We start from the raw sequence: 144,179 nt of genomic DNA on the forward strand, positions 1-144,179 counted from the left end.
TTGCATTGTATATCTTTTCCATTCTTTGCATTTAACACACAAATGTCTTTATATTTCAGTTGATTTCTTATAGACAACACATAGTTGACTCTTGTTTTTGTTTTTGTTTTTTTTTCTTTTTAACATCTGCCTTTTAATTGGATTATTTGGAAAATTTACATTGCCCAACAGGGGCAAGTTTAAAATAACATTTTTCTGGTTGCTTTCTATTTGTCTTATCCATACTTGGTACTTTTTGTTTATGCTTTCTTTTTTTTTCTTTAATATTTATTTTTGTTTACACTTGGCTTATTAGCTAAACTGCATTGTTTTGCTTTCTATTTTTGTGGTTTTTTTGGGTTTTATGTGTATGTGTGTGTTAACTTACCACTATTTATTTTCAAATTATACCATTTCAATTACAATGTAAGACCATATAAAAGTATACTTCCTTTTTCTGCTCCCATGGCTCATGCTAATTGTTGTCATACACGTTGTTGTCATACATACTTTTAAAAAATTTGAAAACCACATAATACTTGATTATAATTTCTACTTTAAAAAGATTATAAGTGGGATTTAATATATCTTTCACATTTTCTCTCAAATTTGCCATTTCCAGTGTTCATCATTTCTTTCTGTAGGTCCAAATTTTCTCTTGGTATTATTTTATTACTTCCAAAAATATATTTTTTAAGATTTCTCGTAATGTAGGGGCGGCTCAATGGGTTGGGCGACCGACTTCAGCTCAGGTCATGATCTCACACTCTGAATTCCAGCTCCACATCGGGCTCTGTAATGACAGCGCGGAGCATGGAGCCTGCTTATGGTTCTATGTCTCCCTCTCTTTCTCTGCCCTTCCCCCCACTCACACTCTCTCAAAAATGAATAAATATTTTTTAAAAATGTAAAGATTTCTCATAATGTAGCCTCATAAATACCAGGACTTAACTTGATAAGAGTTTAGACTTTGAGCTGAACTGATACTGTCATTGGATGAAACTTTTGAGAACCGGTAGAGGAAATGATTGTATTTTGTATCTGGAATGAACGTGAATCATTGAGAGCCAGAAAGTGATTTGTGGTAGGCAGGTTGTAAAAATGGCTCTCAAAGGTACCCACCTTCTGATATTTATATCCTGATGTCACACCCTCCCCTTGAGTATAGTTTTGCCTTAGTAGATCACTTGTTTTATTTTTTAATTAATTTATTTATTTTGAGAGAGAGAGAAAGAGCAGGGGAGGGGCAGAGAGAGAGAGAGAGAGAGAGAGAGAGAATGAGAATCCCAAACAGGTAGCATGAAGCCTTACCTCACGAAACGTGAGATAGTGACCTGAGCCCAAATCAGAAGTCAGATACTTAACCAACTGAGCCACCCAGGCACCCTGTGAGTCACTTTTTTTTTTTTTTAAATAGAATATAGCAAATGTAATGGGACATGTTTCTGAGATTGAGCTAACAAAAAACTGTGATCTCACTCTTTCTGTCTCATTCTCTTTCTCTCTCTCTCACAAAGCTCTTGTTCTAGTGGAAACAAGATACCATGTTGTGAGTAGTTCTGGCCAACATTCAGTTTGGACCTGAAGTCCTTTAAGCAGCTCTATGAGTGAGTTTGGAAGTGGATCTTCTGAAGCCTGCCAATAGTCATGTGAGGAATCATAGAAGTGGATTTTTTAGACCTTTCAACAGTCTTAAGTGTGAGCTGGTAAGTGAATTATGCCCCACAGAAGCTTGACATAACCAGCTTCAAATGATATTTTGATTATAGTCTCATTAGATGCCCCTAATCAGTAGCACCCAGCTAAGCTATGTACAGATGACTGACCCACAGAATCTGTAAGGTTAAAAACTAAGCTTGTTTTCTTAAACCACTAAATCTGGGATAATTTGTTAGACAACAATAGATAGCAAATTACATAAATTATCTCCCTTATATTTTGCGATGGAATTTAATCAAGATGATTCAGAACTTGACTGAACACTGTAGGACTAAAGACAAAAAGAATGATGTACATATATTGTATTCTAATTAGTAAATTTGCTTATTAGAAAAGTATCAGTTAAAAATTTGGAAACTGCTTTTGGAGAAATAGATTATAAATAAGGAAAGCGGATGGGCTAGAATGAAACCTGTGGTGCTGGATTGGAGTCATTGGTATCAGTATAGACTTATTGTTTTAAAATATAAATACAGAGGCACCTGGGTGGCTCAGTTGGTTAAGGGTCTGACTTCAGTTAAGGTCATGATCTTGCAGTTCGTGAGTTCAAACCCACCTCAGGCTCTGTGCTGACAGCTCGGAGCCTGGAGCCTGCTTCGGATTCTGCGTCTCCCTCTCTCTCTGTTCCTCCCCTGTCGCATGCTGTCTCTCTGTCTCTCTCTCAAAAATAAAGATTAAAAATGTTTACTATAAATACAGAAAAATAGAATCATAAATACATATAGGTATGTGTGTGAGCATGAGGCGTTGTACACATGCATGTTCTCTAGGTGAAAGCAGTGCCATCTCAGGAGTATAAGGCACACTTAGCACCCAAGAACATAACTCCTAAATACAATTCACCAATAAAAGGAATTGGGTTTCCTTAGAGAATTGATTGATTCTAGACCTGGGCAGGGAAAATACAAAATGAATTCAAGCAATTTGTGATGCCAGAAAAAAAGGAATTGGGTATATGAAAAAACATGGACATATCAAAAATGCACTAGAGCTGACCTTAGAGTTCCCAAGGGCCAAAACTGGAGTAAGCTAAGTTAAAAATAAATAGGATTACTGTTGGATTTAAACTCCCATTTAAGATAAACATCTATGAGTCTGTACTGAGATAGATAACTGAATAAAGAACTAAATAGGGAAGAAGTAACAGTTCTTCCTTATGAAAAATTTCATGTAAGAAATGTAGATTTTCATTAAGGAAATAGAAAAATCACTATTACCATACTACACTCAAAATGGCTGCAGGAAGTATCTTCCAATGGATACTAAAATGAGTAGGTGAATGTCTAAATTGAAACAGAAAAAGGGCACCTGGGTGGCTCAGTTGGTTAAGCGTCTGACTTCAGCTCAGGTAATGATTTCACGGTTCGTGAGTTCGAGCCCCACATTGGGCTCTGTGCTGACAGCCCAGAGCCTGGAGCCTCCTTCAGATTCTGGGCCTCCCTCTCTCTCTGCCCTCCCCTGCTCATGCTCTGTCTCTCTCTGTCTCAAAACTAAATGAAAACATTAAAACAGTTTTTTAAAAATTAAAAAAAAATAAAAAAATAAATTGAAACAACATTTGCATAGTCTCAAAATAATTCTTTCAAAATACATAGTAATTATATTGTTAGAAATAGTAAGATCAAATTGATAATTCTGACAGATGCCATTAATAGCCAAATGATCAAGGTTAATATCATCAACAATATAAATAGACATGATGCATTCTCTGATACAATATGTCGAGCAGAGCGGATAACTGCTCTACTCTTCTTTCCAGAAATGCATTACCACGATCTAATTTTGAGAAAAACATTAGGAAAACCAAAATGGAAGATACTTATGAAGAAATAACTGACCAGTACCGTTCAAGAGTATAAAGGGCAAGAAAGATAAGGAAAGACTATAAAGTGTTGCTGATTAGAGAATACTTAGGACGTATGACAGCTAAGAGCAATGTGGAATCCTGGGTTGGATCATAGAACAGAAAAAAAAAATACATTAATGGGAAAATCACTGAAATTTGATTTAGTTTGTGCTTTAGTAAGTAGCATGAGGCAGTGTTAATTCCTTGTATTCTATAAATATTTTGCTGCTGTATAAGATATTAGTCTAGGCAGAAAATAGGAGAAAAGCCTATATATACCATGTGTACTATTTTTGCACCTTTTCTATAAATTCAAATGCATCTCAAACATAAAAAGAAATAGCTAAATTCAGCAATAACTAAGGGAAAACAATGGTTTAGAACAATAGGGCCTCACTAATCATCTCTCTCAAAAAAGCCTTAAAAACTACAAAACTTTTCTAAAACTGCCCTTTATTTTGCCCAAACTTTTCTAATAAAAATGGAAAAATTTTTAAATGAAATTATCTGACCCTTTTGGGAATCTAAGTTAAAATGAAGAGATTTCTAAACATTATTTATTGGTGGTTATAATAGCCAGTTACAAAACAATTAACTAGAATATTGCAAGTCATTAATAAGGAAGGTGGCAAAGAGACTCAAGGACTTTTTCAGGTATAATATGATAGATACACGGAAGAATTACTGTGTCGATTGAAATTACTGTAGTGTAGGTATGCAGAACAGATTCTAACAATTCTTTCATAAGGGTATTTGGCAGATGGACTCATAGTGCATGTGTGTTAGTGCAGGAGAGATTCTGTTAATAGACCAATAGTTCCAACAGCCGACACGTTCCGGAGACATAATGGTCCATCATATCAATGATCAGTGACCTTAAAGGCTATAAATACACTGTAACTGTCTTTTGTGTCAAGAATGTGCAAGCTAAAGGGTGCCCAAGAACCATAACCTGCAATGGTACAGTCCCTAAATATGACTCTACGTGATGGACTGTGACTGCTGAGAATGAGCCGTCATCGTCTACTGGATCAGTAATCGGCATTGTTAATATTCATAGGAATTGCACAGCAAAATCCTCCGTATATGCCAGTAGAGGAAAAATACACTCTTTGTCCTTCATTTGTCCAGATTAATTTAAAGAAATGTCAACCACCGTGTCTTGAAATACTGTTATGAAAGTTTATCAGTAATGTCTGCATTAAAGGAGAAAAAAATGAATTTTAGAAACTCCTTAACAGACTAGGGAAAGAATTTATCTTGAGGAAATATTTCTTGCTTACTGGGATTATTCCCACAATATTTCATCATCCTATGCTTGGCAATCTCCAGGGTAGCTTTTTCCATTTCCTGTCAAAATTGTGAGCACTTTATCCTTTCATTTACACGTTTAGTAATAAAAAAGAATTATAGTAACCTTGTTGAACAGGAGCATCAACTTTTGTCTCAATTATTTGCTTATGTTTTTCTTTAATACCTAGAAAAATCACCTCAGGCTTCTCTTTTTATTTATTCATTGTTTTATCTTTCCTTGATTTAAAAAAAATTTTTTAAATATTTATTTATTTATTTTGAGAGAGAGAGAGAGAGAGAGAGAGAGAGAGAGAGAGCACAAGCAGGGGAGGGGCAAAGAGAGAGGGAGACAGAGAATCCCAAGCAGGCTCCGTGCTGTCAACACAGAGCCCCATGTGAGACTTGATCCCATGAACTGCAAGATCATGAACTGAGCCAAAATTAACAGTTGGCCACCTTACTGACTGAGCCACCCAGGGCCCCTTGTCCTTGTTTAAACAGGAAAGAACTAACTGGATGTGAACTTGGTACTAAAAAATAGTTCATGCCATTGTTTTGAACCTTAACAGACCCACATATGCATACACATACACATGCTTATTATGGTAATAATCCTGGAAACAAATGACCTACTTTCAGAAATACTGAGATTAGTTATCAAAGCGACCCTAAGAATGATGCATTGTAAAGTACCTGGATCTCAACTGGATACATTTAAAAGAAATTGTCTTTTCCTTCTAGTGAGTTCTTTAACTTGAATTACCCAAAAATTACTATAACTAGTTGACACCATAAAAACTGTGAATTGGTGGCACCCACAAAAACATGTGCAAAATAATAGATAAAATAACAGAATAGGCAATAACTTAATAATAACAATGTATAGAACACAATCTTTAGGACATATGAAAATAACTGCAAAGCAAAAATAAGAAATAATTTATTTTTTAATGCAGTATTGCATTAAATAATTAATTTTTATGGAACGAAAATTGCTTTTATCAGCTTACCCTTCTAAATGATTAAATGTAACATCATGTTATAAGCCTGCTTTTAGTAATATGGTAAAAGCCATTTTGACCACTGCACCCTGCTAAATAATTTAATGATACTTACCTAAAAATATGTGTTGTGAATGCTGAATTAGATGTTAATACTTCAAGACATTTGTGGGGTCAATAGTACACTAACTGCATCTTCTACTCTGAATAATATATAGGAAAACAGCAAACATTTGTCAAGATGACAAATATAAATGTCCTTTAAATCATTGGAAAATACTAAGGAGAATTTATAAATATGAATTATCCTGTACAATACAGTTTCTTTAATGATTTGAGCTACTTTAGTTTGGTGTGTAAAAAAGAACTCTGGATGCAGAATTGAAGGATCTGGGTTTGAATGGCAGTTCTAGTAATCACTGACTATATGATGTAGAGAATATTAAGTTGTGCTTTTAATAACTGTGTCCGTGTCTAGGATAAAGTTCAATAGTGTTTGAACACACATCCACACTCACTGGACACACATCCACACTCACTAGACACACTTGCTGCTTGTTTTGGCAAGTACGTAGAGTCATGTATGCACCAATACAGTCCCATCAATTCAAATATTCTCTTGTTTTTTTTTCCCTTTGTAGTCACTCTTTAGACCTAGTTCCAGTCCCTGCTAACCATTGACTTGTTTTCATTTTTTGTTTGCCTTTTCCAGACATCATATCAATGGAATCAAACAATATCAGTAAATTGAGTCTGGCTTCTTCCACTTAACAAAATGCATTTGAGATCCAGCCATGGTTTTTGTTTTTTTGTTCTTTTGTTTTTTTTTTTTTCGTGAATCAATAGTATATTCTTTGTTATTACTCAGTAGTATTCCAAGTCTTCCACAGAATGTATATACCAATTCATTTATCCATTCACCAGTGGAAAGACATCTAGGTTGTTTCCAGTTTGGGGTGATTGTAAGTAAAGATGCCATAAACATTAACATATAGTTTTGGGTGAATGTGAGTTTTCATTTCTATGGGCTAAATATCTAGGATTGTGGTAGTTTTATTAAGTATGTTTAATTTATGAGAAACTGCTGAACTTCTCTTTTCCAAAATGGCTCCACCAGTTTGCATTCCCAATAGCAGTGTATGAGTGTTGCTCTGTATCCACTCCAACACTTGGTATTGTTTGGTATTTTGCAAGGGGTGGAGGAGGAGGATGAAGGTGAGGGAAAGAATGACATTTAATAGGTGAGCAGTGGTATTGTATTGTGGTTTTAATTTGCATTTCCCTAAAAGTTAATGGTGCTATCTTTTCATATGCTTACTTACGATCTAGATATCTTGTTTGTTGAAGTTTCTATTTAAATCATTTGCCTATATATTTATTGGGTTGTATGTTTCATTCCTGTTGAGTTTTGAGAGTTACCATATATTCTGGATATAAGACCTTTTTCAAAAATATGACTGGAACATATTATTTGTCCTCTCAATGGTATTTTTTTGTTTGTTTTGCATTAAAAATGTTTTTAATTTTGATGAAGTCTAATTTTTCCTTTTATAGTTACTGCTTTCATCCCCTTGACTTATTCCTTCATAACTGATAGCCTGTGCCTCCCACTCCTCTTCACCTATTTTGTCCATCTCTCTGTATCTCTCCCTTCTCCCCATTCCAATCTCTGCCTTTATGGGTCTGTTTCTGCTTTTGCTTGTTTTGTTTTTTTAGATTCTACATGGGAGTGAAATCATGGTATTTGTCTCTCTCCATCTGACTTATTTCATGTAGCATAATATTTTCTAGGTCCATCCATGTCATTGGAAATAGTGAGACCTCATTCTCTTTTATGGCTGAGTAATATTCACATACACGCATGCACGCACACACACACACACACACACACACTACATCTTCTTTATTTGTTTAACAGTGGACACTTAACATTGCTCCCATATCTTGGCTATTATAAGCAATGTTGCAATAAACATAGGGTGCATGTCTTTTTCAATTAATGTTTTTATTTTCTTTGGGTAAATACTGAGTAGAATTACTGGATTGTATGGTATTCCTATTTTTAATTTTTTGAGGAATCTCCATACTGTTTTCCACAATGACTGCACCACTTTATGTTTTCACCTCGGTTGCATTAGGGTTCTTTATTCTCCACATCCTGGCCACCCCTTGTTATTTCTTAACTTTTTGATACTAGCCATTCTGACTGGTGTGACATGATATCTCATTGTGGTTCTCATTTGCATTTTTTTCTTATGATTAATGTTGTCGAGCATTTTTTTTTCATGCGTTTGTTGGCTATCTGTATATCTTCTTTGGAAAAATGTCTATTCAGGTTCTCTGCCCATTTCAATTGTGTTATTTGTTTTTGTTTTGTTTTGTTTTGTTTCTTTGTTTTGTTTTTGTTTTTGACTTTGGGTTTTGTTGGTTTTTTTTTTTTTTTTGGTATTGACTTCTGTAAGTTCTGTATATATTTTGGATATTAACTACTTGTTAGATGTATCATTTGAAATTTTTTCTACCATACAAAAGGTTACCTTTTAGTTTTGTTGGTTTCCTTCACTGTGCAGAAGTTTTTTATTCTGATATAGTCCCAACAGATTATTGTTACTTTTGTTTTCGTTACCTAAAGAGACCTATTTAGAAAAGTGTTGGTAAAGCCAATGTTGAAGACATTACTGTCTATGTTTTCTTCTGAGTTCTACAGCTTAAGGTTTCACACTTAGGTCTTTAATTCATTTTGAGTTTCTTTTTGTATATCATATAAAAAGTGATCAATTTCATTATTGTGCATTTAGCTGTGCAGATTACCCAGCACCACTTATTGAAAAGACTATCTTTTCCTCACTGTATGTTCTTCCTTTGTTAGAGGTTAATTGACCATATATGTATGGGTTTGTTTCTAGGCTTATTATTCTGTTACATTGATCCATGTGTCTATTTCTGTGTCCGTACCATACTGTTTTGTTTACTACAGCTTTATAATATATCTTGAAATCTGAAATTGTGATACTTCTAGACTTGGTCTTCTTTCTCAAGATTGATTTGGCTATTCAGGGTCTTTCATGGTTCCATACAAGTTTTAGGACTATTTTTTTCTAGTTCTGTGAAAAATGCTATTGGTATTTTTACAAGGATTACATTGAATCTGTAGATTTCCTTGGCTAGGTAGTATGGACATTTTAACAATACTGATTCTTCCAATCCATGACCATAGTATATATTTCCATTTGTTTATGGCCATATTCAGTTTCTTTCATCAGTGTTTTCTGATCTTACCATTATCCTTTCCTTTGTCTTTCTTATTTTGAGTTTATTGATTTACTCTTATTTTTCTAATTTTTTGGAATTTTTGTTTGGTCTTTTGAGAACTTCCTATTTTTTTTAAATTTCTTTCATGCTATAAATTTCCCTCTAAGTATTACTTTAGCTGCATCATTCATTTTTATATGTATTTTTGTTTTCATACACTTCAAATAATAATTAATTTTCCATAAGACTTTCTGAGTTATTTAAGTGTATTTTATTTTCAAAATATTTGAGATTTTCAAGATACCTTTCTGATTATATGCCTGGTTTTAATTCTATAGTGTTTCTTTAGTTTACATGAGTTCTTTTTAAATTTGTTAACTTGTGCTTTATGGCTCAGAATATGATATATTTTGGTGACTGTATCAGGTTCAGTCTGAGGAAAAAAATACATTTATTTCTTCTTGGTTGCAGTGTTCTATAATGTCAGTTAGGTTGATACTGTTCTTCAGATTATCTATATCCTTACTGATTTTCTGACTACTTGTTTTATTTATTATTGAGGGAAGAATGTTGAAGACTCAAATTACATGTGAATTTGCCTTGTCCTCTTTTTAGTTCTATTAACTTTTACTTCATGTATTTTGAAGCTCTGTTTTTAGGTGCACAGATATTTAGAATAATCTATCTTTCTTAAGAATTAATAACCATTTGTTGTTATATAATATCTCTTTATTCTTGATAATACTCATTGTGTGGAAGTCTACTCCAGCTAATATTAATATGTTTACTCCAGGCTATTTTTTACTAGTCTTTGAAATACATGTATTCCATTATTTTACTGTTACCTGTGTCCCTAATATACTCTGCATTAATTTCTTGATAAGTAAAAAAAAGGAAAAAAAACACCAAGACACACACACAAAAAAAGACACAGTATTATTGATTTGACATATTATTTGTGAAAGTCAAATAAGGTAATCCATGTAAGTACATGGATTACTTGGGTGCCTGACAAATAGATATTACTTATTTAATATTTCTAATATTACAATATTATCACACCTTAATATTTGAAATTGTAACTTGTGTATCAGTTGATGTTTATTACCTTAAAATTATTTATTCTGAAGAATCTTGGAGAGCTTTTTTCTTAAAGGCAACTGTAGCTCCAAAATTTCTAAAATTTTTCTTCTGTCCTTTATTTGTCTAGTATCATTCCAAATCTTAGACTTAGTCTCTCTTAGCTGCTGTTTAATTGTCTATTCATCATACCCTCGCCAATCCTCACAGGAGACTTAAATAGAAATGGATAACATGTAGTAAAATTTTGCTAAATATTTGTGTGCTGTTGAAGAGAAGTTTCATATCTGTGCTGCATAGCATGGCTGTAGTTCCTCATTAAATATCTGGCTTGTTGAAATCTCTGAACATTTTGTCTTCAGGAATTTCTCACAGACCAAGCTGCTTCAAAGTACCATATTCATCTTCTAACAAATTTGCTAGTTCCCTCTCATTTCTCACTTATAATTATTTTTTGTTATTATAAATGTAGTTTATAGTGTATAATTATAAATTATTTTTCACTACTTTCTTTTTAGATTCCTTATGAACTCCAGTTTCTCCACCTATACTGCAGAGTTAATTCTCTGACATCTACCCACAAGTCAGTTAAGCCACTTATTCCATATGTGTAATCATTCTTGATACATTAAGAAAATTTACTCTCTTAGTACAAACTGTTAATAGCCACATTAAGTTTACAGAAAGAAGCTATGACTTGGCTACACTCTATTTTAAATCATTTTAATATGTTGGTTTGTCATTGATGATTTTATATATCAGCTTTAGAATTTAGTTTTAGAGGTCAAATGGAGGCAGACTCACTCCTAAATGAAAATTATCCTCATTGCTTATTCAGATTAAACACATTTAGGTAACTCTTCATTTGGAATTTTTTTCTTCTGATTGGCTTTAAACTAATAATGATTAGTTCTTATGGAGATTGGAAAAAAAAAAGTTCTATTACTTCTATGAGTTAATGCAATAAGTTATTTTTGGTCCTATCCATAAGTTTAATACATAATATTTCTGAAATTTAACCACTTGTCTCTGCCATTGTGTGATTGTTAGTGGGTGTTTGCAAACTGAATTCTCTCACATCTATATGTATTCACAATGGACTTTACATGTTGGTTGTGTTTCTTTCAATTACCCATCTGTGGATTAGAAAGTTAACTGGAAAATTAAAGACTGCCTCTCATGGTAAAATTTGAAAATATAAATTAATGCTAAATCATTATTAAGTCCTAACATCCTGAATGTGCTTTTCCACATAATACTTCATTAGGGTAATAGTTGAGATGTCCATTGCCTACCATTTTATCTTTACTTTCAAGTTTAATTTTCTTTCTCATGTCTGAAACCATTAAAGACAAATAGGATTAAATATGCCAGCTTCTATAATCTTGGGTTTCTCAGAGTTGTGTCTCCAGTGAACTGCAGGTATAGAAATGAATAATTGAATTTTCAGGGGAAGTATGAGGAAGGTTATGCCAAAAGATGCAATTCCCTAGTAATTGCCATGTTACTCACAGTGAGAAAACAGTTACATTAACTATGTGCTTATAGTTTGCTTCCTTCCCAAAATAACATTATATCCTTACTCTTATTAGCTTTTCTTATTTATTTCTCTTGAATCAAAGGGATTTCAATTGTGTTGTTGTGTGAATGGAACATAATGCAGCAATTCTTTTTCATTAAACTCAACTTAGAGGATGGCTTATGGAGCCAGCAAAAAGGAATAAAGAAAGAATTAACCAGAAGCTTTTCTGTCACTGAATTTTGAGAGCCAAGTGTTTATCGCAGTTCATTTTGGAGAAAACCAATATTTCATTCCTTCCAATCAGAACCACTTGGTGCTTAAAATACACTTGAAAGGCATGCTATAAAAAGAAGAACAGATATCTAAGACAATATATATTGTTGAAGTAATATCATTTCAAATAAATAATTCAGTGTGCAACTCTAACTCCCAAAAATGTCTAAGGAAAACATGGTTTTTTTTAGTGTACAAACAACGTGGATGACTGACATTTTAGTGTTGATATTGTACTCTTGATAATCATGCAGTTATTTCCTTCCCTGTAATATTCAAGTCAAAAAATTTTGACAAAATAAAAGCAAATCATGATTGTGGTTTTGGAACTCAAAAATTTAACTATTTTTTTTTTTAGTTTTCTTGTTTTCTTACTGGTCTCCTGATTCTAGTCTTGCTCTACTGTAGTTTATTATCAAAATAGCCCACATAGTGATTTTTGAAGTCAAAATCAGATCATTACCCCTCAGCTTAAAGAGACCTCAAATGCCTCCCTTCATCTGCCTGTGATTGAACCGGAACCTAGTTTTTAATGTTTACTTGATTATTTAAATTTGTTAAAACTAAGTAACTTAAAATGACAAAACTGGAAGGAAAATATATAATATAAATTTGTAGGAAAAAATTATTCTACTATTAAGCCTGATATTCATTTAAAAAATAAATTCTATTTATTAAGATGCTATTAAAACAGTGCTATTTCAGAGGGTGGAAAAGAAAAATGTTTTGGACTTTTACATTACAAATGGTTTTCTTCTCTATCTAAGGAATTCTGAATACACAGGGGATCCCTTATATTTAGTTTTTTTAAATACGTTTTTTAAAAAGGCTGAATTACTCAGAACTTTTAAAACCACACCACAATGGTAATTTTGTCGTTAAAATATTTACCCTGAATAAGCACTTGAAGTAAAATGTTGCTTAAAAGTTTTTTGTTTCACTTATAATCAGGGGTAGTAAAAACGTGTTATCAAAGTTCTTTTATATTGTTTAAATAGATGTATTTATATATCATTAATTATAGTATATTGCAAATCTTATGCATAAGGAATCATTAATTGTATAAACCAAATATAATCTAAATAAGAAAGTCAGTAAATGTGCATTTTCATTGCTGGAAAACCATCTGTTCCCACAGTGCAGGGCAATCTACCTCAGAAGCGAAGTAGATGTTTGTAGTTGTGCCTTCAACTTGCCTAGAGCACTTTCCATAAATTATGTCTTCTGTTCCATTGTTTGGCTTTTCACTACAAATTTGCCTAAAGCAAGGGTTGAGTTCCAGAGCTGTTATTATTCCTAATTCTCTATATTTTCCAATTACTAAGAAAACAATTATTAAATCAGTGTGCAAATACTTTATCAGTTATTGTTCTGGAATTGTTGGAAAATGCAAACTGGCAATAATATTTGAATCTTTAGTTTTTCTTTTATTTTTAAAGTTTATTTATTTATTTTGAGAGAGAGAGAGAGAGAGAGAGAGAGTGCGAGCACATGGGAGAGAAGCATAGGGAGAGAGAGAATCCCAAGCAGACCCTGCACTGTCAGTGCAGAGCCTAGTGCAGGGCTCGAGTCTACAAACCGTGAGATTATTACCTGAGCTGAAATCAAGAGTCCGATGCTTAATGGACTGAGCCGCTCAGGTGCCCCAGTTTTTCTTTTCAATGAAGAAAAATTCATGTCCTCCAAGGAAAATTGCATAACTGCATGTACTGACAGGAAAAAAAAAAATCCCTATTTACGCATTTCTCTGCACATACCTATGTCTCTATTGTGTCATTAAGTTAGATAAAGGGTGGTACAGACTTGAGTTTTAGATTAGGTAGGGGATTGAATGATGAAATACAACAAGCTTTAGCAGAGATTTCATTTCTAAATTGCAAGAACATAGAACTTTAACAAATATGCAATAAATATATCTCTTGTGGTCATTATCCACAGAAATATCATAATGGAAAGGGGGTGGTTTTAATGGGACAGGACTCAGCATGTATAGATTCCTAGGGCAAGTACCATAAAAATATCTGGAAAATATCATGCTTATGACTTGGACCCTCCCTTGGACCAAGCTGTAGCCTGTGAAAAAGGAATACAGACTCCACCAGGTCTCTGAATGTCTGGAACTGAATACATCAAAAGTTAGGGCATCTTTTGCACTTTAATATTTCAGACTTTAAGATGGGAAGTCATGCCTGTTTGGGTACTGTGGTAGGCAATATCAATTAGCATAATTTAAAATGGAAAAAACAATCAACAGTGAATCTTAGATAACAATGGAATTATTTTTGCAAATGTGTTTCATACAAACGAGTTTCACATACTTGTTATGAATGTATTTGTTTCATATGAACGAGTTTCACATACTTTAGGACTATCAACAAAAGTTGTCTCTTTCAATTGTCTACCTTAAACATTTTTTAAATAGATAAATTGACCTGAAAACTGTTTTATAATCTCCAAAAGAAATAAATCCAACCCCAATCTAATGGCCCATCTGTATACATATCCACAAGCCATAGTAACAAAATTTAATCGTAAGATCTTTTTTGACATCTGTTTAGTTTATAAATTTATAGGTACACTGCCCTGAAACCTTTTTCCTTATCATATGTGGGAAGAATGGCTGTAAGTATTTAACTTATAACTTTTTCTACTGTTTGCATAGAAGGAATACTTGTTTGTAAAATCATAGGGAAAATAGAAAAACATAATGGAAAAGAATGAAAAGCCCACATAAGTTTTGGACATTCAGTTTAAATAATTATAGTTTTCCCTATTTCAACAAAATTATGGTATATAATATATCCTGCTTTTTTCTTTGAATATTATCCTGTTATAATTATTTCTTAAATTAATATTATTTGAACACATGATGTTAATTACTATTATATACAATATACAAGATACAACAATATAATTTTATAATTTCTAAGGTCTGGGATATTTTGCTAGTTTTTAATTTTTTCAAATTATAAATAATACCTTAGAAAACAGCCTTGTGTAGGAATTTTGCTGTTTCTTTAATATTAAGGTCTTCATTTATTATATTTTCCTTAATATAAGTATATGATCTAGTGCTTGTAGATTTCTAGTGGTTTTGGTTTATTTTTATTTATGACTTATGATAACATATAGTTGAATCTTGTTTTTATTCAGTCAGAAAATTTTGTGTTTTTTATCACAGAATATCATTTATTAACATATAATGTAATGAATGGTATGGCTGGAAGCCTGCCATCTTGGCATTTGTTTTCAATTTATGTCATCTGTTCTTTTTAGTTATTGGGGCTGCTGTATTATAGTCTTCCTTTCTACTTCCTCTTGATGAATCAATGTTTTTTACATTTGATTTTAACTACTGTATGAAATTTGAGATATACTCCCTTGAACCATTTTAGCAGTTTCTCAGTTTAAAATACAAATCTTTTAACATATCACATTATACCTTGATAATACTATATTACACACACACACAAAATTAAAACTTTGTAATAGTGAAACTTTACCCTTCATGTCAGCTCAGATTAGTAAACCTACATGTCCAGTTATTAGCCACCCTACATGACCCCTGCATGAAAGAACATATAAATTGTATACTTACCCCAATACTAGCTGAGATATAGTTTGTCCCCTCTTTTTCATTGTAACATGTATTTAGCAACATCTAAAATGATGCATAACTACACCTGTGCTGAAGATAGCAACAGTTATAAATATAAAGAGGGAAGAAGGTTGCCAGAGAAAATTAGACGTGATTTTCCATTCATGTAATTCAGCTTGATGTGGTCTGGTTCATCTTTTCATCTCTGAACCAAATGTCATCGTCAGACAGATTCAGAAATATGATTCCTAAAGCCTGTGTCATTGGTTGACCCTCACTGCAGAGATAACCACTGTTGGTCCTGCCTGAATTCCATGGAACAGATTTCCCTTGAGAGACAGAGTAGCCTTCTGTTGTTGAAAGAACAAGGGGAAGTGATGGACAGGTGAATTTCACAGATAAGTTTTATACTTGATAAGCATAAAATTGGCTAAGGGAGGTAGTAATTTTGAAGGCTATTTCTAACTTCCTAGAGGCAGAATGAGGAATTTAATCTTTTTCTTTACTTTTCTCATTCTGTTGAAGTCATTTAATTTATCTCCTTAGTTTCAAATGAACACTAATACCTCACCCACAGTTTGGGGCCACCACCATGTACCTCTTTTCTGGTCTCTGGATAGATACATGTGTCTACTAAAATTTTTCACTGAAAATGTTCTATAGGCATATCAAACCCAGAATGTTTAAAGGAAAATTTATTATTAACCTCTACAAATGTTATCACAACATTTAGTCAGTTTCTACATCCAGCAGCTTCCAATGCTATAATTAATGATTAACGAAGCTGTCTCCTTCACACCCACATCATGCATCAGTTTATACCTATATTAATGTAATAAGCATCTAATGTATACTATATCTCACCTCTAATATACTGCTGTTAGAATACTTTTTCTAAGATACAAGAGAAAATATTTTCTGATGTCTTTCTTCACTTTCAAATCCAGTGTTATCCAAAATCTGGGACATCAGATGATTATAAATGTTATGTGTATAAAACAAATAAGAGTCATGCATTTATATCTACATATATTAGAAAAAAATATTATAGACAACTAATCTGTCATCATGGTTATTATATTAATGGGAAGGGCTTTTTAAATTTTGATTTGAAGTTAATTAATGTAATTATTCTCCAAAGAGTTACAGATTCCCTAATGCAGACACAATATCTCATTTGTTGTTTGCATCCATAATTCCTGCTATATCAATAGTATTTGTTGAATAAATGAATGAACATGGATGCATTAATGAACTTGGATCAAAAGTAGGGGCACCTGGGTGGCTCAGTTGGTTAAGTGTCTGACTTTGGCTCAGGTCATGATTTCACAGTTCACGAGTTCAAGCCCCATGTCGGGCTCTGTGCTAACAGCTCAGAGACTGGAGCCAGCCTCACATCTGTGTCTGTCTCTGATTCTGTGTCTCCCTCTCTCTCTGCCCCTCTCTTGCTCATGCTCTGTCTCTCTCTCTGTCAAAAATAAATAAAAACATTAAAAATTTTAAAATAAAGAGGGGCGCCTAGGTGGCTCAGTTGGTTGAGCGTCTGACTTTGGCTCAGGTCATGATCTCACAGTTCCTGGGTTTGAGCGCCACATCAGGCTCTGTGCTGAATGTTTGCCCAGAGCCAGGAGCCTGCTTCAGATTCTGTGTCTTCTCTCTCTGCCCCTCCCCTGCTTATGCTCTGTTTCACTCTTTCTCTCAAAAATAAATAAATGTAAAAAAAAAAAAATTTAGGCATACTCAGTGCCATTGCCACTCTAATCTCTCTGTAGATTATATTATTTAAGATGAACTTTCTCAATTATATTGTTGTTGTTAATCACTATAAATCCCATCTTGCTTTTGATCGCCAGAGGGCTTTCAATATTGGGTAAATTGGTATAAGAACACTACATAAGTGTGTTTGAATATGAAAGGATAGTGTGTTTTGGGTAAAGAAATGATAAAATGTCAAAAGAATGTCTTAGACTAAAACTTATTCATTAGAAATTCTGGATGTTTTTTATTTGTTTGTTTTTGTTTCTTTCACTACCTCTGTGCTTGGTCAAGTTTATAGTTTTGGCAATAAAGTCAGTACCTTTATTTTTAACTTATTAAATTCTTGAGCTGTCATTTCACATGGGTTATTTTTGTTTAACTGACCCTACTGCTGTCAGATTACTTTAACACACCAAAGCTTTCCCTTCCTGGAATTAAGTGTCTCTTATAATTCTCCTCCCTATCTTTGGAAAGTGGTGTTATATTTTAAGTACGGATAATGATATCTGACAGGTTCCCAAACGCTTGCAGGAAATCTGCCTCCATCCATGTTTATTAAACAGACATTGTCTATGTCAGTATATAGATTTGGTCTTCAACACTGTATTCATCAATATAAATACAGTATTTCCCTTACTAAGGTAACTGTAACCCATTCCCCTCCCACTAGATAGTCTTTATTACATTTTATATTATGTAATTGCAATCCTAAAGTTTGAACCAAGAAGATATGTGCCAAGTAATCCTCTCACCTTGTTACCACTTCCTCACTCCTCTCCCTATAGTGAAGACTTAACATAAATATAAATTACAGGTTGAAAATGCTTTTTCTTTTTAGTTTATTTGTATCAAATGCATGCAAATTGTATCATCACAAGTCCATTCTTTGAGGAAAAAAATACTAAATACCTTCAGTGGTTTAGTGGTTCATCTAGCTGTTGGTTACTTGCCCTTTTTCTCTTTTTTTTAGTAAAATGGAAAATTGCTGTAAATTTAGTAAAATGGAAAAGTAACTGTACTATCTTTTTCAACCTATTAAATATTCATTATTTTAGTATTATAAATATAAGGCAAAATCTAATAGATTTTATGGTAATTAGTAGATATCTAGTAAAAAATCTAGTTAATTTAAATTATAAAATTATAAATATTACTTTAATTAAAGATATAAATGTATTTTAAGTATACCTATATAGCTTTTATATTAATGTGTATATATCTATATGCAATTTTATATTAAATACATAAGATCATAAGGTGTATAGTAATTATTAGATATCATATTGGAATAGAAGAAAAATAAAATTTGAGTAAGTCTTATGTACTCACAGCCCTAATGAGCTTGTCTTCTCGCTGTTTTGGTTGTGCAGTATCTAACACCCTTCCTATATTTAGGGATATTTCCTGTAGTTGTTGCAGAGGGGAGTCCACCTGCTAAATATAGATGATGAAATTGCCAGATATTTACTTCCCCACCCTTTCTTGCACCCAGAGCATAGACACACAACCTGGTCTGAGTCTACAAATACAACCATTATATTCGTTACTGGTGATTCAAAGAATATAGGACTATCTGCTCTGCAAGAAGGTGGTAGCAGTTACACAAGAACATCTGGATTGTAGACAACAGAAGCAGCAGAAACAGTTTCCAGTACTCTGTGCTTGCAGTGTTGGCAGCCATGACTTGCCCAGAGCTCAGCAGAGACCACATCAATGATTTCAAGGATAGATTCTGGGGTGTCATTTTGACCGAGGCTCTCGCTGTCCTTCACCTGACCTTGGTTCTTCGATTAGGACACATTTAAATTCCTTTTCCATTTCATTAGCCAGAATTTCCTTCTTTGAGTTGCAATTAGGAACTGAAAATCTGTATAGTAAATTTTTCCTTAATTAGGATTGCATATTTTCACTGGACCAAGTGTTTGATTTCACACTAATTTGGAGACTCTACATCATATCCTTTTGGTGTACAGTTGATACAGAGCCTGCTTCAAATATTTACACTTCTCAGTTAAGGTCTGTTGTGGTGGTGGTTGTTGTTTTCCCTTAAAGCTCTTTCTTGGGACATCTGGGTGGCTCAGTCGGTAGGTGTCTGACTTTGGCCCAGGTCATGATCTCATGGTCCATGAGTTCAAGCCCCCACATCAGGCTCTGTGCTGACAGCTTGGAGTCTGGAACCTGTTTCAGATTCTGTGTCTCCCTCGCTCTCTGCCCCTCCCCTGCTCACACTCTGTCTCTGTCTCTCAAAAATAATAAACATTAAAAAAATTAAAAAAAAGAAATCTCTTTCTTTATGGCAAAGTCACATCAAATGCTTTCATATTACATCGTAATAACATACATATATATAAAGGTATATACGCATTGTGTATATATGCATTGTCTTGCCTTTTAACCACATGTCATCAAATTTCAATAAATAATGAACAAAAAAGGAAAATCAGTGACATCTTTTAAATTATAGATTCTACTCAAAACATTTGATACAGTTTACTTTGGAGCAATTTATATGTCTTTCGGTCTGAAGAGAGAATATATCTTGTCAATGGTAAGTTAGAATATGAAATGAAAAAGGCAATTATCAAACCAACTATCATTGATTCAAAGAAACAGAAAGTAGTTTTAAAAGTAAGAATACTTAGTGTACCTGAGTGGCTCAGTTGGTTAAGCATCCGACCTCAGCTCGGGTCATGATCTCACTGTTTATTAGTTCAAGCCCTGCGTAGGGCTCTGTGCTGATGGCTCAGAGCCTGGATCCTGCTTCTGATTCTGTGTCTCCTCTCTCTGCTCCTTCTCTGCTCATGTGCTCTCTCTCTCTCTCTCTCTCTCTCTCTCTCTCAAAAAATCTACTCTTACATACATTAGATTGTTAAAAGTTGTTTCCTTGGCCCAATTTTTTATTCATCTGCAGAAATCATCACAGGTTGAACAAAGTTTCTGCAAGTGAATCTTTTAGATATCTTTTGTAACTGACACTGACTAACTGAAGCAGGAAAACAGAATTTATGAGAATGGTCCTGGATAGCTCACCAGTCACCATGGGAAATGAAAAATAAGTCCTTCAGAAGAAAAGGAACCAGGGATTGTCCAGAGATCTAAGAAGCAGCAACTTGAACACATTTTTTCAAGGGCATTGGCATTAAAACAATCCCCTGATGGAGCTGACACAAGCTTCAATTGCTTTCCATGCCAAAGTGGATCAGCTCATAAGAACAGTTTCAGTGGACTTTGCTTTGGTGGAAGGAGTCTGTACTTTCCAGGGGTGATAATTTCACCACAATTATAAGAATAAGAAGGGACAATTTTCTAAGAGAGGGGATGCTGGGATGGTAAAACCAAAGGTGTTCATAAAAATGAATCTATTAATTCGAGAGGAAAATGCCTTTTTAACATTTTACAGGAAAATCTTTATATTTTGTCATGTTTCAATTTTCCTATAAATAATAATTGACTTGTTTTTAAAATTTTTTAACATTGATTCATTTTTGAGGGAAAGAAACGGAACATAAGCAGAGCAGGGGCAGAAAGAGAGGGAGACACAGAATCGGAAGCAGGATTCTCCAGGCTATGAGCTGTCAGCACAGAGTCCAATGCGAGGCTCAAACCCACGAACTGTAAGATCATGACCTGCACCGAAGTCGGATGCTTAACTGACTGAACCACTCACGCGCCCCAACAATTGACTTGTTTTTAAAAGATACTTCCCATAATTAGAACAGTCATATCTTTATTAGTATCATGATTGATTTTCTTATCATATTGTAGGATATGCCAATATTGGATTTTATGGTGGTTTAAAATAGATGAAACATAGATAGTAAAAATATTTCTTTCTTGATAGATCTTTCAAAATAATGATATACTGATCTTGTTATAAATTTTGGATTCTCAGAAATTTTATCAAATTTATTGAAGACATCATAAAATAGAAGACTCATTAAGTGGAGACCTCATGTAAATTTCCTAAAGCTTATGACAATAATCTGATCAATTACCTGCACTAGTCACCTCAAAAACTTTACATGCGTTAAGAAATAAAAATTAATTGTGATAACAATCTTATGAGGAAATTGGTATTACTATCTTCTTTTACATATGAGGAAGCTTACGTACAGCTTGTAATACATCCCTCAGGATCCTACAGATAATGCATCAGATTCCTGAGCCTGCATTTTTAGCTACCACCACCTGTATTGCCTTTCTCTTGGAAAAAATATTTCCACAATAAGTATCTAAAGACTAAATCTTGAAAATTTTAAGCTGAAACTTTGGCAAACAGGAAAAATATTACTATTTATTCATTACTGTTATTCATATAATATCCATATTTTATTTGATAATATTTATAATTATCGGTTGTAATGATTTTGATAGCAGTTGTGAGGTTATTGTATACATACTAAGACTAATTGTGATAGCGGTAGTAGCAATATAATTAATGGTACTGGTGTTAATATTAGTAACAGTGAAAATTTATAAACGGGGATCAAGCTGATATTGCGTTGAGTACTTTCTGTCCATTAAGATGTAGGAACTCCTCTGCTGGGAATTCACCATAGATTGAAGAAGTAATCAATATGCTCTAGCCTTTTTGTGAACACTATTATTTTCTATTTGTCTAGGTGTATTGTGTGTTCAATATTGCTGAACTCTCTCTTTAACTATAGTTATTTAAATATCTAAAAATTATTTTCTAGAATTTTTGTCATTTCCAAATACTCTAAATGGATATAGTGTCATTTACATTTGATATGAGGAATTTAGTAGATATGCTCTTGTAGGATAAGAATTCCAGAGGAACATGTATATTTGTAATTCCCATATTTTAGTTTGTTTTAGTTGTTTTCTATATTAAGGTTTTTTATCTGTATCTGGACCACGTTGTAAATGTTCTCTTCTTTGCAGCCAGTTTGTAATATTATCATACAACTATATTGTTTCTTTTCCTCTCATCTTTCTTCACTAGTGTATCTCATACAGAGATTTCATTCTCAGGATAATAGAATTCCAGACATGTTTATTATATCTTCTCAATGTAAAAGGAAAATTCACTTTACCTAATAGTATGTGATTTTGAACAAAATCACTCTTCCACATAAGGAACGTGGGTGTGAAAATGATACTGCCACATTTTAGGATTCTTACCGTGTTAAAATATCAGAGTAACTTTATTTTCCTTTTTTTTTAAATTTTTTTTTCAACGTTTATTTATTTTTGGGGCAGAGAGAGACAGAGCATGAACGGGGCAGGGGCAGAGAGAGAGGGAGACACAGAATCGGAAACAGGCTCCAGGCTCTGAGCCATCAGCCCAGAGCCCCACGCGGGGCTCGAACTCACGGACCGCAAGATCGTGACCTGGCTGAAGTCGGACGCCCAACCGACTGCGCCACCCAGGCGCCCCTATTTTCCATTTTTATATTTGGTGCTGAATCACTGAATAGCCCCTACTGTCTTTCTTTTTTTGGGTTAATAGAAAACTTCTTTTTAAATCTAATTTCTATAATAGAGGAGATGGTTTCCTTAATATCAACTTCTGCATTTTTATTTGGATATTTTATTTGGAACCAATTTTATATGGGTTCTTCTAAGTTCAGTTTAGTCCTCTTTGGTCAGGCCAACAAGTCTTTTGACAAAAATTGTCCTTTGTGTGATGAATTTAATCCGTAACTAGCATTTAATACATAGATATAAAATATGCTTTTGATCATATCAGTACAATCAGTTTTTTATATATGTCTATCTTTTCTGAAATCAAATCTCTCAGCTGGGGGGAAAAATGGGGTTCCGGTTTTACCTCAACTCCTGGGATGGTTTTAGTCAGGTGTTTTCTATGACCATCTATCTATTCATTCATATGTCCATGTATTCATGCCATGTATTAATTCCTTAATGCATTAATCTAATCAATTTTTAAAAACATGTAGATAAAAAATTCTTGCCATATGAAAGGCTCCATGGTTTATTCTTGCTTCCTAGGATTTTTTTTTTACAGAAATTTTTATCCACATATTTATCAGCAAGTTTATAATGCCATTGTAACTGCGATTTAAAAATTACAAATATTTCATAACTTAAGAAAATTTCTATAGTGATTTTGTCTCTTCACTCATCGATGACCAATTATTTTTCTTCATGTATGTAATTTTAAAATAATTGGTGATGTTTGGAGAACTAGAGTCTAGAAATAGTTTAGAATACATAATATGGGATCATAAGGTTGAATTCACTGGCTAAGAGTTCTATATACAATAGTAAAAGTGTACAAATGAAACATTCTCTTTAGTATACACATACATACATCCCCCATAGACACAGTTATGTAGGAATACATATCAAAAAAGAACAAAAGAGGCAGGTTCTTGGGGAATATGCAGCAATTAGCATTCACTAGTGTTAAGCATATGAAAGAAACAGTAGTTTGTTAATGGCCAGGAAGATTATTTATGTAATATGAAGTAATTATGGGGATATTATAAACATATTTTTAAATACCAAATATAAAATGTAATACATAGAAATGCTAATGAAAACATTTTGCTTTACAATAATTTAGGAATTAGTTAACAATGGACACATATGATACAACCATAGGATTGATGAACTTTTTATTAGAATAGATATGCATTGACAAAGATAAAAAGGAAAAAATTGAAACAACATGTGTTCTTATAAAAAATGTATGATCTGTTTTTAAGCCACTAAGTCACAATAAATTTTGTTTTCTTCCATGTTATCTTGTTTAACCTGAGAGCAATAATTGGTTTTTATGTCATTTCTTCCATTTTCTTTCTTGTAGCTATGGGTTTCAGCAGTTTTCCAATATCTTTATTGATTTTGAAGTTTTGCCAGTGCTTTTGGCTTTGTTATTATGCAAAGAAGTACATGTTAACCTTTCAGATTATTGATCTTTTGGAGAAAAAAAGAGAGAAAGATGTTTTTATTTAGTGTTAATATAAAAATTATCATAACATTTTTTGACATTTGTTCATATTTTAGAGATGATATCAAAGTTTCAGGCAAAATCATCAAAAACATACACATATTAGGTTCCCATAAATATATTTTCCTCCATATCTCAGTTACTGATGCATTTACCAGATGTATTCATTTTCTAGCAAATTCGATAGTGAATGAACTCTGTGAGTTTTTCCGATATTCATATTATAAATGCCATCCAATTCAATCAGACCAATATTTTATTTAGCACAATTGTGTGCCAGGCATTATGCTTAGAGATGCTAAGGCAATTCTACCCAAATATAGGTTTGTCTTTACAAACCTTAGCAATAATCCATTACTGTATATCTGTATGTTTGTGCTTTTGTGCTTAAAATGAAAAGAAAAATCTTTTATAAAAAACATTGTCCCAAGCACGTAAAATGCAAGATAAACTAATTAGGCAAATGAGAGGAAAAGATGTTAAGATTAGAAAAATATTAGAAATTACATCAATTAAAATGCTGGTTGTAAATAATAGAAAACTGTTGCAAATTTGCTTCTGGAAAATGGGAAAACTGGGTTAACAAATGGAAAACCAGAGCAGAAAGAGCTGATTCTTGCTAACCCTAACTATAAAGTATAAGCCATCGACAATCGTGTCAGATATCATTTTCATCACATGATCTCTTGTAGCTACATTTTTTCTGCATGTCTGCTTCATTTTCCTTAAGTATGACTTTTCCCCTCCTTATAGCTGGCTGTCTGAGAGCACTAGTGTTGCAATCTACTCTCAATTCCCCTCTCCCCAACCAACCCTCAAGCATTGGCCTTTCCTAGGGTCTGTCACCATCTATTATGATTTTCAGTTCACAGAATTGGGATAAAGGATATGAAATGGAGGCAGGTCGTACTTGGAGACTGACCAGTCAGCCTGCCTTACTTACCTCCTATCTAGGACTTCTCAACTGCATTGATATTAATCAAGAAAGTGTTTATTAGTATTATTTTCATTTTACAGAATGATAAATGGAAGTTTACATAGATAAAATGATTTTCAAAAACTATACCATTAGGAAGAGGCTGGTCAGTGAAACTGATCTGAATCCACTATTAACCACTATGTCTTTCTAGCTCCATAGAAATAGAGGCAAAAAATACATGCTAGAGCCTTATTTTGTAGATAAAATCCTGGACAGTGAAAGTGAGGGAGAAAGAAAGCAATGAGAGTTTGAGGCAAATGCAAGGTGCTGAATTGGGACACTGGTCACTTCCTTATAATGAGCCACAAACAGGATTTAGTAGGTGACTCAGCAGGTGCAATTTTATAATCTTTGGGCAAATGCCATAGACAGTCTGCCATGGAACACTTCAAGGGAAAATGTAGCTTATCTTCTTCACTTCTTCCCATTTTCTGTCTCCCATTGGACAATGTTTGCTTAACTCAGAATGTTTAGCAGATGCTTAGGAAGGCAGATATAAGGCCCTGCAGTATGGATTCTCAGTGGAATTATGAAGTAGAAGGTGAATCAGAGAGATAAGAGACATTTTGGTGCCATCTCAAGTGGGTCTGTCCAGAGGAGGTCTGCTGTGGTAGTGACTGAGGCCAAGTGAGGAGCTTGGAGTTAGGAACCAGGTAAAATCAACAAAATCTGAAGAGACACTTAAGATGTGCCCAATACAGCCCTCAAAAGGTATAGTAGAAGAGTTATAAGAAAAGACAACTCAGATTTTATTTATAACAATTTCCTTGGAAAGAAATTATAGAAAACATTTTCATCCCAATGAAGCTAACAAAAAAAGTTCACAAGCAGACTTATGTAAGGAGAGTCAACTTAACATTGTGGGTGGTTGCACAGATTTGGAGTCAATTTACGGGGCCAAAATTAGGTAAGAGGATTATTATAACATGGGTTATGCAGCAAACATGAACAATAGATTTAATTGTACATTCATGAAAAGAAGCTGAAAATATAGTGTTAAGTGAAATATAAAAGACAATTACCAGTTATAATGTGGGAAATACAAGACTGTCACTTCCACCTGAACAAAGAGAACACGCCATGTAAGCCACAGAATTTTAACATTAAAAACTAAAGAGTTGGAAGCATAAAGAAAACTATAAGAGCTGAATTCTGAGCACTAACAAGCCATTTTTAGTAGAGACCCACAGCTGCTTTTACCCATGGATGCAAGAGGATTACAAAGATAAACATATCATTGATAGGAAAGCCAGAGAATATTAATAGCCGTGTGTTGATTTGTGTAATGGGTTGGAATCCCAAAGAATTCAAGTATCAGAATCAGTCTAAAGTCACCTCCCCAATTTTTCTCACTTTCATTCCATGCCCGTCAGTTGTACACTGATGGCTGCAGACAGGGCTTGGAATCTGAGTAAGATCTTCTTTGAAGCATTCAGGGACTCTCTGTCTATAGTATAAGACAGCATGGTTGCCAAAGGCCAAAGACATGGCAAAAGAACTGGAATCTCCATGGTACACTGTGTCCTCATGAAATAAAAGAAGGGGGTATCAAAAAGTGGAGGAAAAGTCAGAGGGCTAAGAGGAATTCTCCCCAAGACATTCTGGGCTTTCATTGAACATTGTGTAACTGTCCTGTGAAGATGGGTGGCAAGGGGCAAAAAAGAAAGGGTGGGAATGGAAAGCAAAGATAACTCTCCAGCAATGGAAAAAGCAGGCAGATAGTATATAAAACAGAAATCTCTTACAGTTCAGAAAGCTTTTACATTAATTTTGAAGCTATATAATATCTTTTGAAGGTGAACTTGATTTTAAACATTAATATAATAACCTGTAGAGCAAATCTAAATAGACACAGACAAAACTAATTAAACTCTAATTAAAAAGATTATTAAAAATAATCACATCACCCAAAATAAGTAAGGAATGAAGGCATATAGGAACAAAGAAGGGATCGATTAGATAGAAAACAAATGTAAGTAGTAAACTTAAGCTCAATCATATCAACTACATTAAATGAAAATGGATTAAATTCTTCCATTGAAAGGTAGAATTTGGCAGACTGGATTAAAAAAAAGAAAGAAAAAAAACCACATAGCTTTCTGGGGGTCATACAAGATGGCAACATAGGAGATTCCTGAACTCCCATCCTCCCACAGACACACTGAATGTACAACTACAGACAGAGCAATTTACCTCTGAATGAAATCCAGAAACTAGCTGAGAGACTCCTACACATTAAGTGAAAGAGAAAATATCCATATTGAAACAGGCAAGAAAGGCAGGGACACACACTCCTCCCCATAAATCCCACCCCAGACACAATGCCATACAGTTGGGAGGAAACCTGAGTTTCTCCCTGAAGAGTGAAAGGTTTGGATTCCATATTTAGCACCTCAAGTTTTAAGACTCCTACCTGAGGGACAGGCCCACAAAACACCTCACTCTAAAAGTCAATGAGATTTGCATTTATGAAACCCACAAGACTATAGCAAAAAAGAAACAGTAGTTAATGGGACACAAGTACTAGTTGTTGCTGCCTACCAGGGCTCAGCACAGAGGCAAGCAAAATTGCTCAACTCCCAGTCTTTTCCTAAAGGGAGCCATTTGCGTACTTTGGATGCTTAGGCCTGAGGGTCATGCTTCTAATTTAGCACACATCTAGAGGCTGGGCGTGATTCTCTCTGGAGACTGGGGGAACCAGTCACCCACCTCCCATGTGGTATCCTTCTAGTCCAATCTATTTTGCCAGTATCTCCCTGAAAGGAGCATATACAGACATCTGTGCCTTGACTTTCATGCTGCCACCTGAGAGATGGGTCCCCTAAGCACATGGTTCTGACAGCCAATGTGGCTTGCATACACAGGTTCCTTAGGACTATACCAAACAAGGAGGAGTTCTTAACCAGCTATTACCCTAGGGCTCAGTGCAGAGGGAACAAGCGAAAAGCACCCATCTCCCAATCTTTCCCTGAAAGGGATCAGTCTACATATTTTAAAAGTTACTGCTTAAGGATTAGGCTTCTAATCTATAACATATGTGTAGTAGATGGTTACAGTGCTCCCCACAGAGCAAGGGAGCTGCCAGAAACAACCTCCACTTCTCCCTCTAGCCTGCTCCAAGTCTTCAGTATTTACCTGGAAGATTATATACATGTTTTGTGTTCCAGCTTTTGTGCCTGCTGCCCAAGAGATAGGCTCCAGTATTGCCTGGCTCTGAGAGCCAACAGGACTTGCATTTATGAGTCTCCCATGACTATAGCAAATGAAGAAGTTCTTAATGGGTGCAAGAACAACACTTGCAGCTATATGCCCAAGCTCAGCATAGAGGAGCAAGCAAAAAACACTCATCTCCCAGGTCTCCATGGAAGAGGCTTAACTACATACTCTCCCAGCTGATGCCTGAGGGTCCCACTTCTAATCAGCCTGCATCTAGGTGCAGAATGTGACCCTCCTCTTTGTGACACTGATAGGTCTTGGCACACTGTCACTTGCTGGGGAGTTGAACAGGGAAGACATCATGGACAGTCAGAAGGATCTGAGAAACAATGAGAAGATTGGGCTGGGCTGATTGACAAAGTTCATGTACACAAGACCACCTTCTCAATACTGGGAGAGGTGGCTATCTTATCTAATGTATAGAAACCAAAACAGAGTCAGGAAAAACGAAGAAACAAAAGGAATATGTTGCAATCAAAAGAACAAGATAAAACTCCAGAAACAGATATTAATGAAATGGAGAGAAGTGATTTACCTGATACTCTAAAATAATAGGAATAAAGAGGCTCATTGGGGTTGGGGGAGAAATGCATGAACAAGGTGAGAATTTCAATAAAGAGATGGAAAATATTAAAAAGTACCAAACAGAGATCACAGAGCTGAAGAATATAAGAAATGAATGAAGGGGCACCTGGGTGGCTCAGTTAAGCCTCTGTCTTCAGCTCAGGTCTTGATCTACTGTTCGTGAGTTTGAGCCCCACGTTGGGCTCTATGCTGACAGCTCAGAGCCTGGAGCCTGCTTCAGATCCTGTCTCTGTCTCTCTCTGCCTCTCTCCTGCTCATGCTCTGTCTCTCTGTCTCTGTTCTCTCTCAAAACTGTATAAACATTAAAAAAATGAATCAAAAATTTCAGTACAGGGGTTCAAGAACAGACTGAATCAAACAGAAGAAAAGAGCAGTGATGAGGAGACAGGGCAGTGGAATTCATCCAGTGAAGGGAGCAAGAAGAAAAAAAGAAATTAGAAAGAATTAAGATAACTTAATACACATTGTTCAAAACTCTTCTGTTATTCTGAAACCAGTTTGGAAGCTGTGTCCTATAGATATAGAATTCTAGAGGGGAAAATCTGCACCTGGAGTTTTAGATTATTGTTACAGGTAGCTGTTATGTGTGGTCTATGATTTGTATGAATCGTCCTTGACAATGAAACCCTTTTGGTAAAAAAAATCACATATTTAGGTCACTGGAGTTTCATTGAATAGAATGAAGAACAATAAAGGCCTGAAAATATTGATGAGGTGGAAGAAGACCCAAAGATGAGCAGGTCTTGTAGGCAAAAAAGAATTTTAAGGACTAAAATGTCAAGTGTTAAATTCTAGAGTGCTTTCTGAGAAAGAAGACAGAAAACTTCATCTCTTGAGTATTCAATAAATTCCTTTGAGATAGTTCAAACTGGCTCTCAAAGATATTAAGGAAAGTATGGTTAATGAGGATACAGATGCATCCTTGAAATAATAGAACAAAAAGAGGATAGTTGTCCCAAGCTAGTAGATTTGGTAAAGGTTAAGCTTGGTAAATGTATTCTATATACTAATACTAGCACAGATCATTTGCTAGCCAACATACTTCACCTGGATTATCTCAACACATTGCTTTCAATAGCCTTATATACTGTTATTAATCCATTTTCAAAGGTGAAGGAAGTGAGTTTCAAAAATTATTTAACTGCCCAAGATTACAAGCATAGCATGTTTTAGAGTTGGACTCAAAACCCGGACATTCTGTCTGTAAAGTTCTCTGTCTAAATCCAGATGCAACACAGGCAGAGCAACACTGAAATTGCATTCCTGCGCTTTTCATTGAATAGAAAAGCAAGTGAAATCAGAAGATAGCTTATAAATGAGAAAAAATGGAGATAAAGTGCAAACAGAATGTTAGATAGGAGTTAGAAGTGAGAAAAGTAAAAGTATATATGATTTTGATCAGAGAGGAAATTTCTCAAGTCCTAGAATATTTTGAAAATTTTGAGTAATTACTAGACTCCTGTTGATTATTTTAAGACTAGGTTCGATTGGTTGTTGAAGAGGAATCAGTGAAAATTCATAAACCTTGCTTTAACTAGTTCGTATCCTGCAGACACTTAAGAGGTACATCAACCCACTGAAGCTGACTATAATAACAAGTAGGAGGAATGGAAGTTTATATCTGGGTGTTTTAGAGATTGTATTTAAAAAAGGAAAACAATGTTAAAGTGGGTTTAATCAGTAGGCTTCTCTATAGATAAGAGGGTTTGAAATATTCTCTGGCATAATTCAACTAAAAGTCACTACAAAAGAAAAATCCAGATGCATTAGAGTTTGTTTCAGTCTGTTTGGGCTGCTAGAGCAAAATACTTCCAACTGGGTAGCTTTTAAACAATAGAAAGTGATTTTTCATAGCTCTGGAGGCCAGAATTCCAGGATCAAGGTGCTAGCATGGTCCTGTGAGGGCCCTTTTCCTGATTCACTGCTGGCAGCTTCACATGGTGGGAGGGGCTGGGGAATCTCTCTGCAGCCTATTTTATAAGGCATTAATCTCATTCATGGGGATTCCACTTCATGGCCTAAGCACCTCCCAAAGGCCCTATTCCTTAATACCGTCATCTTTGGGTTAAATTTGAACATATGAATTTGGGGGGGACAAATTTAGACCATAGTTGGGTTTAAGAGTAAATCAGACACACTAGGATATTTCGTTTCTGCTTTTCCTCTAACTTTGCTGTGACCTTTGTCAGGGTTCTTAACTTTTAGCAGTGTTTTCATTTCTAAATTGGGATAAAAATAACCTATCACTAAAGCCATTGTGAGATTAAAAGAAAAAAATGTACAACTTCTTAGCATATTACCTGATCTATGCTGCCTTTAATACACACTAGTGTTAATATTTTTAAAATTTTTTTAATGTTTATTTATTTTTGAGAGAGAGAGAGAGAGAGAGAGAGAGAGTCAGAGCATGAGTGGGGGAGGAGCAGAGAGAGAGGAAGACACAGAATCTGAAGCAAGCTCCAGGCTCTGAATCGTCAGCACAGAGCCTGATGCAGGGCTTGAACTCATGAGCCGTGAGATCATGACATGAGCCTAAGTCAGACACTTAACTGAGCCACACAGGTGTTCCACTAGTATTAATATTATTGAAGATATTTTTTTAATATATGAAATTTATTGTCAAATTGGTTTCCATGCAACACCCAGTGCTCATCCCAAAAGGTGCCCTCCTCAATACCCATCACCCACCCTCCCCCTCCCACCCCCCATCAATCCTCAGTTTGTTCTCAGTTTTTAACAGTCTCTTATGCTTTGGCTCTCTCCCACTCTAACCTCTTTTTTTTTTTCCTTCCCCTCCCCCATGGGTTCCTGTTAAGTTTCTCAGGATCCACATAAGAGTGAAACCATAGGGTATCTGTCTTTCTCTGTATGGCTTATTTCACTTAGCATCACACTCTCCAGTTCCATCCACGTTGCTACAAAAGGCCATATTTCATTTTTTCTCATTGCCACGTAGTATTCCATTGTGTATATAAACCACAATTTCTTTATCCATTCATCAGTTGATGGACATTTAGGCTCTTTCCATAATTTGGCTATTGTTGAGAGTGCTGCTATAAACATTGGGGTACAAGTGCCCCTATGCATCAGCACTCCTGTATCCCTTGGGTAAATTCCTAGCAGTGCTACTGCTGGGTCATAGGGTAGGTCTATTTTTAATTTTCTGAGGAACCTCCACACTGCTTTCCAGAGCGGCTGCACCAATTTGCATTCCCACCAACAGTGCAAGAGGGTTCCCGTTTCTCCACATCCTCTCCACCATCTATAGTCTTCTGATTTGTTCATTTTGGCCACTCTGACTGGCGTGAGGTGATATCTGAGTGTGGTTTTGATTTGTATTTCCCTGATAAGGAGCGACGTTGAACATCTTTTCATGTGCCTGTTGGCCATCCGGATGTCTTCTTTAGAGAAGTGTCTATTCATGTTTTCTGCCCATTTCTTCACTGGGTTATTTGTTTTTCAGGTGTGGAGTTTGGTGAGCTCTTTATAGATTTTGGATACTAGCCCTTTGTCCGATATGTCATTTGCAAATATCTTTTCCCATTCCGTTGGTTGCCTTTTAGTTTTGTTGGTTGTTTCCTTTGCTGTGCAGAAGCTTTTTATCTTCATAAGGTCCCAGTAATTCACTTTTGCTTTTAATTCCCTTGCCTTTGGGGATGTGTCGAGGAAGAGATTGCTACGGCTGAGGTCAGAGAGGTCTTTTCCTGCTTTCTCCTCTAAGGTTTTGATGGTTTCCTGTCTCACATTCAGGTCCTTTATCCATTTTGAGTTTATTTTTGTGAATGGTGTGAGAAAGTGGTCTAGTTTCAACCTTCTGCATGTTGCTGTCCAGTTCTCCCAGTTTGTTAAAGAGGCTGTCTTTTTTCCATTGGATGTTCTTTCCTGCTTTGTCAAAGATGAGTTGGCCATACGTTTGTGGGTCTAGTTCTGAGGTTTCTATTCTATTCCATTGGTCTATGTGTCTGTTTTTGTGCCATTATTGAAGATATTTTTAATCAAAATTATGTTTAACTTCTGATTAAATATATTGATGACTTTTATTAACTTTTATCTAAAAATATTTTATGCTATTATGTCTGAATTCAAAACCTAAAAGAACATTTGTTTACTATAATTTTATCCTGCTATATTAGATTTTTATGTACTATCCATCCCTTTATTTTTTACTTTTCCTAAGGATGTTACCTCATGAATAGCTATTAGGATGTCGACATATGTGCATTAACCTTGTTTTGACACTTTCAAATAAGGTGGACATTAGTACTAACTGCTCAACAACTGAAATGACTTATTTGTTAAGTGCATTTGTTTGCTTTAAAAATGTAAGACAAGTAAAAGAAATCAATTTGAAAAGCTGAGAGCAGAATGTTAAAATATTACTTTCACATTGAGGCAAATATAACAAGAGAGTGCATTTATTTACTGTGTCTGGAATTCTCTGTATAATTGCATTGTATTTCCCATCTACTATTTGTGTATGAATAAAAGTCTCACCCTCACTACACAGCACCTCCTCTCTCCTATTAGACCTTGGGTTTGAGTTATAATGGTAGATTAAGTTTTAACTGCAGACATAAAGCTGCCTCTCTCTCTGAGAGTGTAGCTTTATGCACCCACAGTTTCACTATGCAGCTTTCAAAATCCTTTTATGCTTCAATTTCCTTTTTTTTTCTAGAAATCTCCAGGTGCCCGAATGCAATTGTTTGCATGAGGTATATTTGGTCAGTGAGGCATGTAATGCATTTATAAATTACATAGTCAAGATTTTTCATAGAAGAACTCTAAGCCTTATTTATTATACTTTAAAAAAATCATAGTTTTTGTCATATAGTAAGATCAAGATTAAGCTACAAAAGAGAAGAAATAGCATTGAAAGTAGTCAGAAATGTTGGATCTTTGTATTCTGTTCTATTGTTTTATTATGAGTTTGTCTCTCATAATTGTAGCTAACGTCAAGCGTGATTGTCTGTGTTCTTTGTCCCATTGAGAAAAACATATAAAATCATGTAAGGAATTTTTATGGTGGGCAGATGAAGGGTATAATCATAACAAACACTGTTTTAAGTATGTTATGTTATTTCATTTAATTCTTACAACAACCTGATAGAATAACTTCCAGGATTACCACCACCCCATTTTGTAGGTAAAAAAGGTGATGTTCAACAAGTTTAAAGAACTTGAGAAAAGATATTAATCTAGTAAGTGGCAGTCTAGATACAAACTCAGGTACTCAACCTCTGGATCTTACATACTTAACCAGCAGGTACAATGCTACATTTTCAGTAGAAGTGATGATAATATCTATGACATTTCAGAGCCTACCTTGTGCAGTCATTCTTAATATATTATTTTACTTAATCTTTACAATAATCCAAGAGTGGATCTCTGGCCTACAAATGAAATGCTCAGGAAGTTAACTGGCCACATTATTACAAACTGACAGAACTCCCACTGAACTCTCAGTCTTTTTCACTCCAAGGGAGTAGCCTATTTATGCCTTTTGTGATGAGTGAAAAACCCTTCGGTATGTGTATACTTGACAGGTCAGGGAGATCTCTTTGGTAAATGTGGTCTGTAGAAGGAAAGAAGGCAAAATGTGAAAATCCACAGCAAAGTATTTCAGTTATTCCCAGCTGTTTCAGTTCTGTTGATTTTTTTTTTTAATCCAGAAATGGCTTGTTGTTGTTGTGTGTGGGTTTGTTTTTTTTTGTTTGTTTGTTTTTTGTTTGTTTGTTTGTTTGTTTTTTGCACATTATACTTCAGTGTGCAGAAACACCTTTCCTTGTCTGCTAAGCATGGCTAGGTCAGGCAAAAATTCTTGAGAATGGATTGATTTTATGTTAAGCCATCTCAGATAAATTGACAGTGAGTTTGAGAAAGGATTTACTTTGCCCCAGACTTCCAGAAAGCTTGTTATTTTATCCCAGAGAGTGTATATGGTGATTAGAGAGTGCAACTTGCAAAAAGGAACAAAAACTATATTTAATATAAACAACCACAGCAATGTAAATAGAAAGGTCTATATTATAAGCCCTGCTGTATCTTTGAACAATCCTGTGAATGAAGGGAGCAATTTACCTCTCAGAAGCTGAGTTCTCTCATACATAACATGGGGTAATGAACTGCAGGATTCTAACAATCTCTAAAATCATGGAAGCAGGTGGAACAAAGCATACTATTTTTAGAAGAAAATATTGAATATAAAATTAGAGATAAGAATCGTGTTAATGGATATATTTGTTAAATAATGTCAACAAAACTCCTTCAGTTGATGCTTATACTTGCTGACAACCAAAGGTGTAAAATGTTCAGGAAATACCACAAAAAGAAGGCAAAAATCCAAGTCTTTAACTTTTGAGTATGTATCTGGAAAATAAATTCTCTGTCATCCAATCAGAAGACATCAGAATGGAACACATATTAAAATAAGTGTCACTGAACTGTAAGACGCTACCCTGTACAACCAATCTAAGGCATGCCTTCAATATTTGTTTTCCAACAGGCATTATTTCCATGATTTTATATTTTGTAATCATATCCAGTCATCAGCATATATAGTCAATTCTGCCATAATACTTGCTTTGAAAAAAAATTCCATTCCACACAATTGATACATTAGTGAACATTTTGAATATAATAGAAATTTCATGTTTGCTTATGTATAATTTCATTCCTGAAAAACATGAAGTAAACACAGATAACTGCATCCAGTTGAATTGTGTTGTTTAGGAATATATAAAACAACACATGTGCATAGACTTCAAACCAACTACCTTGGTCTTATTTCACTGTATGTGTTATTCAACTAGGTTTTATTTTGCTATTCCAGTATATATATATATATATATATATATATATATACATATACATATACATATATATATGTATACGTGTATATATATACACGCATGTATGTACACATATACACAAATATGTATATCCCATTCAACATTTGAAACATGAATAATTTTTCTTGTCTCAAAACACCCATAGTGAATGAAACAGGAACTCTTTAGGTATTGAGGAGAAGATGGAAATAATAAAGTATTTTGGAAGAAACAACAGAACATTTGCTATCTCTTCAGCTGTAAAGAAATCTACATGGTAGAACATCACAAACAATGTTACAAAAACAAAAGAAAAACTTAGTGTTGCAAAGTCATAAGAACTGGACTTTAAGAAATAGATAGAAAATGTTAAGAATTGTTGATCATATGAATTGAAGAACAAACCACAGAAAATTGGAAATGTATTGCACAAAGAGAAAGCACTATATGTAGAGATCTTAAATTGCCAAACCTTGTGGAAGTGGTTCATTTTCGTGCTTTTGTGGCTGATTTAGTGATTTCAAAGTTTGGTGTATCTCCGAAGTCTTTAGCTATTGAGCCAAACCATTAGTGCATATGAGAAATCTGAGGGGGCGGGGGGGTGGGGGAATTTCCAGCCATGGTACAAAAATTATTTGAAGTAGAAGTTTATACATTAGATCAACTTTTCAATTTTGATGACAGAGGCATCTACTAGAAATGTATCCCGCAAAATATCTACATTTCAAAGGAAGAAAAAAGATGTTTTAGGATTAAGATTGCAATCAATTTATAACTGTGATGTTTGGTGCCTGTGTGGAGAGGAAGACCATAAGCCACACCTATCCACATCAGGTCTTACAACTTCACATTTGATTTTAGACAATGTTCCTTCCAATACTTCACAAGCTGCCTGATTCTGACCCTCCTTCTATAAGCAAGTATCAGGTCTTTTTCAAGATAAACTGACATATTTATTATAGTATTTATGTACTTTTTCTTTTTTTTTTTAAGAGAGAAAGATAATCTTTTTTTTAAATTTTTTTAGCATTTATTCATTTTTAAGAGACAGAGAGAGACAGAGCATGAGTTGGGGAGGGCAGAGAGAGAGGGAGACACAGAATCCGAAGCAGGCTCCAGGCCCTGAGCTGTCAGCACAGAGCCTGACGCGGGGCTCAAACTCACGAGCTGTGAGATCATGACCTGGGTCGAAGTCAGATGCTCAACCGACTAAGCCACCCAGGTGCCCCGAGAGAAAGATAATCTTAAGCAGGCTCCATGCTCAGCACAGAGCCCAACACAGGACTTGATCCCATAACCCTGGGATCTTGACCTGAGCTGAAATCAAGAAGCTTAACCAGATGAGCCACCTGGGTACCCCTTTAACCATTTAACATATGTTAAACTGTGCGACCATTTTTATTAGATTTCTATCTTTTTAAAAAGTGTGTCACTGAGGAAATTTTGAGTATTATTTCCCTATATTCCCATAATCACACTGATTTTATTTTGCAATTTTGTATAGTGAGACAATTTTTAAAACTGGATATATCACATTACACATTCACATTATTATCACATTATATATATATGTATATATACATACACACACATATATATATATGTATATATACACACACACACACACATATATATATATACACACACACATATATATATCAGCAGAACTGCATATATATTTGAATGTTTGGTCATTGGGTAAAATGGCCTAACTGTTCTGTTTTCTTCTTTCTACTTCTCCTCCTCCTTTATCTTTTCTTTAGTTACAAAATTAATAATGCTTGTTTAAAAATCTTTTTTTATAGGGCTGCCTTGGTGGCTCAGTCAGTTAAGTGTCCGAGTTTGGCTCAGGTCATGATCTCACTGTTTCTGAGTTTGAGCCCCCCATTGGTCTTTGTGCAGACAGCTCAGAGCCTGGAGCCTGCTTTGGATCTGTGTCTCCCTCTCTCTCTCTGTCTGTCCCTCCCCCACTCATGCTCTGTATCTCTCTCTCTTTCTCTCAAAAATAAACATTAAAAAATTTTTAAAAATTATAATAAAAAGCTTTGTAGTGTTAAAAGAGAAAGAATAAATATTAAAAAGAAAGCACTCCATCACCACAAAGCCTTCATCTCTTAGACTCACTCTTTCAGATCTTTGAATTGTTACCCCAAAGCTAGATTAAGTTATAAAAATCAAAGTGTATTTTTAATCCAAGTTTAACTCCATTGTTTACATACAAACAATGTGAGTTGGAGTTTCATAAGAAGCTAAAGAAACAGAGTAGTATATCCATTTACTTCATTTTGCTAGTGACCATATAAACAGTGTAGATTCCTAGATCATTGATTCAACTAATATCACTTCCAGATAAATTGAGAGGATGCCTGTATTGTTATTTAAACCAATGTTTCTGAAAGTATGGTTCGGGAACAGCAGTATCAACATCACCTGAGAATTTGATAGAAATGTTAGTTCTCTGGCCATACCTCAGATTGCCTGATTGAAAATCTCTGGAAGTGGGGCCCAGCAATCTGTATTTTCCTCCAATCATTCCATGTGATTTTGTGTCATAGACTCTGGGTCTAAAGTTCTCTCTTGTCCATCAAGAGAGTGGATGCAGGATTAAAATGTGAGAGATGGCTAATGTCCAGGAAAAGACAAGAGCCCCAAATAAGGGTCCTTACTCCATATTTATTAAGATCAGAAGGCTTACAAACGGGATGAGTGTGCACAAAGACACAGTGAATCTGTGAATATTAACTCGTAGGCATGAGGAAAAGGAGGTTCTGAAGATATATGGTGTTTGGGGTTTGGGTCAATATAAAACAAAATCCAGGCAGATGGGCAGATGGTTGTTAATGGCAGAGAGGAGGCACTGTGTCTGTTTATCTTAGTTGGCCTAGGAGATAAGACAGAGCACATAACCTCAGGGTTAATAAGGCACCTTTCTTTGGCTTATCAGCTCTGCTCTCGGCAGCTTTACCTGCAGCAGTCTATAGCCCTATTTACCTGTTTAACTAAGTTGGTCCTTCCTTTCTGTGAAAGCAGCTTTCTGCTATAGTACTAAATTGGGGGGGCATTTTTGCCCTGAATATCTAATCTTGCTTACTTTATATACCTTTGTACTGGGGCCTTTGCCCTGCTTCTCTCTATTCTGTGGGCCTTTGCCCCACGCCCATCCTGGGGGACTTTGCCTCCATTCTCTATCCTTATTCGCCTAATCTTGTTTACCCAAACTTGAGTGTGAGCATCCTATGGCTTTGTAATTCTTTATGCCTTGTTAACCCAGGGAATCCTAAGTTTATTCCCCACAATTCTGATGTATGTTTATGCTCATATGTGATGACCCCTGGATTAAACATCTCAAAGGTAATGTAAGACTAGGAAGACTGAGACAAGATTTGCATATTTAAAATCTAGGTTCTGATACTTTCTTATAACCATACAACTTTGTTCAAGTTACTTTAAATGCTGAATGACGCTTTGCTTAACTGTTGAAGAATTACATAAAATAATTGGTACCCAAGAATACTTAGAATAAGCTTGGCATATTATAAGTACTCAGTAATGTAGCATAACCTTTTATTTTCATTCTAAACATCTTCTCTTGTGAGCATTTAATGGGCTAAATAAGTACTCATTTTATATGATTATGATTATAGTAATAATTAATAGCACTTTAGTCATATATGATTTTGAATAGTAAAATAGAGTGCAAGGATTGAGAATGTGACAAGCATGTAAAGAAACTTACCATATATCACAAATTGTGTTCTTTGGGAAAGAGACTGAGATGGACTCAGATTTATCAACACTTGTGGAAGGAGAGGCATGAAACAAGGTTTGAGAGCAGGAGTACTTGAGTTCTGGTCCTGGGCTAGTGATAACCTCAACCAGTCACTTGCAGAACAACCTGTTAGAATAGTCCTTCATTGGCTGAAATGACTAAGCATTTATATACCCTTCTCCATCAGTCATTTGATGTTGGTCACCCCCTGAAGGGCATGACCTTGAGTGAGGAAGTTCTCTGATGCTGAAGCCATCCCTGAGGGTGCTGCCAGCTGAGGTTTGTCTGCCAATGACATCTCTTGCAGCTGAGAGAACACACTGTATTAAAGGGGGGTATTTGAGCAGCAAGTACTTTTTAGAAGGGGAATCTGGAAAAGGCATCATTACAGCTTCCTTTTCTTAGTACTAACGCCTCAACAGAAAGGAAAAGAGTGCAAATAAGAATGGATCTTTGGTTACACATAAAAATTAAGTAAAATTTATATTTTCCATGGGGAGGGGAGAAAGGAATGTAAAGTGAAAAATAACAAAAAGTAGTTTTAATTAATTCATATATGTGTCAAAACAAGCAAAATTTGTATAAGATAAGCAAAAGGGACTATGACTTCTCTGTAAAGGAGGTGGGAACCTAGATTTTGGAGAATACATGATGTTGTGCTTCATTCTGTTGTGCTCTGGAACAGATTTTACCTGGTAGAAACTATCTGTATGGTGAGGTGGTACAGGTGCTGTACCCGCTAGCCTAAGTGGAATCTCCCCATAATTCAAATTAAAGATTATAGTGAAGATTTATACTATCTCTTTTGAATCTAAAGAAAATGGAGTATTTCTTATGTGACATTATAATTATATAAAGAGAGGGAAATCAGGGTAAGGTTTACCTATTAAATAGTATGAAATACAGAAGAAGATAAAATTTGCCATAGAATATAGTTGTTTAATAAAAAAATTTAAATGTGAATGGCTTAGTAAGTTTAGGTTTACATAGTGAAATTCAAAGTTAGGGAAAAAAAATATTTCTGTATTCTAGGTACTTAGCTGTCAACTGTCTCATAGTCTGTAGTCTTTATCAACATCTTGAACCAGAGCATAATGGTCAGAGGACTACATACTACATTTCTACTCCCAATTAATTCTGAGAGAACAATTCTCTGACCATTATAATCTGACCCAAGTAGAATCTAGACACGGATTTCTGAATAATTCCACTGTATGTTAAATTTGGTGCTTTTGATTAGATGTTGCTGTGAAAAGGTTATCTTATCAAACTAATAAATGAGTTGCTGAACAAGCTGACAGACTGTGGCTGGAAATGGCTTTTGCCCCATGGCTCAATTATAAACTAGCCAATAGGAAGGCAGAAAAGAAAGCTAAAGGTGATTAATTGATTGCAGTGTCACAGTGAGCAAGTTAACTCTCACTGCCCTAAATGTAAGTTGACACTATAAACGAGAATAGGAGAGAAACAAAACAGTCAGGATGAAAGCTATCAGACTACAACAGAGAACAATTGAGAAACAAGTAGGGGCTCAATTAAAGAGAATGAGGACATGCTTCCAAAGGAATACATTTTCACCCCATTTGATCTGATAGCAATCCCTGCCTTGGCCCCTCCCCCCTTATATTTTCTGTTTTACAGAAATTCTAACGTACTAAGGAATCGATTTCTCAAAGAAAATTACTTGAAAATAAATGCAGAAAGTTTTTTTACTGATAAGTTTTTATGGGTCTTTAAAAAATCCCATAGGTGAAATAACTGTTAGGATTTGAAGAGATAGATCTCTCCTTAGTATTCCAAAAAGGAAGAGTCCGGAAGCAGCTGCCCAGTCTTTTGTTCTACAAAGTGTGTCCTTCTTCAGACATTCCTATTTCTCTACTTAAAATGAAATCTGCTTTCCAAACAGTAGCCAAATCAATATGAACTGCCTACTGAGCAATCTGATGTCACTGTAAGGAGACATTAGAAATGAAAACCAAGAAAAAAAAAAAAGCTGGGGTAGGGGGAGAAATGAAAAGAAAGGGAAGAAAAAGGATCAAAGCAAGGTTAGAATGCTATGAAAAGCAGAAAAGAGAGGGGATGTGTTAAAAGCCATTTATAATAGGAAGATCTTTTACAACCTGAACAGAATGGTGAGGAAGCTGCCAAAGAAACTGCAAAAGATGGTGACAATGACAAAAAAGTAGAAGAGAGAGATTTAAAGCCTCTTCAAAATACAAAGACAAGAAGGACAACCTGAGAACAAAAATTCAAGCTCACGTTATATAAATTGCATGGAACTGAGGTTGCTGCATTCTTTCTTATATCCATATATCAGCTAAAGTTTTGACAATGGGAAGCAGAACAAAAGAAGAGGAATAAACTTTCCACCTTGTGATTAATATATACAGATCTAAGTTCTCCAGAGCATAAAGCTCTCTGTGAACATTTATCAGTCACCAGGTTTGTCAGGAAATGAAAGAGCATCAAAATACTTCTTTAATCCAGAGCCAGTGAAAAATTAGGGAGACTCCTGGGAAAGGAAGAGAAAGAAAGAAAGAAATCTGGTTGGGTGTACTTCACTTAGAGGTTCGGTGGAAAATACTGATGCTCATCATTAATATTGTAGTTATTTTAAATCCTTTTTTGGATCCAAAGCTGGTTATCTATTTTAAAACCAACATAATTTAAACTATGTTTTTTCATATTAATCTCAGCTATATAAAAAAAATTGGAGAAAGATAAGATGCTGACTATAATGTTTTTCTTACTTGGTGTTGTGTATTACCAGTTATTGTGTGTAGTCTGAACAATCAGAGCCTTTTATCCTGTCTATCTTCCATTCTGTTAGTACATAATCATGACTTTGGTCAAAAGGCGATTGCAAGCAAATCTATCATTTTGTTGCAGTGTGGTTATTAGTTTAGTGAGGTGTGACTTTTACAATAATGTCCAATGACTAAAATTATTCTAAAGATTGAGGAATAGGCATAAATGCTTCTATCACAAATTATTATACTAATATATTGAACACATTATAATTTATAAATGAGTATTTTCATATTATTTATATGTAATCTGCCCTAAACTATTGCAGAAACAGAAGTTGTTTGAATTAACCAAAGAAATTGAATACTGCATTTTAATTTATTTTTTTTAATGTTTACTTATTTTTTAAAACATTTATTTTTAATTTTATTTTTAATTTTTTAAAATTTACATCAAAATTAGTTAGCATATAGTGAAACAATAATTTCAGGAGTAGATTCCTTAATGCCCCTTACCCATTTAACCCATCCCCCTTCCACAACCCCTCCAGCAACCCTCAGTTTGTTCTCCATATTTATGAGTCTCTTCTGTTTTGTCTTCCTCCCTGTTTTTATATTATTTTTGTTTCCCTTCCCTCATGTTCATCTGTTTTGTCTCTAAAAGTCCTCGTATGAGTGAAGTCATATGATTTTTGTCTTTCTCTGACTAATTTCACTTAGCATAATACCCTCCAGTTCCATCCATGTAGTTGCAAATGGCAAGATTTCATTCTTTTTGATTGCTGAGTAATACTCCAGTGTGTGTGTGTGTGTGTGTGTGTGTGTGTGTGTGTGTGTATCACATCTTCTTTATCCATTCATCCATTGATGGACATTTGAACTCTTTCCATACTTGGACTATTGTTGATAGTACTGCTATAAACATGGGGGTGCCTGTGTCCCTTCAAAACAGCACACCTGTATCCCATGGATAAATGCCTAGTAGTTCAATTGCTGGGTCATAGGGTAGATCTATTTTTAGCTTTTTGAGAAACCTCCATACTGTTTTCCAGAGTGGCTGCACCAGCTTGCATTGCCACCAACAATGCAAAAGAGATCATCTTTCTCCGCATCCTTGCCAACATCTGTTGTTGCCTGAGTTGTTAATACTATCCATTTTGACAGGTGTGAGGTGGTATCTCCTAGTGGTTTTGATTTGTATTTCCCTGATGATGAGTGATGTTTGCTCATTTTTGAGAGAGAGACAGAGCATAAGCAGGGGAGGGGCAGAGAGAGAGTGAGACACAGCATCCAAGGCAGGCTCCAGGCTCTGAGCTGTCAGCAGAGAGCTCAATGGAGGGTTCAAACTCACAAACCATGAGATCATGACCTGAGCTGAAGTCAGACACTTAAACAACTGAGTCACTCTGGCACCCCTAATTTTATTTTAATAAATAAGGCTAATGACCTTTATAGAGTTCATTTCAGCATTATCTGAGTAACCACTTTTCAACACAAATTATCCATTGCATATTCAGTGCCAAGAAAAGAAACTTTACATATAGATCATTAATGACTTTTTTCATAGTATGATTTTTTTAAACAAAGAAAAATTAATTAAATACCATATGTAATGTTACATTTATAAATGTGATGACAAGAACAACAATCAGATTATTTTAATATTACTGTTTAGGGTCAATTTATAATATAGTTTTTCATTCAAATCTAGTGTATATAGAAGTGGAAAAATCAAGGTATACCATTTGCTTCTTTTCCATCTTATAAATAATTTATTAAGGTGTTTGTGAATTATTGCAATAAAGAAAGAATTGTAGAAGAAGCAAGGTTTGTCACAAAGTATAAAGTTGAAAGCATTAGGACTTTATTTTCTTTTAAATGCTCTAGTCCTTATATATGTGAAATACTACAAGCCATGTATCTGATAAGGGGTTAATATTCAAAATATATAAGAAAATCAATAGCAAAATAGCAAGTAATTCAATTTAAAAATGAGCGGGGCGCCTGGGTGGCGCAGTTGGTTAAGCGTCCGACTTCAGCCAGGTCACAATCTCACGTCCGTGAGTTCGAGCCCCGCGTCAGGCTCAGGGCTGATGGCTCAGAGCCTGGAGCCTGTTTCCGATTCTGTGTCTCCCTCTCTCTCTGCCCCTCCCCCGTTCATGCTCTGTCTCTCTCTGTCCCAAAAATAAATAAACGTTGAAAAAAAAAATTTAAAAAAAATGAGCAAAGAACCAGAATAAACATTTTTCCAAGGACACATAGTACATGAAAAGGTGTCAACATCACTAATAATCAGGGAAAAACTACAAATCAAATCAAAATCACCTCATACCAATTAAGACGGCTATTATTAAAGACAGAGATGGCAAGTGTTAGTGAGGATGTGGAGAAAAGGGAACCCCAATGTACTGTAGTTGGAAATTTAAATTGGTGCAGTAACTATGGAAAACAGTATGGAGGTTCCTCAAAAATTAAAAATGGAACTAACTTGTGGCACCTGGGTGGCTTAGTCGGTTAAGTGTCCAACTCATGATTTCAGCTCAGGTCATGATCTCGCGGTTTGTGAGACTGAACCCTGCATCAGCGCAGAGCCTGCTTGGGATTCTCTCTCTCCCTCTCTCTCTTCCCTTCCCCTGCTTATACTTTCTTTCTCTCTCAGAATAAATAAATATATTTTTTTAAATGGAACTAATTTATGACACAGCAGTACCACTTCTAGGTATATATGCAAAGGAAACAAAATAAGTATCTAAAGAGATAACTACACTTACATTGCAGTGTATTCACAGCAGCTAAGATTCAAACACAACCTAAGTGTCTCTCAATGGATGAATGGATAAATAAATGCAATATGTATATATCCAGGGGAAGGAAACCCTACTACATGTGACAACATGGATGAACTTGGAGGGCATTAAGCTAGACAGAGAAGACAAATGGTGTCTGATCTAACTTATATGTACAATCTAAAAAAAGCTGAACTCAAAGAAACACAGTATAATGATGGGAGATGGGGAAAATTGGGAAGTGTTAGTGAAAGGTTACACATTTTTAGTTATAGATGAGTAAGTTCTGAGGATCCAATATATAGCATAATTAATAATACTATATTATATACTTGAAATCCACTCAGAGAATAGATATTAAGTGTTCTCACCACACACTCACACACACACACACACACACACACACACACACACACACACAATGACAGCTATGTGAAGTGATGGATGTGTTAATTAACTTGATTGGCATAATCATTTCAGTGTATACATATATCTCATCATCATATTGTACAACTTAAATACATACAATTTTATTGTCAATTGTACCTCAATAAAGTTGGGAAAAATTTTAAATAGTATCATTTGATAGCATAACAACAAGAAAATTGATTTTTAAAAAAATAGAGTAGAGGTTCAGAGAAATGAAGAAATTCACCATGATCATGCAGGTATGAATTTTAAAATTAGAAATTTTATCATATTTTTACCTCCTCAGTTCATCCATTTTCTTATTTTACAATGTGGTTAATAAATATACTTTATATGTTTAAATATTAAATTGATTTTTAAAGTGAATCTATATGCAGTATTACATGTAGCATAACAGAAACAGTTTTACTAATTATATTCTAATAAAGTAGTAAGATATTTTCCTCAGTGTAAGCCTCCATATTCTCCATGCATGTTTGACAAATCATCTAACATAACTTATTTGTTTGATATGACCCAATAATATCAAAATGAAAACAAGAATGGAAAGAAACAGCCAATTCTTTAATGTTAGAAAGAGGTTTAATCAAATTTTTCAATTAATTAGTCTGGTTATTTTTTTTCTCATTCAGAAACAGCTAGCCCTTACTCTTACTCTACTTTAGAATAAACAAGAGAGTATTTCCCTAATAATAATGGTACAATACTTGCTCAGCCTCACAATTAAATAGATTTAATTTAGCATTTTTTACGTACCAATCACTTTCTTAGGCACTGAGGTAGACCAAACAATAATTATAAATCTAATTAAGAAAGTCAATTCATCTTCAATAAAATGTATTAGTACTGATAAATTAAACATCAGATAGTCTCATGACATATGACTGTGCACACTAAACTCAGTTTTGTACTATTATAAAAACTTACAGGAGAAGTAATATTTGGGATACTGGAAAATGAGTAGGAATCGGCAGTAGTAGTTTATGAAAACAGGAGAAACTCTGTTTCAGAAACCAGCAATCTGGGAAAGTGTGATGCATTCTAGGAAATGAAAATGCCTTCCTACCAGACACTAAGTTCTCCACTAGAGTATAAACTCCACAAGCAGAGGTTTTTTTTTTTCTGTGTCTCCACATACTGGGTATTTAGTTAATAGTTGATAATTTGCTGAATCAAACTTGAAGTCAAGTGTCACTGGAAAGCAGGAATGCTATTGAGAAATGCAAAGAATTATCTTAGTATTGAAATATCTTTGTATTTATCCAAATATGATCCACTTCCTTTTTAGTCCGTATAGAAAAGTAAACATGATACCAGAATTTTTATACCTTCTTCTCCACATACTGCTAGGTCTATAGACAATATTGACTTTTTTTTTGCTGTTGAAAAAATTATTACACAATACAAAGCAAAGCTATTGAGAGTTTTCCTCTATTCTGTTTTTCTTCTCAGGCTAATATGTTGTCACTTTAAGACTGAAATGATTATCAGCTTCTGTTAACAGTACCAGAAACAAGGTGATACCACATTGGCTGTGTATTTTCTCTAGGCACTGTCTCATGTCAGTCATTGGGCTTTCCATTTGCTCTTTCCCGTCTTGTATTTTGTACCTGAGATTATCTTTTCATTCCTGAATTATCCTTAGTTGCCTTAATTTCAAATTATGGCATGGTTTTATTCCTGTTTCCTGTTTTAAGTACTTAATATTATCTAGATAGCTAATCTGTGGAATGCAATTGTGAAAATACTGGTTAGCCTACATACTAAAATTGTTATATTTATATTTTAAATATGTTATGTAAAGCGTGTTGCTACAGAGATAAACATGTTAAACAATATTTATTGGTAGTGGAGGGGCAGTTACAAAGCATTTGTAGAAAACCTCTCAATATCATCTGTCACTATCAAAGTCACTTGTCCATCCAATAAAATGCAAATCTCTAAAGCAAGTTCTGCCTGATAAAACTCCCTCTTGATAGTAAAGCTAAAGTGCCAGTGTTTCTTTATAGCTTCTAACTCCGGAGGCAGAGTTATAGTGAGCAGAGAATAGTATAGTGTGTGAATCAGTTTTTCATTATGTCATTGCTTTCATTTGAGATTGACTACTAGAACATTGAGAATGATGTAGGTGTGAGCTCAAATTAAGTTAGGGGACAGCATGTGAGATTTAACTTCTTTATGGAAACTTATATAAATAGAAATACACATACATAAATATTTTAATATTAAATATTTAGCATGTTAATATATAAAAATATAATGTGCCATTTTTCTCCCCATCACCAACATGGTGGGGTTTCAGGGAACAGGACAGCGGCACCCAGTGGAGGTGGGACCCACTCAGCCACCCTCCGTTCGTGGCAACTGCTTATCTACTGGAGCAGTACTGACACTGAGTGAACCAGATTGCCTCTCCTCTGGACCAGCAGGGCCACCAGTCCCAGGCACCAATAGACAACTATCCTGCGGTTTAGTATGTTAGTCTGTTGCTCCTTTTTTCTTTTCTCTTTTATTTCCTTCTTTTCTCTTTGCTCTTCTTTTTCTTTCTACCCCCCTATTTTTCTTTCCCTTGGAATCAGGCTCATAGTTTCTGATTTGATTTATGGTCAATAATTATATATAATATATGCACATATTATTTACATATTTTTTTCTTTCTTTCTCTTTTTTTGTCTATTTAATCATGAATTTTTACTCTATTCTTTTTATACCTTTTCTATATCTGCCTCTTTATTTTCCTTTCTCCCTCTCTAGATTAAGCCTGTTAGTTTCTTTGAGTCTCTGCTTGGCCTTTTTTTTTGCCCCTTTCATTTTTCTGTTTGTATGGAATCAGGCCCCGTGCCCTTTCCCTTTGAACAAATCAAAGCACACCTGGAAGAAGCTCTAAACAATCCACCACTACCAGTAAGGAGAAGCTTTGTAGAAGACTGACCAGTGGGACAGGACAGCCAAATATGCAACAACAGAGTGCACGCAACACACACCAAAAACACTTCCTGAAGTGCAAGGCCCTGGACAAAGTATGACTCCTTTTTTAATATAGTACTTCTCACAGGTACAGGACACATAACAAGCTATGAAAACATGTAAAGGACAGAAACCTAGCCAAAATGATGAAATGGAAGAATTCTCAAAAGAAATTCCAGGAACAAATGACAGCAAGAAAATTGCTCCAAACAGACATAAACAACATATCTGAACAAGAATTTAGAATAACAGTCATAAGAAAAATGGTAGGACTTGAAAAAAGCATAGAAGACAGCAGAGAATCTATTGCTGCAGAGATCAAAGACCTAAGAAATAGTCATGATGAATTAAGAAAGGCTATAAATGAGATGCAAAATAAACTAGATACAGTGACAGTGAGGATGGAAGAAGCAGAGGAGAGAATAAGTGAAATGGAAGATAAAATTATGGAAAATGATGAAGCTGAAAAAAAGAGGGAAAGGAAATTACTAGTCTATGAAGGGAGAATTAGAGACCTAAGGGATTCAATGAAACAAAATATCTGTATCATAGGAGTTCCAGAAGAAGAAGAAAGAGAGAGAAAGGGGGCAGAAGGTATATTTGAACAAATTATAGCTGAGACCTTCCATAATCTGGGGAGGGAAACTGGCATCCAAGTCCAAGAGACACAGATAACTCCCTTCAAAATCAACAAAAGCAGGTCAACACCACAAAATATCATAGCAAAGCTGGCAAAATACAAAGATAAAGACAGAATTCTGCAAACAGGTAGGGACAAATGGACCTTAATCTACAAGGGTAGACACGTAAGAGTAGTAGCAGACCTGCCCACTGAAACTTGACAGACAAGAAGAGAGTGGCAGGAAATATAAAACATACTGAACAGGAAAGTATGCAGCCAAGAATCCTTTATCAACAAGGTTGTCATTCAGAATAGAAGGAGAAATAGAAACAATTATTAGAGAATATTATGAAAAATTATATGCCACCAAACTGGAAAATCTGGAAGAAAGAGACAAATTCCTAGACACATACACACTACCAAAACTCAAATGGGAAGAAATAGAAAATTTGAACAGACCTATAACCAGTGAAGAAATTGAATTGGTTACCAAAGATATCCTAACAAATGAGTCCTCGGCCAGATGGCTTCCCAGGGGGAATTCTACCAGACATTTAAAACAGAGTTAATACCTATTCTTCTCAAACTGTTTCAAAAAATAAATGGAAAAACATCTTCCAAACTCATTCTATGAAGCCAGCATTGCCTTGATTCCCAAACCGGACAAAGGCCCCACTAAAAAAGAATTACAGGCCAATATCCCTGATGAATATGGATGCAAAAATTCTCAATAAGATATTAGCAAATAGAATTCAATGGTATATTAAAAGAATTAATCACCATGATCAAGTGGGATTCATTCCTGGGCTGCAGAGCTGGTTCAATATTTGCAAATCAGTCAACATAACACATAACATAAATAGAAGAAAGGATAAGAACCATATGATCCTGTCAGTAGATGCAGAAAAAACATTTGACAAAATACAGCATTCTTTACTTTTTTCAGTTTTTTTATGTTTGTTTATTTTTGAGAGAGAGACAGAATGCAAGTGGGGGAGGGGCAGCGAGAGAGGGAGCCTGACATGGGGTTCAAACTTACAAACCATGAGATCATGACCTAAGCTGAAGTCAGATGCTTAACCGACTGAGCCACCCAGGCGCCCCCAGCATCCTTCCTTAATAAACCCATCAAGAAGGTAGGGATAAAAGGAAGATAGCTTACCAACATAAAATATGTTACCATATTTGAAATATACGAAAGGCCTGTGGCTAATATCATCCTCAATGGGGAAAAACTGAGAACTTTCCTCTGAGCTCAGGAACGTGACAGGGATGTCCACTCTCACCACTGTTGTGTAACATAGTGTTGGAAGTCCTAGTCTCAACAATCAGACAACAAAATGAAATAAAAGGCATCCAAATAGGCAAATAAGAAGTCAAACTTTCGTTTTCACAGATGACATGATACTCTACGTGGACAAACCAAAAGACTCCACCAAAAAACTGCTAGAGCTGATACATGGATTCATGAAATTCTCAGGGTATAAAATCAATGTACAGAAATTGGTTGCATTTCTATACAACAATAATGAAGCAAAAGAGATATCAAGGCATCAATCCTATTGACAATTGCACCAATAACCATAAAATACCTAGGAATAAACCTAACCAAAGAGGTAAAAGATCTGTATAGTCAAAACTATAGAAAGCTTATGAAAGGAATTGAAAAAGACACAAAGAAATGGGAAAACATTCCATGCTTATGTCTTTGAAGAATAAATATTGTTAAAATGTTGATACTACCCAAAGCAATCTACACATTCAGTACAATCCCAATCAAAATAGCACCAGTATTCTTCATAGAGCTAGAAAAAACAATTGTAAAATCTGTATGGAACCACAAAAGACCCTAAATAGCCAAGGTAATATTGAAAAAGAAAACCATGGGGTGCCTGGGTGGCTCAGTCGGTTGAGCATCCAACTTCAGCTCAGGTCATGATCTCACTGTCCATGAGTTCAAGCCCTGCATCAATCAGGCTCTGTGCTGACAGCTCAGAGCCTGGAGCCTGTTTCAGATTCTGTTTCTCCCTCTCTCTCTGCCCCTCCCCCACTCATGCTGTCTCTCTCTCTCTTTCTCTCTCTCTCTCTCTCTCTCTCTCTGTCTGTCTGTCTCTCTGTCAAAAATAAATAAACATTAAAAAAATTTTTTTAAAGAAAAAGAAGACCAAAGCTGGAGGCATCACAGTCCTGAACTTTAGCCTGTATTACAAAGCTGTAATCATCAAAACAGTATGGCATTGGCACAAAAACAGACACAGACCAATGGAATAGAATAGAGAACCCAGAAATGGACCCAAAAATATATGGTCAACTAATATTTGACAAAGCAGGAAAGAGTATCCAATGGAAAAACAGAGTATCAAATGGTGCTGGGGAGAACTGGAGAGCAACATGCAGGAGAATGAAACTGGACCACTTTCTTACACCATACACAAAATAAATTCAAAATGGATGGAAGACCTAAATGTGAGACAGGAAACCATCAAAATCCTACAGGAGAAAACAGGCAACAACCTCTTTGAGCTCGGCCTCAATAACTTCTTACTTGATAGTCTCAGAAAGCAAGAGCAATAAAAGCAAAAATGAACTATTGGGGCTTCATTTAGATAAAAAGCTCTGCACGGCAAAGGAGATAATCAACAAAACTAGAAGGCAACCAAGGGAATGGGAGAAGGTATTTGCAAATGACATATCAGATAAAGGATTAGTACCAAAAATCTATGAAGAACTTACCAAACTCAACACCCAAAAACCAAATAATCCATTGAATAAATGGGAAGAACACATGAATAGAAACTTTTCCAAAGAAAACATCCAGATGGCAAACAGACACATGAAGAGATGCTCAACATCAATAATCATTATGGAAATACAAATCAAAACCACACCGAGAAACTACATAACACCTGTCAGAATGGCTAAAATTAACAACTCAGAAAACATGTTGGTGAGGATGTGGAGAAAGGAGAATCCTCTCACAGTGTTTGTGGGAATGCAAACTGGTGCAGCCTCTCTGGAAAACAGTGTGGAGGTTCCTCAAAAATTTACAAATAGAATTACCCTACAACCCAGCAATAGCACTATTAGGAATTTATCCAAATGATACAGAGTGCTGCTTGTATCTAATGCACTCTATGTTTGTAGCAGTACTATCAACAATAGCCAACTTATGGAAAGAGCCCAAATGTCCATCAACTGATGGATGGCTAAAGAGGGTGTAGTATATCTATGCAATGGAATACTCCTCGGCCATGAAAAAGAATGAAATCTTGCCATTTGCAACAACATGGATGGGACTGGCAGGTATTTTGCTAAACAAAATAGGTCAGTCAGAGAAATTCAGATTTCATAAGATTTCAATCATATGTGGAATTTGAGAAACTTAACAGAGACCTTATTGAAGGGAAGGAAAAATAAGATATGGAGAGAGAGGCAAACCAAAAGAGATCTTAAATGCCGAGAACAAACTGAGGCTTGATGGGAGTGGGGAAAATGGGTGATGGGCATTGAGGAGGGCACTTGTTGGGATGAGCAATGGACGTTATATGTAAGTGAAGTAGTTCATTCCAGATATGTAAGATTATTTCTATATTGACTGCAGTTATTTTTAGGCAGATAGATTACTAAAACATCTGCTGATGTAGAAAGCTGAAATGTAAAATACCATATTTACCAATAGACTGTTCAGTGACAATTGTGAGGAAAATTGTTCAGTAAATTTTCTCTTACTGTTAAAAATAATACTACATACATATAAGCCTTTTTATTTTAGATTTTAAATAAGTAGATACATTTTTGATACATTTTTATTTAGATCAAATATTGTATGTATTTTAGAAACAAAAATATTTAAAAGAAAAAGAAAAATCTTATTCAAGAGCTTTGAATGGAGATTACTTGTTTCAGCTGAATGTAGCCAAAATAATTACATTATACCTTTTTGAAAAGATGTGGCAAGTACAAGGATAATTTATTAAAATATTAGAAAATAAGCCATCTTGAGGATAGCACATTTTAATAATTTTGGTAAGAAATGATTATAATTTTATCAGTTCTCTTAATTAGCTAGATTTGTAAAACATTACAGATTCTAGCATTGTTTAAGAAATAATAGTTGATATTCCAAAACAATGCTAAACTCAAAGTATTATTTAGCTCTCCACAAAAATGATGCATTTAAATTGACATATAGATGATTGACACAATTCATAACTTATTCCTTAAGTTAAAAGTGAACAATAAAATGTAAGAAGAAGGAAGTATGCAGTATAGGCAGAAAATTACTTTTAGCAATTAAAATTTAGGAAGTAGTTTGTTAAAACTGATACCTGAAAGTGCAAAAATACAAAATAATTGTTTAAAAGCAGCTAAATGAATATCATTTGTATTTACAAATTGGAAATTATATTCTTAGAACCAGGATGTAGACATTATTTCTGGATTCCCAAGCATCTACGTAGTTTTTCTTTTTTAAATTTATACCCATATTACTATATGAGAAGCTGAATATGCACAGTTGACATAATAGAAACATACCTATTGACACAGCATTCCTGTGTACCTTGTCCTAATTGCTTCTAACTGCAAGCACCTGTCTCTTGGATTGAGGCCTTTGTCTAATGCCTGACCCCACTCTGCCCTCCCATCAACCAAGGAGGAAGTGCTAGTGAGTTACCATTCTTTTGAAGTAGCTATCAACCAGTGATTAATAGGTCTTCTCATCTATTGTTTGGGTTGCACAGTCTTTCAAAATTTCCCAGTGAGACTTAACATCAGTTGCCTACATGGAACACTTTTGAAGCTTCACCCTTTATAGATTTATTTCTTCATCCTTCTAGCTGAGATTAACAACCACGTACCAACTTGTGTTCATATTGTTGTCTTAAAGCCTGCTTTTGGGGGAGCCCAACAAGAAATATTTACTCTTGTTTAACATTAAATTTTTAAGTTATTTAGGCAATAATTATTTTTACGAAATTTTGATTTGGATTTTCTGTCTCTTGCAAATAAAACAGTTGAGTCCAATGCAGTTTATGAGAACCCTAAATGGAATAACATAAATGAATATAAATACTTAAAACTACAATTTTGAACTAATACATTTATTTGCTTTCCTCAAAAATGGTTCAATTTTGTGCTTAAAACTGGACATAAGAGCCAAAAGTTAAGTCTGTGTCTTAGATTTCCCCCTCATTTTGTTCACAAACCATTATTTGGATCCTTCCACAAGTAAGACATGATTCTGTACTTAATCTAGAAAAAAACTTATATAGTGAGTTACATTATATGCCAAACATTAGAAAACACAATTGTATTAAATTCCTGAACAAACTCTGTAAGGTTTTAATTTGAACATCAGCAATATATAGTTGAGAAAAATGAGACTCGATTTAAATATAAATTGTTAAAATTTTATAATTGGGAAGGCCAAAATAAAGATATAGGAGTTATGATTCCAGATTTAGAAAATGTTTTTCTACTGTATTAAACAAACTATTTTTTAAAAAATAGTTCAGTGGGTTTTTAACAGATGTAATCGACCTATAACATTTCATAAATTTAAAGTATACAATGTGTTGATACATTTATATGTATAATTATATTTTGCAATATGATTACTACTGTAGCATTAGCTAACACCTCTCCCATGTCACATAATTATCACTTCCTTTTTGTGATAATTAAGATCTAATCTCTTAGCAACTTTGAAATTTATTACACAGTATGCTATTTTTTAAGTTTATTTATTTATTTTGAGAGAGAACATGAGCAGGGGAAGGGCAGAGAGAGAGGGAGAGAGGGAATTGTAAGCAGGCTCTGTGCTGGCAGTGCAGAACCCAATGTGGGGCTTGAACTTACAAATTGTGAGATCATGCCCTAAGCCCAAACCCAGAGTCAGATGTTTAATCGACTGAGCCACCCAAGCACCCCAAAACAGATGCTGTTTTCACTCTTCTGTGCATTAGATATTAATTATCCAGAACTTATTTATCTCTCAGTTGCAGGTTTATACCCTTAAACAACATCTCACCACTTCCCCTACCTCTCAGCCCCTGGTACCATTATTTCATTCTCTGAGTTCAGCCTTTTTGGATTCCATGTATAAGTGATATCGTACAGTATTTGTCTTTCTCTGACTTATCTCACTAAAATTTCCTTAAGGTACATTGATGTTGCTGTAAATGGCAGGATTTTCTTCTTTCTCATGGCTAAATAATATTTGTGTGTGTGTGTGCGTGTACATGCACATGTTTATACACACACGTATGTATCTCATTTTTTCTGTATTCATTAATCCATTTTCTATAAAATTTGCCATTGGGATTTTGATAGGGATTGTGTTGAATTTGTAGATAGCTCTAGGTAGTATGGGCATTTTATAATATTATTCCTTTTTTTTAAGATTTTTATTTTTAAGTAATTTCTATACCCAATGTGGGGCTCAAACCCATGACTCTGAAATGAAGAGTCATGTGCTCTACTGACTAAGCCAGCCAGGTGTCCCTTGACAATATTAATTCTTATCTGTGAACATGGGATATCTTTCCATTTGTGTCTTCTTTAGTTTCTTTCACCAAAGTCTTGTAGTTTTCATTTATATAGTTCTTTCACTTCTTTGGTTAAATTTATAACTAAGGATTTTTATTATTTTTGATGCTATTGTAAATGGGATAGTTTCCTTTATTTCTATCTCAGATATTTGTGTATAGAAATGCAATGAAGTCTGTAAGTTGATTTTATATTCTGCAACTGTACTGAATTTGTTGATTAGTTCTAACAGATTTTAGGTTGAGTATTTAGGATTTTCTCTATATAAATTTATATCATCTGCAAATAGTACAGTTTTACTTCATCCTGTCTGATTTGGATGCCTTTTATTTTTTTTGCCTTGCCTAATTGCTCTAGTAGAACTTCCGGTATTATATTGAATAGGAATGGTGAGAATGGGCACCTTTGTCTTGCTCTTGATCTTGGAGGAAGCATTCAATCTTTTACCATTGAATATAATGTTAGGTATGAGTTTGTCTTATATGGTCTTTATTATTTTGAGGTACATTCCTTCTATACCCAATTTGTTGAAGGTTTTTGTCATGAAAGGATGATGTATTTTGTAAAAAGGTTTTTCTGCATCTATTGAGATGATCATATGATTTTTAGCTTTCATTTTATTAACATGGTCTATCACATTTTTTGATTTGTATATGTTGACACATCCTTGCATTCCAGGGATAAATTCAACTTGCTCATGTTGTATGATCCTTTTAATGTTGAATTTTATTTGCTAATATTTATGCATTTATATTTTCCAGGGATATTGGTCTACAGTTGTTCTTTCTTATGCTGTCCTTATCTGGCTTTGGTGCAAGGGTAATGCTGACCTCATAAAACGAGTTCTTCTGATTCAGTCTTGGTAGAATGGTCAACCTATTGCTGAAGTAGTATATTAAAATCCCCTACTATTATTTTGTTATTGTCTATTTATCCCTTGATATGTTTTAGTATTTGCTTAATGTGTTTATGTGCTCTAATGTTGGGTGTGTATAAATATGATTATTACATATTCTTATTATCATTTATCATTATATGATGACCTTCTTTGTCTTTTGCTACCATTTTTGGTTCAAAATCTATTTTGTCTGATATAAATATAGCTACCCCTGCTTTCTTTTGGTTTCCACTTATATGGAATATATTTTTCCATCCCTTCACATCAAGCCTATGTGTTTACTTCAATTTGATATGAGTCTCAGGGGAGCTGAGATGGCAGTGGAGTAAGAGGACCTTAGGCTCATCTCACTCCTGAGCACAGCTATATAACTATCAACTCATTCTAACCCCAGAAATTAACCTGAAGAATGACAGAGCAAACTCCACAACTAAAGAGAGAGAAAGAAGAAGGTAGGAAGTGCAGAGACTTAGGGGAGAAACAGATCCCAGGTACTGCAGCAGGGGTGGGAGGAGGTGGTGGTGGTAGGTCAGAGAAAGGCGAGAGAGAGATGACCACACAGAGGAATGCACAAAGAGAACATTTCCCCAAAGCCATTGGCTGGGAAAACGAGAGGGGCTGATTCAGTGGGGCTTAAAGACTAGAATTTTAAATATCAGCAGGCTTAGCTCAGATAGAGTGCTAAATACATTGCTGTACTCCTGGAGAGAAGGCAGGCAAATAACTGGGGCAGGTGGTATGGAAACAGGCACAAAGAATCCCATCAAAATCAACAAAAGCAGACCAACACCAAAATGTATTATAATTAAATTTGCAAAATATATTCACAAAGAAAACATTTTTTAAGGAAAATATTAACTTTTGGAGTTCTCTCCAAAGGTTAAAAATATAGATACCCTACAACCCAGCAATTGCACTATGCAATTACTACATAATGTACAAGAGCTAAGTTATGGAAAGAGCCTAAATGTCCATCGACTGATGAGTGGGGAAAGAAGTGGTGAGTGTGTGTGTGTCTCTGTGTGTGTGTAATATATATAATATATACAATGGAATATTACTCAGCCATAAAAAAGAATGAAATATTGCCATTTGCAACAACATGGACTGAGCTAGAGAGTAGTATGCTAAGCCAAATAAGTCAGAGAAAGACAAATGTATGATTTCACTCGTGTGGAATTTAAGAAGCAGAGTGAATGATCATGGGGAAGAAAAGAGAGAGGCAAATCAAGAAACAGACTCTTAACTAGAGAGAACAAGTTGATGGTTACCAGAATGGAGTTGGGTGGGGGAATGGATTAATAGGTGATGGGAATTAAGGAGTGCACGTGCTGTGATGAGCAGCGAGTGTTGTGTTTTGTTGAATCACTACAATGTACACCTGAAATTAATATTACACTGTACATTAACTAACTGGAATTTAAATAAAAGCTTAAAAAATGAAATGAGTTTTCTGTAAGCAGCATATAGTTGGGTCTTATTATTTTAATTTATCTGGCCACTATTTGCTTTTCAATTGGTAATTCAACTCATTTACATTTAAAGTAATTATTGACACGTAAGGACTTCCTAATGTCATCTTATTAATTGCTTCATGGCTTTTTTGTAATTCCATGTTTTCTTTTTCTTTTTTTCTTTTTTATTTTTCTTCTTTTCTTTTTTTTTCTTTTGGTTTCCACCTATCTTTGTAAACTGGTGGATTTTCTGTGATGGTTTGCTTTGAATCCCCTCTCTTATCTGCTGTAACTCTTCTCTAAGTTTTTGCTTTGTGCTTACCATGAGGCTTAGGAAAAACATCTTACAGATAAAGCAGTCCATTTTAAGCTGATAGCAACCTAACTGTGGTCACATACAAAAGATCCACCCTTTTACTTCTCTGCCTTTTATATTTTTGATATCATAGATTACCTCTTTTTTTATTATATATGTATTACAAATGTTAGTAGCTATAGTTATTTTTGATACTCTTCTCCTTAAACCTTTATACTATATTTAAGTAGATAATACATAATTCCATTATAGAATTAAAGTTTTCTAAATCTGACTGTATATTTACCTTTATCTATCAGTGTGTTTTATTTTTTAATTTTTTAAATGTTTATTTATTTTTGAAAGAGAGAGAGATACAAAGTGTGAGCAACAGAGGGTCAGAGAGAGAAGGAAACACAGAATCTGAAGCCGGCTCCAGGCTCTGAGTTGTCAGCACAGAGCCCAATGCAGGGCTCGAACCTACGAACCATGAGATCATGACCTGAACTGAAGTCTGACTCTTAACCAACTGAGCCACCCAGGTGCCCCATCAGTGTGCTTTATAGGTGAATATTAACTACATAGTTAAACATAACATTTGTATTATCATTATTTTTTATAACTCTTCTTTTTGTTTGCTATATGATTTAAAATACTAATGCATAAATCTGTAACTATAAACCAATATTAATGGAAACACAGTGTATAAATATGTAATTGGTACCAGTTACGTAATGGAGGTGAGGGATTGGAGTTCTATAGGAGTGGATATAAAGTATGTTATTGAAGGTAAGTTAGTATCAATTCAAACTAGATTTATACAAATTTGGGATAACTATAACACCTATGGTAACTACTAAGAAAATGACTAAAACATATATAGAAAAGATAATGAAGAGAGAATCAAAATGGTACACTTTCTAGAAAAAGTGTACAACACAAAACCAACAATACTGGAGGAATTGAAGGATCATAAGTTATAAGACATAAAAAATAGCAAAGTGTCAGAAATAAGTCTTTCATTATCAGTAATCACATTAATATAAATGGATTAAACTTACCAATTAAGAGACAGAGATTGGAAGAAAGGAAAATGAAACAAACAAACAAACAAAAACCTGTCCAACTACATGCTGCTTACAAGACCCTTACTTTAGACCCAAAGATATTCAGTGTAAATAGAACCAAAGTAGAGCCACGGTGGCCAAATATCATACAAAATAGATTTTAGGTCAAAAGTTGATATAAAATACAAAGATGGATATTATGTATTGATAAAAGATTAAATCCACCCAAAAATATAACAATTACAGTTTATACACAGAGCCCCAAATATACAAAGCAAACATTCACAGAATTGAAAGGAGAAATAGATAGTCTACAATAGCAATTGGAGACTTAAATACCCCACTCATGATAACGAATGAACATATAGACAGAAGATCAAAAAAAGAAAACTCTTCAACAACATTATAAACCAACTAGACCTATCAGGCATATTTAGAAGAGTCTAACCAACAACAGCAGAATAAATATTTTTCTCAAGTGAGTAGGGACAGTTCTCTGGGATAGCCTATATGTTAAACCATAAAATAAACTCACACTGAATTTTAAAAGATCAAAATCATACAAAATATCTTCTCCAACCACAAATTAACTACAAATCAATAACAAAAGAAAAAAGGTCAGAGCAAAATGGTCATTTGAACATTTATATATGTGTGTTTGGCTATGAAGGATGTGAAAAGGATTAGGAAATAATTAAAGTGGACATTTCAAGCAGAATATGGAAAACAAGATGGATTTGGGATAAATTTATATAGTTAAGGAAACACAACTTTGTCTTTAATGGGAAGTGGGTAGCAAAAAAGTGAGAAAGTCAAGGATAAAGTTTTTATTTCTTACTGGAGAACTAAGGTGTCAACAACTGCGGGAGTTAATACAGAAATAAGAAGCATCTTATGAAGAATTTGACAGTTTTGTTTTCTAAATGTTGCATTTTAGGTATTTGTAGAACATGCACAAAAAATATCTACATATAATGATATATATTTGAGCTAAAGTATAGCCAAGAATGGATGGCAGTCATTTATTTGCAGGGGAAAAATTATTTTTTTTTCCACTGCTAGATCTAGCATCCTTTTATCCTAGTATTAACAAACATTAAGTCCACATATCACCTTAAATTTGTTGAAAAGTAGATATTCTTGGACGTTTTTCTCAGTGGGAAATTCCTACTTCATAATCCCTCTTAGGTGAAGTTCTGGCGTGAAGTTCATCCTAACTATGGAGGATTTGGAGAATAAGAAAAAAGTAGTGAAAATGAATAAAAGTGTAAGAAACATGATCATTAAAGAAGCAATACAAGTAAGCAAATTTGGTGATGGATACTTAGAAATAATTGGGAAATCAGAAAAAACATAGAGAAGAGTGATTCATGTATGTTAAAAATGAAAGACGACTGAAACCATAGTACTTGAAATGTATCAGCTGCAGGAATTTATACAAGTAAATGAAAGATCGGATCACATCCTTTAGGTTGATAATTATGAGATCATTGTTAACTTTGGAGGGAGTTAACGGTGTTAACTTTAGGTAAAAAAACCCTGGCAGGGGCACAGGTTTGATTGAAGAGGCTAGATAAGTTAAGGTGAACAATTTCCCAGACTATACCTGATATAGAGCTTCCTACTGTCCATTCATCTTACCATAGATTAGAGCTACTCAGAGGTGACTTGCCAGGTCTGGATGCTTCTCCATCTGGCAACACCTCCAAAGCCACCAAACTAAAGTATGTTAGTGGGTGTCCTGTTTCCTCTCTTTTACAGTCTCACCGCACCTAGTTCTTATCATCAAAACAGATATAAGATACAATAGGGGCGCCTGGGTGGCTCAGTCGGTTGAACGTTCGGCTCAGGTCATGATCTCGCGGTCTGTGAGTTCGAGCCCCACATCGGGCTCTGTGCTGACAGCTCAGAGCCTGGAGCCTGCTTCGGATTCTGTGTCTCCCTCTCTCTCTGCCCCTCCCCTGCTCATGCTCTGTCTCTCTCTGTCTCAAAAATAAATAAACATTAAAAAAAAGATATAATAAATAATTTAGAGACATCTTAGCCCTTATATTTTAGCTTATCACTAATTAATTAGGGAGAGTTTAGGGATCCTAGTTAGGATTTCAAAATTCCAACTCAGTACAATGCCACAGGAAAGAAATCTGCATTAGGGCCAGGTGACCTACTTCTTTCAACTAGTCTGGTGTGTTAAACAGTTACATATAGTCCCATGAATTGGATTGATAAAAGTTGTAGAGGAAAGAGGATAGGCAATGATGCAACACAGAATTTGCAATCTATTAAAAAGCATTGCTGGAAAATTGGACACCAAGTTTATTGTATGTAGTAGCAGCTCCAACCTTTTTCTATAGGAGTCAGTTGTATCAGGCATTCTGATTGTCAGTTGTCAATGTCTAGAACTTTATAGCAAGCCTACTGTTTTCACAGAGAATCAACTTAATTTTCTTCTTGAAAAGATTCTAAAAGAGATAATGTATGTCAGCAATCAAATGCACATAAAATTATATCTGGATTATAATTGCTGAATGTAAAATCTGGGAAGATTTCCAATACCTGGACTTGTGAACACTTAGTTGGGATGCTATTTATATGACCCATTGACTTTTTGTTAAATTATGAATACCCAGTGGGAAAATGACCAAAATTTGGTGATAATTCAGAAAAAAAATGTTTATAATATTTATTGTGAGATAAAACCTGTAGGCAAAATTAAAAAGTGGAAATTATTCAATCTGGAAAACTAAATATATGTACATTTTAAGTGTCCTCATTAGATATAATTAACCAGTTCTTATAATAAGGTAGCATATTTATACCACAGGTTAGACCCCAAAAGAAGTTGGAAACTTCATTATTCTAGTACCTTAAAAATCAAAACCCCAAATTATCCACTTTTTGTAGTTGAATGTGATCTTGAATGTAGGGTTCATATTCTGTAGATACATTATCAGCTTCATTTAGAGTCTTAGGATGAAGCTGAAAGGCCAGTATAGAAATTTGAAGGGGTGACACTTGATACCTGAAAAATAGATAAATAGGCCTTAATGAAGGATGTTTTGGAAAAGAAAGTTGTTCTTAGATGTTGAAGAACCACTAAAATAAATTTCACAACTTCACGGCTGTTAAACTTGTCTAACTTATGTAAATATGTGCCAACAGCATGATTCAAAATGTTATAAAGAAAACAAAAGAAGAAACATCCTAACAAGCAAAATGATTGTTTTTAATTAATTATTGAACCAAATGGGAGTTAATTAAAATGAGAAAGATAAAGAAAGAGAGAAAAAAGGAAAATACACTCTGGAAAACTTTGACTATCCATATATATATACATATATATATATATATATTTTTAACGGGTGGAATTAATTGGAATTAATTTAAACTTCTCTTCTTATTTCTTAATAACATGATATGAAGTATATCCCTAGTCTCCAGTGAGGAGCTGATTAAGATTCTCCAATGTATGATAATATGTAGAGTAAATACTCAAACAGTTTTTAGACTATATTCATTCTAAGAGAGAGCGAGAGAGAGAGAGAGAGAGAAAGTGAAAGGGGTAAATAAAACTGGAGAGGAGAGTGGAAAATTAGTTTTGTATCTACAGAAAAGTTTGAAATAGATTATTAAAGACAAAATGTATTTATGGTTGAGCTCAGAGTGAAATAAAATTCTATCATTATCTCTTTGGAAACCTGAAACTTGATAGGAAAATCACATGAGAGAAAAAATAGAGCATTTTTGATGTTTTCTTTATAGGAAAAGATGTTTCTTATCTTTCCAGTGTCTTTTAATTATTTTATCTCTTGAATCTTGTATTTTATGGTAAAAATTTAGAACAATATTTCAAGCTGGAAGAAGATAAAGTGACTTAGAATCCAGTGGAGGTTACAGATCATGCTTTGATATCACATCAGTTTGCTCAAGTGTGTTGTTTCTCAAGAAACAGAGAAGGCAAATATAATGGTCTTGCATAAGTATGGGACTGTTGTCTGTATGTTACAGAAGCATAGTATATAGAAAATCCTACTGAAAGTTTGGTAAATATAGTTCATTTTGGATTGAACCTGGTAGGGAAAAAATGTATCCAATGAGAGGGCATCATAGAATAGCAAAATAGGAGAAAACAAAGGACTGGGTATCTCAATTATGTTTTTCTTTGTTTTGTTTCTGTTTTTGTTTTGCCCGGATGTTTGACATTTTAGTTTACCATTTTACAGGAGTAGTTATTTCAGATGATGACAAGATCAAGCATATTTTCATGACCATAAATTCTTAGTGAAGTGTAAAAAGTAGATAATCAAAATAGAGATGTACCTATACCTATAAAGCTGTGGTGCTGGTTAGATTACCCAAACTGATGTCTGAAGTCACTCAAAATGGTGGCAGAACTAAAGTCTGGAGCAAAGAAACAGAAGCCAACATCTTTTGCGATGTGGGAATTAAAATGGTGGCAAGAAGTTAGAGGGTTAGTGGTGTTGAATCTCAAAGGGTAGGGCGTGTGTGTGTGTGTGATATTTAAGATGGAAGCATAATAATCTGGAATACATAACAGAAACCGGGGAGAATGCTGAATAACACTCACCCAAAAGATCCATGTGAAATGGAGAAGTTGAAAGTCTCAAGTGACTGCAGCAAGTTCTGGAGGGGAGAGAAATAAGTCACATTTTACTTGATCCTAGGAAAGTAAACAGAAAATAATTTCAGTAAGTCAAGGGAAGAGGTAGTGGGGTTGTGGGTATCACATACCTTTGAAAATGTTTCCAGAGAATGATAAAATTAATCTGGTAAGATGTAAACAGCAGTAATGTGGGTCAGGAAAGATTATTTGACTTTGTAGGTAGAACTTCATACAAGCTTTGCTCACAAAAGTCAGTTCTGCACTTTTCAAAAACATCCCCCCCCCGCCAAAAAAAAGAATAGGTATGTCAGTTTTAAAACTTCAAAACCTTACTCATATAAATAAATAATATAGAAGTTAGAAAAAAAATCTGTTAAAGGGTAGAGTAAATTGAAGCATTGTCCCGTGAGGATGTGGGCTTTGTATGTGTGATCTAAAATTGAGAGTAAATCAGAATCACTTTTGTCTAAGACTCCATTTGGATGCATGCCCATGAAATAATGTCATCTAAGTTTTTAAATTTAAATTGCTTGAATTAATACTCAAATGGAATGACCCAGAAAGAGTCATTTTCAGCATGAGGATAAGAATATGATGAGGAAATGTGTCACATATTCAGAATTATACTCATTTGCTTATCTAAAATTTACCCTCAAATTACAGTTACCTAAGCAATATACTACTGCTGTAGACAATAAAAAATAACTGTGTCCTGGTTTTCATATACATTTAAGGAGAAAAAATGTCAGATTTGTTCAATTTAATGTATACATATAGTCTTTGGAAACTATTTCCTAATAGGAATCTTTATTTTAGAATTAGAAAGCAGTGAATAGAAATACCCAGGGTTAAATTTGAAAGAGATTAATGAAAAAAGAAAATCTTTCCATTTTCCGTAATGTGTTCAACTTTTTTGCAGACAGACTTGTACATATTAAAATGAAAGTTTTCATTCTTTATCACACAAAAAAGCAGATGGATTAAAAATAGAATATCAATCTAAACAGTCACTGCACAGCATAAATACAAGGAAAGTCTATGTTCTGACATTTATATTTGGTGTCTGAAGCTGTATAGACATTGAATTTAATTGAATCAAATATGAAAAAGTATATTCCCCAGGCTCAGAGAAATATAGAAAGGTGCAATTTGACTTAACTTTTTGCTCTTTCCCTCACACAGAACAGTAAACCTTTTTTTGAATGTATACTCCTTTAAAGGAAAAAGGGGCATTATTTTCATGATTAAGTATCAAAATATTCATAACTTGCCAGAGCCATTCAAATTGGAAAGAAAACCCTAATAAAACCTCTACCAACTTTCATATTTCATAATTGCAGAGACAAAAAATAAGCAGTGAATCTGACTAAATTCCAGCACTCCATTTAGATATACATCATGGCTGACAGTTTAAGAAAATTGATTTAAGCCTCTCACTGGCTATGTGCCAAATATGTGAATACCTTGAATAATTTTATCCACTTACCATACCGTTTTTAGACGCCCAATTATTAAAATTAGACAGATAAGAGGAAAAGTGAGAAATAATAAGACACCACACCAGCTGTGCTGAACTATTTAGACTTACACAGCTTGAATATTAAATTATCCAGAAAGTGAAACTGTAATAAACATGAAAAGCATATTCTCTCATAGATGGAAACAGTTCTCAGAATTAATAATGGTGCTTTTTGCGCATTTCTGTGGTTAGAGGACAGATCACATTGTAGTGTATACAGCACATATGGAGTTTCATCTTTCATTAGACATGTAGCGGGGAAATCCTAGCTAAAGCCCCAGATTCTCACAAAGCTTTAACTAGACCTGCTGTAAATTAAGAAATTTTGAAAGTTGTATTGAATTTTAATGATTATCAGGGTATCGGCTTATTTAATACAAGGAAGTGATAGATTGTATTGACTCTGGTTAAAGAATTGTTTTTGAAGAAAGTGTGATGACTGCTAGTGTGCTAAAAAGGAATCTGGAGAACAGAATGAGTGAAAATGTCTTCCAAATGTGTCTAATTTACAGCAAGGGAGTACTTTAGACTCAGGAAGGACAGCTGCAATTATAAAAAGGCGATACTGAAACTTCATTAGACAACAGCTTAATCGAGTGGCAGCAGTAGAATAGATAGCTCAATTTAAAAAATCTTTTTATAACCATGTTTGCTTGCTTTAGGATAAGTCTGATTTCATTTTATTTTTTAATTGCTCAAACATCATTTTTAATTTATATTTTAGTTAATATACAGTGCAATATTGATTTCATAAGTTTCTACCCAGCGAAGGAAACAACAAAACAAAAAGTGTATGGAATGGGAGAAGATAGTTGCAGATGACATATCCTGCAAAGAGTATCCAAAATCTATAAAGAACTTATCAAACTCAGAACCCCCCCAAAAACCAAACAACCCTGTTAAGAAATGGGCAAAAGACATGAATACTTTTCCAAGGAAGATATCCAGATGCCTAACAGATACATGAAGAGATGCTCAACATCACTCATCAATAGGGAAATACAAATCAAAATCACAATGAGATACCACCTTACACCTGTCAGAATGGCTAAAATCAGCAACACAAGAAACAACAGGTATTAGTGAAGATGAGGAAAAAGGGGAACCCTCTTGCACTGCTGATGGGAATGCAAACTGGTGCAGACACTCTGGAGAACAGTATGGATGTTTCTCAAAAAACTAAACATAGAAAAACCCTACTCTCCAGCAATTGCTCTACTAGGTATTTACCCAAAGGATACAGATTCAAAGGGGCACATGCACCCCAATGTTTACAGCAGTAGCATCAAGAATGAGTCTTATTTTAAACATCACTTTACCCTTCCACTCATGCTTCTTTTCTTGTAGTCTGTTGTGCTTTGTACTAGTCCTCATACTCAGAAAAAGGAAATACTGAGGCTGGTTTACTTAGTAGGACACCAGTGGAAGACAAACTGCTTAACTCTAACCCTTTTGAAAGTGTTGATTAAAACAAAACAAAGCAAAGCAAACAAACAAAAACAGTGGCATTCTTCTGTATTTCCCACATGTGAGTCCTAAGAGCAATGAATATTAAGGAACAGAAGAAGGAGGAGAAGGAAGAGAGGGAGAAAAAAGAGAAGGTGAAGAAGAAGCAGAAGAGGAAGGTGAAGGAGACAAAGAGAAGGAGAAGGTAAGGAAGAAAAGGAAGAGGAAGTTCAGAAAGAGGAAGAGACAGGAAATAGGAAGAGATGGTGTGTGTGTTTTGGGGGGAGGGGTTGATTTGTTACCAGGGCCCTGAGAAAATGAGTGAACTATAGATCCAGAAATAGGAAACTAAAGTGAAATAGGAGAGAGAAGTAGGTAGAATGTTTACAAGTGTATCATATCCCTAGTCTGAAACAATGCTCCCATTGTTTCCTTGGATGACAACTACTTTAACCATTTACCCTGTTAGTTTTGCACATTCTGTAAATACAGCACAGATGTTTCCTCCTCTGGGAAAATTTTCTAATCCTTTAGAAAGATAGGATAGATGATCTTACTGTATTTCTACTTTTTTGTGACCCCTTTAGATTTTATTTCCATTAAGAAAGAGATTATATGGTTGTTAATGTTATAATGTTACATGCCAACAAATTTTGTACATTTTCTAGATCATACTGTTTATTCATAAATACCTTGAGAGTAAATGATTACATAGTCTCAGAAAATCCTAAGTATTCACACATATCATTTATTTTCCTATGACTTTAGTTGAGCCATAAACTTCTCTAGATTCTTTTTTTTTCATTTCAAATTGCTTAATAAAATTTTAATTTTGTAATAGTTTTAGATTTACAGAAAAATTGGGAAGACAGTGTAAAGAGTTCCCTTATACCTCAATCTAAATTGTGCCAATTATTAGCATCTTGCATTAGTATGGTGTGTTTTTCACAGAAATAAACCCAATATTGATATATTTTTATTAAGTAAACTACATACAGTATTCAGAGTCCCTTAGATTTTACCTTAATGCCATTTGTCTATTCCAAGATTTCATTCAGTATAGCACATTGCATTTAGTCATCTTGTTTTCTTAGGCTCCTTTAGACTGTGACAGTTTCTCCTATTTTCCTTGTTATTTGATGACTTTGACAGTTTTAAAGGGAACTTGGTCAGGTATTTTATAGAATGCCCCTGGTTTGTGGTTTGTCTGATTTTTTTTATTGTAATTAAACTGAAGTTATATGTTTTTGAGAGGAAGATCATAGAGATAAAAGTGCCATTTCATCACGTTGTATTAAAGGTGCATATTCTCAGTGTAACTTATCACAGATGATGTTAACCTTGATCATCTGGCTGAGTTAGGGCTTTTCATGATTCACCACTATAAAGTTACACCTCCCATTTCCATACCATACTATTTGGAAGGGATTCACTATGCACAGCCCAAACTTAAAGAGTTTGTTCTTGTTTAAGATTTTTTGGTGACTTCAATATAGATAGTCATGTTACCATGAATAAAGCCAGTTTTATTTTTTGTTTACAATTTTTAGAATTGTATTTATTTTTCTTGTTTTTTACACTAGGTAGGATTTCCAGTATGATATTGAATAAGAATGATGATAGGGGACATCCTTTCAGTGTTTCTGATCTTAGAGAATAGGAGTTCAATCTTTCACCATTAAGTACAATGTTAGTCATAGGTTTTCATAAATTCTCTCTGTTAGATTAAGGGTTCTAATTCTAAAATTTTGCAAGGTTTGATCACATTAGGAGTATGAATTTTGTCAACTGCTTTTTCTGTATCTGCGATATGATCATATGGTTTTTCGTATTTATTCTGCTAAGATGATGAAACACATTGATTTATGAGTGCTGAACAAGTATTGTTTCTTATAATGAAACCCACTTGGCTGTAATGTACTATTTGGTATGGATTTTAGTATCTAGGTTCATGAAAGATTATGGTCTGTAACTTCCTTTCTTGTAATATCTGTATCTTATTTAGGTTTTAAGGTGATGCTGGCCTCATGCATTTTCACATTCCATTGTTTTATGTGTATGCATTTAGGATTATTATGTCCTCTTGAAGACCAGTATTGCCCTTAATTTACCCCGGATATCTTGCTTGTTCTAAAATCTGCATTTCTGAGTTAATATAGCTACTCCAGCTTTCTTTTGAATAGTATTAGCAAGGCATATCATTTTCTATTTACTTTTAACCTATGCAAACCCTTATATTTAAAGGTTTTTTTTATACACTACATAAAATTAGCTCATTCATTCTCTCCTCTGTCCCTCCCTTCCTTTTGTTCTACTTTCCTTTCTCCCTTCCTTCCTTCCTTCCTTCCTTCTGGTAATGCACTCTGAAAATCTCTGTTGTTATTGGTATGTTTTGATCACTCAAATTTAAAGTGATAATCGTTATAGCTGGATTAATATCTATACTCTTTGTAACTCTTCTATATTCATTGCATTTTTAGTTGATTTTCCCTCTTTTATTTTTTCGCCATCTTTGCTTTTAACAAATATATAATTTTTTATTTCTATTTTTTTTGGGGGAGAGCATGTGCGAACAGGGGATAGGAGCAGAGAGGGGGGGAGAGAGAGAGAGAGAGAGAGAGAGAGAGAGAGAATCTTAAGTAGGCTCCATGCTCAGAATGAAGCCCTATGCAGGGCTTGATCCCAAGACCCTGGGATCCTAGCTGAGCTGAAATCAAGAATGGGATGCTCAACTGACTGCGACACCCAGGCATCTCTTTAAATTCCTCTCTTGTCTATGTTTTTTGCCTCCCTTCTTGAATCTGTGCCTTGTGTTTTTTTCGGTAATAATCTACTGCTGTTATTTTGGAAACCTGTTGGTGTTCTACTAAGATGGGAGAGATAAAGAGCTATTCTGTAATGTTCAAATTTAATCTTAGCATTTTAGTGGACCTTTCTCAGGGCTGTGGCTTTCACAAATGTTTTCCCTTGGTTATGGCTCCCCCCTCCATCCCTACCCCCGCGTCCCCAACAGACATACTATTCTCTTACTTGGCTGCAGCATCTCCAATACTTTTCTCTTCAGCCCTGACTTCTGTTGATTATGGTTTTTGTTTTGTGTTGTTTTATCTTTCCCCTTCAGTGTCACAAGAAGACTAGTCGGGACTGGAGTGGAAGATATTCCATTTGTCCAGTAGGGATAAAGTTTTAGAAGTGCACTGTGTCAAAGCCCTTTCCCCTGGATAAAAGACTTTTTTTTTTAAATTGAGAAGGCTCTAGTCTTATTTCACAAAGGCTACATTTTCTCTCCCCACTGCCATAGCTATGTGGCTATGTGGGGATCTTTCTCAGATCCTCACAGTGGGAATTTGGCTGAATTACTGTAGGAAAAACATATGAAAGTGAGAGAACTCACTTAAGACTATAGTTCTAAGGAGTTTGTTGATCTCATAATACACCATACTCAGCCTCAAACAGTTCTTCAAAATTTCCATTCAGTTGTTCTTACCAGTCCTTGTCTCCAACAACTATTCCTCCGGACATGCAGATTTCAGATGCTGTATCTCTCTGAATGCACCTGTCTCTCCAGAATTCAAGTGGCATCCGCCCTGTGAATTCTGTCTTTCAATGGGTGCAAAAGATCACTGATTTTCAGTCTGTCCAGTTGTTTGAATTTTTTTTTGTTTGTTTTGGGTTTTTTTGGTAAGGAGAAGGGAATAACTTTTAAACCCTCTATACATTGATGCTGAAATTGAAAATATCTTACATTTATTTTTAGAAGGAGAGAACTCTCATTTTTCTTTATAAATAATAGATGACTCATGGGTATAACTGAAGAGCCAAAACTTGTTTTTATGAATGACAGATCTCCAACTAATGGACATGGGGTTATTTAGAAGTGATGCCATGTTATCCCCAGATAGAGAGTGGTTGAAGATAGAGCAATAATTAAACACCTTTTGTATTTCAAATAAAGTACCAATTTTCTTATGGAAGGTGAAGGCATTTTCTCAACTCCATCAAAAATTATTCCTTCGATCTTTCCTTTGATCTCCCTTTTGATGTCAGAATGAACCATCTTACTACTCACGATAAGATTTTATAAGAAGGTTAAGGAATAAAAAATTAACTACCCGCTACACTTTTCAGACATGGTTTTTCAATGACAACTAATATAAAAATCATCTTACAAAACTTGGAATTCTTTCCTTCCCCACATCCACCTCCCCTACTAAATAGTGTTTATTTAGTTAACCTCAGTCCAGGTATTATTGCCTTCAAATGTCAACATTGAAAGCAGTAATATATTTTAGTGGAAAGCAGTGACTTTTTCTTACTAAGTAGTAAAAACTATTGGTAGCACGTCTAACCAAATATTTTTAAATATAGAATTTAAGGAAATGAATAAAATATAACTATAAGAGGGGGTAAAGGCCAAATTATTCTACTTTAAAATGAGCCAAAATTTGGCAAATATATAGGTTATACAGTGTTAGGAGGCATATTTTCAATCTGATTATTCATTATTCCTGTTTGTATACGTCTATACCAAACTAGACCAAATACATACAGACCCTTCATCAAGTTTTGAGCATGTGAAGATATGGATTCCGATAATGCTTTTACTATTTGTCACCAATTATATCTTCAAAGAATAATAGGAACAAATATAGCACGTTTTTTATTTGGTATGTATTCTGTTAATTTTTTATATACATAGTTTTATTTTCATCTCATAACAACCTTGTGAGGGAAGTAATACTATTATAACTATTTACAGATGGGAAAAATTTGAGACTTGGATTTTGAACATGTGTTAATGTCTACCTGTGTAATAAGTGATTAAATGTAATCATATTTAATAATGGGCATGATCGAAATCCATATCCTCATCTTCCAGTCATGTCAGTAAAGTAAATGACTTTAACTCTTCCAGATAAAGAAAAATAGTGCCACATATCACATGTCATCAGGGAAATGCAAATTAAAAAGTGATGAAATACCACTACACACGGATTAGAATAGCCAAAATCTAGAACACTGATTAATACCAAATGCTGCTATGGATGGAAAGGAGCAGCAGAAACTCTCTTTCATTACTGGTGAGAATGCAAAATGGTAGTGATTTCTCACAAAACTAAATATGCTCTTACTATCTGATCCAGCAGTTGTACTCTTTGGTATTTACCCAAAGTAATTGAAAACTTATGTGCACCCCAAAACCTGCACAAGAATGTTTAAAGAAAAATTATTCGTATTTGTCAAAACTTGAAAGCAATTATGATGTCCTTCAGAAAGTGAACAGATAAATAAACTATGCATTCAGACAGTGGAATAGTATACAGTGTTAAAAAGAGATGAGCTGTTAGGCTATGGAGACACATGGAGGACACTTAAGTGGATATTACTATTTCTAAATGGGTCAATATGAAAAGGCTACACACTGTATGATTCTAACTATATGATATTCTGGAAAGGGCAAAACTATGGCAATAGTAAAAATATCAGTGATTTCCAGGGGATTGGATAATATTACATGGAGCACAGGGAATTTTTACGGCAAGGAAAATACTCTGTATGATACTATATGATGGATATATGTCATTATATATTTGTTCAAGCTTATAGAATGTACAACACACAGAGTAAACAGTAATGTAAACTTTGGACCTGGAGTGATTATCAATGGACTGTATGATGTGTTAATGTTGGTTCATCAGTTGTAGCAAATGTACTTCTCTGGTGGGAGATGTTGTTAATAGGGGAGGCTGTGCATGTGAAGGAGCAGGGGTATATGGGGGAAACTGTACCTTTCTTTCAATTTTCTGTGAATCTAAAACCACTCCCCCAAAAATCTTTAAAAAACAAAAATGGAAAATATAGCTGATTCTAGGGTTTTGACAAAGTAATAATTGGTAGACTATAGCTAGTATTAGTATTTTTCATTGATAAGCAAGCAAACCTCTTTCTCTTCATTTTACCTGCTCTTAACTTTACCCTGGAACCTCTTATTTTTTCAAAGAGAAATTGAATTGCGTTTCAGGTTCAATTATTTTATTTTTCATGCAATATGTGAAAAACATTGTCTTAAATTCAATGTAAACTACATTCTTAGTAGTTAGAATTCATATTAATCAAAATGTTCTGCACCTGGCAATAATTAAAAATACACATTAATATTTAAAAATGAGTTTGATTATTTTGAGTTTCTTAACAAAGAAATGAATATGGGTTTTCATTCCCATGACCGTTTAGATTCCTTTACACAAGGGACCTACTATTTTGTGTGCCAAATGTCAAATTGACTCTTCTTGTCAATTTAGGAAGTGACTATTTGAAAATTTGCTATTGACCATCTGTTCTGTTGACAGAGTGGCAGGTGTTTCTATTTTGCTTTACCAAATCTTAATAATTTATTGGATAGTTTAATGACATTCATGGTGGTATAAAGATTGTTTGTTGTATTGGCTTGTAGTTGGAGACCATAATTGTTTACATAAGGAAAACCTACCTAATTTAATCCTAATGTGGTTATCTGTCTTCAGACAGCCTTGTTCACGTGCATAAAAGTAGAATGTTATTTTAAATTCGTGTCTAATATGTCCAAAATTTTAATTGGATACAAACTGAAGAAATAACACTTGATTCGTGGGTGAATATAACTATAACTTTTCTCTGTATCTATATTTACATCTCTCACTATTTTAAAAATTATTTTCCGAGAGTTTTATCACAATATTTTAACACTTATAAATGTAAACTGTCATGTAGGCAGTTCTCTGAAGACTGAGTAGACATATAACAGTAACAATTTCTTTTCAGGGTACACTGAAATTTTACTTAACCATTAATGTTATGTTCAAGCAGTCAGTAGCATTAAAATTTGTACCATCTTTTAAATTCATAATTTAATTAACCGTATACCTACTGAAATTATTGTATATAACAGGACTTATGTCATAACTTTGTTATAACTTTATGATGACTTAATTTAGAGAGTATATAAAATCATATAGCACAAAATAGAAGTGTATTTCACACTAGTAATTCATTGAAATTAAAATTGTAGGAAGTATCTTATGTTTTTTAAATAGCAGAGATGTCTGTTGAGCTCTGCTTCAACATTTTTTCAATGTTAAAATTATGATTTTTATATATTAAGGCTTTGAACCTTGAGGTCTTAAATCACCCTCACATATATAATGTATTTAAATCCCAAAAATCTATTTTGGTTTATTTTTGATTGGGAGATGTATAATGTATTCCAAACTAGGGTTTTGCAGAGAGTCATGGCTCTATCAAATGGTCTTTCCATGACCTTCCTCCAAATAAAGTAGATTTGCCTTTCATTTAAACAAATACATTGTCAGGCTTCCCACCTATTGTATTAGAAGATTTCTAGTTAACCTTGGTTTCAGCTTCCTCTCCTCGTGTTTAGGTGATGATACGAATAAAAAACCTTGTAAAGTGGAGCGCCTGGGTGACTCAGTTAAGCGTCTGATTCTTGATTTCTGCCAGTTAAGCGTCTGACTCGATTTCTGCTCAGGTCATGATCTCACAGTTTGTGAGTTCGAGCCCCATGTAGGGCTCTGCACTGACAGCATAGAGCCTACTTGGGATTCTCTCTCTCTCTTTCTCTCTCTCTTTGCCTCTCCTCTGCTTGTGCTCTCTCTCTCTCTCAAAATAAATAAATAAAAACTTTAAAAACAAACTTGTAAAGTTGTAAGGATGAAAATTTTAACAAAATCCAAGGAAAGTATTTTTCAACGTGATTTACACGGAGTAAAATTTCAATGAGTGTTATTATTTTAGCATAATTGTGATTTATATATTAAAGTAAATAGCCATGCTTCCGTGTAAACATAGAATAGCTGTATTCTTAATATGTCTCAGGGAGTATGGTTCTAGATGCATTGCCACTTAACTTACTAATGATGTAGGTTGACAGTAAAGATATATATGAACGATTTACCCAATAATATCTAGTCTGTTTATCCTTCTAAGTAACACATGGCACATACACTTTATCTCATATGGAATATGGAATCATTTAGTATTGGCTGCCTAGAGCAGTGTTGAGAAAGATTCTGAGTTCAAGCTGAATTTTAAAAAGAAATAGAGAAATAGCTAAAAAGCATGTCCTGTATATGTCATTACAATGCCCAAATAGTACAAAATTCAACCTTGAATAATAAAGTCAGAAAAAAGAAAAAGAACTACATACCTGAATTCCCTTATTTGGAAAAACAAAAGAGTTAATTTTACTGAATTTACCTATAACCTGATGCCTTCTGCACTAAAGAATAGGCATTTCCAAGAATAGTCCTAGATGAGTCATTGGTATATTTATTGAAAGAAAGTTTGTGAACACATGGTTCAGTCATTTATACAATGTTTAGCTTCATGAAAAGCCCAAGGAGAAATGTCTTTCTCATCTTGTGGCCAGGAACCAATCGCCTAGAAATCCTGTGAATGCTGGCAATTCCTCCTTTTTTAAAGTTTTATTGTTAGAAAATTTAAAGACTTCTTGTTGTTATGATGCTAGCAAACAGGTTAGGAGAGCTTTACAGAATTGTTTCTGTTTTGAAATTTGATTCTTGGCTTTTCTGTATCCTATGCTTATTTGGTCTTTGCCTTTCATTTTTCATGCTTACAGTTATTTTAGTGTGTGTGTGTGTGTGAGAGAGAGAGTGTGTGAGTGTGTGTGCGTGTGCGTGTGCGTGACCTTAATTCTTTCCAGAAGAAGGCAGGGCTTTTATATTTAAAAAATGCAAGATTACTAAATTGAAAATGCTTTGGAATTTTAGTGCATTTTTTTCCTATAGCGTGGGTTTTTATAACTGAGACTGAAACTTTAGTATCTTTCAGGCACTTTTTTAGACGTTGGAGAACTGGTAATGTGGAAGAAAGACACAAAAATTAGTAATAAGGTGATAACAATTCAGAGCTAGTATTAGAAGAAAAAATGAACTTTGTAGGGACAACTATGAGTGGCTTTGTTTTAATTTCATAACAATGGGTGCCAACTTGATAAAAATAGATATGTGTCACTATGTTAATGGTTCTAGTAACATTAAAACACTAGAAAAGGAAAAAAAAGTTACTTTTGTGCCAAAGTTTACGTTAATCAACAGAAGTTTGTCAAAAGGTGTTTATGTTTGTAGATATAAAATCATGCCCATATTAAGAAAACACCTTTGTTAGAGGGATTATTAAAAGTAAAATAACTTATTATCATGAGTATGAAAGCCTCTACCTCTTGGTCTTTTCTTGGTTTTCTTATTGAAACATGTTTAACACAATTTTGATACAATACTGTTTGTAGGAATGCAACCATTATATTATTGTGATTGAAAGATCTATTTGCATGAAATATAATTGCCACTTTGGAATAATTACTACTCAGGATAAAGATACTTACGGAGAAGGTAAAGGACTAAACTATTCAATTTACCAGTATTGTTTTCTCAGTTAAATGACTTTAATTATTTAATTAATTATCTCTCAAATTATCACTCTATTGTATTAGGTGTACCGGGGTCAGTTTTTTTGATAATTTTTTGACTAATTTTTTGTAATAATTTTAGGTTTACTGGAAAGTTGCAAAGATAATAGAAGAGATTGTCATATGCCTTTGACTAAGTTTCCTGTCATGTGAGTTGACATCTTACATAACTGTGGTACTTTACGTGACTGTGGTATTTTATTAAGTAAACTACCAACGTTATTTAAATATCCATTAATATCCTGTGTCTGCTGCAGGATCCCATATGTTTCATTTAGATTTGAATCATTTTGAGGAAGTAGAGTGAGCATTTGGGAATAAGTTTCACATAAGATACGTGTTCCACTTCCAGTAATGACCTCCATAATGTATACTTTTGGACAAGTAGGTTAAGTACATTGACACTCCTTTTCTTCATTTGCAAAGCAAATTGATATAGGATGTAATAGTATGTAATTCAGACAGATGATGTAAGGATTCAATAAAATGATCAGTGTAAACAATTTATATATTGACTGACACAATCTCTGAATACATGTTCGATTCCTAGTGAGGTCTTAAGGTTTTTTTCCCCACAAACTTTTAACTATTAGCTTCTAACTTCCTACAGAGATTCCCAAGTCATAACAAAGTTTAAAATCTTAAAAAAAAATGTTTAAAATGGCAACATATGGTAGGATGCAGAACCATGGTATTCAGGTATTGGGGGTGTGTGCGGCTCTTGCTTCCTTGGCTTGAGAAAATATTCATAATTCATAATGGTAACAGGATAACTTGAGTAGAGCTTTTCAAATGCGCTGTGGAGGTGATGTCTATTAGGGATGTCTATTTTTATGTGTAATGACATTCAGTGAATGTGGATTAACTGCAAACAAATCTGGGAAAGTGAACCATTCTATCTACTCCTGTTGTGTTGTATAAAATTAGCAATGTATGGTCCTGACCTATGACAGTGACTTTCTTAGTGATTTGGAGCATTATGTCTCTATCTCTTATGGCATAATATACTACTCAGGTTAATTTTAAGAAAGTTGGTTTCAAATACAAAAGAAATTATAATTTCTATTTTTTAAGATAATAGTTCCTTAAATAAATCCAAGAAATAAAGGGTTGGGTTAAGTAGGATTTTAATTTTTATATTTCTATATTATGTTTTGCCTGCATAAAAACAAGGTAAGTAAGGTTCTTAAATTTTAGCTTTTTAATGGTACATTGAAATGTGGCTTAAAATTCCAGATTTTTTTTGTCTCATCTCAAACCCTAAATCACTTGAGTTCTGATAGTCCCTGACTCCTGCTATATAAATGTCAATATTTCTTAGGTCAAAACTGAATAATAATTCTCGCTATTTTATAATGAAGTTGATGATGACATTTATTCCTTTACACATCCTATAGTCTTTTCTGTTGCAAATTAGAAAGGACTTAAGAAGCAGTCTTAATGTTTAAATATGGACTTGAATTATATCATCTTATCAAAGTAAAAATAAAATAATCATATATGATGTGGAAAATCACTTACTGATTGTAATAACTTCATGCTTACTGGGTTTTAAGATTGTTTTATGTGTCTATTTGAAGGACAATATTGCAAAAAATAGATGAAAGTTGCTACTGTAGGAGTGATCTAATAGCGGTTGAAGTTAGAGAAAAAATTCATTATTTGATCAAAATAACTATTTCATTTATAATTCTAATAAAAGCACTAAATGAAAAACCAGTCTTTATTTATCTGCAATATTACTCTTATTCTGGCAGTTTATTCAAAATGCAGCTACAAGTTGAAGCTTAGATTTTGTACTGACAATTGTTCTGCACACTGAATTGTAAGATTACTGCTTTGAATAAAAATATATTTTGCCTTCCATAAAACTCATAGTATTATTTCAACATAGCTACCAGTAATAAATAAATCTAGTTTCTTTTTAGGCCATTTTATTTCATTAGTCTGCTTTATCAGCATTAAACTCCTTTATTTCATGAAGATCACTCAGATTTTAACAGATACATGACTTTCACTATATTAGGATATGTTCTTGAATGACTTTTACAATGATCACAAACGTTTTCTATTTATTCAGAAAGGTTGTTTTTCCTAACATATTTATCAAAAAGCTGTTATTGTGATTAATCCATTATATATTGAGAATTACAATTAAGTAGTGCTTTGAAATAATGAGGAAGGTAGTCAGTCATAAAAGTAATATTAAGAGGAATCACTGTCTTATAAATGTCAGGACAAAGAGGGCAAGAATTGTTGAGTGAACTATCTGGAAATACTGCTTTAGAAAGAAATGAAACATGTTAGTATAAAGAAATAATAAAGAAAAACCTAACTACTTTATATGTATTTTTTTTTTTTCAACGTTTTTTATTTATTTTTGGGACAGAGAGAGACAGAGCATGAACGGGGGAGGGGCAGAGAGAGAGGGAGACACAGAATCGGAAACAGGCTCCAGGCTCCGAGCCATCAGCCCAGAGCCTGACGGGGCTCGAACTCACGGACCGCGAGATCGTGACCTGGCTGAAGTCGGACGCTTAACCGACTGAGCCACCCAGGCGCCCCTATATGTATTTAATTCACTCAATTATAATTTGCATATTGGAAACTATCATCTCTAGACTAGATAAGGTAGATTACTCATTTATGTGTCATACATACCTTTTAATTTTCTTTTTTTTTAATTTTTTTTAACGTTTATTTATTTTTGAGACAGAGAGAGACAAAGCATGAATGGGGGAGGGTCAGGGAGAGGGAGACACAGAATCTGAAACAGGCTCCAGGCTCTGAGCTGTCAACACAGAGCCAGACGCGGGGCTCGAACTCACGGACCGTGAGATCATGACCTGAGCCGAAGTCGGCCTCTTAACCGACTGAGCCACCCAGGCACCCCTGATTTTCTTATATATCTTAGTATTTTGAATTATTCCTTCTTAAAGAAAATAATAATATCAAACACATTGTACTTTCAACAGACATTTGTGATTATCTGCCAGTGACACTTAGATTCTCAAAGTTAGAAAATTGCATTACATTACTTTTTTTTGAAAAATCTCTTTTCTAATAGAATATTTGAATAGTCCATGTTTCTTTCCCTGAAAAATTTCAGCAACATAAAGAAGAAACTTTCTATGACAATCAGTGATGCAGTTAGTTACTCATCCATTCGTTACTGTATCTAGCATATTATCATCAGTATTATACCAAGTGCTGTGGGTGTGATGGTTAAAAAGACAAATCCCCTAGTCCTCAACATGTTTGCAATATGGAAGAATAGGGTTATGACATAATTATTTGAAACATTGAAGTATATACCCACAATAAAATGTATCATATAAATATTGTTTGGTACTTACTAGCATATTAATACAGAGAGACCAGAAATAAAGAATGATAGTCTCTTTATCCTCATTCACGTATATATTTTTACTCCAGGCAAAACTATAGTCAGAAGTCTTTGAGTAAAACAAGCTATGATTAAGTATATTAAGAAATATAAATCTGATTTTTAAGAATGAAATAGGAAAAGGAGAACTTGACTATAACTTATTCACTGACATATTTAGACTACAAGAAACAAAAGGGGAATTGTTAGCATACAACATGAGTTTTGGTAGAGCTTATCTAGGTTTGGAATCGCTGGCCAGGTAAAATCGTTCTTGCTTCATGTTACTTGGAGCTGTAAACATATCATCATAGTGATGTGCTATGGCAAGGACATTATCTCCCTGACTATTGCATGCTGTGTCTCTGCTCAAACTCCCCCTTCAAAAGCAATGATGCCACAGGACTGTAAAATGCAATGTAGGTGTGAGGTTTGAAAGTTATCTTGCAGGGGGGCCTGGGTGATTCAGTTGGTTAAGCATCTGACTTTGGCTAAGGTCATGATCTCATGGTTTGTGGGTTTGAGCCCTGTATCAGGCTCTGTGCTGACAGCTCAGAGCCTGGAGCCTGCTTTGGATTCTGCGTCTCCCTCTCTCTGCCCTTTCCCTGCTCTCTCTCTGTCTCTCTCTCTCTCTCTCAAAAATAAATAAACCAAAAATTTTTTTGAAAAAATAAAGTTATCTTGCATACTGAGAAACTAAACAAGCCAATATGAATAATCAAGAATGAACATTTTCTATTAGCAAACTCTCCTCTTGCCAATAGTCAATAATAACTCAAATGGTAAGGAAACAATCAGCAAAACTAAAAGGCAACTGACAGAATGAGAGAAGATATTTGCAAATGACCTATCAGATAAAGGTTTAGTATCCAAAATCTATAAAGAACTTATCAAACTCAACACCCAAAAAACAAATAATCCAGTGAAGAAATGGTCAGGGGACATGAATAGACACTTCTCCAAAGAAAACATCCAGATGGCCAACCAACACATGAAAAAATGCTCAACATCACTTATCACCAGGGAAATACAAATCAAAATCACAATGAGATACCACCTTACACCTGTCAGAATGGCTAACATTAACAACTGAGGCAACAACAGATGTTGGCGAGGATGCGGAGAAAGAGGATCTCTTTTGCATGGGTGGTGGCATTGAAAGCTGGTGCAGCCACTCTGGAAAACATTATGGAGGTTTCTCAAAAACTAAAAATAGAACTATCCTATGACCCAGCAATTGCACTACTAGGCATTTATCCACAGGATACAGGTGTGCTGTTTCGAAGGGACACATGCACCCCCGTGTTTATAGCAGCACTATCAACAATAGCCAAAGTACGGAAAAAGCTCAAATGTCCATCAATGGATGAATGGATAAAGAAGATGTGGTATATATATATAATGGAGTATTACTCAGCAATCAAAAAGAATGAAATCTTGCCATTTGCAACTATGTGGATGGAATTGGATGGTATTATGCTAAGTGAAATTAGTCAGAGAAAGACAAATATCATATGACTTCACTCATATGAGGACTTTAAGAGACAAAACAGATGAACATAAGGGAAACAAAAATAATATAAAAACAGGGAGGGGGACAAAACAGAAGAGACTCATAAATATAGAGAACAAACAGGGTTACTGGAGGGATTTGGGGAGGGGGGATGGGAGGGTTTGGGGGAGGGGGGTTGGGCTAAATGGGTAAGGGGCACTAAAGAATCTACTCCTGAAATCATTGTTGTACTGTATGCTAACTAATTTGGATGTAAATTTACAAAAATAAAAAAATAAAATTAAAAGTAAAAAGAAAAAAATGGTAATTCATGTAGAAACAGCATTTATAGGTTTTATTTATTAAGTAATACAGATTTCATAGATTATCCTGGGAAAGAAACCACTTAAATACAATGAATGTGAAATTTATTAAATAATTTGAGCATAGACAGCTCTTATGGGCTGAATTTATAAGTTGTTGTCCTAACCTCTAGTACCTCAAGAGTGTGACTATATTCAGAGATAATGCTTTTTAAAAGATAAGAAAGGTAAAATGAAATCAAATGGATGGTTCCTAATCCAATATGACTGGTGTCCTTGTAAGGTGAGGAAATGAGGACACAGGCAATGGGGGAAAGACCATTTGAAGACCCAGGGAGAAGACAACTGTCTGGAAATCAAGGAGAGAGGCTTCAGAATGAAACCAACTCTATCAACATTTTGATCTGGGACTTCTAACCTCTAGAACTATGAAGAAATAAATTTCTGTTGGTTAAGCTACCCAAACTATGGTTCTTTGTTATGGTAGTCTTAGCAAAATAAGCTAGTAGCTTTTCCTTTTTCAGGTGAATAACCTGTTATGAATATTATGAATATTAATAGAGGACCATTTCATTACTGGATTTGATCTATCTCTTTAGATATTTTATGAAGCAGCCTAGCATGTGCTTGCTTTTGATGGACATTACAAATTGTGAACAACATTAAATTTGACTCCCCAAACATAGTAGAGTACTTGTATCTATCCAAAAAAAACCCTCTAAGAATCAGAGGAATATGGTTGATCCCTTCCTTCACTGTGATAGATTCCTTTACAATGGCAGGATTTCCCTTGAATACAGTAACCAGAAACACACTGAGAAATGGAAAGGAGGTTTATTTATCTGGCCAAGGGAATAGCTCTCTTTGTGCAAGGGAAAGGCAAAATATTACCATAGAAATTGACTAGAAAAAAAATTGCTAACCTTCTTTAAAGTCTCAAAAATACTTTCTTCACTATTTTCTGGTAGATCTTTCAGACAAAAGGGAATAAGGAAGGTTTTATTGGTTTGCAATTTTTCTTTAGATTTGCCATTTTGTGTTGTTTTAAATCTGTCTTTTAACTTATTTATGAAGGTGTCTTGAATTATTTGTATCATTCCATTTGCCTACAGTCTATTCACATTATTTCAAGGTTACTCTCTCTGAATTGATTAATGTTTGTGTTCAGAATAATCATTTTTGATTCCCAATAGTAGCCAAAGAGGCTGTAGCATTTCTTAATGTCTGATCAGTTTCACATTTTCTAATTTTTTTTTTAGTTACTGCTAAACAGGTTGAAAATAGTAATGATTACAGACTTCTCTAACACTATTTATCACTTAAGAAAACATCTGCAGACATTCCAGTTCAATAGATACCTTTCAAGGAGTGTATTCCAAAGAGTATTTTATCAGCTTCCCAAATGGGTTGAAAATCCACACTTAAAGTTTAATCCATGAATTGTTTTAATAGATATTTACTAAATGCCATTTTTTGCATGAGGTCAACTAGGAATTGAGGGAAACTATCCCAATCTCTGCCCTCAAAGAACAAAACAACAGAAGGCAACAACAAATTGATTGTATTTTCAAATATTGTGTAACTCTTGATTGTGTCACACCATTAAGATGTAGAAAATGACTTTTCCTCAGTAGTCTCTTTAACCTTGTGTGATTAACATTATGAGGTTTCATAAAGTGGCCTGATTTAGAGTTGTCATGATTTTCTAAGTGTTTGCAGCACAAATACTCTAGTTTATAGTTGTTAGTTATATAATCATAACAACGTGAATTTTCTTAATGGAAAAATAGAGACTACAATATCTGTCTTCTGGACTTTTATTTGGGATAAATGGCATATCTGTATGTTTTATCTATCTATCTATCTATCTATCTATCCTGTGTGTGTGTTTTCATGCACATTCATACAGTATATAGTGATGCTCTGGTATATGTTTAGCAGCCAACACTCCAGGAAAAAAAAAAGCCCTGATATGTCGTAGTACTGATTTCCATGGTATAAGAATGTAACATGACTGATTTAAAGTTATCAATGTGTTATCTACGAGCTCACAAAATCTCTGGAAATGTAACAACTGATTTTTAGGATCCAGTATAAGCCAGGTTTAGCACAACACTGCCCTATGGTGCAGCTACTTAGACCTGCAAGTACATATACTTGTCAAGCTAGATGTTTGACAGATGGTAGTTTTTTGTTCATAAATGAAATATGTATATGTTTAGAAAGGGGATACATTAAAAGTTAGCTACTCTTGGTGTGTCTTGGTGGCTTGGCCACTTAAGTGTCTGATTCTTTATCTCAGGTTTTGATCTTAGCTCAGGTCTTGATGTCTGGGGTTGGGTTCAAGCCATGCATGGGGCTCCATGCTGAGCGTGAGGCCTACTTTAAAAAAAGTTATATACCCTTTGTTTATTGATTATTATGTGAAAGAAGAGAGTCTTTTCTGACCACTCTCAACAACAGTTCCGTATGATGGAGGTGGTGCAAGTGGGGTGGAGATCATTAGAAAGAAATATTTTTCAATGATTAAAAATAATGTGAAATGCTCTTAATCCTTGAAGAGTGCAAGGTTGATAAATACTACATCATAGCTGTACTTATTATCAAGTAGAATTCCCAACCAAAAAATAAGGCTTAGCAGAGTTTTTGTTTTTGTTTGTTTCTTTTTGCCAAGATTTTAGACTCTACCCTCTTCTAAGTGCCATTGGAAGCAGGTTCTGGGTAGAACCATTTGATAACATTGCCAGTAGTACAACAACTATTGTATATAGTCACATTGCTAGAAGTAGCTGGGCATTTGAATTCATGTTCAGGCAGATACAAAATAGCAGTAACAAGATTTCGTGTAAGAAGTAGGCTGGGTTAGAAGCAGAGTTGAAGAAAAACTGACAAGAAAGAGAAAAGTATATCCTATGGGAAAAGAAACCTAATGATTTTATTTTGGGACTTTATTTTCCTTAAAAATATGCTCAGAAAAAAATTCTAACCAGAAAGAAGTCAACATGCCATGTGGAGAAAATTGTATTGTTATCCGTTCAAGATACATTGTGTGTTTAAAAGTATGTAGATACTAGGAATGAGGTGAAGAGGTTTCTGCCAACAGAGAGCAGTTTGGTTTTCAAGCTATGAACTTTTTCTGGCAGATTTAATAGAAGCAGAGGTTAGCAATTTAAAGTTTTTTATTGTGTGGAAAAATTCATTCCCAGATCATGTACTGGATTGGGAGAGGACCATTTGAACATAGCAGGGCAGGTGATCACGGATTGCTTAGGTCTCAGTTTATACATTTCCATCTCACAAAAATATTCTCTGATCTTCCTAGTCAGGTGTCCCTCATATATGGACTCATAAAATCCTGTATTTATTGCTCTGAATGCATTATTTAAACTTTATTAAGATTACCTCTTAAGTAGTGTGTGTCCTGTGTTGGAATGAATTCCTGGGGAGAATAAAGCTGCACATGTTGTGAGTATGGGTGGGTGTTGTTTCTAGCCCGGAGCTGAGCAGACAGGTCAGTAGAAAGTCTTAAAAATTCTTCTTCTTTTCTTTCCCCATGTTACCTTGCGGTGTTCATTACCTCTCTCTTTATAAATATATTCAGCCACTAGTGCTCCTGTTTAAGTGATAATAGGACAGCACAAATCTCTGTCAGGGTGGGAGTTCATGAAAAAAATACTGCCCTTAAGCATTCATTTCCATATTGTGTCCCCCTAAAACCCAGGGTTCATATATTAAAGTATAGGTACCCTATTCTCCGTCCTACTTCTTCCTCCTATTCTAAAGGCAAAGCTCTATCCTAAGGTTTTGACTGGTAGAGTAGTTAAAAATGTGTCTCTGATGCCTGGGACACACTGCCTGAGAGACATTGCATCAATACTTCTTAAATCACTGGAAGGGCCAAAAGTTAGACAAGTGTGTCTTTTAGCCCTTGCATGACATTTATCATTTACAAAGTAACTGATGCCCTAAGGAAATGTGAGCTCACACCAAAAATCCTAGATATTTCTGGAGTGCAACCAGTGTATGAAAGACACACATGCCAATAACATATAATAATTGATGGAATTAAGTAAGAGATAAAACAAGAATTTAAAATAAGTGTATTTGAGGGGGCACCTGGGTGGCCAATCTACTGACTCTTGATTTCTGTCCAGGTCATGATCTTGCAGTTTGTGGGATTGAGCCTTGCATCGGACTCTGCACTGACAGGGTGAACAAAACTTGCTTGGGAGTCTCTTTCTCTGCCCCTCCCCTGCTCACATGTGTTTTCTTTCTCTCTCAGAATAAATAAACGTTAAAAAAAACAAGATTCTCTTCATTTCCCTTTGACCCTCCCCCCTCAAAAAATAAGTGTATCTGATATATATAAGGGTATAAGGCAGGATATTAGCATGTAACAAGAACAATAATCTTTCATTTTTATTTTTTTTAATTTTTATTTATTTTTGAGGGAGAGAGAGAGAGTGCGCGCGTGTGAGTGGGGGAGGGATAGAGAGAGACACACACACAGAATCTGAAGCAGGCTCTAGTCTTTAAGCTGAAAGCACAGAGCTTGACGCAGGGCTGAAATTCAAGAACTGGAACCATGAGATCATGACCTGAGCCGAAGTCAGATGCTCAACTGACTGAGCCACCCAGGCGCCCCGAGAACAATAATCTTTTAAAAAGTACTAGGCAGAAACATTTGGTATGAAAAATATTATAATCAAAATAAAATTGTTTTAAAAACTAAATAAAGGGATACACGCCAAAGTATCTTGGATATTCTCTTCTTTACCTCTTCCAGATCCACTCTCCAGTTATCCACTTTGTTCTTATTCCACGAGCTATACGTCAAGAAAAACCCTGTCCTCTTACTTTTTGTCAGAATCAATCAATAAATTGCAAATCTGGATGTCAGAGAATGAAGAAATCATTCATTTATTCCCATGGCTCATTCAAAAACTGCTTACAATAGTTTTTCAGCCGTTGATGTTCTGATAACTACTCCCTCACCTTATCTCTTCAGGTATAGAGTAGTGCAGTTGGATGTTACTACCTCTCAGCTACTTTACATACCTTATTGGTTTCTCTTAACCCTGCCCACACCTCAGAAAATGATCCCTTTAGTATACCCTTTTTAATCACCTTTTTTTGTAGGTGTACTTATTTGCTTCTTGGATTCTGACCAATATAATACTTAGTATCATCAGAAACAGGAAACAGGACTTGAAAATAGAGTATTGAGATTGAAATTTTACATGTATGAAGAGTTGCATACCTTCCCTCCCTACTTGGGGCAAATGGAAAGCTATAAATTCACACATTGTGGAATGAGATGGAGTGCAGGTGGATGGCAACATCATGAGAGAATAGTGGCTAAGGCACTTGGTACCATGTTTCAAAGATTACATGAGTTACTGCAACATATGTTGGTCCTAGAAAGAGTACTTAGAGTAAAAGCAAGTGAAAGTCATGATGACTTTATGGCTGCTTTGATAGTCTGTTCTTATCTCTTGTAGCTTTGGAATAGACATGGCTAAGGATTATTAGTCTAGGATTGTCAACTAAAGCCCTAACTCAACAGAGGCCTAAACTCAAAGAGGAGAAATTATTGGGTATTCACCAGTGTTAATATGTTAATGTGCATTTGAATCACTGGTATCTTTGATTACAGTCTGAATGCCAGGATTCTTCACTTCAAACAAGATCCCAGGGATTATCAATGTTCCTGAACTGCAAATTGCAAAAGTATAGAGGAAAGAACCCAAAAATTCAGAAACTAGGCATGTTAAATTGGAACCATCATGTTTAATCTGCTCAGCTTCTCCTTCCCTAATCACACCTTCCAGGAGGCTTTCAAGAAACTGGTTTCTCGCCATGGTATTGGAAAAGAAAAAAAAAAGCCTTTGTGAATGAAACAATGGCATCATTGGAAAGCTCTTTAAAGGTGGCCTCTGTAGGCTGGATACAAAGTTGAAGATGCTGCACTGAATTTAAACTCCCTAATATTGCAGTGAGGACACAGAAAAGTAGGGGCCAGATGGCTGCATTTGACTGCAGAAACAAGTCACAAGGACAGAATCTTTTAACTCAACGTGGATCCCTGGTGATGGCTAGTTGATCAGAAGCTCTAGAAGTCAACTAAATGGGCAGCTCAGAAAGGTATTGCTGGGATATATTCATAGGAAAGTAGGTTGTGGAGGTGGACATCTAGCTGGAATCAGCTTCTCATTCAGTTTCCAGATATAAATTAGGATCTGGAGCCAGTTGATTGATTAGAGGCCTGTTTCCCTCTGATGATAATTCTGAAACATGGCTAGACGTATATTATGTGAAATTATGTGACTCACCAAACTCTCTCTAAAAGGTCCAGTGGCCATTTGTGGAATTGACTTTAAACTAGGGCTAGGAACTACTCAGACTTCCTGAGAGACAATAGATAATGGTTCTGCTATGCCAGGTCCTAGAGACTTAGTGTTAGATTTTAGGTGTTAGAATTTTGGCCAGCATGTACCTCAGTGTATATAGTAGGTCAAAAAGAGCCCATTTCTTTATTATTTTCCCAGTTCCAGAAATTACAGATGCATACACACACACACACACACACACACACATATATGTATTATGTATGTATATATGACTAATTTCTGGAACTGGGGGAATGATAAAGGGATAGACTTTATTTAAGATATGTATCTTATATAAGTAGTTAATTATATTTATATATATATATATATATATATATATAGTATATTTATATGTAATAAATGAAGAGAAGACCACTGTGGTGGGAAGGGACAATGAAAGCCCTGGAAGAGTTGTATACTCACCCTTTGACAAGATATGCGTTCTCATTTAACTTGATGATTTGTAGGTTCAACCACAAGGTGAAACTTTGTAATGACTGTGAATTATTGTATACCTTAATTAGGAAGTGATGCTAATATCAGTTGCCATTCCATATTTTGTTTATTTTCTAGAGTAAATAAAAGAATCCTTCCTATGCTACACTTGGCCTAGAAACTACAATTCCTATCAACAAAGATAGACAGAAACAGTTTGCATTCTTGTGTCGGGGATTGCAATGCATCTTTACTATTATAGCATCATTTTGGTTAAGTGCCCTTTCTTCATAATACAGGTTGGGGGAGTCTTGTCATTTTTTATCAAAAGAAACCATTCTGGTCACAGAAGTGACCAGTAGCAATTACATTTAATATTAATTTATTGTCTTTCTTCCTTTGCCCCCAATCATTTACAGTTGACCTTCTAACAAGAGTTTGAACTGCACAGATCCACTTGTACATGAATTTTTTTTACAGTACAGCACTGTAAATGTATTTTCTCTTCCTTATGATTTTCTTAATAACATTTTCTTTTCTCTAGCTAAGTTACTATAACAATGCAGTACATAATACATATAATACACAAAATATGTGTCAATCAAGTATTTATGTTACTGTAAGGCTTCTGGTCAATAGTAACTAATAATACTATTAGTTAGATTTTGGGGTAGTCAAAAGTTACATGCAAATTTTTGATTGATTATACCAGGCTCAGCACCCCTAACCCATGCATTTTCAAAGGTCGAATGTATATATAAGCACAGCTTTTTAGGTTTCAGTTGGGAGTATAAATGAATTATTTTCACCACGTGATGATGTAAGTGCTGATAGGACTTCATATGTTTCCTCCTTGGGAATGCACATTTTCACTGGACAAAGGACAAGAAGTGTTGGACTATGCCTAAAGGTCTCCATTGCCCATCTAGGTCCTCTTTCTGCCCTTCTGCACCCTAAAAAATGCAAACTAAACAATGAGATCTTCAAAATTATTACATGTGTCTGACCTTGATGCATATTGTGTTTGCTTCTTCCCAGTACACACCTTAATTTCTGCTGACTTACTTGTGATCTCCCCATCTTGAAGCTTTCCAAAATCAATCATGGTTTGACTACTTAAGTTTGCCTCTTTCATCTTGGCAATATCTCAGATCTTCCTCCCCCCAATTAATTACTTTAAAAATTATCTTTGCTCATACCATAATCTACTATATAAACAAGTATGTAAATGTATGTATGTATGTGTATGTATATATGTGTACATATGTGTGTATATATACACACATATATTCTAAAGATAGAATGTGAATGGGGGAAATAAGTAATAGCTGTGACATCTAAGATTACGTGTTCAAATACTTAGATCATAACTAAATAACATAATAATAGTAGCAGGTCTTCTAGAACCAATTTCAACTTGTGTGATGTTGGTGGGGGGAGGGGGTTGTCCCTACACCTCCAATAAGCAATTCTCTAGATAGCAGCTGGGTGTCCTACAATTCAGCTCAACTCTGACACCTATCAACTGGAGATAGTGTCATAATCCATAGGTTAAGAGTTCAGCACTACAAGACTGTGCTCTCCTACTTCAGACACCAGTTGCAAGCCCAGATAGTTACGTGTACTTCCAACCAATTAGCTATAAATCAGAGGTTCCCACAAACCTCACCTTATGTTTAATTAATTTGCTAGAATGGGTCACAGAGCTCAGAAAAACCATTTCCTCACTAGATTACTGATTTATTATAAAAGGATATAACTCAGGAAAAGCTAGACAGAAGAGATGCATAAGGCAAGGTTATGTGGAAAGTCTCTAGGCATGCTATTACCCCCAGATCTCCATGTGTTACAAAGGCATGAGTGATTGAATTATCGACCGTCGGCAAATGATCCAGCCTCCAGCCCCTCTCCTCCCTAGAAGCCAAGGGGATAGAAAATTAAAAGTTTCAGCCCCCTAATTATATGGGTGTTTCCTCTGGTGACCAGAAATGGGGACCAATATATATTTGTTATAAATCACAGTATCACAGCAGGTAAATAAAGCATCCACATATAACATGAAATAAAGTGGGCACAAGTTAATTAGCTTTTGGCTATTATACCATACTGAATATGTGTGTTCAAAAAATGAAATACAGTAAAACTCCTAATACTAGAAATTCCAGAATATAGGTTCAGATAAGGTAAAACTGTACCTTGTTTTTATGAAAGGCTCATGGACATAACTTTTTAAAAATCTGCTACAACCTCTGGATAAAGCTCTATTTATATTTTAGGAGTTTGGAAATAAACCAACATTTTTCTTATTGTTATAAGGAATGTTTTCTTAATCTTATTAATAGCATCATACTGTTTGCAATTATTTCTTTGTTTTTGCTTTTAGGCTTCATGTTAAGTTTTTAATAGGATTTGCATAAGACTATACAGTAGAGCTCTGCAATCAAATCGTTTGGGCTCAATTCTTGCTCCACATTACACTGTGCAACTTGAAGAAGTCACTTAAGCATTTCTCTGGGCTTTAGCTTTTCTCTCTGAAAAAATGGGAGTAATAACATTGTCTAAGCAGGCTTTTATTAAGAATGAATGAAAGTACATAAAAACCACTTGAGATAGCGTCCAGAACCAAATAAGCACTCCATAAATCTATCATTTTTTGTGATACCCACTGTTAACACAAAGATGAAAATGAAATAATTCTTAATTTCTAGAAAGGCAGAACTATGGGCTCTTGGAAAGCCAGATATACTGTCAGTGTGTATCAGTATACTGGATGGAGGGACATAAAATTGGACAAAGGTCTGAGTCAATACTGATATATTAAACATAGCTCTACGTGTATCACATTGATTGATTTGTGAATATTGAACCACACTTTCAACCCAGGAATAAATCCCATTGATTGTAGGGAATGATGTTTTTAATGTATTGTTGTATTCCGTTTGCCAGTATTGCATGGAGAATTTTTGCATCTGTGTTCATCAGGGATATTGGTCCATAGTTTTCTTTTTTAGTGAAGTCTTTATCTGATTTTGGCACCAGGGTAGTGCTGCCTTCATGACAAAAACCCTCAACAGGGTAGGTTGGAGAGAACATATCTCAACATAATAATAAAGGCCATATATGAGAAGCCCATGCTAGTATCCTGAATGGAAAAACTGAGAACTTTTCCTCTGTGGACAGAAACAAGACAGGGATGTCCACTCTTACCACTGTTTTTAACATAGTGGTAAGAGTGGACATTCTAGCCATAGCAACCAGACAATAAGAAGAAATAAAAGGTATCCAAATCAGCAAGGAAGAAGTCAAACTTTGATTGCTTGCAAGAAGAGCAAAGTTGGAGGCATAACAATCCCGGACTTCAAGTTATATTACAAAGTTGTAGTGTTTCAAAACAGTATGGTACTGGCACAAAAACAGACACATAGATCAATGGAACAGAACACAAAACCCAGAAATGAAGCCGCAAGTATATGGTCAATCTTTAACAAAGCAGGAAAGAATATTCAATTAAAAAAAGACAATCTCTTCAACAAGTGTGTGTTGGGAAAACTAGAAAGTAATATGCAAAAAAAAATGAAACTAGACCATAAAAAATAAATTCAAAATGGATGAAATATGTAAATGTGAGACCTGAAACCATCAAAATCCTAGAGGAGAATACAGGCAGTACCTCTTTGAAATCAGCCATAGCAACTTTTTATATCTTTCTCCTGAGGCAAGGGACACAAAAGCAAAGAAAGTATTTGGGACTTCATCAAAATAAAAATCTCCTGGGGCATCTGGGTGGCTTAGTCAGTTAAGCATCCAATTTTGGCTCAGGACATGATCTTGCACTTTGTGGGCTTGAGCCCCATGTTGGGTTCTGTGCGGACAGCTCAGAGCCTGGAGATTGCTTCGGATTCTGTGTCTCCCTCTCTCTCTGACCCTGCCCCACTTGTTCTCTCTCTCTCTCTCTCTCTCAAAAATAAATAACATCAAAAAATTTTTAATAAAAAAATTCACTCCTACACCGAGAGGGAAACAGTCAACAAAACTAAATGGAAACCTATGAAATAGCAAGTGATATTTCCAAATGACATATCTGATAAAGGGTCAGTATCCAAAATATATAAAGAATTTATAAAGCTTAACACCCCAAAAATGAATACTCCAATTTAAAAATGGGCAGAAGACATGGACAGACATTTCTTAAAAGAAGACATCCAGATGGCTAACAGACACATGAAAAGATGTTCAAGGTCACTGATATCAGAGAAATACAAATCAAAACTACAATGAGATATCGCCTCCCACATGTCAGAATGGCGAAAATCAACAGCACAAGAAACAACAGGTGTTAGTGGGATGTAGCGAAAGGGGAACCCTCTTGCACTGCTGGTGGGAATGCAAACTGGGTGCAGCCACTCTGTAAGACAGCATAGAGATTTCTCAAAGAGTTAAAATTAGAACTACTCTTTGATCCAGCAATTGCACTACTAGGTATTTACCCAAAAATACTGAGTCAAAGAGATACATGCACCCCAATGTTTATAGCAGGATTATCTACAATAGCCAAATTATGGAAAGAGCCCAAGTGACCATCAACTCATGAATGGTAAAGAAAATATGGTTGGTATGTGTTTGTATATTCTATTGTATATACCTACACGAATACAAATATGTAGATACATATTTTATATGTGTACAAATATATGTATATATATTTATATACATAAGGCTGATATATATATGTATGTATATACAATGGGCCATTACTCAGCCATAAAAAATGAAATCTTGCTATTTCCAACAATGTGGATGAAATTATAAGTGAAATAAGTCAGAGAAAGACAAATACGATATGATTTCACTCATGTGGAATTTAAGAAACAAAACAAATGAGGAAAGATAGAAAAAGAGAGAGAGAGGCAAACCAAGAAACAGACTCTATTACAGAGAACAAATTGATGGTTGTGGGGTCAGTGGAGGGGATGGGTTGAGTAGGTGATGGGGATTAAGGAATGCACTTGTGTTGGTCACCCGGTGTTGTGTGGAAGTGTTGAATCAGGATACTGTACACCTGAAATGAATATTACAATGTATGTTAACTAATGGAATTTAAATAAAAGCTTAAGAAACATGGCTCTACATGAAACCTTCCTGATGGAAAGTAAAATGAGTGAAAAGCTTTGTTTTGAAAACAAAGAAAAGGATTCTTGGGGCACCTGGGTGATTCAGTCAGTTAAGCATCTGACTCTTGATTTTGACTCTTGTCATTATCTCACAGTTATGGGATCAAGCCCTGTGTTGAGCTCTGCACTGAGTGTGGAGTCTGCTTAAGATTCCTAAGGGAAAATACATTACCAAAAGTGACTCAAGAGGAAATAGAAAATTTAGATTTATATAAACAAGTAAATAGAATTATTAATTAGAAATTCCCCCTCCCTTCCAACACACACACAAAGAAGCCTGAGATTAGATGGATTAAATGGGGGAATGCCATCAAATAAATAATATCAGTATTTCACAAACTCTTTTCCAAAATAGAAGTGAGAGGACCTCTTCTCATTCTATGAAGCTAATATTACTCTGATATTAAGGCTAGACTAAGACATTGCACAAATAAAAAAAATTAAATGAAAAGCCTCTATGAACATATATGCAAAAATACTTTTAAAAATAGAAAATAGATTGCACTAACATAAAAATTATTATACAGTATAACCAAATGGGAATTATCCTAGTAATTCAAGAGTGATTTAATATGTGAAAATCAATTAAAGTCAAGCACCATATTAAAAGAATAGAGGATCCAAAACACATGTTCATTCTAAGAGCTAAAGAAAAAGCATTTGACCAAGTCCCAAACCTCTTACAGTAAAACTTCTTGATGTACTGTTAGTAGAAGGAAACCTCCTCAACCTGATAAAGGTACATACAGAAAGTCCATGGCTAACATAATACTTAATAGTGAAAGACCAAATTATTTCTCTGTAAGATTTGGAAGAAATGCAAGGACACTTGCTTTAATCACTTCTACTCATAATTGCACTGGGGGTTCTAGAAATTAAAAGAATCCAGATTGGAAAGGTAGGAGTAAAACTGATTTTATTTGCAGATGACTTGATCTCATATAAGAAAATCTATGGAACAGCACACACACACACACACACACACACACACACACACACACCTATTATAAATAATGAATGTGATTAACCATGACATAAGATACAAGATAAGCATAAAAGAGTAGACATATTTTTATATACTAGAATCAGAAATCATCTGAAAATGAAATTTAGAAAACAATTATATTAACAATAGCAAGAAAATGCAAAAGATACTTAGGAATGATTTAAGAAAAATTACAAATTGTTGGTAAGAGAAATTTAAAAGTAAATTTAGAAACATACCACAATTATGAATTAGAACAACTCAGTATTATCAACAAGATGATTCTTTTCAAATTGAGCTATAATTTATTTTTTAAATTATTTTAATGTTTATTTTTGAGAGAGAGAGACTGAGAGACACCAAGCAGGAGAGGGGCACAGAGAGAGGGAGACACAGAATCCAAAGCAGACTCCAGGCTCTGAGCTGTCAGCACAGAGCCCAACGGGGGGCTGGAAATCATAGACCAGGAGATCATGACCTGAGCCAAAGTCAGACACTGAATCGACTGAGCCATGCAGGTGCCTCCAATCTATAATTTAAATCAATCCATATCAAATTTTCAGTAGGCTTCATTTTTTGTCAAAATACAAGCTGTGATGCTATAATTTATATTGAAATGCAAAGGATTTAAAATTACCAATTTGGGAAAAAAGAGTAACATTGTATGAATTACATGTCAGATTTTAATTTATTATAAAGATACTTCAAAACCATTATGCTATCTAAAAAAGTCAGATGTGAAACCCCATTTATTTTATGATCCCATTTATATGAATTATCTAGGAAAATCAAGTTTATAGAATTAAAAAGTAGATCATCAGTTTCCCAGGGCTGAGAATGGTTGAAGATATTAAATGCAAAGATGTGAGAGCATGAGAGAACTTTTTGGGCTGATGAAAATATTGAACTGGATTGTGGGGTGAAGGTTGTCTGGATCCATACATTTACTAAAATATATTGAACTGTGCAGTGATAGTAGGTGAATTTTGTGATGTATAAAATATAATACCTCAGCAAAACCGTTAAGAAAAATTAGATAGGTATATTATAAACATTTAAAATCTGTTCTTCCACATACAGCAAATGTGTATATATCTATACATAGTTAAATTCTCAGTTAAACAAAAAGTAAGACTTGTTGGAATAATAAAAATAAAGATATTAGACATGCCATTATTTGGGAAGTGAGGACCAGATCACTGTATGGGTTCCTAGGGCAGCACCAAGGACTCCAAAATCTCAGCACAAGTTGTGGTCAGGTGAACCCAACATTTTGCACAATGACCTCTAAATACAGTGAGGCTGACACAGATGTAAATAGGACCTCAAATGTGTACTCTAGAGTCAGATGCAAGAATGTATTTAATAACAGTAACACTTTGAGATATATATTACACTATTCAACATTTCACTCATCACATTAAACACAAATTACCTCCTATATTTCAAGCTTAGTGTTAGCCCTCTTTTTTTTTTTTATTTTTAAAAATTTTTTTTTCAACGTTTATTTATTTTTGGGACAGAGAGAGACAGAGCATGAACAGGGGAGGGGCAGAGAGAGAGGGAGACACAGAATCGGAAACAGGCTCCAGGCTCCGAGCCATCAGCCCAGAGCCTGACGCGGGGCTCGAACTCACAGACCGCGAGATCGTGACCTGGCTGAAGTCGGACGCTTAACCGACTGCGCCACCCAGGCGCCCCAGTGTTAGCCCTCTTATATACAAGGAAACAAACAGAGAAAAATTACTCTTCTCAGGTTATTCACAGTCCTGGGTGAAAACAATTATGAAACAAAAGTTCCAATGCAAAATGTACCAGTGGTTTTTATTTTTTTTTATTTATTTTTATTTTTTAATACAATTTATTGTCAAGTTGGCTAACATATAGTGTATACAGTGTGCTCTTGGTTTTGAGGGTAGATGTACCAGAGGTTTTTAAAGTTTTTAAAGTTGTATGTAAGACATGAAACTTGCCAAAGATTTTATAAGGACCATGTATAAATGTAAACTTTAAGGAAATCAATTTTTAAATCCTTAAGTTTCATAATGCTTAATCTTTTCTAAAAGTGATCTTCCTGATAATACACTTGAAATGAAGAGAGAGATATAGCTTTCTGCTCACTTTCCCTTTCAAAATTCCTCAAACTTTCAGAAGTGAAGCCCTTTTCTTCATAACCTAACTGTGGTGCATAGGCCCAAAGCCCATGGGCCCATAGGCCCAATCTCATGGGCACTATACAAAAGAATAATTAGAAGTATCTTCATCTAATGTGCATCTAAGGGAATGAAATAACCAAGAATTAACAGATTCCATATTAATGCTCTCAACAAAATTGAATAAAACGTGTTATCTGGCAGAACATTAATGTTGAAGATAGAGCACTGTAATTTAGTGGCATGTAACTGAAAAGATATTTAAAAATTGGGTGAATTTTAATAACAAAAATTCATTCTCATCTACTTACAGAGGAACACTACATGTACAAAAGCAACCACAGAAAATGAGTGTAGGTCATTCTAGAAATAAATAAGTTTCATCATGGACATGTGAATCAATAGAAAAAATAAGTTGCTATTTCCCTCATTTTAGCTTTTCATGATTACTTGTTAGTTAACAATGATTTTAAATATATTTATTTTGTTTTGATAAAGTTTGTACTAATGATTGTATGATAATTAAAACATGTAATTGTTCAGTAGAGTATATATTGAATGAAAAATTTAAAATTATGCAACTTTGTGTTGCAAAGAAATATGATAGGTTGATTACTGGTTTTTATCATAAAATATATTAAATTTTACACTAAATTGTGTCATTAATTTTCTTAAATTACACAAGAAAAAATTACACAGAAATTTGAATATACAAAAATATAGGAATTAAAAGGAATTATGTAAGTTTTTTTATTATTAAAGAAGTTGTTTACAAAACTTTTAATTAGATTGTGGGTATTAAATATTTGATATTTATATTCTATTGTGTATTTTAAAAGTTTTTGAAAATCTATATTTTTCTTAATCTTGATATTAATGTTGCTTTATTAATCAATAAATATTTTCCTTTTAAGCACATAATAATGTTTTTAATTGTCGACATAAAATGGTGAACAGATACACAGCTTAAAAAACATTTGAGATGTGTTTTATAAAGGATGATTAAACAAAATTGGTGTTTACTGTGTATAATGTGTCATGGGAATGTGGCAAAGAAGCCTGGGATGCTTAATTTGAAGTCTATGAAATGGAAAAGGAAGTCACTAGAATGATATATAAACTGGAGGTGGAAGAAAACTAATTCCAAGAATCTTAGCATGTGCTATTGTATGGACAATTGAAAAGCCTGTTGTTTCCAGTAGCCTGGCATGATTAGAACTGGAAATATATGTGACTGAATAGGTTTTTTTTCTTCAAAGAAACTACATATATCTAGACCCAAGCCTTATATATAAACCCAAGAATGTCTGTTTATAAAATAATTAACCAAATAATTCTTTCTAAAATAAATTTCTTGACCTCAATTGAAAGTAAAACTCTATTACAGACTGCTTACTAAAAATCTTAAATTTATACCTCTGGTGATCACAGGATAAACTATACATTGTTATTTATCTCATTTACTGAAAATATCCATATTGTGCATTCATTTTAAATTTATATACAGAAAGGCTACATGTATTCTTTTTTTTTAATTTTTAAGGGTTTATTTATTTTTGAGAGAGAGAGAGAGAGGGGAAGGGCCAGAGAGAGAGGGAAACACAGAATCCAAAGCAGGCTCCAGGTTCTGGGCTGTCAGCACAGAGCCTGACATGGGGCTCGAACTCATGGACTGTGAGATCATGACCTGAGCTGAAGTCAGATGCTTAACCGACGAGCCACCCAGGGGCCCCAAGACTATATGTATTCTAAGTGAACATCATGATATTGTGTGCAGTGCAATAGCAGGAAGTGACCAGTATTACTCTGCTGGTGGCTCTTCATAATGAAATGTTAATAAAAATAAAACTCTGTAATTAAATAGCAACAACATAACTAGAATAAACAGTAATGTGATGTTAAATTAGTGACATGTAATGATTGAATAAAGGGTAGTGAAAACATCATTTTTTGCAGTTTTCATATGAAATGAGAGACTTTGCCCATTTGTTGGTTTGAAAAAATACAATGTGTCTATATTCTTTCAATTCATCAGAGAAATAATTCTGCACTAAGTAATTTAACATGAATTCTAGATATGTCATTTTTCTAAGTATACTCACTGGCCTTTTTCTATATTTAATATTTTAAATGCTCACTGATGAGTATGGGATTGTGATTAAAAAATCCGTGTGGATATAGTATGAATCAAACATCACACAGATTTCAGTTTTGGTTAGAAGTGGGGAGATTGGCCTCATCAGGACATTGAGATGAATGACATAAGTAGAAAACCAAGAGAGCAAGAAGGCAAATTTAAATTGCTAAGCCACTGCTAGCAAAAACAGCAATTAGTCAAAAGATAGACAAGTTAAATACAATCAGACAAACTCAGTCAAACTAAAATTGGGCAAAATTAAGGATCATCAGCAGTGGACAACATGGGGGTTTTCTTTTTGTTTTGGTTATTTTCCAACGAATTCTAATTATTTCCTCACTGGGAGCAAATGAAATCAAGAAGAGTGAAAACATTTCCAGTTGGGTTATTCAGGCACATTGTCATAGTACAAGTCCTTGATCCAAAGAAGAGTGAAATAAGTAGGAAGTTGAGGGGAAGGAATTATAGGTAAGAGGATGATAAACAGTGGAATGTGGAGGGCAGTTCGAAATGTAGAAATGCTCAAAATAGATTTAGAGCAATGGTGCAAGCTTGAGTGTGTGCACCTAGGAATAGCACAGGAATTTATATTTTAACCTACATTGTGTGGACTAAATTCTAGGAAGTCACTGCAGCCTTTTTAGGCAAAGAGACAGCCTCTAGGGCTTTAGATACCTTCATTTTCCTGAGAATAGTTCCTAATCCCCCTCACTCAAATTGTCCCACCTACAAGATTCTCAATTTTGTTAAAGCATCTGACAAATGCACAGGTCTGCTTTAGAGTTTTCCAAATACTTACTATTTTTGAACTGAGACTAACTTTTCAAAGTTATTTCCAGAAGAAAATAGGCATGGTAAATATTCAAATCTAAATAGAATGATGTTCAAATTATTTTGTGGTTTTATAGACATACTTTCATATCATATACAAAAATACAAGAAGTCCATGTCTGAGTCCACACAAATACAGCATTTAACAAAATCACCGTTATTATCAATAAAGAATATCTGTTAACTGTAATGTCTTTTTTTTAATGGGGCATTTTATTTCTACAAAGAACTGAACCAGCTAGCTAACATATGACAAGCAAAGTAATTACATTGCAACTGACAAATATTTATTGTCTAAAATATTGTCTTATTCAAACTGGTGACCCTGAGGTGAAAATCCTGTGTATCATATTACTCATCACAAGAGTTTTCTTATTTCTTCACTATCCTTATTTTTAACAAGTGCAATGAGATAGTATAAATTTATCCTAAAGCTATATAATGTTACTATTACACCTTTTCCATGCTAATATAGATGAAACATGGCAGGTGTTATACTGTTAATGTTTTTATTGTGTACTCTTTTACTTGTCCATCTTAGGAAGGTTCACTTGGTACTCCATGAGGCAAACGATTCAACCTGTCAGCTTACCTCACAGATCTAGGAATAATGAACACATCAGATGCCGACCTCAAGCAATATTCCTTCTTATTTGTTCCCTTTCACAGCACACTTGGGTTATGCCCCATTACATCCCATGCATTGTTTCATCTCAAGAGTTTTTCAGACAATGGACAGGTGGGGGAGAGGAAGACATAGGAAAAAAAAAGATGGATTTTCCAGTTATAGAAAAATTGTTTTCAATAAGGACCAAATGAAAAGCAGAATCCAAAGCTACTCTTTGAATAAGAGGCAGGTTCCATAGGTTTTCCCAGGATTCTGTGATCATAGTATTCTCCTCTCTGCTCCTATCTAAACTGATTCTGAAGATTACAAAAGCTGATGGCCCAGATTAATACTTTTTTTTTTTTTTGGTTTAAAATATTTATATCTGTTGTTGCCTTCTCTTGTTGGGAAAGTGAGCCTCACTAAAAAATACACCATATAAATATAATGTTTAGAATTATTAAATTCAATGGCACTTTCTGCATCAGGCTTTAGAAAATGTTATTAAGGTCTTCAAGTACACATGTATCTTTGTTATATTATATATATAATATATATTTTAGAAGCTAAAATAATCTATTCTGTCTTTTGCTTCTTGTTATCCTCTCTGTTTCCATTATGCATATATTTCCTGTGCCTTTTTGTTTGTTCCTATGATTTGTGATTGCCTTTCAGGAGTGGAGTGTATTAGAGGATAATAAAATTATATGATCTAACTCTTAAATAGCATAAATGAGAAAAAAAGAATATGGTGGTATCAGTGAGGTTTTGCCTTATCTTTATTTCTCAGTTCTTCATGTAGATTCCTTACCTGCTTCCAGTCTTCAACAGAAGACCCACTATACTGAATTCAGTGTTGTCCCAACCAATAAGACAAACCTTAGCTCATAAAAAGCAATGTTATTTTCAAGCACTATATCTTGAAGACACTATTATTACCATAATGCACAACTTGGTTGTTTTGGACCATTTGTTGTCTCAACTTGTTAACCAGATATATGAACTTTATTTAGCCTTTTACCATTGAGTATTTATTTAATGATTCTTACTTATTATTCCCTAAATACATTATATTAAGAATATATATATTATAGTCATGAAACTAAGTAGGATAAATCCACATAAAACATGTTGCAAATGGATTCAAAAGTAGATCCCAACTCTGCTTTATAGAAAAGCTAGATCTGAAAAGTGAAAAAGTAATCAATCTGAAGTGAAAACAATTGAAAAATAAGATAATGAAAATTAATATGTTGTGTAACTTCTGTTAGAAGGACATAGTTATGACATTATTTAAGAGAGAAGAAAAAAAATAACTTACCTTTCTTCATGAAAACTAGCCCCAAAGTGCAATATAAATATGGCAATACTAATTTTAAAAAGGAGAAGTAAATAGTGGAAAGATCCGATCCAAAAGTTGATCCAAGAGCCATACATAGGACATTATTGAAAGTGTAGCATATGTTTGATTGGAGTCCCAGAAGCAATAAAGAGAAATAACAGGGCCTAGAAAATATGTGAAGAGACAATAACTAAGAATTTACTAAAACTAATGAAAGACAATAAATGACAGATCCATGATGTATGTGGAAGCCCAAGCATGATGATTAAAAAGAAAAGCACAACCAGGCATATAAAAATAAGAAGAAATCTTAAAGGAGACAGAAAAAAAAGAAGTAATATGTTCAAGTTCATATTTTATAAAATGGATTATGCACAGGTAGTAAAAGTTTCTCCAATTTAAGTTCATGCTAGATCCTCATATGATTTGATTAACATCAGGAATGTGGAAGCATATCCATCATTGTTTGCTACCAGCGATAGAGGAGAAATATATGGAGCTATCAGAAAATGATGAAATTAGATACTAACAATTTCTGTGAAAGAAAAATAATCTCTCTCATGCTGGGAGAGGTACCTCATCCCATATATCAAACATGTTATGAATATACATGGGACACAAGCATAATATCCCTCTTATTAATCAATATTAGAGGCTGGAAATAGACTGCCTAAAATGTCTTATGCAATTTTACTCTCAAAAAACTAAAGAAACTCGGGGTGCCTGGGTGGCTCAGTCGGTTGAGCGTCTGACTTCAGCTCAGGTCATGATCTCTCACTCTGTGAGTTCGAGCCCCACGTCGGGCTCTGTGCTGACAGCTCAGAGCCTGGAGCCTGTTTCAGATTGTGTGTCTCCCTCTCTCTCTGCCCCTCCCCCACCCATGCTCTGTCTCTCTCTCTATCAAAAATAAATAAACATAAAAAAATTAAAAAAAAAAAAACTAAAGAAACTAAAGTGCCACCGTTTGGCATGTGTGTCCTTTCCTGGTGGTGAGCTTATAGAACTCAGCCATGGCAGATATTTACACTTTCCTTCACTAAAAGCTATTGTGTGTGCCTGTTTATTTTTTAAATAAATCAATGGATTTTGCCATTTTGAAACACCATACATTCACAAAATAATTAGATATGATTGCAGATCTTGCCAAGAAAAAACGATAAATATTTCTTCAACTATTAAATCAATAAGTAAGACTGAGTCCCTATTATCTACACAGAAAAAATTACAAATTGTAGAACATGGTCACTAATAACAGCAAAATATTACTTCAGATCAATGCCTTTGATCATTTGACTGGACTATTGCAATAGCCATGTACCTATTCTCTCTGTACACATTATTGTTTCTTCTGGTCCCTACCAAAATAACTTTTCAAAATTGGTTTTGATTTAAGCATGAAAACTTAATAGTTTTAATCCTCTCTTTTAACTTATTCAATGCCACTTGGCACACTGCGTTATAGGGAGGAATTTCAGTAGTTACATGACTCATGAACTCAAATACTTCATCCACTTCTGCATGGGCCTAGTGGCCATTTTCTGTTCGAATTTGTTTAATGCATAGATTGTATCACACACCCAGTGATTCATCCAAATACAAGTACTTCAGCCTAAATTTCAAATACCAGATGCTGAAATCTTCACCCATTAGGTAACACCCTGATCTCTAAAACTTTATTGCATTGTTTGGTACAGGACATTGCCTATACTACTTTGTTGTGTATGTAAAACAATTAGGAAAACAGCTTACATTTGTGCTTATTTTCTATTTCATACCTCTTTGTCCTGTGTTTTTTTCCTCCTCAAAATCCATTCCTTAAAAACCAAACCAAACAGAAAACTGTTGTAGAAATGTGTGGAAAAAAAAATTTTTTTTAAATGCGATCCTGGTCCTGCTAACCTTTCTACTCTTTTCTTTTCCCTTTCTGTGTTCTAATGTATTTTTGACAAAGTTGTGTTTACTGAACCATTGATCTGGTGGTGTAAGAAAGAATGGTTCAACATCCTTTGTGTTATCATGGTAACGTTTCCCTGAGGGGAAGTATTAACACTGAGACTCTGACCCCAGAGTATGTGCTGTAAAGACGAATACTGATGGATAAATGCAGTATCCAAATGTGGATAAAATGCAGTTGATTAGCCCCAGACTTGGACTGGAGCAGAAGGCACAGGCCAAGCTGGTTACTACGTAAGATACAGATTTTGATTTTCATCAAAACACTTATTGGCAGAAAACAAAAACAAAAAGAATCCCCCATCACACCCATTCCCAACTATTACTATTTGCATGGGATATCTTTTTAAGAAAAATTACCAGCCCTTTATAAATTCAAGCTAATAATATGAAAGTAATTATGTTTTTCTTCAAAATAAAGGAGAGAGAGACCAAGAGCCTTTGGAAAGAAAATTGGAAACCATTTCAATGAAAATGACCAAATATAGTATAAAACATTCTATTCAAGTAGCCATGGGATAGGGAAAAAGAAGTAGTAGGTAGTAGGTAGTTTGCCTACTAATCATGATTATATCTGCCATGATTGTAATGTCAGTATGCATATCATTTTTATGAAGAATCTGTTAACAGCTTACATGAAATTGTTACACTACAAGGGCAGAAGTTAGAAACTACCACCTTCTGACGAATTTAGAAAATAATTGTATGACACTTGCTATCATGAAAGTGATTGGTTTTGATAACCAGGATGTCTACTGTTTAACATATTTCAAACTCTTGCTATATGTAGTTAAATACTGTCAAAGTATATCCGCCCTCAGATTTTAATTTTTTTTTTTTTTTTAATGTGGACCCAAAGGGACTAGAGAAGAGGCTGGAAAGGTAGGGACTACATCAGGGCGGAAGAACACTGTCGGTGTAATCTGACCTGCGGAATCAGAAAAGGGCGGCGCATCACCGGCGGACGAGGAAGTAGAGCGGAATTCCGGGAGGAAGGCCCTGGGGTGGAACCTGCCTGGGCTGGAGCAGAGCCTGCAGGGCTGGAGCCCGGGGCCCAGGGGAGAGCAGAGGGTCTGGAGCACCCCCTACCTCGGGGCAGCGCCCAGTTAGCGTTTCCACGTGTCTGCCAGGCGAAGCCCGGCCTCTTTCTGGGTATCTGCCTTCTCTGGCACCAGGTTTCTCCTCCTTTCGTACTTCCGTGCCCTGCTGCTCTGAGGCTCAAGTTCCTTCAGGACTCACAGCTGTTGCTGTTCTTTCAAGACTCACCTGGGCGCCCATCCTGCATCTTCCCGCCAAAGCAGCCGAGGTCGACATTTACTGGTTTTTTGTTTTTAAGAAAACTTTATCCTCTTAGTACTTGGAAAACTTAACTGGTACAGAAGAAACAAGTTTATTCCGCTGGAAGGGAGAAAAACCTAGGACTACCCAAGAGCACTGGGGCCTCTTCTGGAAGAGAAACTGGATACAGTGAAGAAGAAGAGCCTGTGCACTGGAGCCAGAGCCAGCAGTCCAGGTGAGACAAGTTATGCCATCTTCTGAAGTGTCTGCCCCAGGCATGAAACCAAATTCCTGTTTACCTAGCCAGCTCTGGGGATGGGGGTATTGGGATACATGGGGCCAATTAAAAAAAAAAAAAAAAAAAAAAAAAAAAAAATATATATATATATATATATATATATAGTTTATAAGTATATATAAAGTTTATAAGTATATATAGTTAAAAGTATATATATTATATATTTATACTTTTTATTTTGACCTTTAGACCCTGGGAGATAGGATGATACTAGGATTATTGCCCCTATTTTGTAGAAGCAGAAGCTGGGTTCAGAAGTTATGGCTCTTTTCTGAAAGGCTGTTTTATCGGTTCAGGATCACACAGCAAGTATACGGACAAGCTTGGGTTTGAATCCAGTTCTGTTTGATGGATTATCCATTCACTATTCATTTATTCTTGCAAACATGTGCTCATCCAGGATATGTTTCTTCCACACCTTCTGTATGTCCTGTGCCCTCTTCTCAGGCAGTGTTGACAGCTGTGGACTAGGCAGACAGGGACCTGCCCTAGTGAATTTCCCAGTAGGATTGTGACCCCTCTTGTCACCCTTATCAGACTGTGAGGTCAGAGGGCAGATGCTGTTGCAGTGATGACATAGCAAAAAAAAATGAAAGCACTTTAATTAAAAAATCAGGAGCGGGTGATAAAGTGTGTAGAAACTGAACATTTTGCAAACTATTTAAATCTTGTTAATTGCTGACTTCAGAAACTACACACATGGATCATGAGTGGTGGTGAACAGCAGAAAGGGATTATGGATAAACCTGCATTGTTCTAGCTGCTCGCCATGCTACCTATTTCTGTGGATAGCCTAACTGATTAAATATTGAACCAGGCTAGCTAATGCTGGCAGCCTGTATAAGAATATGGTTATTAATAACTTAAACTTACACTGATTCTTCATTATTTTCAACGCAAAACCTTGAATCCTTAAATTTGATAAAATATACGTGTTGTTTAATCTTTTGCTTTTTTTGGTCTCAATTTACATTGAACTTTACCTTGAACAACACACTTCTATCAGTAAAGTGCTATTTGCAATTTACTAGGAGTATCCAACTTTACTTAATGGCATGTGCATAGATTTTTTTGCACGTAAGACCTGTCCTCTGAGCTTCCCCGGAGGTTGGTTTTGTCCTTTAATATCCTTCCATGGAAATTAATTTTATGTGTATTGCAGCATTAGATTAAAACTACCTGTTTGTTGTATGTCTTCTCCATAAGACTAGGATTTTCCCCCATCATTTTGTATAGTTCTGGCTTATTATAAGCACTTGAGTATTTATGAACTGGAGGTAAGACTAGGTAGGCAGGTAGTAGTAAAGTCGTGAAGGGGTAACACAGGAAATTAACATGAGTGGGTCAAGTGGAATGAGGAAGCACAGCATCATAATTGAAAATAGGAGAGAATTTCTTCTTGAATGCTTATCCTTGAAAAAAGATTCAAGATGTATTCATATAAAGAGGACTGTAACAATATGGTCTTTCTGCTGGGAGATACTTTTCAATGTTGGACTAAGGCAACATTTACTGAGGGATTAATGATAAAGTTCCCATCTGAAATGTTACAGGAATGGATTGCACAGAATTTCTGGCTCCACAGAGGGAAATACCGAGCTTTATCCAGTACCCTTGACCCCTCCCTCCCCATTTTTTTATTCCCAGCTTTCATGAATTTATGGACAAAATAAGCTCTCTCACAATAGGAACTTTGTAACACTTTTGTCAGTGGATTATGCAGATTTACCATTTGTCCCATTAGCCATTTCATATGGTTGGTATTCAATGTAATAATATTTTTTCAACATTTTAGATGTTATAAAACTACCAAATACATTAGTACATTCTCCTACGTGTTTCCAAAAACAAAGTAAAGCAAAACAAGATCAAACAACTAACCAACCAAACAAATGAAAAAGCTATTTCTTGGAGTGTTAGGAGTCAGAGATATGGTATATTATTGTAAAGCTGACGTTAGTAAATACAGAGTGCTAAGGGATCATGTATAGCAACAGTGAGTATCTTATAAGAGTTGATATTAAACACAAGCTAAAATATTATGTATAGACAAAACTTTAGCTTCATTTTCTCTTTCTTCTAGCAAAAAGTACGTAGAGTATGCTGGGAAAACTCTCCTAAGGACAGATCAAAGACAATATATTTTTAAGTGTGTAATTTAATAAGGTTAAATTACATTTATACATTTTATAGGATAAGAAATACATTTTATAGAATGAAATTTAGATTATTCAAGTTGTTTTAATATTAGTATTTGGGGGCACCTCAGTGGCTCAATTGACTAAGCCTCAGACTCTTGATTTGGCTCAGGTCATCATCTCACAGTTTGTGGGATCGAACCCCGTGTTGGGCTCTGTGCTGACAGCACAGAGCCTGCTTGGTAGTCTCTTTCTCTTTCTCTCTCCTTTCCCCACCCCAAATAAATAAATACTTTAATAAAAATATTAATATTTGTTTTCTTGAAATGTCATTAATATAAATTGTAGAAAAGACAGAAAAGAACAAGTTAAGGATATTAAATTCTTAGAACATATAATTCAACTCAGTTTTTTAATTTATTTTTACATTTTATTTTTGAGAGAGAGAGAGAGAGCACATGTGAGCAGGGGAGGGGGCAGAGGGAGAGAAAGATAATCTCAAGCAGACTCCACACTCTGCGTGGAGCCTGATGTGTGGCTTGAACCCATGACCCTGGGGTTGTAATTTTAGCAAGCTTGTGAGAAACCATAACTGTACTGGTAACAATGCCCATATTTTGGCCCACCAGATAATCGATTCATATCTTAGTTAATCATTTTTAAAATGAGGCAATATAAAATGGCACAAATGTATGTGGGGGGAGGTATGTGACAAATATAGACAAGATCTGAAAGGTATGTGACAAATATAGACAAGATCTGTCTATTAAGATATGCTAGTTGTTTCACTTGGTATGATAGAAGACATAGAAAGGAAAATTAGTATCTTCTAATCACTGAAGTTCTGTGTGATGGAAGAAGGAATAAATTGTTATATGTAGTTCAAAAGTTGCAAGTCACGGTAAGTTACTTCTTAAAGATAAATGTAAGGAAGATTTCTTTAATAATTAATGCTACAGATTGACTCAGTGACTAAAGATGTGGTCTCTGGAAATACACCACCTGGGTTTGAATCCACACATCCTGCTTTATTACTATAGACCGGGCAAGTTTTTTTCACACCTTCCCATAAATAAAAATAGGATTGATGACAATAGTACCAAACCAAAGAGTTGGCATTTGGATAAATGAGAATATTTATAAAAAATTACAGCATTTGGAACTATTAATATTATTGTCACTGAACTGATAGTTTTGTAAGGTAATCAGTTGTGTTACTGTAAGAAGAAATATATAGAGAGATACAGAGGAAATCACAGTTATAATTAAGAAAATTGAACCACATGACCTCAAAATAATCACAATTAAAAGAATTTTATATTCTCTGGGTAAATGTTCTGAATGAAAAAAATATTGCCTTTGGTTGGAATGTTATGCCCAGAATTCGTGATCCCCAAAGACCGCCAGGGTCTGATGTAAAAGCAAAAGAGCCTTTATTCGAGCTAGCTCGAGCTCAGTCCCCTACCTGCACCAACGCAGCAGTGAGATACTGGGGAGAGAGAGCGAGTTTCAAAAGGACAAAGGTTTTATTGGGGCCTGGAGGCAGTTGGTGAGGTAATGGCTGTGGCCTCAGCGATTGGCTGGGGAAGGGTCTGAGTCCTGTTGGGCAGGTGAGCGGGAGGTTATTCAAGGGGAGGAGGTGTGGTCAAGGTGAAGGACACAGAACAAGATGGAGTCGGCCAGCGTAGGCCCACCCTTTCAGGAAGAGAAAATATGTAACATAGTTGGCTAGAAATTAGTTATTAAGAAAGACATAATTCAAGAAGTTTCCAGTTTAATGTCTAGTTTAGGACAGATATTAGTGGGTTTTACTAAATTGTCTTTAATTACACAAAAGTGTGGGGGGGGGGGAAACCCAAAATGTTCTGCCTTATAAACGGGTCCTTAATAAATACTTGGGAAAAATACTTGGGAAGTTATTTAATATCATAAGATAAACTGCAAGAGTCCCTGCGTTGCAGTCAACTTCTCCTTTTATCTCCACTAGTGTAATATCTGTTATTTTTCTTTCTCTGTGAATCTTGAAACAATAGGCCAATACTGTGTGCAGTTAGGATTTGGACATTTTATACTGAAGTCAGTGTGAAAAGCTCAATAACCTTATTGAGAGAAAACAACCAGAAATAAATTGTTACAAAACCAATTTCCCCAAAGAAAAGCTATCAAGTTACTATGTAGCAAAGCAAACTCAAAATGCCAATGCAAAGCTGTATCCTCATTGTAAGTTAAGTTTGCCGTTTCTGCAAGTTGTTTATCTATGCACCTCATTGTAAGCTTGCAAGCTAATACTTGATCCCAAGCCACTTTGTTTTTACCTGAGAAAATGAAATTCCACTTTATCCTTAGTTCCATTTTTACATTCACTATACAAACATTAATTGGAAGTTCTGTCCGAGGAAGGGAAGGTGGGGGAGACTATTAAAACACACACACACACACACACACACACACGCGCGCACACACACACACACACACACGTATGCACCTGGGTAATGAGTGCTCTGGGTAATTCTGTGAGGTAAAATTTAAATAGAAAGTAGAATTCTTCAGATTCTAAACATATTTACTGTGTGCCATTTCTTAGTTCAGCCAAACTGATGAAGAGTGGGAGCATTTCAGAGTGGCATACATTATTGGACACTTGAATATGTAGACAAAACAAAGTCTGAATGGTGATCTCTTTTTTTAGCCCTCTGGTAGACTCACTGAGGTCACGTAGAAACAATTACATTATTCAGTGCACAGTCTTTGGAAGAACACTCATATACAAACACTAGGGAAACAACATGAAAGGTAAATGTGGTCAGGCTTTTCTTGCCAGGGAAGGAATGAACAGAATTACTGATTCGTGTCCAGTGATCTTACCTTTGCAGAGAAATCAGTTGTTTCTGTGCAATTTAATGTGATCTGTTACAGAGCTTTGATTTCTACTTTAATAAATCTTCCCAATGGGAACATATATGTTTTAGAAGGTCAAATAATAATATTCTGTACATGACAGTGTGTAGAATATTTTCTGATGAAAAAATATTTAAATCAGAAAAGCTATAATTGTTTAGATAATCAGCTTTGACAATAAAAAAAGATCAACATTAATTATAGTCTAGACTTCTGTGCAATAAATGTGACATTTCCATTAATGTTAATGGGAATTTTATGTTTTAATTATCATTGCTTTGAAAACATATTCTTATATAAAGGCCATATTTCATTTATTATGATCACTAAATGTTATTTTTTGTCTTTAATATCATGAATCAATATTTAGACCTTGGTAATATAATTTAATCAAGGAAATTAAAAGACTTATTTTCCATCATAACATTAGAAAAGAAAAAGAAAACACTGGCAAAATCATCAGTGCTTTTATGAACTCACATGTGCTTACAATTTAGAGAAGGAAAATTAACTTTGATTTTATTGCTCATATCCATAGGGAAAGAACATAGCTTAAAAGGTAACTCATTATATGTACATAATCTCTTTCTACCTTTAAAAGCAAAAGAATCTCTCTATTTATCTATACATACAGATATATACACCATATATTTGAAACTCCTAATTTTGCTAATTTTTCAGATTAAAACACATAAATCATTATTCTGCCTCTGCATCATCTACTCCCAGCCCTTTATTGTTAATATTTCCTCTTTTGAATTTCACACAACACTAGTAACATTTTTTTTAACATGGAGTTGAAAGTCCTTACTTCAGCTGCTGCTGAGATAGTTGATGGAGGTATGTTTTATTTTAGAAGAAAATAATTTATCAGAAATAACATGCTGTGCTATGAACTCAGAAAGGGCAGGTACATTATGTTATTCCCAGTTTGTCTCTCAGTTTTCTTAAATTTATTTTCTCGTTTTATTAACACATTCTGAGCTATAATTTCTGTGGAAGCAGGGACTGTGTCTTTTTCATGCATTTTGTATCTCTAACCCTTGGATGCCAAGTTTTATTCATCTATTCATTCAGCAAATGTTTGAGTGTCTGTATGTAGTTTAAAGCAATGGACAAGATACACATGGTCTTTCCCCATGATACTCTAGGAGGTACAAGTCTGTGGTTTGTTTTGAATGAACCAGTATAATTTCTTTTTGTACAATGCAACAGACAGGTGAGGATGACATTATACACATGTCATGGGTTAAGAAACTGAATCAAAGACAAGTTTCAGACCTCACCTAAGGATACAAAGATGGTCCTCAGCCCTTGGAGTTCAGGCATTAGAGACACCCCCTCCTGGCCCCGTCCAAAGCATTTTTAAAATTTCTTTTTAATGTTTCTTTATCTTTGAGAGAGAGAGAGAGAGACAGAGTGTAAGCTGGGGAGGGGCAGAGAGAGAGAGGAAGACATAGCATCTGAAGCAGGCTCCAGGCTCCACACTGTCAGCACAGAGCCTGATGTGGGGCTCGAACTCACGAACAGTGAGATCATGACCTGAGGTGAAGTCAGATGCTTAACCTACTGAGCTACCCAGGTACCGCCACCTCCCCCTACCACATCCAATATGTTTTTGATAGTTAAATTGATTTTTCCCTTCTTCAAGTACTTTCTCTGAGGGCTATTTATGAATTTAAATTCAAGGTTTATAGTTATTTCATGTAAATTTATGGAGTAATAATCCTGAAAGCTTCAGAAAGATGAAAGTTCTCAGGGACAGCAAAGGCCATGACAAACAAGGGAACATCAAAATAGTATCCTTTGGTTTCAAGTCATTTTATTGCCTTCATGACTTGTAGCAAATCACTAAATTCTGCCTGTATGTATAATGTAGATATTGGGATTAAAGGGTTTCTCAGTTTTTTTTTTTTCCAACTCGGTAGGACCATATATGTAACTGTATTAAATAGTGGAAAAAAAATTGTATTTAGTAAGAGATAATCATACCTCTTATATAAGAGGGGCATCTGAGAATGAGGTATTCTACATTAGAGGACTTTTGGATAGCTCAAATTATTTTTAAAAATTTTTAATGTTTATTTTTGAGAGAGAGAGCAAGAATTGGGGGGGTCTGGGGGGGGCAGAGAGAGAGGGAGACACAGAATCCAAAGCAGACTCCAGGCTCCACGTTGTCAGCACAGAGCCTGATGCGGGGCTCAAATTCACAGTGAGATCATGACCTGAGCTGAAGTTGGACACTTAACCAACTGAGCCCCCCAGGTGCCCCTCAAATTCTTCTGATCAATCATTAATGCTGTAATTTATGGAAATCTTGACTATATTTATTGATATTTTACTTCTCTGTGATTCTTTAGGTTTATTATTATGAATATGTTACTGACAATTACCTGAAATAATCTAAACTTGCTTTGTTTTGTTAGTGCTCTGATTGTTTTTTTTTTTTAGTATTTTGGCACACTCCTCAATATCAGGCTATTGCTTTTCACAACTGTCTGTCTTCTCTAGTAACACTTTTATCTTTATAATTTTGTCATCTTTTGATTTTGACTTAGAAAAAAAGGATAACATTATTTTTTGAATTGCACCTTTACAAAAAAGAAAAGGATTAGATAAAACAAATCTGTAGACCTTCTTTGTGGAAAAAATAGAGGTGTACCCATCCATATCTTTTATACTATATATGTTACTTAATTTGGGGAATATTTTTTCCCTATATTTTATGCTATATTTTAGGAGATTGTATTCTGTAACTTAGAATCTGTATTGGAAACTGGTTTATAAAAAACATTAAAGAAACATTTGTTGACTCTCTGGATATACTCATGCATGCTTAGATCATAGAGGACTGTACATAGGAATTTATTTGTATCTTAAAACTTAAAAGTAGAAAAAAAGAGAAATTCTTGGCAAATAGAAGATTGTAGGCTAATGTTACTGTTGAATCTTGTATTTATTTATCTTCATCTCTTACAAGGCACTCATTGCCACGAAGATATTCTACAGTTGCTTACTTCACACTCGTGTCACTGAGTACAAGTGTAATTTTAAATTGTGAGGCATGTCATACTGTTTCCCTGTTTATATTTCATAAAATAAACAGGGATCATAAAATACAAACCTGAATAGAGTTACTGTTTTAAACATGATGGGAATAACCTCAGCTCTAGAGCTTGTTGAAGTACCTGCTTCACGTATGAGTAAGTCAGATATGGAAAATATGATATATGTGTGTTTGTGTGAATGATTATGAAACACAATGATGAATTAAATAAAGTTCAACTTCAGGCGTTTTTATATATGCACTGACTACTGCTCCTATTGCCCTCCATCGTATGTGTATCTTTATACGTCTCGCATTCTTTGAGTTCCATCATATCAAAAGTGTTATGAAGAAAGTTAAATTCATTTTATAGGTTTGATGGAAACACTGTAGCACCATAATTTCAGAATCCATCATGTTAGTTGTTCATAAAAATAAACAGAATTTTCTGAATCTACTTGCTTCTAGAGGAGCAATTTAACTCAATATGACAGTATGGGAGTGAAATAAAATTCATTCCTGACCTAATACTATTAAAATATCAAAGCATAATATTTCATAGCCTTTGCCTTTCTTATATTATATCTAACTATAGGTTTTATTGACCATAAAACTATGTAACCCTTCTTAAAAGCTAGCCATATAAACTCTTTGAATCATTTATTTTATCATTTAAATTGTCCATATTATTTTACCTCTCCTCAGAAATATTTTTGGAATAATAGGGAAAGTGAGCACTATTTCCTTTTATCATCCTCTTACTATATATGCTAATTTATTTATGTGTAACTAAATGTTCACTTTTTGTCATCTTAACATTTCTTAACATCACTATGGACATCAGTTCCATTAATTATTAACCTTCAAAGCGCGATGAAAATATTTAGTTTTTCTATAATATAAATATATAATAGGTAATCATAATTACATGCATATAACATATATATGCAATTATAAAAGTTTTTATATCACAACACATTAAGAATGCACTACCAGTTTGGAAAAAAAAAATCATTCCCCGTTCATTTGGATTAATGTTCGTCAAACATTTTCAATAAATCCCTTTATCCTATGGATTAAAAGGAACAAATTCATGTTCATACACTTTAAAAATTTAACCCCCTTTCATTCAAATCTGTACATAGTGGCTTTTAAATTAGGAATGCTCTCATCCCATTTTTATTTTCTTTGTATTGTAAGTTTTTCTCTCTTGCTACAGGCTGTGGCACCAGCATGCTTCAAAGACAGTGCATACAAGATCAGCTTAGAATTTTAGATGCACAAAAGGAGAGACATTTTAATTAAATCTTTTTCCCTTCTCTTTTTTCATAAACCTATTCAGTTTGTTCCTAGTAGATTAGATGAAACATCGAAAATGAAATTAAAATCAGTCAATGTAAGGAATTTTCTTCTAAATAATATGGGATTGGTCAAAGGGAGGATTGACTCTTCATTACTATAAAATTTGAGGATTATCTGTGGATATCATATAGTCAAAGCAAGTCTTGAATCCTCTTGGCATAGATTATTACATTTTCAATATATAGTGAGATTTTCCACATAACAAAATTATAGCACAGATGCCAATAAAGTGAAAAGTCTGATTAGCATGCCATTTTTCCCTAAATACCTACATAAATTGTCTATAGTAGTTATAATATATATGTAATATATTATTTATCCAGTCATTCATAATCACCAGTTAGAAAACCGGGTGTTACATATATTTATACTGACACAATACCTAAAACAGATTTTAAAAAAATTCTTGCAAAGTGAATAAAATGTAAACACAAAAGAAGATCATGTATTGTTTGGTATGAATTTTAAAAGACCAGGTAACAAAAATTGGAAAACATTCCAAATTAATCCTGTTGCTTCCAGGCATTAATATGCTATCTTCCTTTTTAAAAATAAACACCAGTCTTACTAGTTTATTTTTCTAATGCCTAAATTATTTCAGAGTAATTTAGTCACTTTTAAAGTCATACTGGTATTTCTCATTTTGCTGAAATAGGAGTTAACAAATTTATATTTTACATGAACCATCATTGGATTCAGTTTGCATTTAGGTCTCAAAGGAACATTTGCCATCAAGAGCTTACTTTCCTTGATCATATGACCTAACTACATTGGTTGCTAAGCACCAGCCTGAGAATATTTTTTGGTGATGATTGAGAGGAAATTCTGAGATAGATTGAGGACTATCTGTTGAAGGTATCTCACACTCAGCAGACACTAAATAAATGGCAGATGTCTTCTTAACATTCCTCTTTAATTATTAACATGGTAAACCTTCCTTGAACTGAAAAGTAGTAGTAAATAATGGATAATAACAAGGCATGTAGGAAACTCCCTGGTTATCCTGGAATGTAGAGGCAAATTATCAGATTTGCCATGTTGTTCTTTCAGGTAAATATGCAAAGCACTAGCTATGTAGGAATGTTAGAAAAATGAAGCCAAAGAAGACTGTCTCACACACTGTGATCATCGGGGCATATTAAAAGAATACTTTTGAACTACAAGAGGAATTAAACTAGAAGAGATTAATTAAAATCAGCAAATGACTCAATTACCCAAAGGGCCTGAGTTAATCTCACAGAGTACACAATACATTGGAATAAATTAATATGTTTGCATCTTTGTGTGTGATATTGTGCAAATATACATAGTCTCTTATTTCCTGAACTTGCATGCTCATTCTCTGATGTGTCCCCACTAAATTTGTCCCCACTAAATTCGTATGTTGAAGTCCTGACTCTTAGTACCTCAGAATATGACAGTATTGGAGACAGGGTCTTTAGAGAGGTAATTAAGTTTAAATGAGGTCATTAGGTTGAGCCTTAATCTGATAAAACTGGTATCATTATAAAAAACAAACAAAAAAACCAAAACAAACAGAAACAGAGGGGATAGCATGTAACTGCATCATCAGAAGACAGCTATACATAAGTCAAGAAGAAAGGCCAGGTCCTCAGCAGAAACCAACCTTGTCAGGGCACCTCACTTGTCTGGTCAGTTAAGCATCAGACTCTTGATTGTGGCTCAGGTCATGATCTCAGGGTTGGTGAGTTTGAGCCCCAAGTTGGGCTCTGCACTGGGTGTGGAGCCTCCTTGGGATTCTCTTCTCTTCTCTTCTCTCTCTCTCTCTCTCTCTCTCTCTCTCTCTCTCTCTCTCTCAAAATAAATAAACTTAAAAACAAGAAACCAACCTGTCAATACCTTGGGCTGATAGCCTCCAGAACCATGAGGAAGTAGATTTATGTTGTTTGAGCTACCCAGTCTGTGGTACTTTGTAATGACAGCCTTAACTGATGAATTATTTTCCTCTTGGAAATATGTTTTTTTTTAGTGTTTATTTATTTATTTTGATATATATAGAGAGAGACAGAGACAGAGGGAATCCCAAGCAGGCTCAATGCTGCCAGAGCAGAACCTGATGCGGGGCTCAGCCCCACAAACTGTGTGATTATGACCTAAGCTGAAATCAAGAGTCAAACGCTTAACTGACCGAGCCACCCAGGGGCCCCAGAAATATGTTTTATTATATCAATCTTAATTTCTGTTGTGTTTTAGTTTAAGCTCTTTGGGTTTGGTTTCATGCCATTGATTTCCATATAGTCTTTTGTCTCTGCAAATTTGTATGATCCTACATGGATTGGGACTCTAAAAATACCTTTTAAAAATTAGTGTTGATTGTTACTTGAGTCAATTTTATTACAGTAACCCATGTAGAACATAGATACTATGATCTCTTCTGTCATGGATAATATTAAATAAGAACTATAACATCATACCCTTCATTATAAAATATAATACCTACTTTTGTAGGTAAAACTCAAAATACTTAATTATCCATCTCAATCTGGGTTTTCTAGTATCCACTCACCTTACACAAAGACTTGTAAATCATCCCCTTTCTTGTGCCTCAAACTCTGTTGTTTCTAGTCATTTTATTTTGTTTGATGATTTCTAGAAATAAACAGTATTTCAGCCTTACTAATTTTATCTTCCTAAGCTACTAAAATGTTAACCATATTATAATGTTTCAATTGGGTGAATAAAACAGACTATAAAGGTAATATAAAATTACTCAATGAGCTGAAAGCACTGTTCTCCAAAATGGCAATTACTGGTTTTAGATGATTGCTTTATCTGAAGTTCTTAGAATATCTACTTAAGTTATTTAAATATTTATTCAGTAATGTTAATATTTCAGAAATAAGTCTCTCTGTATACTAATGATTATATTCATGTGAAAGAAACTTGAAGACCACATAGGGCCACTAAAAATAACTAGATTGAAAAAAACACCTGGAGGAGAATCATGAAGAAGTTATCAACATCATGTAAATATTGATTTGTGATGGGCCAAATACATAAAGGAATTAATCCAATAAAAATAATTGTGAGATTTCCATCTATTAGAACTTCAAAACAGAAAACTGGCTTAGAGCCCCAGTTTTTTCATCAAAGACCTTTGAATGGTAAACTCTGCCTTTGGATTAGGTTTTTAAATACTGTAACAGACTCTCTACTTCCCCTCAGTGTAGGAAGGAAAGTACATATATCCTCAGCCTTTGATCAGTAGTCAGTTCCCTTGGCAAATAGTCATCAATTGTACAAAATGAAGAATTATTAGAGAGCTCTAACCAGCAAAGGAAGGATGTATCACAGCCCCTACCCTTTAGTGTCAGAAAATCCCTTACCTGTTACAGAATGAAAGGAGATGGTATGACCCATAAATTTGCAAAGAAAACAAAAGTATTTATATTGAGATTTTTACTTTCCTTTTTTATTCAAATAATCTTTGACTTACACATATGTAAACAGTTCGCACATGAAAGTATTGTGATCTTCTGAGTGTTTTCTCCTCAAAATTTGGTAAGTACTCTTTGGAAAGATAGTTTTTTTGAAGTGAATTTAGAAAAAAAAACACTATAATTTACTGCAAAAAAAGTGTTAATCTGTTAATGTTAGCATTTAACCAAAAAAGATTATTTATATATTTTCCTTACTGGAGTTTAAGTTCTTTACCTTTCTATTTAAGAGTATAGCAACAACAATTCAACAAAATAAGTCATTTGCATTGTTCTATTCACTATGCATACTAAAATGTTTACATATTAAGAGCTATTCATTTTAGAAATGCTGTTTAAAGTGAGAAAGGAATAATCTGGGAGACGAAAAAAGCACTAAACACAGCAGTTCTTAGATTGAAAACTATGTCTCCAAATACTCAAATTGATATAACTGCATTTTCTGACACTAGGCAGCTTAGTTGAAGCTTCTCTCTTTGATTGTTCCTCCCACAGCAGATACTTACCCCAAAGAGCACTCTTTTCAATTGCCCTTTTTAAGTGTACCTATAAATCAACATTATGAGAAATGTCTTCAATGTATATAGAAAATCACTGGGTATGAATGGTAAATAGTGATTTGAAGCCTTTCAATTGACCTCGAACCTTTTCTATAAAGGCTGCCAAGGAAAGTAGTGTCTTTATTCAGTATCTTAAGTGCAAAATTATTGATTTACCTAGCTGACTTTTTTTTAAAGAGCAACAAACTCCTCAGATATATTTTCTTTTCCTGTCTACCCTATTTGGTGTTTGCTGATAGCTTAGGTTTTTATTAAAATTTAGAGATGTCTGTCCTTTTACCTTCTCAATAATTGAAATTTGTGAAGTTTACTGGAAACACATTACACTAAAATCTGGAAGTCTTTTGTTAAAAAAAAAAAGAATCAATTTTATTGAAATTGAATTCTGCAAACAAAATGCAAGAGCCATCGACCAGTTTAATGGCATTGTTGGTAGCTTTATTCTTTACCCTGAGATGTTCTGCTGTCTAGTTTCAAACTGTCAAGAAAAACTCTTGAAAATTAGACTGTTATGATCTGTTACTTGCTTGTCACATTTGATCTGTACTCACCCCCTACTTGGGATAGTATTTCAGGTTGTAAATGATAGTAAGGACCAGAGGTCACTGTCTTACTATTTCATGATTGGGTCCACAAAGCAAAGTAACAGTTTTGTTAATATCGTAGAGATTTAGCCAAACTAAATCTATTAGATACTAGGACAATAATTCTGATTTGACTTTAGTCATGGATAAAAATTGTAGTAAATCTGTGGTGTGTTTATTTTGTTTCACATTCATATAGACATTTTAGTAATCAATTTCTCATTTCATAGTGAAAATACTATTTATATTGTTTAGAGCCAAAAGTACTGATTAGGAAGAATATCTCAAAATTAATACCATTTTGCAACCTCGGGGGGGGGCAAGTACAACTTTAACACAGCATTGTGAGGCTTCAAGGATTCAATTCTCATCAATATATTGGATATATTATATATATATATATATATATACACACACACATATACACACATGTGTATATATACATTTTAATTTAAAACATTTAATGTTTATTTATATGAGAGAGACAGAGGCAGAGTCAGAGTGCAAGTGGGGGAGTGGCCTAGAGAGAGGGAGACACAGAATCCGAAGCAGGCTCCAGGCTCCAAGCTGTCAGCACAGAGCCTGATGTGGGGTTGAACTCATGAGCTGCGAGATCATGACCTGCGCCCAAGTCGGACACTTAACTAGCTGAGCCACCTAGGCGTCCCTTTTATTGATTGATTGATTTTAAGTAGGTTTCATGAGCAGGGCAGAGCCAGACATGGGGCTTGAACTGTTAACCTTGAGATCAAGACCTAGCTGAGATCAAGAGTTGGATACTTAATTGACTGAGCCACCCAGGTGCCTCTATATTGAATATATTAAGTTAATTTAAATTATATGTAAAAAGTAATGGATTTAGTTTAATAAATACATACGAATAAATGTTATCAAATGTTAATAATTAAAATTAAGATACAGGCATAAATGGAGCAGTAATCCCCATAAATAAAGGAAATTGGAAAAAGTACATGAGTAGACAAGGTGCTACAGTTGTCAACTAAAGCTTAACCTTATTAGTATTTCTGGGATACAGTGTATCAAAATGTCCCTCAGAGTTACTCTGTTTGAGGAGCGAGAGAGCTGGAGTATTTATTCACCAAATCTACCAGGCAGTGATTAAGAATTCTTAATTGAGATGGAGTGGGGGAGGGCATTAATTCTCAGATATTTTTGTTCTGTAGTCTCAGGCAGAGCAAAACTCATCAGCCAGATAAAGTTCAGGGAAACTGATGAAGGTGCTATTTATTTAAAGATGCGAGAATGCACTAAAATGATAAAGTTTAAAGGCAAGGAACTGATAGCACTTGTACATATGTGAAAGGGGTCTGTGTTCCAAGATAAGGTCTGTAAATCAAAGAAAATCTCCAAAGTATTACCAAATATGTCCCTTCAACCAATTGTGTTTGGAGATGCGTGGGAATATATTGCTAAAATCTGTTCCCTGAATAGAGCCTCATCATAGACCTGGCACTTAAACAGACGGACTGAAATAATTTATTATTTTTGTTTTTGGTTGAATTGTTGACTCCTCAGTAGTAATAATAATATAGCTCACACGAGATTCTGCATTTTATAGACTGTTCTTATAATAATCTCATCTTAATTTGAAACACAGTAACACATGAACATGACATAGATTGTTGTCCAGTGGTTAATCTTTCTGTCTATAAGCAGAAATTTATTTAATTAAATTTATTTATTTAAATTTATTTAAGAAATTTAAGAAATTTATTTAAGATAATAAATTTATTTATTTATTATCCAAATAAATTTGGATTATCATACCAAATAAAGCTAGTATGATGGTAATCAGACTTTCGTTGGCACCTCTGTGTAACAAGTGTGTGTTAAAAATGTACACAGTTTTTGTTCTACAGTAATTCTCAATGATTTTGCATAGGGCATGTGGAGATATTTGACTTTAATAAATACATTTCCAGATACTATTATCATGAATTTGTTGAAAGTAAAATATGCTTAGATAATGGAAAACTTCCTACTGAAGTATGCCAACTAATAACTAAGCACAGACTATTGAGAATCCTTTTCCTTCAGCTCCTTAACCCCAGAGAAATCAGATACTATAGTACTCCTTGTTACCTTTACAAGTATATAAAACCTCTTGTAGATATGACTATCATGCAATATAGCCCATTTTTTCAAAGCTAGAATTCAAATTTGTTTCTTCATGTTCTTGAAATAAAAATCACATAGTGGTCTCAATCTAATGAAGCAGTTTATAAATTTGAGTTCTGTTACTGAAATTTAACCAGAATCTCACTAGTTCATATCTATTCTTTAAATGTTTGTTCACAGTTAAGATTTCTCCAACATTCTATTTTGTCTGTGTTCTCCTGTGTACACACACATTTACACACTTATAACACAGGGAAGGAAAATATCCCTATAAAAAATGACAGTAACTTATTTCCTATTGATCCATGATGGAAAAGGAGATAAAATACCTCTGTTCCCACTACTTTTTTCATAATGTACTCATCTTTACAATCTTCATGGTTTTCACTTTTCTAAAAATTTTCAAATCTATAAAGAATCAGGTTTGTTATATTGGAGGAGAGTTGATATTCACAACATTTGAATGTGATTTTAAATGTCAATATTCTCAATAATAATTGTCTCAGCAACAGCTTTGCTATAAAATAGACTCTGTGATTTTTTGAGCAGGATAAACCTTGAGATTGTTGCTACTTAAATTTAAGAGTTGTGTTAGGGGATAACTTTTTTTTAGTCAAATAATAGAATTTAAAAATGATCACTAAGGAAGCAACCATACCTCTTACAGATTTTTCTGACAGAGAACTGTGCTGGGTGTTCTACATTTTTCTATTAAGAAGTACAAATTCAAGTTAATGTCTACCTCTTTGTGATAAATATAAGAAGAGTTCTATGTTCTAGAATACCTTATTACATAGTACAAATTCAGTTCTGTATCTTGATGATAAAAACATGCCATAAATTCCCTCTAAAATTTATTTCTACCCTAAACACTGACACCTATTATTTTATACAGAGAGGTACTTCATTTTATGTTGAGAGGTATCCAATACAATAATAAGCCTAATTATTTGTCTACATGGATTTTAGAGGTGGTAGATTAGGTGATTTTAGAAAGGTACGAGAGGGGCACCTTGGTGGCTCAATCGGTTGGGCGTCCAACTTTGGCTCAGGTTGTGATCTCGCGGTTTGTGGGTTTGAACCCCGCATTGTGCTCTGTGCTGACAGTTCAGAGCCTGAAGCCTGCTTTGGATTTTGTGTCTCTTCTTTCTGCCCCTCCCCTGCTCACTCTCTGCCTCTCCCTCAAAAATAAATAAACATTAAAAATTTTTTAAAAATCAGAAAAGATATAAAAGTAAAGGTATGAGAGTCTTTGAACTTGTGTGAGCTCAGTAAATGTTATGAAATAGTAAGGTTTTCTGTGATACTCCAAAATTCCTACCCTTGTGTCATTCCTCATTGTAGTACATTCTCTCGTTCCAGTGATTTGTTGCTTGAAGTCCATTTAATGAAAACATGGGGGAAAAAGTGTCAGTAAACTCATTCATATAAAAAAATATATTTAATATTTACATTATGAAATAAAATTATAGGAAACTATAAGAAACCAATAATATTTAATTCAAAAGATGGCATCCTCTTAGTACTGTGTATGTTTTATTGTAATTCAGTTGTTAAATGAGTACTGAAGATGTGATGTTGCTTTGATGGTCTAAAGTTTGAGGTCACTGCTTGTGTCAATCACTCAGAGAAGAAATGAGTTCTTAGGTCATCAAAAAAAAATTGACCATAGGTAGATAGATTGGAGAGAAAGAGAAATCTGTTGCTATCTTTTGACCTTAATTTAAAGGGTCTAGGATTTGACTTTAGAGAGAAAAAAGGCCTGAAGGCAGAAACAAAGAAGAATGCTAACATAAAGGGTCTATATGGCTTTGAGGAAAAAAAAACAAAAAAACAAAAAAAAAAACAAAGACAAAAACAAAAACAACATGAGCTTAATTCAGATTATCCACTTTTGTGGTTCTCTGGGTTTATCTCCCTCAATGTTTAAGGTGTTTTTGAATAAACTAGCTTTGGCTTAGATTTACAGTGGCAAATAAATAATAACGTGTGTTAGATTATTGCAAAGAAAGTCACCCCTTTCTATTTATTTTATTGCTGCCATCGCTGCTACCACCAATATTACCTATACTACTGCTGCTGCTTTTATTTTGTTAATATTGGAATTCCTCCGAATACCATGAATTTGTAAACATACAACACATCGTGATTACTCGGTGCTTTCAGATACATTGATGGCTCTATCAGCAGCAATCCTACAGTTGAGCAACAGGTCCAAGGGACAGCCTGGAGAATCCAGCTTCCACAATTCCTGACCCTTCCAAGGTAGCCTCATCCCTATGGCATGCGTTAGCCTCAGAATAGGGCCAAGTAATTGAATTTTTAGTTCAGCAAGCTCATGATAGTCTAACTGCCTCAGGTCTGGGATTGCTGGCAACTGGAAGAATGAGCCTCTCTTGGAAAGATAGATAGCTGTTTAGCTATGTCTTATGTACTGGCTTAGGTTGTAGCTTGTATCTCTCATAGACCTTGCTGAAGACCATAGGAATTACACCATGTCATTTAATACAGTGGTGTTTATACTCAGTTTTCAAAAGCTTCTGCCCTGTAAAAAAATATTTTCAAGATATCCCAGATAATAATTTAAGGGGCCGCTTAACTAACGTGTAACAGGGATGGCCATTTTCCTTCTTGGGGGCAGCGAATCCTAATTGTCCTGTAACCAAGCTAATTTCCTATGTCCAGCTCCTAGCTTCTATATTAATTAGAATTTTTTTCTGTTGCAAGCAGCAATCCAACTTCAATTTGTTTAAGTGAAATACAGATCAGGGCTCATGAAATCAATGTTGTTGGGAGCAAATGGATCCAGGCATGTAGTATTAACAGTATGATTTGTCTTAGATTTAAATCTTTGCTTTTTTTAATGCATGCTGGTTTTGTTCTTTTCTATAGAGGACTGACTAGCTTTCAGTACACATTGGGGAGGATGGCCATCAAAAGCTTCTGGATTACATCTACGTTTATACTGCTTAACATGAAAATGGCCTCCAGCCTGGCTCAGGTCTAGCTGGGACACACGTCTAGTCTGGAATAAAGCCTAAAAATTAAGGTGATTGGTATTATAATAGTCCAGTTTAGGTAAAATACCCATGATTTTTTCCAATTAGAAAAAGCAATTTTGATTGTAAGCCCTCAGTAAACATTCCACATTTGGAAAGAGAGTAGAGTAGTTTCATATTAAGAGGAGGAAGGATTGTTCTTACCAGAAAGCAGAATGAGGGATGGATAAAGAAGCAAATACATAAAGTAAAAAAACAAACAAACAAACAAAACCCAACCACATTAAAATGCAAGGCTGCCATCCAAACAGTTCGTATCTGTGGGCAATTACTAATTTATTTATGTATCTTCAAAATGAAACATGGCAGGACTGACTATATATGATGTCATTTTGGGGGGGTTTGTGTTTGTTTTTAGAGAGAGAAAGCAAGCATGAGCGGGGAAGAGGGGTAGAGGGAAAAGGAGAGAGGATCTTATGCAGGCTTCATGCTTGGTGCAGGGCTTGATTTCAGGAACCTGGGATCAAGACCTGAGCCAAAATGAAAGGTCACATTCAACTGACTGAGACACTCAGGTGCCCCGATACAACGTTTTTTGGTTTTTTTAATAGGTGCTGAATTTCATTTTTTTAGGGTCGTTTGCTTCAATTTGCAAATGTTACACATGTGAACTAAACACACTGTTGTGGAAAATAAAGTGGGATGGGATAAGGATTGACTTCAGATCCTTTTAACTTTCATATAAGTAAACTAATTTGCATGTTTTGTGTATTTTGTTTTTGTTTTGTTAGATTTCAGTTTGGGGTGAGAGATGTTAATTGAACAAAACATCTTTTTTCCTTCTGTATGCTCACTGAAATTCAGCTTCTAATGTCATATAGTGAGTGAGCAGTCCCCTTTCCCCCAAGGAAATTGTTTATGGTATTACACCCTTGAAATAAGAGTTAGGTTATCTACTCTAAATTAAACAAATGTTATTATTTGCTACTCTAACTCTCTTCTCTGTCATTTAATATCAGAGGGAAAATGGTTTGTTAGCTAAGGTTCACGTTATCTGCTTTTGACCTACACTAGTCAGTATCAAAATGCAGTTAGCCTTTCAAACAGTTTTATTTTCTTTTATGTGTCCTCCCCTATGAAATTTGTGACAGTAACCAATTGCATAGTTATTCTAACTTGATTTAATCTTCAATTCAGCTGATAATGAATTTCATCAACTGATATGTTTAAATGAGTGCCTGAAGCCTGCTTGGACAAATACAGTCCAATGGGTAACAATCACTTGGACAAAAGCTTCAAATTAATAATGAAATAGGTTGAAAAAGAGAAATTTACAAGTCTCCAAGTGGGAGACATAAGATTTTGGCTGTGTAGGTATCTGCCAACCATTAAAAAAATGTGCATGTACATGTACACACACACACACACACACACACACACGCACACTTTGGAGGTCAGAAGAGTTATGTGAAAAATTCAAAATGCTCTTGCCACATCTTAAATGATGCATTCTTTTTTTGGTTATATCCCTTTTAGGTGAATCATAATTTGTTGTATCTATGTTATTCCTTTAAAGACATGCAGTTTGAGGTTGTTCACTTTCATTTTCAGCAACTACTAAAATGCCTCAGAAGAGAGCAGTAGAGAGAGGCATGTTACCAATGTATGGAACTCATTTTCTTTGTTAGAAACCATTATTATGCCCTTTTAAAAGTGAAAGTTGTTGGAAATTATTGAAATATATTCAATACCTGTTTGATTGATGTAATAATTGTGCAGTGTAATTATTCACAAAGTGATCACATGTATGTAACCATAACCAAGTTAAGGCACAGAACATTACCAATATTCCAGAAGATGTCTTGTGCCCAATCTCCATTGTTGTATTTGTTGTCCTCCCTTAAAGGGAAAAATTGCGGGGCGCCTGGGTGGCGCAGTCGGTTAAGCGTCCGACTTCAGCCAGGTCACGATCTCGCGGTCCGTGAGTTCGAGCCCCGCGTCGGGCTCTGGGCTGATGGCTCAGAGCCTGGAGCCTGTTTCCGATTCTGTGTCTCCCTCTCTCTCTGCCCCTCCCCCATTCATGCTCTGTCTCTCTCTGTCCCAAAAATAAATAAACGTTGAAAAAAAAAATTAAATAAAAAAAAAGGGAAAAATTGCTGATATCTAGACAGTTTGATTTTTTTGGTACTTCACCCATTTGGAATCAGTATGAATTATTTTGAGTCTGGTTTATTTCATTCACATGTTTTGAGGTACATTTATGTCATATGATGCAGTAGTATATTGTTTCATTACTGCATAATCTTTCATTAGTATATGGAGAGATATGGTTATTTATATATCCATTCAATTGGTTTTATATATTATTGTTGTTTCTAGTTTTTGCTTGTCTTATATAATATTGATGTGAATAATTTTGTATATGTTTTAATATTCATCTGCATAAACTTCTCTTTGGTTATGTAAATAGGAGCAGAATAACAGATCATATAGTAAATAGATGTTTAGGTTTTAGTAAACTGTGTCAAAAAGGTTTCCAAAATGGTTATGATCATGTAAATATCATATACTACCTCAAGAGAATTCTAATTGCGTGAAATCCTAAATCAAATTTGAAATGATCACTTTTTAAAAATTTCAGTTAATGTAATTTTAGTGTAGTGGTATTGGATTGTGATTTTAAGCTGCATTCTAATGACAAATATTGTTGAATATCTTTTCATAATTTTTATGAAATTGGCATACTCATTTTGTGAAGTTGTTCAAGTCTTGGTATTGGTTTTTTTTTCTTTTTCTGATTAATTTATAGGAGTCCTTTACATATTCTGGACATACACCTTTAGGTGGATATTTGTAAAATGACTGTGTAATTCATTGTCTAAGTGATAACACATTTGGGTATAAAAGATGGTTCTATTAATAATTAACACTGGGACAGTAAACCAAAATCAGACCTAATGAAAATAAATCATAATATATGGTGATTTTGTAATATGTGTAGCAAATATTTCCTTCTTGGTGGCTTGCCATTTTTTTTCTCATTAAGGTGTTTTTTAAAGGACAGAAGCCCCAAAATGTAATGTAGTCCAATATTACTTTTTGTCTTAAGTCAAGTCTGTTTCAAAATTATTCTTTTGGTTATATTTCTACCCATCCCACACTGCCTTAATTACTGGAACTCTATAACAATAGAGTTTGGAATCCAATAGTAGTCTCTTCAACTTCTTCTTTTTCAACATGGCCTTGGCTATTCTTGCCATTTGGTGTACCCCTATACATTTTAAATTTGGCTTGTCAACTTCCGTAATAAACTTGATGGGATATTATTGATTTTGAGAGACTTCCAATCATTAGGAATGGTATAGCTCTCATTAGAAAAACATATCTATTTTTTCTCAGTGATGTTTTCGAATTTTCTGTATATAGTTCTTACACAACTTTAAATAGATTGATTTTTGTGTATTTGGTGATTTTTATAGTGTTCTCAGTGGTACTTTTAGAATAAGTTATTTAAAAATTTTCACTGATACAAACATTTCATTTATTAATAGACAGTTTTATTTGTCTCTTTCTAATCCTTATATATTTTATTATTTTTCCTATCCTATTAAAAGAATCTAGTACAAATTTTATTGCAAGTAGTATTAATAGAATTCTTTTCTCATCTGTATTCTCAGGCAGAAAGGACTCAGTATTTCATTTTTAGAATGATGTTTCCTGAGGCTTTTCAAGAAGCTGTATTTTATAAGATTAAGGATATCTTTTATTTCTAGTTTTCTAATAATGTTTTAATATCAAGTTTTTCAAATTTTTAATATATTTATTTAGATGATTTAATTTTTCTCACTTCTGTAAATGTGGTGACAATTATGAATTGATTTGCCAATTGCTGAACCAGTTTTGCACTATTGATATAAATCAACCTGGTTATTATATTTCTCTGATTTATGTATTGATGGACTTATTTTCCTAGTATTTTGATTAAGATTATTGTATCCATGGTCATGATTGAAATATTCTACAATTTTACTTTCATAATAGTGTTTAAGTGTTAGTAGCAAGATTATGTTACCTTCATAAAAATGTTTTGGAAAATACTTATTTTTTTTGCTCTTGGGGAACAATGTGGATAATGTTACTATTAATATTTTGCACGAGTTATCCCTGCCCTTCACTCTGCCTCTGGAATATTCTTTCTGGGAAGGTTTTAATTAGATATTTGATTTCTTTAATAAATTTGAACAAATCAGATATTCTCTTTTTCCTCTTTTCAGTTTTGGAGTGTTGTGCTTTCCAATAGTGGTTTCCATTTACTCTAGATTGTTCAATTTGTTGAGATAAAATTTACTCTCCTGGGATTTTTTATGCATGGTTATTTTTTATTGAATCTAGTCTTTGAATATGAGATACTTTAGAGGTTTTTTGAACTCTGGTTGAGGCTGTCTTCATTAATAGAGACTGCCCAGAAAGCAGTCAGAGTTGGACAAGATAATCTCATCCAGTCAAATATTGAGCATCATTGCTGGTTTTCAGTTTTTGTAAGACCTTACTTATTTGCCATTCACCCTTAGTTTCTGGTAGCAGAAATGATAGTCCCATAGGACAGCATGTGATGATCAGCAGAGCCCTGTTCATTGGTGAGACTCGAATTCCCTAGCTGTGTGGGAAAGTCAAAAGTGTTGCTGTCTTCTCAACTTCTCAGTGCCCATTAGGAAACAGCAAATATCTCAAGTGGAGTCTAGTGGTAAGCTTACATCTCTGGACACCCCTTCCCTTTGGCAACTTGCCCCACAAGTCTTCAATGCACCAGAATGACCTTGTCCTAGTGTCTAGCTATTCAGAATCTGTGTAAAGTAGGCTGACAGTTGGGCTGCAGAGAACTTTGAGGTAATTCCCAATACAGATTGTATTTTGTTTTATTTTATTTCTGTTTCACTGTGTGTCTAGGAATGACAGTTCCTCCAGATCCAAAAGAAGGAACAGATCAATACTAAGAGATTGATTTTTATGTCATTTATAGAGTATGGAATGCAGTTTTACTTATTAAATATCATTTAACTTCAGAGTATCTACATTTATATAACTATAGTGTATTAAATATATTAAAGATTCCTCAGAATTAATCTGAAATATTGAAAAATTTTCAGGGACTTAGTCATTATTGTAACATCAAAATCACAAAGAAGAGACCACAATAGTTTTTTTTTTGTTTGTATATTCATATTTCAAAATGTCTGATAGAGCTGGTAAAGAGCTTTAATTAAAAGTGAGATATAATTTCTGGTAAAAATGTCATTGTGGGTTTAGAAAAAAAGATGTTATCAGTTTTTTAAATTTGACTGTATTTTAGAGAGAGGAAATAAGTGTAGCACTTTCCCCAAATTAAGAAACTTTAGTTTTAAAAGTTTTTAAGAAGATGAAAGAAGGGAATTTATGGAAATCAAGAATAAATTATAACATTGTAGAAAAAAGTTCTATATTTGGCATCTCAGCTGATTAACCTTGTCATTGGACAAGCTATTTAACCTCTTCAAATCTCAACTGATATTTAAAATAGATCTAGAGTTGCCTGAGTGGCTCAGTCGGTTAAGCACCTGACTTTTGATTTCAACTCAGATCTTGATCTCGCAGTTGTGAGATTGAGCCCCGCGTTAAGCTCTGAGCTGAGTGTGGAACCTGCTTAAGATTCTTTCTCTACCCCTCTCTGCCCTTTTCCCCACACACTTGTGTGTCCTCTGTCTGTCTCTCTCTCAAATAAATAAACTTAAAAAAATAGATCTACTAACACTGATCTCAGATAATTCTTATGAATATTAGATGTGATCATAAGAGCAAGCTGTGTGAACAGATGTGAACACCTATTAGGGGCTTAACAATCGTGTATTGAACAAAACGTATTTAGTGTGCATAATCTAATCCAATGCACAGATTATTAATGTTAGAAATAGAAATATTTGCCAATTCTACAGTTACCATGGTCTATCACTTTTATATGCAAAGTCTATTCTTCCTTTCTTGTCTCCTCTCTCTTCTTTTCCTCTTCTTCTTCCTCCTCCTCCTATTTTCTTCTCCCCTCCTATCCATTTCTTCCTCCCTGTCTCCTTTCTCCTCTCCCTCTCTCATTTAAACTGTGCATTTCCATTTTATTTTTTCTCATGTTTTAGGAAAAGGTGATGTCAAGTAATAATAAAAAAAAGATTACATAAGAAAATATGAGTGGACTAATTTATAATTGTTGAAAAATAATGTAGAAAATCCAAAGCTTAATATTTTATCCTTTTTTATGCATTTCTTATGAAGCTTCATTTTCTCTTTAGTTGTTGTTACTGTTTACCTTGGTTATTTTAGTCTCTTCCACTAGTCTTAGAAACTACCATATAACTTCTGATGTGAGCAAATATGGTATGTTAGTAATTTTTGACCCTTTTGATAAACAGATTTGTGAGAAAAAATGGTTAAAAGTCTATCTGGGTTAATACGCAGCTATGTAACTACGGGTAAATTATTTAATTTTCTAGGTTTCCTCTTCTGTAAAATGTGAGCAATAATGTCAGCCATCTCATAGGGCTCTTTGTAGGTTGTGTATTCCAGTCATATATAATACTTATTACAGTGTCTAGAGCAAAATATGCACTTCATAAAAGTTAGATGTAGTTTTTAGGGAGAATATTAAGAACATCTTCTAATAAAATTGCCATGGATATAACAGTGTCATTCTGTAGACAAGGATTATCAGGGTCCATGAGATAAATAATTAAGAGATAATTATTTGTCTTAGGTTGGGATTCCAGGGAAACAAACTCTAATGCAGAAATCTGCATGTACGAAAGTTTCTGGAGTTTGCTCACTGTAACAACATCTGTAGCATATGGAAGAGGGTTGGGAAAATTGGGAAGAGAAGTCGAACTGTCATGCAGTTTCAGCAGAGGCCTCTGCCAATCCTACAGAGAAATCTGGAGCTGGGATTGCCCTACAGAGATGTTCCTAATTGAAATAAGTTGGGCCTTTGTCCCCCTACATTGACCATTGACTTCAAGTTATACCGAGGGAGAAGTCAAGGCACTTCTTTTTGGTGAAAGGCAGTTACTGGATAAGATTCACTAAGTTGAGAACCTTCAACAGCCACTCATCTTTTGTTGTCCAAGTTAATGCTTTGATCTAAAAGACAACATATTGTAGCATCATTAAATATATGTATATGAAATATATAAATTTTACATAGGAACATTCTAAGTGCACTCTGTTAATACAGTAAATCCTTGAAATGCAAGTAACTTGTTCTGTGAGTGTTCCACAAGATGAGCAAACATTTCTAATATGTTTTAATTTGATAAACAAGCAGTGTCTTGCAATACAACTAGTACGTGATGCTGAATGTCACATGATCACAACTGAGCCAATGATTCTTCTCTCTTTCTCTTTTTCTTGCTGTGGGGTTGTGGGTAATTGTCTCCCCTGCTCAGATGCTCGGCCTCAGGCCTCAGTGTTTGACAGAAATCAGTGATTTTTCAGAGCACTGGAAGGTGCCCACAACTGACACTAGTGTATTTTTTGTCACTTCATAACACCCATGGACAGTCCTCTGCTTTTCCATACAAGAGTAAGCTCAGGAATGCTTTGCTTCATTCTAGGTCAGGCTGCCTGCAGATAGAGACCCTTTCCTCTGCTGCCTTATTGCCAGTTACATTAAATACAGTAGATGACAAGAGTTCATTAATACTGTAGTTAACATCCATGAGAACGTATACAGTGGCCCCCATACAGGAAAAGGTTGAAAAGAAAGGCAGTAGAAGAAGATGATTTAGAAGGAAATCATCAAGAAGTACAAACGACTTATGCGAGTTGCCGAAATTGCAAGATTTTATAAGTCTATGTCTGCATCTCATCTGCAGTGGAGGAGGAGAAAAAGGCAGAGGAATCCCTCCCTTCAAATGAGATTAGGGAGATGTGTAAAATGTGGGAAACAGTGCAAAATTTTGTAGAAAAGCACCACCTGAATAAGGCTGTAGCAGTGTGAGTGATGTTTAACCACAATGCAATGTCATATTTCCATGAAATCATCAAAAGGAGGCAAAAGCAAGTGTCATTGGCTAGGTTCCTTATTAAAGCTGCACGCACGAAAAGAAAGATTCCATTGAGCCAATAAATAGTAGCAATTCTGTTAGTAATAGTGAAAGCAGTCCTACACAATAACCGCCCTCTCTCTTGTCTCCCTCACACCAGCCACGAAGGTTTTCAAAAGTAAGTGCAGGTCAATTTGTTTATTTTTCTTCCTATTGTATGTCTTATTTATTATTCTGTATTATTTTACAGTATTGTAATCATTTTATAGGAGTATTTTCGGGTTATGGAATGAATCACCTAAGTTTCCGTTATTTCTTATGGGAAAATTCACTGTGATATACAAATGCTTTGGATTATAAGCATGTTTCTGGAATGAATTATGCTCGTAAACCAAGGTTTTACTGTATTTAATATTTGAACTATTTGTAATGGTGAACTTTTTATTTAGTGAATTTTGTATTAAGACTCCTTTTACAATAAGAACAAACAAGAATATAAATTAAAAATATTTTTGTCAGTAGGCCGATCTTGTTTTTAATAGTATGTGCATAAACTTAACTAAGTATTTCAATTCTTAAAGGCATTAGATAATTATCCTACTGTCAGCACAAAAAACAAGCCACTCCAAAGGCTCTGACAATCTCAGATATTCAGACAGATTTCAACAAAAACACACACTTCTATAAGCCATTTGACATGTTCTTTTAAGTTCACATCTATTCAAATATATAACAAAATCATGGTAAACATTTTCTCTAAATGCAAAGTTTATTAAGACAAAATTTAGTCAATAAATTCATCCTTAAACATTGAGTAAATAAACTCAAACTATTAAATTTTTCATAAAAATGATTAGTTTGGAAGGAAAGAGATAAGCCAGGAGTGCTTATTATTTTATAAAGTACACATTTATTTATTTTGCAAATAACCTGGCCTTTAAAAATAATTTTCTGTTTTTTACATTGGAAACACAAACATTGTAGAATTTATATTCAAAGTTGCCTAATTATTAGATATGTAAAGCACAGCGAGTTTAGAAATTGTTAATCTCATAGTCTCCTTTTCAGGAATGAGTCCTTTATCACCTAGAAACATTTCACCTGTGGTGAACCTCAAATTGTTCCCTGAAAGGATCTGATAAGTGTTTCTCAGAAACACATTTCTAATTGGGGATAAGGTGTCAATTGAAACAAATGGCAAAAACAAACAAACAAAAATGCTGAGATGAAAATGGTGTCACTATGGCTCAAATAAACAAATGAGGACACTTATTATGTAGCGCCAGTATAGAACACTGTAAAAGAATTAATCTACATAGAAGTGGTTTTGTGAATACTTTGTAATTATTTCCATCTTGTTTCAAAGGTTCTGATTCTTTAATATGAATTGGCTGTCTTTTCTTTCTGGATGGAAGTGGGACCACAGCTAGGGAAAGAAAGAAAAGGTAAGGTAGGAAAGGAGGGAGAAGGAAAAAGGAGGAGAAAAGATGAAGAAAGGGGGAAAGGAAGGGAAAATTAAACCTTGGTTTTTCAGAAAGAATTGAAGGAGGGATGCTATCAGTATATGCCAGATAATCTGTTGTCCCTTTATCCAGAATTTTCTCACTTAGTCATTAATATAAATCTGAGAAGTATGTGTCATTAGCCCCCTGTACAAATGAGGAAACTGAGGCCAATGGAAGTTAAGTGACATGCCTAATGGCATATGCCTAAGAAGGGTCTTATCTAGGATCTTCAAATAGTCTAGTCTGTTTGAATTATTTTGATATGATACCCAACAGACTTTTGTGATGAAACAATGAAAATATTCTGAGTGGCTTTCAGAAATGAAATCCTCTCTCACACTTCTAAACTATAGCACTTTGGGTCTTTTATTTTATTTTATATTTTATTTGTTTTGTTTTTATTTTTGAGAGAAAGAAAAGACACGAGTGTGGGAGGGGCAGAGAAAGAAGGGGACAGAGGATCCAAAGCGGGTTCTACACTGACAGCAGTGAACCTGATGCAGGGCTCGGACTCACTAACTGTAGTATCATGACCTGAGCTGAAGTCAGACACTCAACTGACCGAGCCACCCAGGCACCCCTGGGTCTATTTTAGATTAACACACTCAATTCAAAATTTGGGGATCTTGTCAACCTGGCAAAGTTGACACAAAAATAAAGTTTAAATTTTGTGTGTATATTTTGGTTTTGGAAGTAATTACATATTTTTAAATTGTATTATTGTTTTATTGAATGAATTACCTTCCTGTTATTCAAGCTTTGCCTGGTTGAATATACTGTGTTCTTATTCAGTTAAGACTGAGCTCGTTCAAAACTGGCCTTGTCTTTGTGAGCACTTATCTTTTTCTGGGTTCTCTACATTTCAAGTTGTGGTAGGAAAGCTTAGAAATCTTGTGCTGTTCAGTAGGGTTCCATTTGGTGACCCCTGCATTCCAATGCCGAGTCCCAAAACCTGTGAGACTATCTGAAACTCTGCCTAATGTGGTCTCTTGGCTGTGACTTTTTGCTCTTTTCTATCTCTTGGGTGCACTGGGGTATGGGTAAAAGAGATAAAATATATCAGGCGTAGGTCTGTGCACCTGCATTCTTTCCTTGATCCTGAATCCCCAATTTCTTGCTGCCACAGTACTTCCCTGATGACAAAACACATTTATTTTAACATGTTTCATCCAATTTTCTAGACCCCAACCGAGTCCCAAAGAAAGGAAGTATGCTTTGGGCTAGCTAGTCTGCCGTCACCAGAATCAGGTCTACTATTACAATATATTCGTGTTTTAAATAAAGTTGAAATAGAACAACAACAATATATCCTGAGAATATATTATTTAGAAAACATATCAAGTTAGTGACCAAAAAGAAAAGAAATAAAAATGTTAAATATAATGATAAATGAAAAGTTGTGTAGTAATGCAGGCTTATAAATTAACCTCTAACTTGTATTGAAAATATTAGACCTTAAAAATTTGTTATAATCATATATGAATTTTTCCTATTTGAATTATAACTGTTTCTTATACATTTGCATCATTAATGCACAATGATAATCCTTTCCCTTTATTTGATAGAGTAGCACCCATTGATGAGAACAGTTAAACTAAATACCATGTTGTCCTTAGTTAGATGTATGTTGCTCTTTTGGCTACATTTCAGGAGAGAACAATAAAATTTGCCAAGAAGGAAAAAAACAAAACAAAACAGTGATGTATATTTTTTGTAGGCAATGTAGTCTTAGTGGAAATTGCTTTAGCCATAGGAAATATTACAGAATTAAAAAGATAGAAACCTAAGAACCCATGCTTTCTTTTCAGTGAATATTTCTCACTCAAACATTCTTGCCCACTCAAATGTATTTACAAAAAGTGATCATCACTGTTTTTCACTGGGGTTAGCTGTGAGTAGAGGAGGCAGGTGGGGAGAGATTAGGAAAAGCTCAGATATATTTCCTAATTTTCTCTTCAGAGAGCCTTAAACTGAATTGTGCAAAAATATTCTAAAGCAGGGAGATATTTACTTTTGAGTATCTAAGAAAACGATTCTGCTCTGGAACTTAGGAACAGATGTAAATTTATGTATTTGAGTACTTTGTGTTATCACTGTGCCACACACTGTAAATGCCATAACCTCATTCAGTCCTCCATAAACCATTAGATGTAGGTAATATATTGACTCCACATTACAGAACAAAAAACTGAGACTTAGTAAAGATCAGTATCTTCTGAATTTACAGCAGTAGTCAAGTGTGGATATAAGCCATGTTTCAGAATAACACCTTCTTGATTTATAAAACATATGCTGCTCATACCTGTATTATTTTGCTTGATAATCATATTATTACATAAATTAGATTTTAAAAAATAAGGAAGCTACGAAGTTCCTTATCAATTTTAAAGTCTTCTGTTGCCATAAAGTACAAATGACTTTGGTTGATAAAAATGAAAAGAATAACTTATTGTGTGAAGCTAGCATCCCGCAATAGGAAGAGTTCACAGGAAGGGTCATACTTCTGGGCTATTCCTTTGGAGGAGTTTGATTTATTCAAATCCTGCTATAATTGTTTAAAAAAGTAAATGAAAATGGAATCATTTATTATCATATAGAAGGATTAAGCCCTAAATTGGATTTCTGACTTTAAGATGAAAAAGTAAGCTAACCTCCAAAATGGCTTAAAATTGAACTTTATCTTCTGGTATGGAACAATAGCTTGAAGAGATTTAGAGGAAGAATGAGCTCTATAAAAGATCTTTTAAAGTGGCATAATGATACAAATGGCAGTTTTATAAGCAAATTAGGCCAAATAGTCTATTTTGCCCTTTGACCCAATATTACTATAAACCATGATACATTGTATAATCTTTCAGTAGAACTTCTTTTTGCCATATGTTAATTCCTTGTAGGTTAAATACAGACTTCTGTCTAGAATAAATGCTAAAATCATGCACACACACACATGCATATACACACATACAATATATCAGCAAAATATGAATATCCTACTTTCCTAATTTAAAAAATAATAAAATTATTTTTAAAAACATACGTATTTCCAAGTAATGAGAATAGAAAATAAATTTATTTCCTAAACAGTAATATCCTAGATAGTTTTGCTTGCTTTAAGGTTAAAAGAGCCTTTGTAGAGTTTCTAGTTTTGACAGTCATTTAACAATGCTAAAATTTAAAGAGGTTTGGAAATATCCATCAGTGGAGTGCTTCGGCTCTAACTATGAAATAATGGGAATACATCAGTGGTTCTGTCCTGGAACCTATTTCTCAGTCCCCACCCCCAGATACATTTGACATTGAGACATTTTTGGTTATCAAAAATGTGAGGGGATGCTGTGTTGTATCCTACAGTGCCTTAGACAGCCCCTCACAACCAAGGATTACCTGCTTGAATCAATGAAGGATTTGTCTCTAGGGTTTATGTTGAATTATATTAGTGGATTCCTACTTTTGACTCAGGGTTCCAAAATAGGCATGCTATAGTTTTATTGGACTCCGCATTTCTGTACTTCAGAACATATATATAGGTAAATGCATCTGCCCTTGGTAGCGCTCCCTTCCCATGCCATGTTTGCATTAGGAAAGTAAAAACTACATTTCCAATTTACATTTTTGTTTCATGATTATTGTGGAATTTGTATAAATTAAGCCAGGTGGTTCCCAGATAGAAATCTCTGAGATACATAAATATATTCTCAAAATGTCTGTGATTGAGGATCACATGGTATGCTTTGGAAAAATGTAGGCGTCCAAACCCTACACTACAGAGTCTTTGATCTGTTCAGTGTCACTAGATGCAAGGAATCTGTATTTTAATAAGAACACCATGTTATTTTGAGATAGTTGGTTCACTTGGAGCACTATTTGAGAAAATGGAATGAAATTCCTTTGGAACCAGCAACTCTAGTTGTATATTAAGCCCCAGTGTGTAAGTTTGTACCTGAACATCTGAGACCCAAAAATTCAATGCTAAATGAATAAGTGTGATCTGGGCCTTAAAAGTACAAATAAAATGTTAAAATGCTATGATGTTAGATCAGTACATATTCAAATAGTGTCACCTCAAGTGTTTCAAAGCTTAGACTTTTATTTGACATAAAGTGTTGTCCCAAAATTAAATTTGAATGTATGAGAAAAAGAATGAATGATAGATAAGTACAACAGAGTATGTATGTTACTTTATATTCTTTATACTTACACAGAGTGCAATCAGCTAGTAATAAGGAGGATAGATTTCTGGCGAACACTTATGATGGAACAGTCTATTAGCAGGGAAATAAATGAGAAATGCAAATATATCTACTTATAAAGTGATAGTTTTAATCAATGTATATTTTTCTAGTAGGGTTCAGATTATTTGCTAAAGCCTTGACTTCAACTATTATTTCCAGAGGCTCAGAAGACAGCACACTACTCACTAATAGAGTGGCAGGCAAAATAATGAGTGAACCCTCATGGAGCCAGGCCTTGTCTGGAGAACCATTGGAAGGAATTACAAAGGTGAAAACAAGAGGACAAAAAAGAAGACCCTGAAAAATATACTAGAATATGTTTTTCAGTATTTTTTATACTCTTTGCCTAGTTGCATACATACTGTTGGTTAAGATAGGTCTTTTGATATAGTGTATCCAAGATAGAAGTTATGCTCTGAGAGATAGCTAATGTTAGTAAGCAAAAATTTTGCTTTATAAATAATCTATACAGGTTGCAAAGATTCAAGGACAATGAGAGTTTAGGAAAAACAGAAAGGAAAAAAATATATATAGAAAAGAGGCTTAAAACAACTGGGCATTGTCAATAGCAAAGAAATATTTGTACCATTCTTTGAACTTCCAAGTAGTGCTGGCTCCTTTCAAATGATGAACTAAAACTGTAGGCTTTGTTCCACTTATAAATCTATAATGACAGCCTAAAGGAACATATGTGTTTTACAAGTAACACACACACACACACACACACACACACACACACACACACACACACGCATAGTCATACTAACACTTTCTGCTGAAATGGATTACTATATGCCAGCATATAACTTCCTCTATACACAGAGTTGTAGAATATTATAAATGGCTGCATATTTATTGACACTCCTTCTGTTGTTAGATGGATCTTCTTTTTTCTTCCCTTCTGTCTGAGAAGGCTCATGACTGCATGACCAATAAAATATGATGGGAATGATGTTATGCCAGTTACTAGGTATAGGTGTTACAAAGTTTATAGGTTCCACTTCCTATTGGAATTCTCCACCTGGGAGCCCTAAAGCACAATAGACCAAGGCCACCTATTTGAGACTGCATGCCTAAGAAACCCTCTGAAACCCCATTTTCCTATCACCTCCACACAGAGTTCTAGATAATGTAGGTGAAGCCTTCTTGGACTGTCCAGATTTAGCCCATCTGCTAGTTGAGTACCACCAAGGAACATCACTTGACACAACTTGGAGAAAAAGAATTGCCTACATGGAGCAAAAGAATACTCTCTACCTAAATTGCTGAGATACAAATTATGAGATATGATATGTGATAAAATTTTTTTGGCTTTCATGTTTTGTCATAATTTGTTAAACAGAACTAGATAACTGGAATAGAAGCATTTCTTCACTCTTTTCCTAAATGTCAGCCACCTTCCCAATTATTCACCATATACTTAGTGTAACTAATTTTTTGTATAACATTTATCAATGTATAACATCATATTTCTTTTAATTTTAGGTCTCTCCTCTCCTACAGAATGTAAACTTAATAAAAGCCAGGACTCCATATGATATGTTTACTTTTGTATACCAGCCACTAGAACAGTGTTTGGCATATTACAGGCACTTAAAATAATTACCACAGTGTTGAAATGACCAAATGATATCACTTTTTTTAAATAACATCAAAAAGCATGTAAGCATTCAGCTAAATATTCTCAGAAATTAACTAATAGAGAATCTATTAAAATTTATTTATGAAAACATCAAGTTCAACTGAAAATGAAAATCTTGAATAATACCTTGCACTGTTTGTAATTTCTAAGGCCAGATTGTAATTTAGGGAAATGATAAGAGAGGTATAAGACAAATGGTATTAAATTTTATTTTAGAAAGCAGGTCTACTTATGACAAAAATGTTTAAATGTTGAACCCAATGAAATTGGGTTTCTTAAAAGAAACCTTTATATATAGCTGAAATGTCATGCTTTTTTGTTTGTTTCTCTGTTTGATCATTCAGAAAAGCAATCAAAGTTATTATTGTGCTAGTGAATACTTCAAAGAAATCAGAGATTTAAGGAAATTTCTAATAGAAAAATAGGAATACAGAACATGAAATATGTTTCATAGTATCTTTGTAATATCAGACTGAATTGCTTTCAACACAAAAATTGCTCTGATTAATTCCTTAACATGTTTAAAACTCATTCAGTAATTTTAAACAATAAAACCTTTGAGCTGAGATCTAACTTTATAAAAATCAGTTTAGTCAGTAAATTGATTCTGCACAATATACAGCAAACTCGTTTGTTTCCCCAAAACAGTTTCTAAATCCTCAAGGATAATCGTGTTCAAATATTCATTTCAAGAAAACCTTCAGAGTTAGAACAGTAAAATAAAACAAAAACAACACAAGATTATCAGCAGAACAACAACAGAAAAACAAAACATAAATATTTCAGTATGTGTATTAGAGTCAGATTCTAACTGAAATGAATTTTAAATCAAGTCTTTGTAACAATTATTAAATATAAGACATATAAGATTGTGATATGTTTTGGCTCCAAAATCAGACATATTTTTAATTCAGATTTCACTATGGTAAAATTATGTGACCTTGGCAATTTAAAATTTCATTAGTCTCCAATCTTGTATGAAATCTGAGTGACAAATAATATGTACCTCATTTTATTTTATTTTAAATGTGTATTTATTTATTTTGAGAGAGAGAGAGAGAGCAAGCACAAGCATTAGGGAAGGGTCAGAGAGAGGGGAAGGGTCAGAGAGAGAGGGAGAGACAGAATCCTAAATAGGCCCCGTGCTGTCAGTGTGGAGCCTTACACAGGTCTCAATCTCACAAACCAGGAGATCATGACCTGAGCCCAAACCAAGAGTCAGATGCCTAACTGGCTGAGCCACCCAGGCACCCCAGTATGCACTTCCTTTTAAAGTAGTGAAGGTTACATGAAATAGTGCAGGTAAATATCCTGGCACATGGGATGCAATTATAAATGCTGGTTAATACTGTTAATGCTAAAAATAATTATCTGAAATGATTTCATGTTTAGTTATCTGACATCAAATAATTCAAAACTAGTAAGGAAAAGAAAGAGCGAAACAAATTTCTTAATAGTTTTCAGATATACTAATTAAGCTGCTAACCAGTTATTAGCCTATATTCAGCATAGGAAAAAAAATCAATTTTAAAGTTCATTTCTACCTAATTATAAATTTATTATCAGTCAAATAACATGTGTATTTACTTACAACATTAATATTAACATTTGTTTTAATATATAAACTTTTGATTAAGGAAACCACTTAGAGACTGTGACGTATGCACACAAATTTTTGGTGTTTCTTTGAAAAAGTACACATTTTATTCTTTTACTGTCGAATTTTAGTGAAGCATTTCATAAAATCTTTACAAAGAAAGAGCTTAAAAAGTTTGCTTCTTTAAGTGCTTTCATATTTCAGCTATTCTTTAATGAATCTTTTGTTGGTTGGATTCTACTTGCTGCTAATCAGTGATTCTATACTGGCTTTTATCAGTCAGATTTTCATGGCAGGTTTAATGGTTTCTTTTTTTTTTTTTATGAAATTTATTGTCAAATTGGTTTCCATACAACACCCAGTGCTCATCCCAAAAGGTGCCCTCCTCAATACCCATCACCCACCCTCCCCTCCCTCCCACCCCCCATCAACCCTCAGTTTGTTCTCAGTTTTTAACAGTCTCTTAAGCTTTGGCTCTCTCCCACTCTAACCTCTTTCTTTTTTTTTTTTTTCCTTCCCCTCCCCCATGGGTTCCTGTTAAGTTTCTCAGGATCCACATAAGAGTGAAACCATATGGTATCTGTCTTTCTCTGTATGGCTTATTTCACTTAGCATCACACTCTCCAGTTCCATCCACGTTGCTACAAAAGGCCATATTTCATTTTTTCTCATTGCCACGTAGTATTCCATTGCGTATATAAACCACAATTTCTTTATCCATTCATCAGTTGATGGACATTTAGGCTCTTTCCATAATTTGGCTATTGTTGAGAGTGCTGCTATAAACATTGGGGTACAAGTGGCCCTATGCATCAGTACTCCTGTATCCCTTGGATAAATTCCTAGCAGTGCTATTGCTGGGTCATAGGGTAGGTCTATTTTTAATTTTTGAGGAACCTCAACACTGCTTTCCAGAGCGGCTGCACCAATTTGCATTCCCACCAACAGTGCAAGAGGGTTCCCGTTTCTCCACATCCTCTCCAGCATCTATAGTCTCCTGATTTGTTCATTTTGGCCACTCTGACTGGCGTGAGGTGATACCTGAGTGTGGTTTTGATTTGTATTTCCCTGATAAGGAGCGACGCTGAACATCTTTTCATGTGCCTGTTGGCCATCTAGATGTCTTCTTTAGAGAAGTGTCTATTCATGTTTTCTGCCCATTTCTTCACTGGGTTATTTGTTTTTTGGGTGTGGAGTTTGGTGAGCTCTTTATAGATTTTAGATACTAGCCCTTTGTCCGATATGTCATTTGCGAATATCTTTTCCCATTCCGTTGGTTGCCTTTTAGTTTTGTTGGTTGTTTCCTTTGCTGTGCAGAAGCTTTTTATCTTCATAAGGTCCCAGGAATTCACTTTTGCTTTTAATTCCCTTGCCTTTGGGGATGTGTCCAGTAAGAGATTGCTACGGCTGAGGTCAGAGAGGTCTTTTCCTGCTTTCTCCTCTAAGGTTTGGATGGTTTCCTGTCTCACATTTAGGTCCTTTATCCATTTTGAGTTTATTTTTGTGAATGGTGTGAGAAAGTGGTCTAGTTTCAACCTTCTGCATGTTGCTGTCCAGTTCTCCCAGCACCATTTGTTAAAGAGGCTGTCTTTTTTCCATTGGATATTCTTTCCTGCTTTGTCAAAGATGAGTTGGCCATATGTTTGTGGGTCTAGTTCTGGGGTTTCTATTCTATTCCATTGGTCTATGTGTCTGTTTTTGTGCCAATACCATGCTGTCTTGATGATGACAGCTTTGTAGTAGAGGCTAAAGTCTGGGATTGTGATGCCTCCTGCTTTGGTCTTCTTCTTCAAAATTCCTTTGGCTATTCGGGGCCTTTTGTGGTTCCATATGAATTTTAGGATTGCTTGTTCTAGTTTCGAGAAGAATGCTGTTGCAATTTTGATTGGGATTGCATTGAATGTGTAGATAGCTTTGGGTAGTATTGACATTTTGACAGTGTTTATTCTTCCAATCCATGCGCAGGGAATGTCTTTCCATTTCTTTATATCTTCTTCAATTACCTTCATAAGCTTTCTATAGTTTTCAGCATACAGATCCTTTACATCTTTGGTTAGATTTATTCCTAGGTATTTTATGCTTCTTGGTGCAATTGTGAATGGGATCAGTTTCTTTATTTGTCTTTCTGTTGCTTCATTGTTAGTGTATAAGAATGCAACTGATTTCTGTACATTGATTTTGTATCCTGCAACTTTGCTGAATTCATGTATCAGTTCTAGCAGACTTTTGGTGGAGTCTATCGGATTTTCCATGTATAATATCATGTCATCTGCAAAAAGTGAAAGCTTGACTTCATCTTTGCCAATTTTGATGCCTTTGATTTCCTTTTGTTGTCTGATTGCTGATGCTAGAACTTCCAGCACTATGTTAAACAGCAGCGGTGAGAGTGGGCATCCCTGTCGTGTTCCTGATCTCAGGGAAAAAGCTCTCAGTTTTTCCCCGTTGAGGATGATGTTAGCTGTGGGCTTTTCATAAATGGCTTTTATGATCTTTAAGTATGTTCCTTCTATCCCGACTTTCTCAAGGGTTTTTATTAAGAAAGGGTGCTGAATTTTGTCAAAGGCCTTTTCTGCATCGATTGACAGGATCATATGGTTCTTCTCTTTTTTTTTTGTTAATGTGATGTATCATATTTATTGATTTGCGAATGTTG

Source organism: Prionailurus bengalensis, chromosome F2 (genome assembly GCF_016509475.1).
Source record: "Prionailurus bengalensis isolate Pbe53 chromosome F2, Fcat_Pben_1.1_paternal_pri, whole genome shotgun sequence".
Classification (NCBI taxonomy): Eukaryota; Metazoa; Chordata; class Mammalia; order Carnivora; family Felidae; genus Prionailurus; species Prionailurus bengalensis.